General features: G+C 39.7%; 5 protein-coding genes and 2 pseudogenes across 5 annotated transcripts; 5 read left to right on the top strand and 2 right to left on the bottom strand.

Annotated features, from left to right (window-relative positions):
• The first annotated feature begins 9,436 nt into the window (after positions 1 to 9,436).
• On the top strand, positions 9,437 to 15,146 carry LOC132374368 (H-2 class II histocompatibility antigen, E-S beta chain-like; annotated as a pseudogene).
• A 12,005-nt stretch (positions 15,147 to 27,151) lies between these two features.
• On the top strand, positions 27,152 to 34,676 carry LOC132374602 (DLA class II histocompatibility antigen, DR-1 beta chain-like). The gene is made up of 5 exons (XM_059938477.1): positions 27,152 to 27,270; positions 27,623 to 27,635; positions 30,847 to 31,100; positions 33,614 to 33,895; positions 34,654 to 34,676. Exons 1-5 carry the CDS (start codon positions 27,171 to 27,173, stop codon positions 34,674 to 34,676), a joined length of 672 nt encoding a protein of 223 aa, XP_059794460.1. The 5' UTR covers positions 27,152 to 27,170.
• A 10,051-nt stretch (positions 34,677 to 44,727) lies between these two features.
• On the bottom strand, positions 44,728 to 49,437 carry LOC132374601 (HLA class II histocompatibility antigen, DR alpha chain). Its single transcript, XM_059938476.1, has 5 exons — positions 49,292 to 49,437; positions 46,999 to 47,244; positions 46,274 to 46,555; positions 45,810 to 45,975; positions 44,728 to 45,137 (listed from the first exon to the last, which is right to left on the bottom strand). The coding sequence occupies exons 1-4, from the start codon at positions 49,368 to 49,370 to the stop codon at positions 45,821 to 45,823; spliced, it is 762 nt and encodes a 253-aa protein (XP_059794459.1). The 5' UTR covers positions 49,371 to 49,437; the 3' UTR covers positions 44,728 to 45,137; positions 45,810 to 45,820.
• An 18,562-nt stretch (positions 49,438 to 67,999) lies between these two features.
• BTNL2 (butyrophilin like 2) lies at positions 68,000 to 81,791 on the top strand. The gene is made up of 11 exons (XM_059937424.1): positions 68,000 to 68,078; positions 70,820 to 71,167; positions 72,862 to 73,143; positions 74,345 to 74,365; positions 77,502 to 77,849; positions 78,891 to 79,172; positions 79,862 to 79,964; positions 80,056 to 80,069; positions 80,205 to 80,217; positions 80,962 to 80,990; positions 81,730 to 81,791. The coding sequence occupies exons 1-11, from the start codon at positions 68,000 to 68,002 to the stop codon at positions 81,789 to 81,791; spliced, it is 1,581 nt and encodes a 526-aa protein (XP_059793407.1).
• Positions 81,792 to 84,230: 2,439 nt separating this feature from the next.
• LOC132373948 (butyrophilin subfamily 1 member A1-like) lies at positions 84,231 to 92,002 on the bottom strand. The gene is made up of 9 exons (XM_059937423.1): positions 91,924 to 92,002; positions 90,998 to 91,345; positions 88,252 to 88,533; positions 87,967 to 88,134; positions 87,571 to 87,591; positions 87,451 to 87,477; positions 86,595 to 86,621; positions 86,363 to 86,389; positions 84,231 to 84,889 (listed from the first exon to the last, which is right to left on the bottom strand). Exons 1-9 carry the CDS (start codon positions 92,000 to 92,002, stop codon positions 84,231 to 84,233), a joined length of 1,638 nt encoding a protein of 545 aa, XP_059793406.1.
• Positions 92,003 to 98,840: 6,838 nt separating this feature from the next.
• On the top strand, positions 98,841 to 105,509 carry LOC132374367 (butyrophilin-like protein 1). The gene is made up of 9 exons (XM_059937980.1): positions 98,841 to 98,922; positions 99,898 to 100,248; positions 100,838 to 101,119; positions 101,261 to 101,461; positions 102,036 to 102,056; positions 102,147 to 102,173; positions 102,358 to 102,384; positions 104,246 to 104,272; positions 104,986 to 105,509. The coding sequence occupies exons 1-9, from the start codon at positions 98,841 to 98,843 to the stop codon at positions 105,507 to 105,509; spliced, it is 1,542 nt and encodes a 513-aa protein (XP_059793963.1).
• A 12,215-nt stretch (positions 105,510 to 117,724) lies between these two features.
• Positions 117,725 to 118,263, top strand: LOC132373947 (sorting nexin-3-like; annotated as a pseudogene).
• Positions 118,264 to 123,735: the final 5,472 nt, after the last annotated feature.

The raw sequence follows: 123,735 nt of genomic DNA, 5'->3' as shown, positions 1-123,735 counted from the left end.
TCTTTAGGATTCTCTATGTATAGTATCATGTCATCTGCAAACAGTGACAGTTTTACTTCTTCTTTTCCAATTTGGATTCCTTTTATTTCTTTTTCTTCTCTGATTGCTGTGCCTAAAGCTTCCAAAATTATGTTGAATAATAGTGGTTAGAGTGGACAAACTTGTCTTGTTCCTGATCTTAGATGAAATGGTTTCAGTTTTTCACCATTGAGAACGATGTTGGCTGTGGGTTTGTCATATATGGCCTTTATTATGTTGAGGTAAGTTCACTCTGTGCCTACTTTCTGGAGAGTTTTTATCATAAATGGGTGTTGAATTTTGTCAAAAGTTTTTTCTGCATCTATTGAGATGATCATATGGCTTTTCTCCTTCAATTTGTTAATATGGTTTCTCACATTGATTGATTTGCATATATTGAAGAATTCTTGCATTCATGGGATAAAGCCCACTTGATCATGGTGTATGATCCTTTTAATGTGCTGCTGGATTCTGTTTGCTAGTATTCTGTTGAGGATTTTCGCATCTTTGTTCATCAGTGATATTGGCCCGTAGTTTTCTTTCTTTGTGACATCTTTGTCTAGTTTTGTTATCAAGGTGATGGTGGCCTTGTAGAATGAGTTTGGAAGTGTTCCTCCCTCTGCTATATTTTGGAAGAGTTTGAGAAGGATAGGTGTTAGCTCCTCTCTAAATGTTTGATAGGATTTACCTGTGAAGCCATCTGGTCCTGGGCTTTTGTTTGTTGGAAGATTTTAAATCATAGTTTCAATTTCAGTGCTTGTGGTTGGTCTGTTTTATTTTCTGTTTCTTCCTGGTTCAGTCTTGGAAGGCCATGCTTTTCTAAGAATTTGTCCATTTCTTCCAGGTTGTCCATTTTATTGGCATATAGTTGCTTGTAGTAATCTCTCATGATCCTTTGTATTTCTGCCGTGTTTGTTGTTACTTCTCCTTTTTCATTTCAAATTCTATTGATTTGAGGCTTCTCCCTTTTTCTCTTGATCAGTCTGACTAATGGTTTATCGATTTTGTTTATTTTCTCAAAGAACCAGCTTTCAGTTTTATTGATCTTTGCTATTGTTTCCTTCATTTCTTTTTCATTTATTTCTGATCTGATCTTTATGATTTCTTTCCTTTTGCTAACTGGGTTTTTTTTGTTATTGTTGTTCTTCTTTCTTTAATTGCTATAAGTGTAAGGTTAGGTTGCTTATTTGAGATTTTTCTTGTTTCTTGAGGTAGGATTGTATTGCTATAAACTTCCCTCTTAGAACTGCCTTTGCTGCATCCCATAGGTTTTGGGTCTTCGTGTTTTCATTGTCATTTGTTTCTAGGTATTTTTTGACTTGCTCATTGATTTCTTCAGTGATCTCTTGTTTATTTAGTAGTGTATTGTTTAGCCTCCATGTGTTTGTAGTTTCTGCAGATATTTTCCTGTAATTGATATCTAGTCTCATAGTGTTGTGGTCAGAAAAGATACTTAGACGATTTCATTTTTCTTAAATTTACCAAGGCTTGATTTGTGACCCAAGATATGATCTATCCTGGAGAATGTTCCATGAGCACTTGAGAAAAAAGTGTATTCTGTTGTTTTTGGATGGAATGTCCTATAAATATCAATTTAGTCCACCTTGTTTAATGTGTCATTTAAAGCTTGTGTTTCCTTATTTATTTTCATTTTGGTTGATCAGTCCATTGGTGAAAGTGGGGTGTTAAAGTCCCCCACTATGATTGTGTTACTGGTGATTTACCCTTTTATGGCTGTTAGCATTTACCTTATGGATTGCAGTGCTCCTATGTTGGGTGCATAAATATTTACAATTGTTATATTTTCTTCTTGGATTGATCCCTTGATCATTATGTATTGTCCTTCTTGGACTCTTGTAATAGTCTTTATTTTAAAGACTATTTTGTCTGATATGGGAATTGCTACTCCAGCTTTCTTTTGATTTCCATTTGTATGGAACATCTTTTTCCATCCCCTCACTTTCAGTCTCTATGTGTCCCTAGGTCTAAAGTGGGTCTCTTGTAGACAGCATATATATGGGTCTTGTTTTTGTATCCATTCAACCAGTCTATGTCTTTTGGTTGGACCATTTAATCCATTTACATTTAAGGTAATTATCGATATGTATGTCCCTATTACCATTTTCTTAATTGTTTTGGGTTTGTTATTGTAGATCTTTTCCTTCTCTTGTGTTTCCTGCCTAGAGAAGTTCCTTTAGCATTTGTTATAAAACTGGTTTGATGGCGTTGAATTCTCTTAGATTTTGCTTGTCTGTAAAGTTTTTAATTTCTCCATCGAACCTGAATGGGATCCTTGCTGGGTGGAGTAATCTTGGTTGTAGGTATTTCCTTTTCATCACTTAAATATGGACTGCCACTCCCTTCTGACTTGCAGAGTTTCTGCTGAAAGATCAGCTATTAACCTTATGGGGATTCCCTTGTATGTTATTTGTTGTTGTTCCCTTGCTGCTTTTAATATTTTTCCTTTGTATTTAATTTTTGATAATTTGATTAATATGTGTCTTGGTGTGTTTCTCCTTGGATTTATCCTGTATGGGACTCTCTGCACTTCCTGGACTTGATTGACTATTTCCTTTCCCGCATTAGGGAAGTTTTCAACTATAATCTCTTAAAATATTTTCTCAGTCCCTTTCTTTTTCTCTTCTTCTTCTGGGACCCCTATAATTCAATTGCTGGTGCCTTTAATGTTGTCCCAGAAGTCTCTGAGACTGTCCTCACTTCTTTTCATTCTTTTTTCTTTATTCTGCCGTGTGGTTGTTATTTCCACTATTTTATCTTCTAGGTCCCTTATCCGTTCTTCTGCCTCAGTTATTCTGCTATTGATTCCTTCTAGAGAATTTTTTATTTCATTTATTGTGCTGTGCATCATTGTTTGTTTGCTCTTTAGTTCTTCTAGGTCTTGTTAAACGTTTCTTGTATTTTCTCCATTCTGTTTCCACGATGTTGGATCATCTTTACTATCATTACTCTGAATTCTTTTTCAGGTAGACTGCCTATTTCCTCTTCATTTGTTTGGTCTGGTGGGTTTTTACCTTGTTACTTCATCTGTTGCATATTTCTCTGTCTTCTCATTTTGTTAAACTTACTGTGTTTGGGGCTCCTTTTCTCAGTCTGCAGGTTCATAGTTCCTGTTGTTTTTGGTGTCTGCCCCCAGTGGGTGAGGTTGGTTTTGTGGCTTGTGTAGGCTTCCTGGTAGAGGAGACTGGTGCCTGTGATCTGGTTTGTGGAGCTGGATCTTGTCTTTCTGGTGGGCAGGGCCATGTCTTGTGGTGTGTTTTGGGGTGTCTGTGACCTTTTTATGATTTTAGGCAGCGTCTGTGCTAATGGGTGGGGTTGTGTTCCTGTCTTGCTCGTTGTTTGGCATAGGGTGTCCAGCACTGTAACTTGCTGGTTGTTGAGTGGAGCTCGGTCTTAACATTGAGATGGAGATATCTGGGAGAGCTTTCCCTGTTTGATATTATGTGGATTTGGGAGGTCTCTGGTGGACCAATGTCCTGAACTCGGCTCTCCCTCCTCAGAGGCACAGGCCTGACACATGGCCAGAGCACCAAGACTGTGTCAGCCACACGGCTTAGAAGAAAAGGGAGAAAAAATGAAAGAAAGAAAGATGAAAGAAAAAAATAAAATAAAGTTATTAAAATTAAAAAAGCATTAAATATAAGAAAAAGAAAGAAGGATGAGAGTAACCAAACCAGAAAAAAAATCCACCAATGATATCAAGCACTAAAAACTATACTAAAAATAAAAATAAAAAAAAAAACGGACAGAAAGAATCAGGACAAATGATAGAAGCAAAGCTATACAGACAAAATCACACAAAGAAGCATACACATACACACTGACAAAAAGAGAAAAAGGAAAAAAATCATATATCTATATATATATATTAAAAAAGGAAGAGCGCAACCAAATCAATAAACAAATCTACCAATGAATAAAATCTCTAAATACTAAACTAAGATAAACATAAAACCAGAAACAAATTAGATCCCGAAAGCAAACCCCAAGTCTACAGTTGCTCACAAAGTCCACTGCCTCAGTTTTGGAATGATTCGTTGTCTATTCAGGTATTCCACAGATGCAGGTACATCAAGTTGCTGGTGGAGCTTTAATCCGCTGCTTCTGAGGCTGCTGGGAGAGATTTCCCTTTCTCTTCTTTGCTCCCACAGCTCCCGGGGTTCAGCTTCGGATTTGGCCCCGCCTCTGCATGTAGGTCGCCTGAGGGCATCTGTTCTTCGCTCACACAGGACGGGGTTAAAGGAGCAGCTGATTCAGGGGCTCTGGCTCACTCAGGCTGTGGGGAGGGAGGGGTACGGATGAGGGGCGAGCCTGTGGCGGCAGAGGCCGGCGTGACGTTGCACCACCCTGAGGCTCCATGTGTTCTCCCGGGGAAGTTGTCCCCGGATCACGGGACCCTGGCAGTGGTGGGCTGCACAGGCTCCTGGGAGGGGTGGTGTGGATGGTGACCTGGGCTCACACACAGGCTTCTTGGTGGCGGCAGCAGCAGCCTTAGCGTCTCATGCCCGTCTCTGGGGTCCGCACTGATAGCCACGGCTTGCGCCCATCTCTGGAGCTCGTTTAGGTGGTGCTCTGAATCCCCTCTCCTCACACACCCCGAAACAAAGAGGCAAGAAAAAGTCTCTTGCCTCTTCAGCAGGTCCAGACTTTTTCCCAGACTCCCTCCTGGCTAGCTGTGGCTCACTAGCCGCTTCAGGCTGTGTTCACGCAGCCAACTCCAGTCCTCTCCCTGGGATCTGACCTCCGAAGCCGGAGCCTCAGCTCCCAGCCCCCGCCCGCCCCGGCGGGTGAGCAGACAAGTCTCTCAGGCTGGTGAGTGCTGGTCGGCGCCGAGCCTCTGTGCGGGAATCTCTCCGCTTTGCCCTCCGCACCCCTGTGGCTGCGTTCTCCTCCGTGGCTCCGAAGCTTCCCCCCTCCACCACCCGCAGTCTCCGCCCGTGAAGGGGCTTCCTAGTGTGTGGAAACCTTTCCTCCTTCACGGCTCCCTCCCACTGGGGCAGGTCCCGTCCCTATTCTTTTGTCTCTGTTTTTTCTTTTTTCTTTTGCCCTACCCAGGTACGTGGGGAGTTTCTTGCCTTTTGGGAAGTCTGAGGTCTTCTGCCAGCGTTCAGTAGGTGTTCTGTAAGAGTTGTTCCACATGTAGATGTATTTCTGGTGTATTTGTGGGGAGGAAGGTGATCTCCATGTCTTACTCCTCCGCCATCTTGAAGGTCTCCCTCCCAGCATTACTTTTTATTTCGCCATTCCTTTTATTCTATTATCTAAGGTGAACCTTAGCATGGATTTCCCAGATTATCACATGTCACAACTAGTTAATTGCACCACTTTCAATAGTACTGAATTATCGTTGTGGTCTAGGGACATAGGTTCTTCTCAAATCCATGGACAATAGTGGCTTCAACCCAACCACTCCAAGAAATGAAACTTCCATATTAATAGAAATAAATTTTTCTAAAGGAAGTGATACTATTTCTATTCTCTTCCAAAATGTTCAAACTTGCAATTTGTTATGCTGAGAAGTCTATAATAATAATTGAGAAGAAGATTGAATATAGGAATTTGGAGGCCACTGTTATCTTCAATTGAAGGAGACTGATGTGGAGCAATAGGTGTGATTACATAAGATAAATGCAAATCTTGTCATTTCCAGAGGAGAGTAAGGATGCTGATGATGGGAATCTTTTGAAGAAACTAGAATTGTTACACAGTAGCTGTCTCAATTTATATAAAATGTTGTCATTAATTAAAAGGAGCAGTTTTACTGATACATATATCCATGAATTAAAGTGATGAGAGTAGTTTCAATCTACAGGACTCTATTCTCTACAGAAATGGATTGTGTTGTAGTATGATGCAATCTTTGAGCTTCTGTAGTTTAGAGTCACATATATCTTGACTCAGTCTGGAGTGTACTATTTTCTAGCCCTGTAACCTTGCAAAGGTTTTTAACCCCCACCTATAATTTTATTCTCTCTATTTGTAGGATTAGGAAGAGTACTAAAGTCACTGAAATGATGTGAAAATTGTATTTCAAAAAGATATATAAAAAGTTCCTTATATAATTCTGGGTACAAAGTAAAAAGCACAAAAGTTGCTCAATTAATTATTGTCATTTTTATTGCAGCATGGTGAATATTGTCACTAGAACTATTAATGCACACAAAGAATGAATGCTTATAAGAACTGGGCTGGGGTGTGAATTAATGCTGAACTTTAGGCAAACAATTGGCCTCTAAAGTCCATTCTAAATCTGACATATTACATTTATACTAATATAATGTGTAATAATTATCTAACATAGATTTATATGTTTAAAATTATATGATTATATCAAAAGATATGATTCATAGTTTTCCCATAATGTTCTATTTCCTGAACACTCTGTAATGTATTCATTAGCAAAGTCTTCTTATATCTTTTCTTAGGTTAAAGCAAGAGAAGTTGAATAATGAGGGACATATCCCCAGTAAAATGAGGAAATCCTAATGGGAAACAGCAATAGGAATTGAACTGTTTTTTATATAAAATATTACATTCTAAAGCTGAGTTATTGTGCCAAAGGCTGACTCTGAGACCTTTATCCATTTCTCAGCCCCTTGCATACTATGATTTGGGCACTTGGCTTTATTACATTGTTAGGTTAAGTGCTACAAATGTACCTTCAAGACCCTCCGTTCCATGTAGGTTGCCTCCTATAAGCCCCTTTCTCTCTGCGTTTTCTGGAGGTGCCATTAAACTCAGTCATAGCATCAGGAGACAAACGTGAAAAACATTTTCACTTAGGTTAAATTATTGACTAACTTTCAATTTCCTCTGGTTTATTGGAGACATTCTTATCTGTAAGGAGGTATGGACTATACTCTCCATACAAGTTATAATTCTGTCACATCATCGGTTACCAGGGGTGCTGTTCTTTCAGTTGTCCGCAGAATCATAGAAGTTTTCAGTGTTGATGTACCTGAAAAATCAAAGTGCCTTGTTTTCAACTGTACAAGTTAAGTAATTCCCCCAAATCTACAACACTAAATTACGATGCAAAAAAGGACCAGATTAAAGGTCTCCTAAAATGCAATAATTTTCTCTCCACTTCCTCAATTCCTCACACACTCACACATATATTTGTCAAAATATCTCTATCTTCAAGTAAGAGAAATGATGTTCCTAAAAGGCTCAAACGTGTGACACACCACTGACCAGCACAGAACTGGCTCACAGTAGGAGCCCAATTAAAATGTCTCAGATACAACTGGATCAAACCCTTAAAGTACTAAATTAAAACAGTCCTTTTAGTGAAGGAAATTCTAAGTTTCAGAAGAGGACCTTCATATTGAATCTCTGACCAGCAAATGATGATGTTATTCATCTCTGATGTTGACTGGTTTTTCTAACACTGAGATCACCCAATCCAGGACCAACGAGTTCATTGGTTAGTATTGTTTGGTCATGTGGATTGAGGAACATCCTAGTCCTCACTGAGTGACACTTACCTGCTCTCTCACGCTCTGTCTTCTCCTGTTCCCCTGCATGATGTGTCTGTGGTTCACTGGATGGCAGCTCTGACAGTGATATTGATGGTGCTGAGCACTTCCCTCACTTGGGCCAGGGACACCTGAAGTAAGCACGCACCTTGTGGGGGTGAGCTATAGTGGGTGGGAGAAGAAAGGGAGTTACCTTTGTCTCTGTGTCCAGACCACGTCCCTTAAAAAATTGTGACATTTTCTTCAGTCATCACCTATCTTTGTCACATGGATCCTCCATTCCTTCCACAGCAAAAGGGCCTTGGATGCCTGCCTTCTGAGTGCTGCTTAAGGTGCCCCCATATATATGGGATATTTCTTCTCAACTGTCTTCCAACAAAACCTCTCCAGCCTTACATCCCATTCCCTCAGGATCTTAAGAGGATTTAGAAGTAAAGATGTCAGAATAATTCCACGTCATGCAATTCCCTGTATTATGTTGAGTTATGTCAGAAAAAGGAAAAGTTTCTCTGAAAATTTTACAGGGAATCTCGAGGAATTAGAAAGATCTCTCCTACAAATCCTGTGTTATATCCTTAACAGGATCTATGATGTTGCTGTCTCTCCCTAATATGTGAGACTATCAAAGGGCATCCCTCATTATATGTTTTCCTATCTCTCTGAACCACAATGTTTAAATGTCCTGTATCCCTGTCCTGGAGGTTCTCTGACAGAAGTTGGAGTTAGTTTTCTCTCTATTTCTCCTGGGTAAAGCACCCTGGAGCTGAATCATGGATTCTTAGTACTTGGAATGACCCTGTAGATAAGGAGCATCTATGGGGTGTTCTTTGATGCCTTAAAGAACTTAAGACATCTTCCGAAAACCAGACATAGGTTAGTGTTCTTTATAAATCTATTTTGAATCTTTCTACATGATTAGTTTCTCCTACATCTCCCCATTCTCTGGCCTGAGCACATGTGAAGGGATTCAACAAGTAGAGAATAAATTATAAGAAATTCTGTTTTTGTAAGTTAAAAGTAGTCAAATATCAACATTTTCATATGGTAACCCATGAGCCCTGAGTAGGGTCCTGAGAATGTGAAGGTTGTTTCCATCCCATTGGGCTGAAAGCCAATAAGCAACTCAAGGGAACTCATTGGCCTATCAGGTCTTGGCCCCAAATTTCATAGGTTCATTAATAATGCCCTTTGATTTCCTTAATTAGTCATGTTTGGTGTCCTCTCCTTCTGTTTCTTCCCTATTCTTTCCTCAGCTATGTCATCACCATTACTGAAAATCCCCAAAGTTTGCACAGACCCTTAGCACTATAACAGATCAATCACCTTTTCCTTTCCTGTGAATGTTTCTTCTAACTAGTAGGAGGAGAAAAGGAAGTTTGCCTGAATTTCTCCCAGGAAATGAAAAGAATATCATGTGTCATCAGAATAAAAGAGTTTTGGAGCTGAGCCCTTTCTTGCTTCCCAGGATTCCCACAAAAATCCATTTCCAGAACACTGGGTTTATTCATTTTGACCACAAATATTTGTTTGTTTGTTTTTCTGAGCAACTATTATATACTGGGCTCTGTTCTTGGCTCAGAGAATTCTATTTGAATAACATAAGAAAGTCCCCTACTGTCATGGACTTACCTAATGACAAGAGAGGAAGACAACAACCCAATAAACATTTAACAAGGAAAGACATTTCAGAGAGCAATAAGTACTCTGAAAAAATACATCAGGGTTATAGAACAGAGAGAATTGTATTCACCTGACTTCAGTTCAAGTGTCTAGGGAGCTCTCCATGAAAAGGTGACACTCAATTGAGACATAAATGATGAGAAGCCAGACACATGAGAGATCTGAGGGACAAGTGCTCCAGGGAGAGGGAGCAGCGGAAAGGACGAAGTGTGGGAAGATCTTTGCTGTGTTTAAGGGACAGGATGAAGGTTAGAGTGACTGAAGCAAATCAAGAAGGTTGGGGAGTGGAAAAAGATGAGGTCGGAGAGGAAGTCAGGAGCCAAATCGTATTAGGCTCTGATGGCCATGGTGAGAACTTTGACTTTTATTTACAGAGATACGTGAAGCTCCTGAGAGATTATAAGGAGAGTCAGTCTGTTTATTTTTAAAAATAATCCTAGCTACCACGTGGAGACTGGATTCCAGAGGTTCACAAGTGGAGTCAGGGACACCATTTAGGAACATGGTAGAATTCTCCAGGGCAGATGTGCTTGTGGCTTCATTTAGTGTGGTAGTGACAGAGACAATAGTAAAGATAAAGTGAACAGATTTGGGGTGGACTGTTGTGTGGCTTGTTATTTTTTAACTTTGCCATGTGACAGGGAGGTATTAGAGAATTCCTGGATAGTGAGTAGACCTGGTCTGATCCAGAGCACACTTCTCTCTGGCGTCATTTCTTTTTCTTTTTTTAACATCTTTATTGGAGTATAATTGCTTTACAATGGTGTGTTAGTTTCTGCTGTATAACAAAGTGAATCAGCTGTACGTATACATATATCCCCATATCCCCTCCCTCTTGCATCTCCCTCCCACCCTCCCTATCCCACCCCTCTAGGTGGTCACAAAGCACAGAGCTGCTCTCCCTGTGCTATGCGGCTGCTTCCCACTAACTATCTATTTTACATTTGGCAGTGTATATATGTCCATGCCACTCTTTCACTTCATCCCAGCTTACCCTTCCCCCTCCCCATGTCCTCAAGTGCATTCTCTACATCTGCGTCTTTATTCCTGTCCTGTCTGACATCATTTCTAAGTGAAGGTCTCTACTCAAAGTCTGGGGTCCTGTTCTTTTTCTGTAAACTGTCTATATGAGAATGTTATTTCTTCTAACTTTCTCCCTTACTGAGGGTAATTGACTACAGAAATAGAGAGTTCTACATCTGGCCAAGGCTGGTAATTTGATGCCTACTGGTATTATTGGGTGCAGGAGACAAAGTTAGAAAATGAATTTGTTGGGGCTTTGAATAGGAATAAAATCTCTGCGGCTGTAGTTTTCTACTATAGATAAGTAGTGGACCAGTGGCAGAGAAATGAAGAAGGAAGATGATTTGAAGAATAAATTATATGTCTTTTTAATTGGCTGGCAAGGCAAAGAAATAAGTAAGCCATATTCGAATTTATTTCACTGGAAACATAGCTCTCCACTGGGGCTGGATTCTTGAAAACTAGAAATTTCATATAGGAACAAGATTTTCAACAGATATAATATTGGCAAAACTTTTAATGTAATTCTCAGTGCTCCATAATTAACAGTGACTTTTGACCACAGGTTTTCAGATGGTTTATACTAGTGGAGCTCATCCAGTGACAGATCACCACTCCTTCCCCCTACTCCTTGACCCCCGAATATTTGGCAATATCTGGAGCCATTTTTGGTTGTTACACTGAAGGTTTCTTCTGACATCAAGTGGGTAGAGGCCAGGGATGCTGGTAGACAGCCTACAATGTACAGAACACACCCCCTCACCTCCAGATACGTATTTGATCTCTTACCTCATCAGGTCAGATTTGCCAAGTGAATTATGGCACCAAATTTTAAAAAATTTGGTTTTCTGAGCTATCTGGATTTGGAAATGCAGAAAAGAAAAGGTAGAAGTGTATTGGGATCATGGTTTTAATTTCCTTAAAATTCTTCAAAAGTTTCCCATTACATTTAGCATAAATTCAAAACCATAACATCACCCATAAGCCTTTTAAGTACCTGGCTTCTGTGATTTTTCAGTGGAATCTTTTACCCCCCTTCCTCACTCTCTGTGCTTAGTGAAATGTTTTCTTCTGGTTTCTTGCAGAAGCTCTTCATCTCTTTCAAGCTTTTACACATGCTACTACCTTTACCTGAAATATGCCTTCTTTTTCTCCCAAACATACACCCCCCCACACATCTTTCCCTCACCCCACATCAACTTAACCTTTCATGTCAAATTTTTTTTTAAATTGAAGTATAGTTGATTTACAATGTTGTGTCATGTCACATCTTAAATGTCATTCTACAGAGACTACTTCTCTGACACCCTAATATTAATTATTCTCTGTTCTAGATCTCCATGCTTTTCTTGTGACATTTCTGGCTCCTGTATAATTAATTCTTGTGTGGTTGGGTTTTGTCCATCACTTTCACTAAATTTTATGCTCCTAGAAGGTAGGGGAGATGTTTGTTTTTCCTTCTGTGGAATCCCGGGGGCAGCAGCACAGGCTTGGCACAAGGTCAGCACTAGGTAAGGAAGTGTTTCAGGAACAGCTAAAGGGTGGTGGGGTGAGAGGAGGAAGCAGAGAGTGTTTTTCTGGTGGAGGCATGCAGGAGGAGGTGGTGATGGGGCAAATCCTGGTCCCGCTCAGGCTTGGAGGTCCCCAGCCAAGTACAGAGCCGACTGCATCCCAAATGCCTTAGGATCAGAGAGGTCTTCTCCCACCACCATGGTCTCGCTTGACCCTGCAGATCAAAGATAAACCCGTGGGGTGCTTGTAGTTGGGGGTGCCAGTGGAGCTAATGAAGGGGGTCCTAGTGCTCCCACCCGCGCTTGAGCTCCCCTCGTTGGTGGGTGTAGCAGTCAGTCATTTCCCAGGAGCCCGCCCAGTGACCAGATCCTTCCTGTCCTCACAGCAGTTTTCATACATGAGTTTAAGGCGAGTGTCATTTCTCCAACGGGATGGAGCAGGTGCGGTTCTTGGCCAGATACACCTACAACGCGCAGGAGGATATGCACTTGGACAGTGACGTGGGGGAGTTCACGGCGGTGACCGAGCTGGGGAGGCCGGACGCTGAGTCCTGGAACCTGCAGAAGGACTTCATGGAGCAGAAGCGGGCCAAGGTGGACACGGTGTGCAGATCCAACTACTGGGGTATTGGTAGCTTCACGAGGCAGCAGCGAGGTGAGCCGAGGCAGGCGGGTGGCCAGGGGGAGGCGGTGTGTGTGTGTGTGTGTGAGAGAGAGAGAGAGAGCGAGAGAGACAGAGAGACAGAGACAGAGAGAGACAGAAACAGAGACAAAGACTCAGTCTGGGTGAGCGTTGGATTGTGAGCATTACATGTTGCGAAAGTTACTGTGAGAGGGTGAGACAAGGAGTGAGTCTCACAGGCTGTCGGGGAGACAGTGTGTGACCTTGTCAGTGTGTGATTGTGACAGGGGAGAGAGCATGTGGTGCGAGGAGGGGGCCTGGGGTCTGGGAGGACTGGGAGGGAAGGGAGGTGTGGGGGGAGGGATGCAGGAAGGATGGATGGTTCTAGGCAGCCTTGGTGGTGCTGTGGGAAAGGTGAGGTGGGAGAAAGGGGGAGGGGAGATGGAGGAATACTGATTGGGGTGGTTGGTTAGGGAGGAGGGAAGGGAATTTAAGTGTCTGTGGTTGTGCTACCCAGAAAAGAGCTTTGGAACTTGGACATTTATGGAAAGGTGTGGTAAAGGGGCTTCAGCACCTGATCTTCCTGGACAATGGACCTTTTGCTTCATGTCTGAGTCTTTTGGTTCTATGGTCAGGGGAGAAACTTTGACTCTGGGTGTTTGACTCTAGGTCAAAATTTTATCCTCTGCTCATGCTTCAGCTGCATGACTCATGGTTTTGTTCTGTGGTCTCTGAAAAAAACCTCAGTATCTTGCTAGAAACTGAATAGTTTCCAAACCAGTTTGGAGCTGGTTCTGGGATTACACAATTATAAGAATTTTTTTTTTTTAATTAGTGACTTTCCTTCCTGCTTTCCCTCTCCTTCAGGACTCAAGTTTTTCTTGGGATTCAACTCATAGAGTTAGAGATTCACCTGTGTCTTTCCTTCTTCCTGGGGTAGAACATTTTCTGAGGTGTTCTAAGGTGTGAGTGCCTGGAGACAGCTTTCCCAGGATTTCATCCTCTGTCTCCACACACACCCCCTGCTGTTCCCTAATTTATCCACACTGCTTTCAATCATATTTTCTTTCAAATTAAACAAGGGTAATAAATAGCTCTGATATATTGAAGGCTAAATTCCAGTTATTGTTTTACATACCTTAGGTGCATTAATCCTCACATAATGCTAAGAGGTAAATTAAGTATAATTATCCCCCTTTATAGGTGAGAAAGCTGAGGCACAGAAGAATGTAAAAATTCTCCCAGGGTCAATCACTAAGAAGGAGAGCCTGGATTTAAACCTAGGCAGTCTGACTTCAGAAATTATGCTTTTAATTAATACACTATATGCCTTGCAAAGGTTTGTAAACACTTCCATTTAACAATGAATTACTATTCATACTATGAAACACACACACACACACACACACACACACACACACATTTCCTCAACATCTCTCAAATCTAATGGACCCATGCTGTAAGAATTAAAGTCAAGGCTTATGGCACTAACTCCGAAAGTTGGGCCACATGGCCAGCCTGGCCTACCTGAGACTGCAGTGTGGTCTGGAGACTGATGGTAGAAAGGCAGCCAATCAAGGAGACTTACTCTGTCTCCCTCACTTAACCCCTCTACCTTTTCTCTCCTAGTGGCGCCTACAGTGACTGTGTATCCTGCAAAGACACAGCCCCTGCAGCACCACAACCTCCTGGTCTGCTCTGTGAATGGTTTCTATCCAGGCCACACTGAAGTCAGGTGGTTCTGGAACAGCCAGGAAGAGGAGGCTGAGGTGGTTTCCACAGGCCTGATCCCTAATGGGGACTGGACCTTCCAGACCATGGTGATGCTTGAAACAGTCCCTCAGAGTGGAGAGGTCTACACCTGCCATGTGGAGCACCCCAGCCGGACGAGCCCTCTCACAGTGGAATGGAGTGAGAAGCTTTCTGACCTCATAAGTTCCTCAGCCACCAAGGAGGGGGCTTTGATTACCACTGTCAGGTTTCTCCTCACCCTGCACCATATTTTTATTTGCTTCATGTTCTTCTGTTTTTCAGCACAAGTTACTGGGGGTAGCCCTGTGATATCCTGTGATAGAAATCCTCTGATAGTTTGTAGATATCCTTTGATAGTTTCTATAAATACCTATACCCACTGGTGAGACAATTCTGCCTGGCAGGCAGAGAAGGGGTGTCCCTGTCCTGAGCCTCCATGATATCACAATTCATGGTCACCCCATTGCCCAAGGCACCAGTCCCCTGCCTCGGGCTGGGCTTGCACTTCTGACACTGTTGCTCTGAGATGTTCACTGTGATCTGAGAAGGGGCACATCCTCTACAATGCAGGGACCTTCCTGACATGAGGGGAGTCCAATCTCAGCTCTGCCTTTTATTGTATCTGTCACCCTAGACAAGCTCCTTAACCTCATTCAGCCCCAGGGTCCTCATCTATCAGATATTAAAGTCATGTGGCCTTATGTCAGGGCTGTAATATTTAAATGAATTCAGTGCCTTAACCTTGAAGCTACTCAGTGTGATTTTAAAATGTTTTCCAAGGAATGGACAATTACTCTATTTCTTCCAGGGAAGCCTTCTTTCCCCATTCTCAAAGCTCTCAGTCTTAGAGACTGAAATAGAGATGTTGGATTTGGGATAAGAATCACTAAAACTAGCTTCTTTTCCCAGGGGCACAGTCTGAATGTCAGTCAGAGAAAGATGCTGAGTGGAACTGGGGGCTTTGTTCTGGGTCTGCTCTTCCTTGGGGTGGGGCTGTTCATCTACTTCAGGAATCAGAAAGGTAAGGAACCTGTTGGCAGCTGAGACTCCCAACAGACGTTTTGGGGAAGAAATCTGACTTTGCTCGGTTAGTTCTCTGTATATCAATGACCCCGTATAAAGTCTTTCTTTACCTAGTTGACCTCAAATTTCCTGGAAATCCAGAAATTGACAGTCCATGGTTAGCTGTGGTTGAAACATAAAAGGTGATGGCCTGCAGAGATAAGAAAAAGGTTAACGTGCATGGAGACTTTGGGTGGAGATCCTGGGGCAAATGCAGGAAGAGACACAGGGGTGATGAAATTACACTGGATTTGTGTGACAGAAGCTTCATCCTCTCAGTGTCTGTTCTCTCTACCCTGGCATCATGTGAAGTGGGTTGTGGTGTTAGAGAAGTCTTAGAAGAGTGGTCTGGGCCCGGGGACATTGTGTTTGGGGATAGATTTACCTCTGTATCTTTTAAGTATATATCTTCCCTCCCCTTTTCCAGAACACCCTGCACTTCAGCCAACAGGCTGAACTCTCTTTTAGAGTCATATTTAGTCTCCCTAGAAGAGATGGTAGAAGTGACAAGACAGGAGACAGAAATAATGAGAAAGACTTTGAATCTGACTTCTGATCAAGCAGTTTACATTAAAGCTTCTTCTCTCCACTAAACAGAGGGTTTGAACTCTAAAGTGGCTTTGGCTCAGGGAGACTTAAGAATTTTTCCCCTTCTTACTGAAATGCTTTAACATGAAGGCCTGAGAGACAGAGAGAGGGAAAAAAGCTGCTTGTAAAGTTAAGACGGGAAACGACACTGTCCTCTGTCTCCTGCAGGACTCCTCCACTGAAGTGAAGATGGATGGTGACACTCAAGGAAGAACCTTCTGTCCCGGCTTCTTCACGGCCTAAAAAGGTCTCCTGCTTAGCTCTTATTCTTCCAAAACGAGAGTGTTTCTCAGGATCTGGTTTGCTCCTGGTTGAGTGACCCTGCAGAAAACGTCCTTCTTGCTGGTTTCCTCAGTCCCCGCGTTTGACCTGGACATTCCCCATATTGATTGCAACACCTTATCTTCATTCTTTCCTGGTTCCCTCTGTTTTCAACCTTTACTGCCTCCTGTGCACCTGATCTCATCTTCTGTCCATATTATTATATAATGTTTTTCTCAAATAAATATGGAATGACAATCATCTGCTTCATACAGTTTCAAGGAAAGAAGAAGAAAAGAGAAAGGGAGGATTTCATTGCAAAACAATTAATTGTTATTATTTATATTCCTGAATTTCGGTCACTTGTGGAACTGGAGGTTTCCTTGCTTTGTTCCCTGTTTTTTCCTTGAGTTTTCTGCATTTTGTCATTAGGCATGTTTTCCTGAGCTAGGAGAAAGCCCTTAATTCACCCTATCATGATGGTTTCCTGCATCTTTGTAATCTCAAAGATAAGCACACTTTATAAAAATCTGTTATTATTTAAAAATTATGAAATTTATAATCATGCTCTTTTTCTCTTTTTCCATGATCTTTAAAGAAAGTATCTAATCCTGGGTTAGTTCACACCTTGATCACCTCTTTAATTAGACTAATGGTGGGCTTCAACATTTGTCTTTTTCTGTCACTCAGATAAACATCAGTGACATGCTGACTCTTTGGCTGGGATGCATTCTTCCCCATAAATAGGTTTTGGAAGGCCATAAGGACAGAGCCACAACTCCAGTCAATAAGATGCATTTCTGAGGCCCTCCAGTTTCTGTCACAAACTTACTGCCTTTCATGGGAAAATCCTGTATGGATTTTATCTTAGCAGAAATCAGAGACAATTCTGAGAAACAAAGGAAAATTTATGAATACAGGGATGTTCACCCAAACAATGAAATATCCTGCAGTTGGAAGACAAATGAGAATCCCTGTTATGGAATAATCCCCAAATGCACTTTCAGTAGGTATAGGAGATTTGTATAGTATACAACATTAAAAAAAAATAAGATAGAAGAGGAGAATAGAAATATATAACTATACCCATTCATTCTATCATCTATCTATCTATCTATCTATCTATCACTTACTTACATTTGTAAATATAAACAATGGCAGGATTTTTTTTAAAAAGTGATTGCCTTTAAGGCCAGATGAGAGAATAGGTTAAAGGGGACAAATATGAAAGCCAGAATTTTTCGAATATATTTAATGGTTTTAACTTGAGGGACATTCAAATATTTTACGTAATAAAAAATTTAAATCAAAAGTTTAACAAGGAGATACATAAAAACTAAAAACAAACTGGAATGATTAAAACAAACTTGACAAAAAGTATATGATGGGAAACAAGCTAGAAAAGTAAATCAAACATTTTTTGACCCTTGCATAAAAGATTGTGGAACTATAATTGTAAATAAGTATATAGTTCTAAATTCCAAAGACTTTAATAATGTAAGGGAGTTGGATAGGCTCAGAGAAAGGTAATTAAATTTGTTAAGAAGATGGTGGGTTCTGCTATTGTATTCCATCTGAAGAGTCAGTTTCAAATGTAAATCAAATCTAAACAGTAGTTAATAGATTCAGAAGTTTATTTCAAAGTAAGAGTTGAATTCTCCACAGTCAGACATAACTATTATTTTATTTTCAAGCAAATTAAAAGCTTATTTTTGCATATGTTAATTATACTGTGTTATTTGTGTGAAACAGGTTATCATCCTGTAGGAGTTTGATAAACCAGTAGTCATGTCTGCAATGTGCATACAGTTGGGATAAGTTCTATTTGATCCCAGGGTTGCACCTTTACTGTCACTTTGTTCTCTGAGATGAAAAAATAAATTGTCTCATTTTATTTGAGACCTGTGGTGTGAAATGATAAGGTAGAATTAAAGTATACGGTATGCATATATCTATGAAGATGCTTTCTGCTGCTAGTAGCAGATAATCCAATCTAATTGGCTATAGTTTTCTTTAAGTTATTTATCTCACATAACAGATAGACCCAAGGTAGGGAATCTCCAGAGTTGGTCAATTCATCAGGCCAGTTGCATCACCAATGATCTTAAAGGCAAGAAAAGAGAACTGTTTCTTCTTGTGTGGTTTTATAAGGAGCAACCAAACTTTTTCCAGAGTTTTCCCAATAGACCCACTTCCCCACACATTAGGAAGACCATGGATTACAACGGTAGGCTCAGACAAACCATGATTCATCCTTTGTGACATGGGCCTGCCTCCTGTGATGCACAAGGGAAGAAAAGGTTTAAAATAATCTTTTTTAGAGAGAAAGAAATGGCCCATGGGTAAGGAGGATGATTTTAGGGTATGGAACTATTAGATTGTGTTTTTAGTAACTTCCTTATGAAGGATGATAGGTATTTAATGGACAACATCATTGCAAGGATTTTTTTTAGCATTGAGACTTAAATATCAGCCATAAGCCACTTTCTTCCCCCCACAAAGCAAGCAAGCAGGAGGATTATTTACTTGATTTTAGAACATATACTGACTCTTAATTTTGTGAGGAAAAGTATATCTTCCAGGTAAATTTTTTTTAAAAAGACACATAATGAGGAATGACTCACTTTTTAAAATGTTAAAACCTATTATACCCCTATTTTATTAAGCACTTTTTGGCATTGATTCATTATTTGTTATATGCACCAGTAAAACAAAGCCCAGAATTAGATCCCTGGACATTTAAGGTTTAGATTTGTATAGAGAGTTTCAAGTTGTTTGCCAGGTATATCCCATACTCATTCCTTTAAACAAAATGGATACTTCACAAATATGCATGTGCAAATGTTCACAGCAACATTAGTCATTATAACACAAAACTGGAAACAATCCTAGTATCCATCAGTCAGTGAATGGAAAAACAAAATGCACTGTATCTATACAATGGAAAACTATTTAGCAATAAGAAAGAACAAGTGAAACACATTTAAAGGAATTGATGATACATGATGCAAAATGGATGAACTTCAAAAATACACTAAGTGAAATAAGCCATACACAAAAGACTACTTGTCATATGATTCCATTTACATGAAACATCTAGAAAAGGCAAATTTATAGACTGAAAACAAATCAGTGGGTCTCTAGGGCTTGGGGTGGGGGTGGGAATTAACTGTAAACAGGAAACTTTTTGGGGTGACAGAAATGTTCTAAAACTGGATTGTGGTGATAGTTGCACATATCTATAAAATTACTAGAAATTTCCCAGTTGAGTATGATGTAAACTGTGGGTTTGCCTTAGTTAGCCCTTATTATGTTCAGTTCTGTTACTTCTAGATCCATTTTATTGAGAGTTTTAATCACAAATAGGTATTGAATCTTGTTAACTGCTTTTCATACATTTATTTAAATAATCATGTAAGTTTTATCCTTCAGTTTTTAATATGGTGTATCATGTCGTTTGATCTGCTGATGTTGAAACATCCTTTCATCCCTGTAATAAATCCCACATCATGGTGTATGATCCTTTTAACATATTGTTGCATTTCGTTTGTTAATATTTTATGGAGGATTTTTACATGTATGTTCATCACAGAAATTGGCCTGTAATTTTGTGTGTGTGTGTTGTATCTGGTTTTGCTATCAGGGTAATGTTGAATCATAAAATGAGTTAGGAAGCATTCCTTCCTCTTCAATTGTTTGGAATAATTTGAGAACAGTACATATTAAATCATTGAATGTTTGGTAGACTTCATCTGTGAAGCCATCTGGTCTTGGATTTTTGTTTTTTGAGAGGTTTTTGATTACTCTTTCAATCTCTGGGCTGGTGGTTGGTCTATCAGATTTTCTGTTTCTTCATGAGTCAATCTTGGAAGGCTGGATGATTCTAGGAATATGTTTATTCTTCTAGGTTGTCCAATTTGTTGGTGTGTAGTGTTCATAATATTCTATTATAGTTCTTTGTATTTCTGTGGTATCTGTTGTTATTTCTCCTCTTTCATTTCGGATTTTATTTATCAGATCCTTTTCTCTCTCTCTCTTTTTTTTTCTTAGTCAGTCTAGCTAAAGATTTGAGAATTAAAAAGAAAAAGTTTTGCAAATTTTGTTTATCTTTTCAGTGAATCAGCTCTTAGTTTCGTTGATCCTTTCTGTTGCCTTTTAACTCTCTAACTCATTTATTTCCACTCAGATCTTTAATATTTGCTTCCTACTGTCTTTGGGATTCATTTATTCTTCTTTTTCTAGTTCCTTTAGGTGTAAGGTTAAATTGTTTATTTGAGATTTTTCTTGAGGTAAGCCTGTATTGCTATAAATGTCCTTCTTAGTATTTCTTTTGCTGCATCCAAAGGTTTTGGTATTTCATATTTTTATTTTCATTTATCTTTAGGTACTTTAAAATTTTCTTCTTTGATTTCTTCATTGACCTAACGGTTATTTGGTAGCATGTTGTTCAGTCTCTGTGTATTGGTGATTTTTCCAGCTTTCTTCTTGTAGTTGATTTCTATTTTCATACCATTGTAATCAGCAAAGATGCTTGCTATGATTTGAATCTTCTTCTTAAATTTATTGAGACTTGTTTTGTGTCTCAACATATGGTTTATTCTTGAGAATGTTCCATGTGCACTTGAGAAGAATGTGTATTCTGCTGCATTTGGATGGAATGTCTTTACAAATATTTAAAATCCATCTAGCCTAATGTTTTATTTAAAGCCACTGTTTCTTTGTTGATTTTCTGTCTAGATGGTCTATCCATTGATATAAGTGCAGTGTTAAAGTCCCCTACCATTATTGTGTTGAGTGTTGATTTCTCCCTTTAGATAGATTAATACTTGGTTTATATATTTTGGTGCTCCTGTGTTATGTGCACATATATTAATAACAGTTATGTCTTCTTAATGAATTGTTCCCCTTATCATTATAAAATGTCCATCTTTGTCTCTTTATCTTTTTTGGCTTGACGTCTATTTTGTCTGATATGAGTGAGGCTCCGCCCACTTTCTTTTGGCTGCCATTTCCTTGGAGTATCATCTTCCAGCCCTTCACTTTGAGCCCGTTTGTCTTTAGAGCTGAGGAGAGTCTCCTTAGAGGCAGCATATATTTGGGTCTTGTTTGTTAATCCATCCATCTACTGTGTGCCTTTGATTGGTGAATTCAACTCATTTACATTTAGGGTGATTATTGATAAGTGAAAACCTAGCACTAACGTTTTGTCTTCTGTTTTCTGGTTGCTCTGTATCTCCATTATTTATTTTCTTTGTGTCTCTGTCTGCCATTTTAGTTTGGTGGTTTTGCATAATGTTTTTCTCAGTTTCCTCTTTTTTGTTTCGTGTGTCTGCTCTAGGTTTATGTCTTTTGGTTACCTTGAGGTTTGTATAAAATGTCTTACAGATAAAATAGTCCTTTTTCTGCTGATAGCATCGTATCTTCATTTGCCCATACGGGTTCCATCCTTCTCCTCTTCTTCTCTTATGTTTCTGTTGTCTAAAATTATCCCTTTCCATGTTGTGAGCTTGTTACCAAATTGAGGCAGCTATAGCTATTTTTACTGCTTTTTTTTCTCCCTTTCCCCTTCATGCTATAATGAAGTGTTTTAATATCTGTTGTGATATTGAGTGGCAATTTTCTGATTCTGTCTGTCAGTATATCATCTTACTTAAAGATTTGTGTACTTTTGCCTTTTTGTCTCAGGTAGAAGGGCACTTTCAACTTTTCTTGTAAGTTTTATGTTGGTGACCTCCTGCAGCTTTTGTTTGTCTGGGAAAGCCTTTATTTCTCCTTCATATCTGAATGATAACTTTTCTGGGTAGAGTATTCTTGGCTGACAGTTTTTACCTTTCAGAAGTTTGAGGGAAGAGATATGGGAACATATGTATATGTATAACTGATTCACTTTGTTATAAAGCAGAAACTAACACACCATTGTAAAGCAATTATACTCCAATAAAGATGTTTAAAAAGAAAAAAAAAAGAAGTTTGAGTTTGTCGTTTCACCTTTCTGTCGAGTTTCTGCTGAGAAATCTGCTGATAGTCTAATGAGGGTTCCTTTGGAGTATACCATCCTTTTTCCTTGGCTGCCTTTAAAATTCTTTCTTTGTCATTAATTTTTGAGAGACTTAATGTAATGTGTCTTACAGAGGTCTTTTTGCATTGAGATAATTAGGTTTGTTCTTAGCTTTGTGGACTTGCATATCCAGTTCCTTTCACGGGTTTAGGAATTTCTCAGCTATTATTTCTTTGAATAAACTCTTTGCTCCCTTCTCCCTCTTTTTTTATTTTTATTTTTTTGTGATACCCATTATCCTAATTTTCCCTTTGTAAAAGAGTCAAATAATTCTCATAGAATTTCCTCATTTGTTTTTAGATCTTGAGTCTCTTTTCTCTTCTACTTGTATCATTTCTAGATTTCTATCTTCAAACTCATTAAGTCTCTCTTCCATATGGTCTCCTCTATTTCCAATGCTTTTAATGCATTCTTCATCTCATTTATTGATTTCTTCAGCTCTAGGATTTCTGTTTTTTTCTTTTTAGAGTTTCTACCTCTTTTGTAAATATTCCTTATGTTCATTAATTTTATTCCTGAGCTCATTGAACTGCCTTTCTGGATTTTCTAGTAGCTCGTTATTTTGAAATCTCTGTCAGATCACAATAGTCCATGACTTTAAGTTTGGTTTCTGGAGAATTGCCATTTTGTCATTTTCTCTTTGTGGTACCATGTAACAATGGTTCTTCATGGTGGTTGAAGAGTTGTTCCTCTGCTGGTGTATTTGAAGTAGTGAACACCTTTCTTCTTTAGGTAAAGCTTTAAAAAAATTTTAAAACCTTAATTCTGAGTTCTTTCTGTGTTTTCCAGTAGGTGGTGCTACAGCACAGGTTTTTGGTTTCTCTTACCTGAGCTGCCTCTGGTTATGTTTGAGACTCGGCAATTTCCACCTCTCACTGCCTCTGTCAGAGGTGTTGGCCACCTAGTACCCTCGTTGCTACTGCTTGTACTTCCTGGGTCATTGGTACCTTGCAGCTGCCAGTGTCGCTGGCATTGCCACCTGGGGCAATGGGATGATGGGCACTTCTGGATGGAGCATGGGGGTCTCCTGAGTCACAGGCTCTGCTGCTGTTGGGAGGGGAAGAAGAGGGTGGGGGGAGGGGGGCCAGGGTCAAGGGCTTTTCTACTCTGTCCTGAGTTGTCAGTTACACTGGAACCACCACTGTGGGCAGAGGCCGGGGGGTTGGAGTTGTGGGTTCCTCTGTGATGGAAGGATGGGGTTGTAAGCCCCCCTACTGCTGCTGCCTAGTTCCCTGTGGCTGTGGGCACTGTTGTGGCCAGGAGGCTAGAGTCCTGTGCTCCACCTCCCCTGTGGCTGCTGGGTTCTCTAGGGCTGCGAGCTCAGCTGCTTAGGCTGGGGGCGCTGGATCCCAGGCACCACCTTCACTGTTTTCCTGCTTTGCCTGCTTTGTGTGTTCCAATCCACCCACCTGCAGCTATATAGATGTGTGGAATTCTCCGGCATCCTGGTGTGTCAGGCAGAGCCATCTTTGTTGAGTTGTGGATGTTTCAGTGGTTGTAGATGAGGGGGACAGACAAAGGAAACATCTCACTCCACCATGATGATGATGATGTTACTCTCACCGTTTCTTATTAATAATAGTTTTTCCTTAAATGAAGGGACCACTGACCTGCTTCTCACTAAGTTCCAGATTAGTGGTGGTAGCTTCCGAAAACTACAGAGAATATTCTGAGACTATTTGGACAAGACTCATTCTACGCCAACTGGCTTGCTGACAACTAAGACCCCATTTTCCCCAATGTATTGCAACCCTTCAGGCTTACTACAAGTGAGTCCTAGTCTGTGATGATTAGTAGTACTCAAGGCATTCTGTAATGATACAAATTTCAGTCTTCCTGTTGTTCAACAAGTCTGTGCTTCTGATGCCACGTGTTTGTTTGCACGAGTGTTGCAATTTATTTTCCATAAAAACAAACCTGTGGTCTCACACAACAAGAGCAAAGACTAGAACTTCGGTACTGAAAACCACTTTCTTCCAGAAACCAATATAACTGCCTTTTCTTCAGGAAATAAGCCTTTATTTGACACTTCTCTTACAGAGCAGAAGCTGAGCAGGGTTGCTTCTCCTCTTGCCTTCAGTGAAGGAGCTCAGCCTCAAGATCACCTGTAGGAGTAATGGTTTGGTGACAATTGCTGCATTGTTTTACGTGAACTGTCCTTCTATTGAATTAATATTGCAGAAAAGTTGAAATATATAATATTTAGAGCAGCACATTTTTATTATTCATAAATGTATACAACGTACAGAATTTAGGTCATCGTCATTGGTTCATTCTCTTTTAAAATAAATTTGTAAGATTTGTATATTGTATGTGAAATTTATATGAACAAGTTTTGGTAGTGCTCTCTTTAACTATGTTTCAGTATATATATTATACAATTAGTAAATTGCATGTCAAACTTATATGAACAAATTTTGATACTGTTCTCTTTAATTCTATTTCAGTATGTTCTTGATATAGAATTACTTTTCTTTGCCATTCTTTTAATCCTATAACCTAAGGTGAAGCTTAGTTTGACTTTCTCAGATTTTCACATGTCACAACTAGTTAATTCTGAGTAAATTATGATTTTCTCTTGGTCAAATTAAGCATGAGATTCTCATGGTTGCAACTGCACAATATCCAATAGTACTGAACTATCACTGGAGCCTTAGGGACATAGATTGTTCTGGAATCCAGGGACAATAGTGACTTCTACCCAACCTTTACAAGAATTTTGAATTTTCCACATTAATAGAAATATATTATTCCATGGTAAGCAAGATACTATTTCTATCCTATTCCAAAATGTTCAGATTAACACTACATTATGCCAAGAAATCTAAAATAATGATTGAGGACAATGGATTAGATTTAGGAATTTGGAGGCCTCTGCAACCTCAATAAGCAGGAGACTTGTGGGGAGCAACGGGCATTATTACGTAAGACAAATGCAAACACTGTCATTTCCAGAAGAGGGTTACAATGTTGATGAAGGGAAATTTTAAAGAATTATAATTGCTATACTGTAGCTACTTCAATTTACATGATGCTGTCAGTCATTAAAAGGAGTAGTTTTATTGATACACATATCCGTGAATTAAAGTGATAAAAATAGTTTAAATGTAAGGGACATTATTTTCTTTAGAAATTAAATCTGAGGTGGTATGATGTGATGGCTGAGCTTACAGGGTTTGAAATCACATGTAACTTGGCTCAATCTGGAGTGTACCATTTACTAGTCTTGTATCCTTGCAGAGATTATCTAACCTCCTTCCACTATTTTATTTTCTCCATTCGTAAGATTAAAAGGGTACTTGAATCACTGAGATGATGTGAGAATTACATTTTAAAAAGACATATAAAAAGTCTTTGTATAATTCTGGGTACTAAGTAAAACTCTCAAAATTTACTCAATAAATTTTAATCATTTTAAAGCAGCATGATGAGTACTGTCACTAGAAATATTAAGGCACATAAAGAATGGCTTGGGCAGAGTGTGAATTAATGCATAATTTTAAATAAGTAGTTGCATTTAAAGTCCATTCTAAATCTGAAATATTATATTTATGTTAATATAATGTGTAATAATAATCTAAAAGTAGAATTACATTTTTAAGATTATATGACTACATCAAAGGATATAATTCGTAGCTTTTTCATAGGGTTCTATTTATGAACACTCCATAATGTATTCATTAGCAACACCTTCTTATAATATCTTCTGGGGATAAAGCAAGAGAAGGTGAATTATAAGAGGACATGTTCCCAAGAAAATAAGAAAATTCTAATGGGAGCCAAGAATAAGGAATTGAACATATTTTACATAAAATATTAATTATTCTAAAGAGGAGGTGTTGTGTCAAAGGCTGACTTTGACTTTTTATCAATCTTTCAGTCACTTGCAAACTCTGATCAGTACAGCTGGCTTTATCACATTAAGTTAAATGTTACAAAGATGTCTTCAAGATCTTCCATTCCACGCAGATTGCCTCCTCTAAGCCCCTTTCTCTATGAATATTCTGGAGGTGCCACTAAACTTAGATAGCATCAGGAGACAAACCTGTGAAGTTTTTCCACTCATGTTAAGTAATTCACTAAATTTCCATTTCCTTTAGTTTATCAGAGACACCCCTGCCTGTCAGGAAGTACAGATTATACTCTAAACAACAGCTATAACTCTGTCACATCATCAGTTACCAGGGGATGGTGTTCCTTAAAGCATCCAGAGAATCACAGCATTTTTCAGTATTGTTATACCTGAAAGATCACAGTGCCTTCATTTCAATTGCAGAGGTTAAATAATTTCGCCAAATCTACAACAAGTACAAGAAGGACCAAATTAAAGGTCTCCTAAATTGCAATCACTTTCTCTCTACCTGCTCAACTCCTAAACACACTCACACAATTATATTTGTCAAAATATCTATGTCTTCGAGTAAGAGAAATGAATGATCTTTAGGCTCAAACATGTGATACATCATTGACAAGCAGGGAGCTGGCTCTCAAGAGAAGCCCAAATAAAATGTGTCAGATACAACTGGATCCAACATTTAAAGCACTAAATTAAAACAATCCTTTTTTTTTTTTTTAATTTATTTATTTTTGGCTGTGTTGGGTCTTCGTTTCTGTGCGAGGGCTTTCTCCAGTTGTGGCGAGCGGGGACCACTCTTCATCGCGGTGCGCGGGCGTCTCACTGTCACGGCCTCTCCCGTTGCAGAGCACAGGCTCCAGACGCGCAGGCTCAGTAGTTGTGGCTCACGGGCTTAGTTGCTACGCGGCATGTGGGATCCTCCCAGACCAGGGCTCGAACCCGTGTCCCCTGCATTGGCAGGCAGACTCCTAACCACTGCGCCACCAGGGAAGCCCTAAAACAATCCTTTTAATGGAGGAAATTCTAAGTTTCAGAAGAGCACCTTCATACTGAATCTCTGACCATTAAGTGATGATGCTTCTCATCTGTGATGCTGATTGGTTCTCTAACACCGAGAACATCCAATCCAGGAGCAAATACTGAATTCCTTGGTTGATGTCACTTGGGTGGAGGAGGGTCACAGTACCCATTTGAGTGGGGCTTGCCTGCTCCCCTCACACCTTGTCCTCTCCTGTTCTCCAGCATGGTGTCTCTGTATTTCTCCGGAGGCTCCTGGATGGCAGCTCTGACAGTGATACTGATGGTGCTGAGCCCGCCCCTTGCTTGGGCCAGGGAGACCCAATGTAAGTGCACACTTTGGGGGGTGAGCTATTGTGGGGTGGGGGAAGGAAGGGAGTTAGCTTTATCTCTGTGTCCAGACCAGCCTTCTTTAAAAATTGTGACTTTTCAGGCTTCCCTGGTGGTGCAGTGACTTTGTTTTTAGTGACCACCTATCTTTATCACATGGATCTATCTACAACAAAACGTGCCTGGATACTTGCCCTCTTAAAGAGTGTGGCATACGTAGCCTCCGTATCTATAGTCTATTTCTTCTCAAGTGTCCTCCAATGAAACTTCCCCAGCCTTGCATCTCATCCCTTCAGGTGTTTGAAAAGATTTAGAAAAAATGATGTTAAAATAATTTTCCATTAACAGATCTCTTTTTTATGTTGAATTGTACAAGAAAAAGGGAAAGTTTCTCTGAAGATTTTATGACAAATCTAAATACTTAGGAAGATCTCTCCTAGAAGGTCCTGTCTTATGTCTTCAACAGGATCTGTGTTGCTGCTACCTCTCCCTAATATATGAGGATGTATCAAGGGAACTCCCCCATTATCTTCTTTCCATTTTCCCTGAACTCCAATGTTTATAAGGTTTGAATGCCTGTACTAGGAGTTCTTTGACAGAAGTTGGGGTTAGTTTTCTCTCTATTTCTCCTTGGTAAGGCACCCTGGAGCTGAAGCAAGGATTCTTAGTACTTGGAATGACCCTGTAGATAAAGAGCACCTATGGGGGTGTTCTTTGATGCCTTAAAAAATGTAAGGCATCTTCTGAACACCCAACACAGGTTAGTGACCATTATAAATCTATTTTGAGCCTTTCTTTTTTTTTAAAAAATTTATTTATTTATTTATTTTTGGCCGAGTTGGGTTGCTGTGCGCGGGTTTTCTCTAGTTGTGGCTAGCGGGGGCTACTCTTCGTTGCGGTGTGTGGGCTTCTCATTGCGGTGGCTTCTCTTGTTGCGGAGCATGGGCTCTAGACATGAGGGCTTCAGTAGTTGTGGCTCACGGGCTCTAGAGTGCAGGCTCAGTAGTTGTGGTGCATGGGCTTAATTGCTCTGTGGCATGTGGGATCTTCCCAGACCAGGGCTCGAACCCATGTCCCCTGCGTTGGCAGGTGGATTCTTAACCACTGTGCCACCAGGGAAGCCTGAGCCTTTCTATACTATCAGTTTCCCCCATATCTCCCCCTTCTCTGGCCGGAGCATAGAATAAATTATATGAAATTCTGATTTTGTAGTTCACAGATAGTCAAATATCTGCAGTTTTACATGGGAAACCATGTACCTCATTAGGGTACAGACAGTGTGAAAGTTGTTTCCATCCCATTAGGCTGAAAGCTGGTAAGCAAGTCAAGGGAACTCATTGGTCTCTTGGAGTCTTGGACCCAAATTTCATAAGATCATGCATCATGCCCTCTGTTTTCCTTTATCAGCTATGTTTGGTTACCTCAAATTTTAGTTCCTCCCTATTTTTCCCCAGCTATGTCATCACCAGATCTGATAATCCCCAAAGTATGCACAGACCCTCAGCACTATAACAGGTTCGCTGGATGATTTCGAACATAATGAACTCTTCCCCTTTTCTTAAAATTACCATTTCCTACCTGTGAATGTTTCTTCCAACTAGTAGAAGAAGAAAGAGGAAATTTGGGTTTTTCATGAGAAGTAGAAGGGATATAATGTGTCATCAGAATAAAAGAGCGTTGGAGCTGAACCCTTTCTTGCTTTCTGGGATGCCCACAAAAATCAATTCCTAGAACCCTGGGTTTATTAATTTAGACTACAAATATTTTTCTGAGCAACTATTATTATATGCTGGGCTCTATTCTAGGCTCAGACAATCCTATTTGAATAAGATAGAAAAATCCCCAATTATCTTGGAACTTACTTAATGACAAGAAAGACAACAATCCAATAAACATTTAACAGCAACAATGACAACCAACAAAACCAAAAAACATTTCAGAGAGCAACAAGTCCTCTGAAAAGAATACTTCAAGGTTATGGGACAGAGAGTATTGGATTCACCTGCCTTCAATTCAAGTGTCTAGGGAGCTCTCCCTGGAAAGGTGACATTCAGTTGAGACATAAATGATGAGAAGAAGCCAGACATGTGAGGGATCTAAGGGACAAATGCTCCAGGGAGAGGAACCAAGGGAAAGGCCAAACTGTGGGAAGATGTTTGCTGTTTAACGGACAGAAAGAAGGCTAGAGTGACTGAAGCAGAGCAAGCAAGTTGGGGAGTGAAATAAGATGAGGTTGGAAAGGAAATCAGGAGCCAGATCATATTAGGCCCAGATGGTCATGGTGAGAACTTTGATTTTTATTTGTGGAGATATGTGAAGACAAAGTCCTGAGGGATAAGCTTGACCTTCTATCCACCAACCCCCACCATTTAATTCATTAACAAGTCATACAACAATCTACCCCAAATCTGTTCACTCTATTTTTACTACTGTCTTTGTCACTACCACACTAAATGAAGCCACAAGCACACCTTCACTGGAGAATTCTACCATGTTCCTAAATGGTCTCCCTGTCTCCACTTATGGACTCCTAAAATCCAATCTCTATGTAGTACCTACAATTATTTCTTAAAAGTAAACATAAATGACCCTCCTTGTAACGCTTCAGTAGCTTCACGTATCTCTACCTAACCTAGGTTAGGGTTAAGGTTTCCCATTACATTTAGCATGAAGTCAAAATCCTAACATTGTCTCCAAGGCTTCTAAGTACCCCACACCATTTCTCCAGTCTAGTCTTTTACCCTCCTCCTTCCTCACTCTCTGTGCTCAGTGAACTGTTTTCTTCTGATTTCTTGCAGAAGTTGATCATGTCTTTCAAGCTTCTGCACACGATATTACCCTTACCTGAAATATGCCTCCTCTTTCCCTCACATACACCCCCCCACACCCACTCTCCCTTTCAGCTCACATCAACTTAACCTTTCATGTCACATCTTAAATATCAGTCTTTAGAGACTACTTCTCTGACACCCTAACGTAATTATTCTCTGTTCTAGATCTCCGTGCTTTTCTTGTGACATTTCTGGCTCCTGTATAATTAATTCTTGTGTGGTTGGGTTTTGTCCATCACTTTCACTAAATTTTATGCTCCTAGAAGGTAGGGGAGATGTTTGTTTTTCCTTCTGTGGAATCCCGGGGGCAGCAGCACAGGCTTGGCACAAGGTCAGCACTAGGTAAGGAAGTGTTTCAGGAACAGCTAAAGGGTGGTGGGGTGAGAGGAGGAAGCAGAGAGTGTTTTTCTGGTGGAGGCATGCAGGAGGAGGTGGTGATGGGGCAAATCCTGGTCCCGCTCAGGCTTGGAGGTCCCCAGCCAAGTACAGAGCTGACTGCATCCCAAATGCCTTAGGATCAGAGGGGTCTCCTCCACCCACCATGGTCTCGCTTGACCCTGCAGATCAAAGATGAACCCGTGGGGTAGTTGGGGGTGCCAGTGGAGCCAATAAGGGAGTGTCTTAGTGCCCCGTCCTCCGTCTGGGTGCCCTGCATTTGTGGGTATTGCCTTCAGTCTCTTCCCAGGAGCCCGCCCAGGTGATCAGATCTTTCCTGTCCCCACAGCACTTTTCGTGCAACAGTTTAAGGGGCGAGTGTCGTTTCTCTAATGAGACAGAGAGGGTGCGGCTAGTGGTCAGACACATCTATAACCGGGAGGAGTTCGCGCGCTTCGACAGCGACGTGGGCGAGTACCGGGCAGTGAGCGAGCTGGGCCGGCCGGACGCCGAGTACTGGAACAGCCAGAAGGACCTCCTGGAGCAGACACGGGCCGAGCTGGACACGGTGTGCAGACACAACTACGGGGTTGTGGAGAGCTTCACGGTGCAGCGGCGAGGTGAGCGCGGGGCTGGGCGGCCAGCGGGCGGGGGGCAGTGTATGTGGGTGTGTGTTTGAGACAGAGACAGAGACAGGGAGACACAGAGACAGGGACAGAGGAGACTGCGTTCGGGGGGCGGGGGTGTGTAGGACTGCGAGCAAGTACGAGTTAGGCGGGTTCCTGTTGTCTGGAGACAGTGTGTGATTTTGTCAGTGACTGTGAGAGGGGACAGAGCGTGTGTGGTGTGGGGAGGCCCGGGAGGGAGGGGAGGTGTGGCGGGAGGGGTGCAGGAGGGAGGCTCCGGGAGTCCTTGGTGGTCCCTGTGGGGGAGGGGAGGGGGAGGGGGAGGGGAAGGGAGGGGAGAGGAAGGGAGGGGAGGGGGAGGGGGAGGGGAGGGGAAAGGAGGGGAGGGGAAAGGAGGGGAGGGGAGGGGAGAGGAGGGGAGAGGAAGGGAGGGGGAGGGGAGGGGAGAGGAGGGGAGGGGAGGGGGAGGGGAGGGGAGCGGAGGGGAGAGGAGGGGAGATGAGGGGAGGGGAGGGGAGGGGAGAGGAGGGGAAGGGAGGGCAGGGGGGAGGGGAGGGGAGGAAACCCCCACTGGGGTGGGCGGTTAGAGATGCAGGAGGGACTTCAAGGTGTCTATGGTTGGGGGAAGGTTTGGGGGAGGAGAGGTGAGGAAAGTGAAAGGATTGGGAGCCTGTGAGGAGAAGAGTCACAGCGTGCTCTGGGCACACACCCTCTTACTCCTGACACCCCAGAAATAAGTGTGCTGCGTCTGTCTGTGTGCAGGAGCACTTCACTGAGAAAAAGGTGTCAGACTACTTTTTGACAGGTGCGGGCAGGGGAGCCTCTGAGGCACCTCTGATCTCTCTGAAGCTTATTTCAGGTCTAAATTTCTTGCTTTTTTTCTCCTTAGTATATATATTTTACATAGTTGAAATGATAGTGAAATCAACTTTTTGAATTATAATTTTGTTACTTAATATGCTGATGTTACTATTTTTTATAATGCTAGTAGTATTTGAGTAGTTACATATTATCCTTTTTATACTTGTAACAATTTACCTCATTTTACTTTACATTCCCCTTTATTAGATCTTTTTACAACATTACCAAACAGTTGAAAATTTATATCTTTTTGTTTTTATTTTCTATTTCTTTGATTTCTAAGGTTCTTGAACATTTTTCACATATTTATTGGCTAACCTTTGTTATGGCTCTAAGAATTATCTATTGTTGACTATGTCTGGGGTCCTGGTGGTGTTCTCGGTGATTTTACGGGTTCTCTATGCATTTAGATTAACAAGTTGCTGACATTTGATTTGGCTTTTTCTCCAGTTTGTGGTTTATGTTTTGATTCTGTTCATTATATTCCAAGTTAGGAATTTAAACATTTTTATTTAATGAAATATACTGCAAAATTGTTAGTGATGATTTACCATCAGTCTTAAATCTACCACTTTGCATTACTGTAAAAATGTTTTTCCCCCCAGGTTTCTCTTTTGCAAATAATAATTGTGTTTATTGTGGCCAGTGGTGTCAAGGATTGTCTCAGGAACTAAGCACACATATTAATGAGTCTCAGACCCTGCCCTGAACTGAAATGTCAGCTTAAAAAGAAAGACAATTGTAAAATGATACAATTCCAGTAATAGATCTGCTTGTTTTGCAAAGCAGAGGAATTGATCAGCTGAGTGTAATAATAAGCTTTTGTTTTGTTTTGTTTTGTTTTGTTTTGTTTTGTTTTGTTTAATGAATGACTTGACTTGGTCTTTTCTCTCCCCTTCAGGAATCATGCTTTCCTTGGGACTCAACTCAGAGTTTAAGAATCACCTTTGTCTATTCCTGCTTCCCAGGGTAGAACCCTTTCTGTGGTGTTCTAAGGTGTGAGTGTAGCATTCCCAGGATTTTATCCTCTGTCTCCCCATCTACCCCAAGCTGTCCCCTAATTTATCCACACTGCTTTGAGTCATATTTTCTCTCCAAGTAAATGAAGATAGTAAATAACTAACATATATTAAAGACTAAGTTCCAGCCATTGTTTCATATACTTTAGGTACATTAATCCTCACATAACCCTAAGAGATAAGTTAGTATTATTATCCCCCTTTACAGGTAAGCAACCTGAGGCACAGAGGAATTTTAAAATTCACCCAGGATCAATCAGTAAGAGGCAGAGCCTGGATTTGAACTCAGGCACCCTGGCTCCAGAAATCATGCTATTAATAATACACTATATACTGTGCAAAGATTTGCAAACACATCAATTCAACAATGAATAACTCTTTCATGCTATGAAAAAACAAAACAATAGAAAACAAATTTCCTGAACATCTGTCAGATCTAATGGGCCCATACTGTAAGCATTAAAGTCAAGTCTTATGGCACTAATTTCTGTTGGACTACATGACCAGCTTTCAGGGAGGCCTGCCGGAGACTGAAGATTGGGACTAGAGACTGGGGGCAGAAAGGCAGCCAACCAACGAGACTTACTCTGTCTCCCTCATTTATCCCCTCTACCTTTTCTCTCCTAGTGGCGCCTACAGTGACTGTGTATCCTGCAAAGACACAGCCCCTGCAGCACCACAACCTCCTGGTCTGCTCTGTGAATGGTTTCTATCCAGGCCACATTGAAGTCAGGTGGTTCTGGAACGGCCAGGAAGAGGAGACTGGGGTGGTGTCCCCAGGCCTGATCCCTAATGGGGACTGGACCTTCCAGACCATGGTGATGCTTGAAACAGTCCCTCAGAGTGGAGAGGTCTACACCTGCCATGTGGAGCACCCCAGCCGGACGAGCCCTCTCACAGCGGAATGGAGTGAGAAGCTTTCTGGCCTCATAAGTTCCTCACCCACCATGGAGGGGGCTTGCTTACCCCTGAGGGTTCGGTTTCTCCTCTCCCCACAGCATGTGTTTATTTGCTCCATGTTCTCCTCTCCTTCAGCTGAGGTTATTATTGAGGATATCACAGGAACCTTATAATATCCTGTGATAGAAATCCTCTGATAGTTTACAGATATCCTGTAATATTTTCTACAAGTACCTAAACCCCCTAGGAGGCAATTCTGCCTGACATGCAGAAAAGAGGTGTCCCTGTTTTGAGCCTCCGTGAAATCTCAGGTCATGGTCACTACATGGCCCTGGGCACCAGTCCCCTGCCTCAGGCTGGGCTTGTACTTCTGACACTGTTTCTCTGAGATGTTCACTGTGATCTGTGAAGGGGCACATCCTCTACAGTGTAGGGACCTTCCTGACATGAGGGAAGTCCAACCTCAGTTCTGCCTTTTATTAGCTCTGTCACCCTAGACAAGCTACATAATATCATTGAGTCCCAGGCTCCTCACCCATCAGATGTTGTAGTCATGGCCTTATGTCAGGGCTGTGATATTTAAATGAGTTCAATGTCTTAACCTTGTAGCTACTCTGTATTTTTAACCTCTTTTCCAGAAATGACCAATCATTCTAGTTCTTCCAGGGCAGCCTTCTTTCCCCATTCTCAAAGATCTCAATCTCAGAATCTCAATTAGAGAAGTTGGATTTGGGATAAGAATCACTAAAACTAGCTTCTTTTCTCAGGGGCACAGTCTGAATTTGCTTAGAGCAAGATGCTGAGTGGAATCGGGGCCTTTGTTCTGGGTCTGCTCTTCCTTGGGGTGGGGCTGTTCATCTACTTCAGGAATCAGAAAGGTAAGGAACCTGTTGGCAGCTGAGATGCCCCACAGACTTTTTTGGAGAAAGAAAGATGGTTTTGCTCAAGTTTGTTCTCTGTATATCAGTGACTGTGTATAAAACTTCTATTTCCCCTTTATTGACCTCAGATTTCCAGAAATCCAGAAATCAACAGTTCATGGTTACTTATGGTTGAAAAATAAGAGGTGATGGCCTGTAGAGATAAAAGAAGAGTTAACATGCATGGAGATTTTGGGTGGAGATCCTGGGGCAAATGCAGGAAGAGACACAATGGCTGATGAAATTACACTGGAATTTTGTGACAGAAACTTCATGGATCACATGCTCCTAGTGTCTGCTCTCCTGTCTACCCTGGCATTAGGGGATAAGTGTTGTGGTGTAGGGAAATATCAGGTGGGGGCCTGGGGCTGGGGACGTGGTATCTGGGGACAGAATTCCTTCCATATCGTTTAAATATATATCTTCTCTTCTCTTTCCCAGGACACTCCAGACTTCAGCCAACAGGTAGTGCCCTTTAATCCTCTTTTAGAGATAGATTTGGTCTCCTAGAACTGGTTGTAGAGATGACAAGACAGGAGACAGACATAACGGGTATGACTTTTTGAATTCTAAACTTCTTCTTGCCACTTAACAAAAGGCCAGTTCTCTAAAGTAGCTTTGGCTCAGGGAGATCTAGGAATGTTTTTTCCCTTCTTACAGTACTGCTTTAACATGAGACCCTGGGAGAGGGGGAAAGCAGCTGCTTGTAGAATTAGCTTGTAGTAAAAACAACTCTATCGTCTGTCTTCTGCAGGACTCCTAAACTGAAGTGAAGATAATGACACTCATAAGAGGAAGAACCTTCTGGCTCAGCTACTTTGCAGCATGAAAGTGTTTCCTGTTGGGCTTTTAATCCACAAAGAGAGTGCTTTCTCAAGATCTGGTTTGCTCCTGCAGAAAATCTCCTCTCTGATGGCTTCGTCAGCCCCTGCCGCTTGACCTGGAAATCCGGAATATTGAAGGCAGTATCCTATCTTCATTCTTTCCTGGTCCCTTTTATATTCAAGCCTTCTGGCCTCCCTTTCATCTGAACACATCTTTAACCCACATTTCTTTACGAAGTTTTGCTCAAATAAACGTGGAGTGAGAAGCATCTGATACAGCTTCAAGGAAAAACATAGGCAAAAAAGAAAAAAGAGAGGGAGAGAGAAAGGGAGTGTCTGGTGGGGAGGGTGGGCAGCGGGAGGGTGAGAATTTCCCCCTCTATCCTTCCTGAGTTCCTGTGGCTAGACTATTAATAAAATTGATGCAAGACAGAGTAGCAAGAGAAAAAGAAACAAATTTTAATTCACGTGCATGGAGGTCTCTAGAAATAGGACCTAAGAAGTGGCCAAAGCAGGTAGCTTTTATGCTTTTTAGACAAAGAAACAATAAGTTTGTGAGTAATTGACAGGACAAAGAAACTTAGGTTTTGGGTGCTCTAATAGTGAAGAACCTAACCAAAGTTTGGGCTTGAGGTAGTATCAATAAATTAAAGACGCAACAAGGTTTGTTTATATAGGTTTCTTGGTCTGAATTCCTGTCTCTGGTGATAAGTGTGTCATACCTCCAGACGCAGGAAGTGCATCTTTCACATGAGAGGTTATTTCCTGCTTTCAGGGAGACAGAAGGAGGGTCAGAGTGTCCCTCTTGCATTGGCCATTTCTTAAGTAACTTCAGTTCAAAATAATCAATATGCCATTGTGACATATTTGGGAAGAGCCTTCCCTGAGCCCCAACAAGAGGTTTTCAATAATAGTTTTTATTTTTATTCCTGAATTTTGGTCACATGTGGGTCTCGTAGTTTCTTTACTTCATTCTCTGTTTTATCTTGAGTTTTCTGTATTCTGTAATCAGGAGTATTTAGCTGAGATAGTAGCCAGTTTTGGGAAATGAAGTAATACACTTCTAGATAATCCATGGCTTATTAAAGAATAAATCAGATGAGAAATTAGAAAACTATGGGAATGTTAAAATAGATTTTCAGTACATGTGATATGCAACCAAAGGAATCTCCAGAGGGAAATTTATAGATTTAAATGCTTATATTATAAAAGGAAAAATATATAAAAATCAGAGACCTAAACTTTTATCTTAAGCATCTAGGAAAAGTAAATTTAACTTGAAAAATAGAGGAAAGGAAATAATAAAGGTAAAAGAGAAAATTAATACAATTGAAAATAAATGTATAATAAAGAAAATTAACAAAACTAGAAGGTTTTCTTTCTTTCACTTTTTAAATAAATCACCTACAAGATTGCTAAAGAAGAAAAAAAAATCTAAATTAGAAATTATTAACACCTGGAATGTAAAAGATAATATTCCTAAAGATCCTACAGGCATTAAAAAGATACTAAGAAGATATTATAAAGAATTTTATGCCAGTAGATTTGATATTTTAGATGAAATTCATTGAAAAACACTAAATTTCATGATCTATTTCTGTGTAACAAATCATCCCCAAACTTAGTGGCTTAAAACTGTAGCTATTTGATGATTTTTCACAGTTCTAAGAGTTGGTTGAGCTTAGTGGGTGGTTTTCATGGAGGGTCTCTCACATGGCTGCAGTCAGACAGTAGCTGGGGCTGGGGTCCTCTGGAGGCTCATCTGGGACACTGAGACACTCTCTCCCTCTGCATGAAGTTCCAGTGCCTCTAAAGTGGGCTATGTGGTTCCATCAGCTGTGCAAACAAGCCTGATGCCTCAGGACTCCCAAGAGAGGAAAGTAAAAGCTACAAGACTTCTTTAAACTTAGCTTCAGAACTTGTGTGGGGTAATTTCCATCACATTATAATGGTCTAAGTGAGTATAGGGTCAGTCCAGATTTAAGGGGAGGGGATATACAATCTACGTCTCCATGAGATAAATGCAAATAATTTGTACCCTTCTTTAATCTACCCCATATAATTTACCAAAACTGACTCAAAATAGACAATCTGTATAGTGGTACATCTGATAAAGAAATTTATAGATCATCCGTCAATTGAAATCCAAGGCCCCGTTTGCTTCAATGTTAAATCTTACTAAATTTTTCCAATCCATCTGAAATTGGTTTTTATTGAAATTTGACTAGGTGTCACATTAAATTTCCTTAAATGGACCTTCAAATGACGTAGCAGCATTTATTGAAAAGACCGTCTTTCCCCCATTGCTCTGCAGTGTCACCATAGACCAGAGCATTGCATTTGTGAGGGGATCTGTTTCTAGAATTTCTCTTTTGTTCTGTTGTGCAGTTTGTCTATACTTGAGCCAACACCACACTATATCACTTAATATATCACACAATGTTAACTCATATAGCTTTCATTATCTTGTGCTGAATTTCTTCCAGGTTTTTTTTTTTTCTAATTTTTCAAAATTTTCTTGGCTAATCTAAGACTATAGTATTTACATGTGAATTTTTTAATTCAGCTTGGCAATCCTCCACACCACCACCACCACCAACAACAACAACAAGAAAACCCCAAAACAGTAAAGAAACAAAACAAAACTAGCAAGGAAACCAGCAAACAAAATTCCTTGCCATGATGTGAATGAGATTTTTACTGAATTTAGATTAATTTAGAGAGAACTGACATCTTTAAAATATTTACTCTTATGATTGATCTCCAAACTTTGTATTCTCATCATTTATGTAGTTCTACTAATTTCTCTTAATGATGATTTGTAGTTTTCACTATAGAAATCTCACTCATCTTTTATTAGATTTATTCCTTGATAATTGACATTTTTGGATGCTATTGCAAATGGTATCATTTTCTTGATTCCAAGGAATGCTCCCCCCCAAAAAAAAACCCCACTGCTACAACTAATAAGAAAGTTCATCAAGGTTGCAGAATTCAAAATCAACCCAAAAAATTGATTTGTATTCTACATATGGCAATGAAGGCATTAAACAAAAATTAAGTATACAATATCATTTACAATCTGGTAAACTGAGGCCCACCAAAATTTTTTCAAGACTTCATTTGAGGGACTATCAACTCAAATCCAGCAGTGCCAAACCGAAAGTGGTTAGGAGCACTCCACCAACACAAGCTGGGGGAAAGACTTTTATAAAAATGAGGCAGAAGGAAAGAAAGGAAATTATTTGATTGGCTATAACTTAAGTGGCCACCTTACTTGCAAAAGCCTAGTTGGATGTTTGTGACTGGTTGCTCTTAAATTCGTTTTCTGGGATACGAGTGCATTAACGGATATTAGATCTGGCTTGGGTTTGGGTTTGCTTATGCAGGCTACCTAGGCATTCGAGCCATCTCAGTCTAATGGCCTCCTTATGTAATTACTTCAGCAATTCCCCCCTTTTGGTCATCCTCTCATGTGTTTGTTATTAGCACACTCTCAGTTATCAGCAGCGTGACTTGTTTCGCTGTGAAACTTATAGGTTATGAAATCACTTTTGAGGAAGGTTTTTGCTGTTCATCTCATTGTTCATCTTGTTTCTGTTTCTCAAAGCACAGTGAGACAATCTGATGTATTAATGGTGCTGTGAACACCTATAAAACCCTTGAGAGAACACAGCTCGTCAGGGAGACAACAATGATGGCTATCAGAAGGAAAATACCAAGAGACTGAAATATGCATCTATTCAGAGGCCCCATGAACCAAATCATTCTGTACCAAACAAATAAAAGAATGTACATGAAGAGGCACTAATTTCTTTTAGCCAAGTGGCTCAATAATTTTTTGTATTTGAGTTTCTATAATACCAGAGGTATTTGCAGGAGATATTTGGTATCGCAGACTCCTGTGGCCAGCAAGTAATTTAAATTCTATTATCTAAAACCACCTGTTAGGTCAAAATAATCCTTATGCCAAAGAGGCATATTGTATGGTGGCATATTCTGCTACCCTTCAAGGTCATGCTGCCATGATTTGTGCTTGTTTTGCTTATTTTTATTTTGCTTCTCTTAGATTTTTATCAATAGGCTGTAAAAATTTTGAAGAAAACTAATGGAATTTATAACGTCACTAAGCATGATATCTAACTATTTTGCTTGCATTTTAATTTGAAATTTTCATAATAACTCAATGTGATAAAAATTAGTTTCAGTCTAAGTTAAGAAAATGGGTAAAGTGATGAAAGGGAAAAACCTACAACCAAGGTTACTCTACCCAGCAAAGATCTCATTCAGATTCGACGGAGAAATTAAAACCTTTACAGACAAGCAAAAGCAAAGAGAATTCAGCACCACCAAACCAGCTTGGCAACAAATGCTAAAGGAACTTTTCTAGGCAGGAAACACAAAAGAGGGAAAAGACCTACAAAAACAAACCCAAAACAATTAAGAAAATGGTAATAGGAACATACATATCAATAATTATCTTAAATGTAAATGGATTAAATGCTCCCACCAAAAGACATAGACTGACTGAATGGATACAAAAACAAGACCCGTATATACGCTGTCTACAAGAGACCTACTTCAGACCTAGGGACACATACAGACTGAAAGTGAGGGGATGGAAAAAGATATTCCATGCAAATGGAAATCAAAAGAAAGCTGGAGTAGCAATTCTCGTATCAGACAAAATAGACTTTAAAATAAACACTATTACAAGAGACAAAGAAGGACACTACATAATGATCAAGGGATCAATCCATAAGCTGTAAATATTTATGCACCCAACATAGCACCTCAATACATAAGGCAAATGCTAACAGCCATAAAAGGGGACATCGACAGTAACACAATAATAGTAGGGGACTTTAACACCCCATTTTCACCAATGGGCAGATCAACCAAAATGAAAATAAATAAGGAAACACAAGCTTTAAATGACACATTAAACAAGATGGACTAAATTGATATTTATAGGACATTCCATCCAAAAACAACAGAATACACTTTCTTCACAAGTGCTCATGGAACATTCTCCAGGATAGATCATATATTGGGTCACAAATCAAGCCTTGGTAAATTTAAGAAAATTGAAATCATATCAAGTATCTTTTCTGACCAGAACGCTATGAGACTAGATATCAATTACAGGAAAAAATCTGAAAAAATACAAACTCATGAAGTCTAAACAATACACTACAAAATAACTAAGAGATCACTGAAGAAATCAAATAGGAAATCAAAAAATACCTAGAAACAGATGACAATGAAAACACAATGACCCAAAACCTATGGGATGCAGGAAAAGCAGTTCTAAGAGGGAAGTTTATAGCAATACAAACCTACCTCAAGAAACAAGAAAAATCTCAAATAAGCAACCTAACCTTACACCTAAAGCAATTAGAGAAAGAAAAACAAAAACCCCCAAAGTTGGCTGAAGGAAAGAAATCATAAAGATCAGAAATAAATGGAAAAGAAATGAAGGAAACAATAGCAAAGATCAAAAAAACTAAAAGCTGGTGCTTTGAGAAGATAAACAAAATTGATAAACCATTAGCTAGACTCGTCAAGGAAAAAAGGGAGAAGACACAAATCAACAGAATTAGAAATGAAAAAGGAGAAGTAACAACAGACATTGCAGGAATACAGAAGATCATGAGAGATTACTACAAGCAACTATATGCCAATAAAATGGACAACCTGGAAGAAATGGACAAATTCTTAGAAAAGCACAACCTTTCGAGACTGAACCAGGAAGAAATAGAAAATATAAACAGACCAATCACAAGCACTGAAATTGAAACTGTGATTAAAAATCTTCCAACAAACAAAAGCCCAGAACCAGATGGATTCACAGGTGAATTCTATCAAACATTTAGAAAAAAGCTAACACCTATCCTTCTCAAACTCTTCCAAAATATAGCAGAGGGAGGAACACTTCCAAACTCATTCTACAAGGCCACCATCACCTTGATACCAAAACCAGACAAAGATGTCACAAAGAAAGAAAACTAAGGGCCAATATCACTGATGAACATAGATGCAAAAATCCTCAACAAAATACTAGCAAACAGAATCCAGCAGCACATTAAAAGGATCATACAACATGATCAAGTGGGGTTTATCCCAGGAATGCAAGGATTCTTCAATATACGCAAATCAATCAATGTGATAACCCATATTAACAAATAGAAGGATAAAAACCATATGATAATCTCAAGAGATGCAGAAAAAGCTTTTGATAAAATTCAACACACATTTATGATAAAAGCCCTCCAGAAAGTAGGCATAGAGGGAACTTACCTCAACATAATAAAGGCCATATGTGACAAACCCACAGCCAACATTGTCCTCAATGGTGAAAAACTGAAACCATTTCATCTAAGATCAGGAACAAGACAAGGTTGCCCACTTTCACCACTATTATTCAACATAGTTTTGGAAGTTTTAGCCATAGCAATCAGAGAAGAAAAAGAAATAAAAGGAATCCAAATTGGAAAAGAAGAAGTAAAACTGTCACTGTTTGCAGATGACATGATACTATACATAGAGAATCCTAAAGATGCTACCAGAGAACTACTAGAGCTAATCAATGAATTTGGTAAAGTAGCAGGATGCAAAATTAATGCACAGATATCTCCTGCATTCCTATACACTAATGATGAGAATTCTGAAAGAGAAATTAAGGAAACACTCCCATTTACCACTGCAACAAAAAGAATAAATACCTAGGAATAAACCTACCTAAGGAGACAAAAGACCTGTATGCAGAAAACTATAAGACACTGATGAAAGAAATTAAAGATGATACAACCAGATGGAGAGATATACCATGTTCTTGGATTGGAAGAATCAAGATTGTGAAAATGACTATACTACCCAAAGCAATCTATAGATTTAATGCAATCCCTATCAAACTACCAATGGCATTTTTCACAGAACTAGAACAAAAAAGTTCACAATTTGTATGGAAACACAAAAGACCCCGAATAGCCAAAGCAATCTTGAGAAAGAAAAATGGAGCTGGAGGAGTCAGGTTCCCTGACTTCAGACTATACTACAAAGTGACAGTAATCAAGACAGTATGGTACTAGCACAAAAACAGAAATATAGATCAATGGAACAGGATAGAAAGCCCAGAGATAAACCCATGCACATATGGTCATGTTATCTTTGATAAAGGAGGCAAGAATATACAATGGAGAAAAGACAACCTCTTCAATAAGTGGTGCTGGGAAAACTGGACAGCTACATGTAAAAGAATGAAATTAGAACACTCCCTAACACCACACTCAAAAATAAACTCAAAATGGATTAAAGACCTAAATGTAAGGCCAGACACTATCAAACTCTTAGAGGACAACATAGGCAGAACACTCTATGACATAAATCACAGCAAGATCCCTTTTGACCCACCTCCTAGAGAAATGGAAATAAAAACAAAAATAAACAAATGGGACCTAATGAAACTTAAAACTTTTGCACTGCAAAGGAAACCATAAACAAGATGAAAAGACAACCCTCAGAATGGGAGAAAATATTTGGAAACAAAGCAACTGACAAAGGATTCATCTCCAAAATATACAAGCAGCTCATGCAGCTCTATATCAAAAAAACAAACAACCCAATCGAAAAATGGGCAGAAGACCTAAACAGACATTTCTCCAAAGAAGATATACAGATTGCCAACAAACACATGAAAGTATGCTCAACATCACTAATCATTAGAGAAATGCAAATCAAAACTACAATGAGGTATCACCTCACACTGGTCAGAATGGCCATCATCAAAAAATCTACAAACAATAAATGCTGAAGAGGGTGTGGAGAAAAGGAAACCCTCTTGCCCTGTTGGTGGGAATGTAAATTGATACAGCCACTATGGAGGACAGTATGGATGTTCCTTAAAAAACTAAAAGTAGAACTACCATACGACCCAGCAATCCCACTACTGGGCATATACCCTGAGAAAACATTAATTCAAAAAGAGTCATGTACCACAATGTTCATTGCAGCACTATTTACAGTAGCCAGGACATGGAAGTAATCTAGGTGTCCATCGACAGATGAATGGATAAAGAAGATGTGGCACAAATATACAATGGAATATTACTCAGCCATAAAAAGAAACAAAATTGAGTTTTTTGTAGTGAGGTGGATGGACCTGGAGTCTGTCATACAGAGCGAAGTAAGTCAGAAAGAGAAAAACAAGTACAGTATGCTAACACATATATATGGAATCAAAAAATAAAAATGCTTCCTATGAACCTAGGGGCAGGACAGGAATAAAGACGCAGGCGTAGAGAATAGACTTGAGGACACAGGGAGGGGGAAGGGTAAGCTGGGACAAAGTGAGAGAGTGGCATTAATATATATACACTACCAAATGTAAAATAGATAGCTAGTGGGAAGCAGCTACACAGCACAGGGAGATCAGCTCTGTGCTTTGTGACTACCTAGAGGGGGGGATAGGGAGGGTGCGAGGGAGATGCAAGAGGGAGGAGGTATGGGGATATATGTGTAGGTATAGCTGATTCACTTTGTTATACAGCAGAAACCAACACAACATTGTAAAGCAATTATAGTCCAATAAAGATGTTAAAAAAAAAAAAGAAAATGGTAATGCCAATCTCAGTGTCCAATCTCATGCCTCCTTAAGTCTAAAATGCATGGTGTTGATTTGGAAATCCTGTTATGTATATGAACGCTCCTGTATTCTGCTCACTGCTCCACCACCATCTGTTCCCCACCATCTGTCTCATCCATTATCAGAAGTCTTCCTTAGGATTTAAGATTCACTCTCCTGAAGATCCAGATATCTCATTGATTTGGAGGCTTAAGAATCCAAACCAGATTATGAACGTGTTGCTAAGTCATCTCTCAACAAATAAACCCTACTCTAGGGTTTTCTATATAAGGACCAGACCACAGCAACTGGATTGCTGGCAGATCCTCTGAATGGACTTGGGTCCTAATAAACCGGACTATTTCTGATTAACTACAGAGCCTGTAAGATACATTCAGCGTTCAGACATTTCAGGATGAAAGGATCACATATACTCCCCAGCCACCATGAAGAATTGGCTCAGATACCAAAAACTCCACTTAAGACCCACTCAAAGTTTATTGTATTCAGAAAAATCACAATTGCAGTCAGAAGAAACTCCAAATAATAAGTATACAAGAGATAGCCCATAGAACATTCAAAAAGTTCCATAGCAGAGAAAGGATCCTATGGGCTCTATTCCAAAGGCATTACATAGTGATAATAAAAAGACAGTGGAAAACGGAGGGAAAGCCAATACAAGAAGGAGCAATAGACAGGGAATAACTAGACATTAGAATTTGGAGATTGTAGAAGGCGTCTTTACTCTTAGAGTAGCTAAAGTGTTGGGAAGTGCTGAAGGATGGTTGTCATCACTGAGGTGAACAATTGGGGTACTGCCGGGTTTGTAGAGCTATTAAAGCAGAAATATCTTCATCGATCTTCTCTTTAACGAAGTCCATTACCTGTAGCAGGACACACACAGTTACTATAGAGTTTAAGATGAATATTTTGAGCTCTTACCTTCAGATTCCTTCCTCTTCACCTTTAATCCTTTGACTTTGGAACAGTCTCTTAGTATTTGTGTGACCTCTTGTAAATACAACCTTTCCAACCTTCCAAGTAAGCATGAATGAGCAGACCATGCTTTACTTTCTCTTAGACCTTCTGACACTATTTTTCAGAATGGAGGGGTAAAAACAGGCTTTGGCCTCCAAGAGATTTCCATTTCATACAATGAATCTACCCTAAACCCCAAAGAGTGAAGTTCTGGAAATGCTTCAGAACAGATATCCTGCTCAGGAAATATAAGCCAGGAGGAGTCTTAATCTTGAAGTTGACTTTCCCAGATCACAGGACTCAGTATTCTAATGTGAAACAATTATTTTAGGTCCTGGAGATAAGTTCTAAGACAGGAGGTGTGGTTTTAGGGGCACATGTATGGAAAGGAACGTAGGACTGTGAGGCTTTGGAGTATCAGATGACGGCAACGTCTGATTTTGTCCAGCAAAGATAAATCAAGGGCCATGACTTTTGCACTTGTTTTCCCTTAAAGGCATCACATGTCCTTTCCCTCACTCTGTTTCCTTCCTCTGGATCATTCCATATATGTCTTCCTCTGACCACAGCAAACCCACCTGCAGGTGCCTCACAGAGGCCCGCGGTGTTCAACAGTGTTGCCTTTGCGCACGCCCTTGATGATGAAAATGGTCCCAACAATGATGCCCACCAGAGCCACAATCAGGCCCAGGGCACACACGGCGTTCTCTGTGGTCTCTGGGAGGGGGGTTGGAGCTTCATACTCTGGGGAAAAATAAATCAGAGTACAGAATAACGCATGTGGTAGGGAGCAGCACTTAGGACCAAATATAGGGTACTTAGTCAAAAGAATATTTTTTCATCAACTAAATAAGAGGAAGACAGGATGACGCATTAAGGGAATTACAGATTAGAAGTGGGGAAAGCTGAGCAATGGGAGACCAGGAACAGGCATTGGAGCAGTTGTTATGAAACAGTTAGGGGACTTGTGGCCCCAAAGGGCCAGACGCATGCATCACAGGAGGAAACCGTAAAATACAGGAGATTGAAGGATGGTTCTTACCCCAGTGCTTGAGAAGTGGCTCCTCCAAACCCCAGTGCTCCACCTTGCAGTCATAGACATCCTCGGTTGAGGGCACGAAGGGGAGGTAGTGAAACTTGCGGAAAAGGTGGTCATTCCTGGGCAGGAAGACTGTCTCTGACACTCCTGTGGTGACAGGTTTGCCATTTTGAAGCCACGTGACATTGATCGCTGGTGGAGAAAACTTGTCGATGAAACAGATGAGGATGTTGGGCTCTCCCTCTTCCACAGGGGTGTTTGAGAGCACAGTCACTTCTGGAGGTACTGGGGGACAGGTGACAGAAATTAGCTTTCCCTGCTTAGTCCTGCCCTTCTCCCTCCCACCAAGGCTGAAAAAGCAATTGAAATTGTGCCCGAGAATCTGTGTCATGGTCTCAGATACCCAGCTCTAATACCCTCCCCCATGAACGGGAACCAACATTGAGGTGTAAAGATACCCAAGGACCTCATTCCTGGCTCCCCCAGCATGGATTCAGGGCAATGACTTTATGAGAGACTGTGGATGCTAGAGACGAGATGTGAGCACATCAAGAAAGGAACAAACTCATAAAGTTCTTGGGCTGGTGGCATGAGAATTTGGAGCTTGCATATGGCAAGAACAGGTCCCTGGGAGGGAAAGGCAGTCATAGTAACATAACACAAAGAGCTGAAGTATCTATCTAAAGCTACAATTCCCAAGTCTAGGAGTGCAGCAGAGAGAGAGGTACCATTGGTGTTTGGGGTGTGGTTGGAGCGCTTTATCATGATGTCCAGGTTGGCTTTTCCCACAGCAATATTGGCCAATGCACCCTGAGCCTGAAAGCTGGCAAAATTTCCAAATTCTTCAAGCCGCCACACTGTCTCCTTCCTTTCCAAATCCACGTGGAAAATCTCATCACCATCAAAGTCAAACATAAACTCGCCTGACTGGTCAGGGACCAGAGAGAATTCAGCCTGGATGATCACATGATCCTCTGAAAAGACAAGAAAGGGAATTAGGGTGGGAACCAGGAGAGAGTGTTGAAGAAGAACCCAGGATGTGAGACACACAAATGTGGGCAGGGGTAGTGGAAAGAGAGGGCCAAGTGGAAAGGAGGAGTGATGGAGAGTAGGGATGAGTGGGAAGATGAGGCCTGGGTGAAGGACATTCGTGTTCAACAGAGCTGGGAGTGGACAAGCAAAGGTTCAATTTAGAGAGTGTGGATTGAGGAAATGAGCTCTGAAAAACTAGAGTCTCGTGAAGCTTTTGTTTGACTCCATGTTACTGCCTGAGAAATGATTCCCTCTTTAGAATTTCAGCAGTAGCCCCTAAAAGAGAAATGTTCTCTCACTCTCTTGACCTAGGAATTAAATAATTTAAGCCAGAATCCCAGGGCATGTCTCAGAGCACCATAACTCTAAGAAGAGAGAAACAATGTTTAAAAGGTTGGGTTTGAACTCTGGAATCAAATTAAATCTCGAATTCTCATTCAGCTACCTAGTGATCTTGAGTACATTACTTTATCTATTTATATGTAGTTTTCCCATTATATTCCACTGTGGTTTTGCTTCTATGTTGGGTTTGTTTTTAAGATGAAATGAGACTAGTTTTAAGTAATTTCTTAGTATATCATCGGGATTACAACAAGTACTTTAGCATCAGAAACTGCTTTATGTTTAAGGGCCAGACCCATGGAATATATGACTGGAGATTGTGGTACCCAAATAATTAAGTTTGAGACCTTGTAGCATTGTAGAGCACTCACTTTCCTGTATCCACACCCACACCCTGCATCCCTCTGAGGGAAGTATTATATTTGGATTGACCTCACCAACGTTCCCTTGCATCTTAAAGATCTTTAGATTGAGACTGTCATTAAGGGACATATTCTATTATGGTTGATAGTGAGAATAATCTACACCAAGGGAATAATGGACTTGAAATAAGAAAGCTACAGTTGAAGAGGAGGCTGCCTCTGTGGTGCATGTAAATGAGCGGTGGGTTTTAAAATCCAACTGTATATTTATTGATAAACCTAGGGATTTATCTAGCATTTGCAGCTACACACACACACACACACACACACACACACACACACACACACATTCTAACTTCCTCTTTTAGCTCCAAGGGAAGCTATCTTTCCTGGAAGGCATCCTTGTATGTGGCTCTTTCTGGGCAATAGAAACCTACACTGTCATCATGGGTCTTGGAGCTAGGTTATTACTTTACCTATTTCCAGTCTACCTGCCACCTTCTTTGGGGGGCACTCTGGGCGAAGAATGTTTTTTCACAATACACCTTCACAACAGCACAATATTTGCTCTGGAGATGGTAGAGAGTAATATCAGACACTTCACTTCCTTACTCATTTTTCTACCCTCTTAAGAATATTACTAAGTTACAGTGACCAAAGATCCTTTTAAGATCCACTGTAATTGGGGTTATCACCGTCCCAAGAGACAGTAAATTAAATGCAATTCATATCAGCATGCCTGCCCTTCCCCCTCCCTTGGGTGAATGGTTGCTTTTTGGTGATTTTCCTTTCTAGTGATCTTTAGTATAATGTCTGTGCTCCAAATAGGCTGACAGAATTGACAGGCCAAAAGATAGCTACTGTGGCAAAAATAGTTAAGAACAGGTGTCCAGAAATCTCATATTTTTTTCTGACTTAATCCTCATGAAATTACATGAGGTTTTTAATTTTTACTAATTTTCCAGGAATGAAAAGTTAAAGAGCAGAAACGTATCTTGTTAATGCCTGTCAGAAAATATTTCCCTGAAAGTTTGGCTTATATCAAAGTCAATAGTATTAATCAGTATACAATTCAGTTTTGCTTCTCTAATCTAAAGTTTACTTCAATTGCTGGTGAGCAGAGAACTCTTCTAACTACAATTTATTATAATGTTAGAGTTAGACCCAGAAAATACCTGTCACTCTTCTTTTTCACTCCAAAGATTGTCTTTCAAATGTCCACAATTCACTTCTCCGATGCTCTCAGAACTTATTTATCCCTACTTTTGATTCTTTCAGCACTTACCTGTGATAGCCCATGATTCCTGAAGGCTTATCAGAACAGTGATGAAAAATCCTGGTATTGGGACTCCAATTATGGCCATTTTCTTCTTAGGCGTCTCGATGAGGGTCAGTAGAGCTCAAGGTGGGTCACAACAGACTGGAATACAAGTAAAGAGAATGTAGGGTGTCAGAGTCTGACTGATTAAAATTTAGAATCAGTTGAGCTGCAGCCAATCAGAAAAATCGTTTGAGATGACACTGCTGTTGCTAAGGGAAGGACTTTTGCAAAGGGTCCAGGAAAGGTGATGCTTTGTTCATTAGATGAAAAGGAACTTCTTAATCAATCAAACAAACTCACAACCAAACAAAAAGAACAAAAAAATCGAGTTTTCAAGAATGATGGGCAATCACTCAGAGACTCTTCCATCCCAATCCAAGTGCCAGAAATGGATCTGCCTGAAGCACATTAGTGAGAATAGAATCAATGGAAATATCCTAAGATGAGAGTTAATGGCAGATCATGTCTCTGTGCTGTGACAGCCGGGGAATTTATTTAAGGGACAGTAGTTCATCTCAAAAGAAGGTAAATGGTCAGGCTATGAGGAATGCCTGAATCTTGGCAGTGTCGGGTGACAGAGCTGCCCTTAAGGCACCTCTTACTGCTTCAGGCTCCCTCCAGTATCCTAGACTCCAAGGTGGCCAACTCTGCCCAAGAGTTTGGGATCCCTGACAGTTCAGGAGAACATCAGAAGAGAAACTCTGAGTTCCAACACTCCCAAAGCTCGAGATGTATGGAAAGCTACACCTTGGAACATAGGTAGTGGTTACTGGAGACAGTAGACTGGAAAGGGGGAATTCTATTCCTAATTCCTGTTACCTTAAATATGTCCTGAGATTGGAAAAGACTTCTGGGCACATACCTTTCCTGAAGAATCAGATAGATGAATAAAGAGAGTAAATGGGGCAGAGCTTATTTTACCTGGAAGACTAGAGATAATAACCTGTAGGAGGGCTTTACCATTACTTCCTCATGATGAAAGTTCTGATTCAAAGAATTTATCTTGATGTTCACTGTTGAGAATACTGAAAGTTAGCACATGTTGACTGACCCTCATTTTTTGAAAATATAGCAAAATAGAAAGGAAAGTGTTAAACCAACCCTAGAAAGGGCTGGAATCCAAATACTTGCAAGGAGGAGAGACCTGGCAGTGAGGCGGCTCGTGAGATGGTGAGTTTACTCTTTAAGATCAGTCATGACACATATACTTAGGGTGGGTTTTCCACAGTGTTTTCTACACTGCTGAGGTCTTATCCTGCCCTACAACTCCCATCCCAGTTCAGAAGAGCCAAGACTCTACACATGGCTGATTTTCTGATTGTATCTAAGGGCTTTGGACATCCTCTGATACTGACTTCTAGATGCCTGGGAGGATGCACACACAGTTCTGCCCTAAAATTGTTGAGGACTGTGTTTCCTGGAGGCACTGGAATGGGCCAGAGGAGACTTCTACAGTATCAGTCTCTGCTGAGAGTCTGATCCTATAATTTCGGTTTGTCATCTCCTCTATCCTAACCTCCTCTAATCACACTTAACCAATATAATTTTTCTGTGCTTGCCCTTTGCTGGCTGCCATAATGCCTTGTTCTTACAAGATGCTCAATATATGTACAGTAAACTCAGAGACTATATATGTCTCTGTGTTCTACATGTTGTAATAGCACCTTCAACCCAAGATGTTGCTCAGCAACTTATGATGTCATTTAGTCCTAAAACACTGATTGGTTCTCCTCATGAGATTACTAAACTGGGGAGTCTTTAGAATAGACTTTCAGTTCCCTTTCTCTGTGATGAGAAAGAAGTTTCTATTTGGACATTAATCATGGTTCCCTGTTTTCTCCTGACCTCTAACTTCCTGTGTGTTTGCGGGAATTTCTGAGGGCGCCTGAATGAGGTTGTCTCGGTAACATCAAAAGGCGAGGAGCCTCTGTACTAGTCGAAGTTCGTTCAGGAAATAGAAATCCCTGAGGACACCCTAAATGGGATTATTTGTTACAATTCTACTCTATTATAGGGAATTATACCTCAAAACTGTTGGAAGCCTGGAGGAGCACAAATCAGTTACAGACCCCTAACTTTGTGAGGGAGGGACCTGTAGGAGCCACTGCTGGCATCATGGCTCCTCTAGAGCTCAGGGGGAGGGAATGTCTCGGGAACACAAGGATGCCGCCAACACAAGACCCCGGTCCGTGAACCCTTGTATCCACGACCTGAGAAACCTTCAGCCTGTCTCTGCTTCCCGAATCTCACAATCCTAAATTTCACTTGCAGAATGTAGACCACATTCAGAAACCGGGGGTAGGGAGAGCCTGGGAAATGTAATATTCTTGGTTTTATTCCCTACTATACAGACAAGACCATAGAAGCAAATAGGAATTTTTTTAAAAACTACTAAATGCAAATATATCTCTCTACCTCTATCTCTGTATCTCTATTTCCCCCATAGTTCACTCGGGTTCTCCCCACAGTCCAAACTTAGAACCAGAGAAAATGTTATTTTGGAGTAAAAGGTGAGGGCTTGGAAATGAGATCGCCTTCTCCTTGGACCCAGGTCAAGTCTGGGACCTCGCTGCTTCATGCTTGTGTGGTTTGAGCTCTGAGAGCCTCCAACCCCCTCCTTTAGCTGCCTTTCCCTCCTTTTCCCTCTAGTACTCAGAGTCTTCATGGTGTTTCTCCTGCTGAGGACTTCCTACCAGAGGATCTTTGGGGATGTTGATCTAGGCATTTCCTCCCCAAGTCCCCATGTAAAAAACTCTCCTTGTTCGCTATCATGTCTCCTCTCCATCCTGAGAGGGGGCAAAGGCTAATCTGCAGAAATAAATCTGTGTCAGACTGAAAACTGCCAACTGATGACATCAACAAATGTGCTGGGATGATGGGTTAATGGACCTTCCTAAGATGTCCTGTGTGAATAAAGGGGTCCATGGTGTTTGGGTTCATCTCTACCCTGGGAGGATGAGAGTTTGAGAGTTTGATTCATTTTTTTCTTTACCTCCACTTGAAATCTGATGCTTCAAAGGCCTGAGTTTGTACAGGCTCTCAGGGGTGCGAAATCACTTTTCTTTGTGTAGCTTTTGTAAATAAGGATTTGCCAACACACACACACACACATTCACACACACGTGGGGAGAGGGGTTGGAAACTTCAAATCCACATCTCAGAGTATTTCCACAGGCCCCATTGTTATGATTTGAGCATCTAGAGTCAGATTGTTCTATAATTCCCAATTTTCTTGTCTCTTCTAATAGGCTGAACTTGGTAGTTGAGAGACTATGAAGGAAAAGTTTCATTCGAAAAATCACCAGCGAAGCCTGAGAGTGGCTGCCTTCACCAGCTGCCTCCTTGTGCCTGGACAATGGCTGATTCACTCCTTCAACTTTCTGTTCCTTCCATGTTTTGGCAAATTATTTTCAGAGCCATTTCCAGCTCCATCTATCATCTTTGCCACCCCGTGGCAAAGTTAAACGTGAGGAATGAATCCCTAGGCCTGCTTACTGGCTGGATTAGGATAAGGAAGGTGGTAGAAGATGATCAAAAAGTACCTTGTAGTTAGATTTCAAGTCTGAATGTTATGATAAATGAAAGAAATTTTCAAAAAATAGAGGTCATGATGAGAAGGTGGCTCTCGTGCGCATTGACATAGCACGGGTCAAGCGTAGAGTGTAAGAGGGAAGTTTGTTAGGTGATCACAGTAGAACACGGGAGAACATGAGTGGGTGAATGTCATCTAACACACAGGGCATTTCAAGACTTAGATAGGATAATACATGAGAAATGACCAATGCCGTAAAATGCTTTAGCAAAATCAATGTTTTTATCTAACTATGATGAGAGAGAATTACCTATTTTTGATCTAAGGTTACTTTTGAACTTTGAAGTTTTATGGTAGAAAGAAAGGTGAGAAATCGGCCAGAGAACTGTCATTGGTTTTACTGAAAGTCTTTTTTTTTTTTTTTTTTTGGTGCGGTCTTTCTCCCTTACCAATTAAAATATTACTAATAAAATAGTAAATATCATATTAAATATTACCATTATATTTTCTACCATTATATTTCCAATTTATTCTGAGGAAACCAAGATTTACAGAAGTCTAGCCCTTTGGTCAATGTCTCACTTAGAAAGTGGGAAGGTAGTTTTGTAAATCACGTCTCTAACTCTATAGCCAGTAATATGTGGAGTCCAAGAACGAGTCCATTCAAAACACTAAAACCACTCCCACCACAAATGCAGCCTCAGGTGGGGATGACAGTTGTTTTGTCTTGTACACCGTATTTATTGGTGAATATTTTAAAAGTTCTTAGTAAACGTGGCTTTCCTTTGAGGTTGTTTTGGGTTTTTTTTGGGTTTTTTTGGTTTTTTTCCCTAAAGCATAGTGAAAGTGGGACTAGGCTTCCCTCTTGTGGTCAATAGTATTTAATTCTTCATATCAGTTTTTCTGACATTGAGCATTCAGAAAGCTAGTGAATGATCCAAGATTTTAAAAATCAGGATGCTTTAACTAATTTTTTCCTCATGTACATACTCAGAAATTCCCAGATGTGTTTGATCTAATTAGGTTGCTTAAATGGTTTGCAATTTAAAAACCTTTAAAACCTTTTTATACCAAGCATCACAATGCTTTTTTTTGGATAAGCACACAAACAAAACATGGAATGTGTTTCTTTTAAGTAATTTGAAAAATAAAATGATGCTTGATAAAGAAAACAAGTAACTGTAAATCACTTTCATTCTTGTGGGTAAAAGTTTAATACCCTTTCTATTTCTCCAGGACAAATTTAATCTTAGACTAAATCTCTAGCTCTTTTTAGGAAACCTAAGAAAGGAAGAATGTCAGCTAACTTTCTAGACAAAATTATCTATTGTAAAAAATGGCTTTTGCTTGGTAAGTTGTATTTGGCTAGGAGGAATATCTGATGAATTATAACAAGTGTGGGAACCCATACATAGCTTGGGCATCTCTGAATGCAGTGACCCTTGTAATTGGGCATGCACTTACCAGGGGTCTGGAAGCTTTGCTCATGAACTTGATGCAAAGGGCATTGACTCCAAAAAGATGAGGATTCTACCGCAGGGTAGATGCCACTTTCACAGGTGTAAATTCATCTTGCACCTAAGCTGTCACTTAGGGGTGAGGTGGGCAGAGACCAGCACCTGGTCTGCATTATGGACTGTTTCAAGAACTTCTCCCACTGAAGAGAATGATAAGATGCTGCTCCCTTGAAATGCTTTGATTCTGTCTGCTATCCTTCTGAGTGAATCTGAGAGCTAAGTAAGCCTGAATATTTGATTAAACCTAAGAAGATTCCCTGGGTCTTCATACATGGACCGTTTTCATTTTATTTATTTTTTGCACATATATGTGTATATGAGACATCCTCGGTGTTATTAGAGATCCCCCTCTAATTAAGTGTCTGCTTCTACATTTACACAGATAAAGGGGTTACTAATGTCCCATCTTGCTTTGATCACTCTTCCCGCATTTTCCTGTAGTAGCACCATAGCCCCAAACAAGTCTCCTTATCACCACCACCTTGTGATTTATCAAAGTGGCAGAAAGTTTGAGGCAGGTAGTTTCCCTATATGTTCATGATTAAGTCTAATAACCAATGGGTTTAACTTCCATATGACATTTAACATTTGTATTTCTTCTGATTTGTCCCAATGTACATCATGTGAAAACACTAAAAAAAATTTTTTTTTAAAAATAATACTTTTGAAATCGGTATTTGAATATCCTTAAGATGCTATTTCTATCTTTAGACTCATAATTTTTTTTGCATCACGTCACTCTTGCTGTCTATCAACGCTGCTTTGGGAATCAAGAAATTCTACCATTTCTCTTTGTGAATTGCTTTGCTCCTACCTGCATGGATAATTTAGGTTTTCAATATATGTGGATTGCAGGAAACAGGTTTCTGTCTACTCTGAAAGCACTCACAGCACAGGAGAGCACCTCTTCCTCTGGCGTTACCCTGTCTGGGATCGTCCTGATGCTCAATGCCAGGGAGACGTACCACTGCTGCAGCCTCCTCCCTCGTACAAAGCTGGGACTTTCCTTAAAAAGCTCTCTAGAGCCCCCAAATGAAGGTGTGGGCAAAGGGTCCTCCATCCCTCACATGGATTGATGCTCACCTGGACTCTGCAGATGTCCCTGGGATTCTGGGGAAAGGGGTAGGGAATACAGTGAACAGGAAGTCTCCTGTGAAAAAGTGAGATGAGAGTTACCATCATTAAACCTTTAGGCACGTAAAGTCCATGATCTGGAAAACCTAGTCTTAGGTAGGAGTTTTTATAACACTTAGGATGTGTCCCTGATGGTGACCCCATATGGATGGTGGAGGTATGTTCCATTCATATTGCTTGCACCATGTCACACCTGGATCACGCACCAGTGTACTCACTGGGCTTCATTAAACAACCAGGCACTGGATGACACCGTTCCCACGTGTCCCCTCATCAGGCTGGTTTCAGTGGCACTCCTGTTGCAATTGGGTAGACTTTCTGTCAGGCTTCTGTGAAACTGATGTCACATGTGGGGAAATAACTCAACATATTCAGCTGCGGTATGGGCTGTTTTGCCCTGGACGAGACAGCAGAGCAACTGCTGATAATGGTCAGCAGCTAGAGACCCATACTTGCTTATGCAGAGCCTTGTAGGCACGTCTGGAGGCCAAGAGAGAAAGCCAAGAGTGACGATCAGGCACTTAAACTGCACAAAGAATCAATTTCTGCTTTATGCTGGCTCCCACCTGGAGAAGGTATAAGGATAAAGTTTCAAGTAGGGACAGCTGTGTGGTGCTGGGCAGTGAGATAAGGGTGGAGGGGAGGTGATAGGGCTGCCAATGACCCCCATACCCACTCAGCCTGTTCAGACCCCAAATCTGAAATCACAAGGATGGGTCTCACCAGAGGTCCAGTACACAACACAGAAGACCCTGGAGAAAAGGTAGGAGCCCTAGAGATATACATATTTTTTTCTTTTGTGAAGGATCTGATACATTATTGTGAGTTGCCCTGAGAGAGAAGCCGGTTCTTTGGATTATATTCCTGTTCTGGAGGCATCTCTCACCCTTGAAAATCTGCCTATATGTTCAGCATGCTTCAAGGTGATGGCTCTGGAAAGTTGAAGCAAGTTTGGTGCAGAAGGTCAGGGTCCATAAACCTATAAAGTTCGCCTCTCAGATTGGCTCTGATGTGCTAGGATGCAGGCCAGGGTTGGAGGGGGCTTTGGTACTTTCCTGACAAAATTTTTTTGCCATTCCTCTTCTCTGTTTAGATTTATTGCTCCTCAGTCCTACCAGTCTTACTGCTCCCCAAGAAAAATTGCCCAAGGGGCACATGAGTTTAGTTATTGCAAAATTATGTGCAGTAGGAAAAGACTGGAAACAGCTCAGATGTCCATTTCAAGTGACAGGTTGAACAAATAAAGTACAGACACACAACAGTGCAATGAAGCTGTTAAAAGTAATCATGAGGGAGGGGAGGACAAGCAGAGAAGCCCTAGAATAAGGGATTTTGGCCTGGGCTTTGCAGGTATCGGTAACTGGAGCAGCAGAAGCTACAACTGAAGGCAGAGGCTGGAACTGGTGCCCAGAAGAAATAATGTCACTGGACCACGGAGCCAAACATAGAGCTTATCGCGGAGAGCTGCCTAATTTCGCCAACAGTTCCTGGATTTTCCCTCACTCTTCTCCTCTGCTGATGTAAATGTTTCTTTATGATAAAAATCTCTGAATGGTTTCCAGACCGGAGAAAAAAATCTGACCATGTGAGCAGCTGCAGACAGCGCTCTCCCCACGTGGACCTGCTCCTCCTTGGTGATATTTCCTGCTCTTGTGTCTTCTGATTATGTCAACTACACACCAGTCATCATGCACCAGGAATTAATTTCAGCTGAGCTGATCTTATTTAGGCAAGAAGTGAGGATTGTGGGACTGCTGAGTTCTTCCAGGGGGTGGTCACGTCCATAAGGGAATTATGATTATCGTGCTGCTTACAGAGCACTGTCAGCACGGAACGCTATCAGAAAGTGACTGGTTACCATGCGAGAGTGACTCTAATGCCCTACACAGTGGCCAGCAGGAGAGAGCCAATGCTGAATATGCACCACTCCGAAAATCCAGGTGAAGGTCACTTTCAATAGCCCTAAGAAAGTTATTTATGTTTGTGAATTTAGCTATAATTTATATGAAGATATATAAAGTTATGTAACCATTCAATGGTTAACAGATACTTAAGTTGTTTTCAATGTTTCGCTCTTATGAATAAAGTTGTTATGAGCTCACAACAGTTTCTCTAGGTGCATATTTAAGAGTATAATGCAGTATGTACCTCTTTTCAATGTTACTATGTAATTTTGACTTTCAAAATGACTGCATCAATTTATACTCCCATCAGCTGTAGACTGGCAGAAACATTGTTCCACATCCTTGCTTACAACTGATATGTTTCGACATTTTTATTATTTTTCCAGTGTGTTTTTGGTTTGCATTCCTCTGATTAGTACTGAGGAGGTTGAACGACTTTTCATATTTGTACATAATTTAGGTATCTTGGCTGTAGAATGTTTCTTCTTGCCTTTACCACTTTTTTTTTTTACCCTGCACATTATAAGTTTTAGAATTGTTTATTTCTACACAGCAAACCTGCTGGGAACATTGATCAGGATTATGTTGAGGAGAACTGGTGTTTCAGCAATATCAATTCTTCCACAACCAGCCATATACTATCTCTCCATATATTTGAGATTTCATTAATCTCTCTCATCAGAGCTTTATAGTTTTCACTGTAGAGAGAGCAAACATATTTTGGTTAAACTCACCTTTAAGTATTTTATGTTTTTATCGCTGTTGGAATTACCTTTTAATTTTATATGCAGTATTCTGCTGCTAGCATATAAGATTACAATTGTTTTGTTGTATATTGCCGTCGTTAAATTCACACATTCTGGACATTTTAATAACTTTCTTAGGGTTTTCTATGTAATCATATAAAATGCTTTCCAGGCTGCAATGTTCATTCTTTGTCCAAAAGAGTCTGAAACAACGGGAAATCTGCTTGGCTTACATTAAACTTTAAAGTAATATTATTTTGAGAAATAAAGCCTGATTAATCAAAACAATTAAAGAATATTTTAAAGATTGTTTCTCATACCCAATTTTATGTTAAATTACAACCAGATACAGTTAATTAAACATCTTAGACGTGATCATGGAACTAGTCACCAATTGTTTCCATGTTCCAGTTTAAATAATTTTCATAGCCTTCAGGGTGTAGATTTCCTTTCTCTCTGCCAATATCTGGAATACTCTTTATTCTCACGTGTGTCCACAAGTAGATATTTCTCCGATGTTGAAAGCTCTGTGTCCCTGACAGTTGCTCCACCTCCGCCAGCTCTTGCACCCGTGGCTCACAGCTCTCAGTGAAGTATGAACCATGCCGTATGTTCCATCCCGTGAAGCATCTCCTCCATAAAGATTTTCTTGACTCCCTCATTCGTCACTGAACTATTATAATTTAGTGCCTATGTTCTCTCCTCTTAAAACTGTAAATGCCCTTGAGAACTGGATTTATAATTTTTTCAGCGTTGCTTCTTTAGGAGTGCCTGGTGATGAAACACGGTAACAATGAATGTAAGATAAGGAAGCAGCCTCTCTCTCAAGAAACCTTTCCTTTTTCCTTTCGCCTCCCCTTCAGTCTCTCTTTCCGTGTCTTTCTCTCCTTCTCTTCTTCTCCCATCCCCACTTGTATCTATAGGGTGGTTCAGTCACCGAATTCTGGAGCCCCAGGAGACTGGAGCAGATTCAGCAGCATCAGTTTTCCTATTTCTGCTCCCATTTCGCAAAATTTACGAAAGGAAGAGATTGGAAGTTAGGATCTGGGACATTTTAGGACCCAGCTCTCAACCCTCCCCACCGCACTCAGAAAGTCGCTAGCCTCCTTGAAACCTGGTGCACGTTCTTGGACAAACATGCCATCTACTGGTCACATGAGGAACTGCAATAGCCTGCTTGGGACTGCCAGGAGGGCCGAGCACAGTATTTGAACCAAGGAAGTATGGGAGGGTACAAGGGTGCAAAGGCAGGAGGCTTGCTAGGTTGGTGTGCTTTTCTTTAACCCTCTTTTCCCCAACATTCAGAAGGTTCTCCTATTTCCGGTGTGAGATGCTTGGCTATCTCTGTGATTGTGCATTCTCTGGGGTCCTGGGAGGAGTTTGCAGTTATTAAGACACATCCTGTGGTCCTCCTAATTCCCAAACTGAGGCATCTGTGCTAGTTTGCTAGTGCGTTAGTGTGTGTTTCACCAACTCTTCCCATGAGCTTCACTCCTACAGGCTAAAACCTGCAGCGGAATCAATTTTACATAGTTTTATCACTTTCGAAAAGTCATGGATGATAATTAGTGACTGTGTTTACAATTCTGTAACTTTCTCACAAAAGTAAATTTCAAAGTAAAAACTGAAATTTAAAAGTACATTTTAAAAAATTTAAACACTTCAGAGGAGTAATTGGTTTGTCAGACACTTTTTGGATTCTAAGACTGGGATGGCTCTAACAGTACAATGAGCTCTTCAGCTAGGATTTAGCTCAGTCCCCAACCCTAAATGTTTCGGTATTTTAAGCACCACTGTGCAAAAGTTCCACTGCTTTTTATTTTTATACTGACTTCTGGTGGAAAATCTGTAAGATGGGGAGATTTTGTTAAGAAAGCTGGATCTGAATGAGAGTCCTTGGGGCCAATCACAGTATTACAGTTACCCTATTTTTGTGGCAGGAACTTTAGAAATCACTATATTCTTCCTTCTCCTTTAAATGATTCCTCAGTCTGTAGGATCTCACTTTGTCACTGATTCTTTTTCCTCCTGGGTTTTGGCCAGATGGTAATGCCGTGCTTCCCTTTGATTTAAAGGAACATGGTCATGGCCCTAAGCCCCGCAGGTCTCCGGAAAAGAAGCACAATTCCATGTCCATTGTGTCCCCTACTGAGGCCAAGGTGACACTGGATAAGGTAGAGTAGGACAGGGAGATATACACACCAAGGAGTCCTCAGAGATCTTCCCCGAGCATTTATTACCACATCACCTTCATCTCTATGGACCTGAGATATCACAGCGGAGCCTCCAATATGGCCACGGACACAGAGTAACTTGCTTCTACCCCTTCAGGACTTGGGTTAATCTTCAGGCTGTTTATACCTGGGAACACACCACCCTTTGGGGTGCAACATTCCCAGAGGTCAGGGTTGCTGACTTGCCCCTGTTTGGTCAGCTTCCTCCTCCACACAAAGCCCTCCTGGTGGGTCTACTTCCTCCCCCTACTGTCCCTGTTACGGGTAGCTTGAACTTCTCATTTTAGACTCGAATATTGCCTTCAAGTGAGGGAATCATCCCCCTCTATCAAAGCTAATTATCTTTTATCCTGTGTCAGAAAAACACATTTGCGAGAGGAACAGATCCAAGAAATGTTATTTTAAACAAGATTTTAGATCTTCGGGCTTCTTCCAAACAATAGCGAGAGTCAGACTTTCCTATCTGTAGTTGTTCCAGAGCGTCAAAGGTGATGGAGGAGAGAGACATAGAAGGTTACCCTTCCCGAGGTGCCAACTGCACTGTGGTCATGCATATGAAGAAAGCCCACCGTCCAACTCTGAGCATCAACCCCCCTCCCCACTCTGTGCTTTGGGGAACATTAGACACGTGCCTCAGCATCTGGGTGGGCATCTCAGAGCCCTGCCAGTGCTTTCTCCCCTCTAGTCAGAAAACAAACCAAGAAGACAGTAGAATGATAGACTGCTATGCCACCAGGATATGAGAGTTGAGTTGATACTTTTTCTTTCTTTTGCCCAGAGAGACCTCTACATTTATAAGACCCATTGCTAGGGGACTCCATGAAATAATTATTACCTTTATGGTGAGTCCACTGACAACTCTCAAAATAGATCTCCACCAGGTCCCCCAAATAGAAGTTGACAGTGATCACCTGAATTTCTCTGAATTCATAGCAAGAGTCCTGATGTCCTCTCTCAATAAGGCTTTTTCTCTTATTTTCATTTATCTCCCCTATTGTTTTAGCCTCCGACCTTTCCAAGACTCTCTACTCCCAATAATGAAACCTAAATAGGGATTTTGTGTCACAGTTATATTTTCACATACCCTTTAGGAATGTTTAAATGTGAGTAGCGTACATTTTAAAGCTAATGAAATTGAAACCTCAGAAATGAACAGAATTATCCAAAGAAGAAGCTTGCCCAAATTTATAGCAAAACTAGAATTTAAATCTCAGACATCCTAAGCTCAGGGCTCCTTTTGTCATCTACTAGCTAAGAGAGTCTTGAATGTGTGTCATACAGGACAGTAGCATTTGGAGGAGGAAAGGTCTGGAGTGAATCAGGTTTTGAACAAAAGCCCTTGAGGGGCAGACAGTGAGCATGTCTCTGCTGCCATCTGGTGGCCATATTGATGTATGACACCCTTTCCCTCCATCCTCCTGCCTTCTCTGGAATCCTCATTCTCCCTGGTTTCCTCACTGATAGGAGCATTTGTCTTGTTTTCATGCCTCTCTCTTCCACATACCAACATGTCCCTACACAAAATGAATATCCATAATTCAGGACACAGTTCTTATTTCAAAACTGGGGTCCCCTTGAAAAAGTGTATGTACGGGCCTTTTGTGAAGAGATGCATAAAATTTTAAATAGAGCTTCTTTAAGCGGTCAGTTGGTGCTAATGTGACTGACCATAAACAAAACGCAAAGACAAGTCCTAAGGTCCTGGGAAAATTCCAGCAACATATACCATCAAGACGATACAGAATATGTGTCATGAGTAGAATATTTTCATACCACAAAATTGGGTGTGAAAAAATAAATTTCTGTGTTTTCCTATTACTGATCCTAATTTTTATGTCAAGCCCTATAATGTCTTAGAGCAAAGGGGTCAATCTAGTAATTTCCAGAAAATTCCGTGGCTTTCACAACAATTAATAATTTAAAAACAGCTCTCTGCCCAGGGTTATTTCTAAGTCCCCAGGTAGGAGGTGGTGCAGGGCTGGTGCAGAAGGCTCTCCTCATATTTACAGCGTTGGCTCCCACTGTATGTCATGGTCACACTGCCCCTGCTCGTCCCTGTCCTTCCCATATTGGTGATGATGACTGTTATATCCATACCATCACTCTCCTCTTCCTGTATCACCCCATGCCAGCATTTTAGGCAGCAAATTTTCATTCTAATAGTTGAAGCTTCCAGGGCACAATTCTTCTTGCCTTGGGTAGCTTTCCCTTTCCTGCTGCTCTTTGGTTCTGTTGTAGGAGAGAGACGTCTGTGGCACCGCTGCCATTCTGGGAATCAGAGGTGAAGTGGGGCACGGTCCCTTCTACCCTCATTGAGAGAAAGAAACAGGGTAAAGGAACTTTCACCAATGTTTAATTATTTTTGTCTCCTCTTCAAACCCCTCATCCTCCACAATGGGAAGGGTCTTTATCTACACTGAAGATTGGAGGGAAAACATTCTTCATTAAGAATAGCAGTTTCCAGTTAGATGGCCCAAATATGGGCTGATCATACCAGAGGAGAGGAAGAAACCTCAGGAAAAAAATTCAGCTTAAACACTACCACACCATAATGTTGTATATGCTTCTATTTTACATTGAAATGAACACCTAAAATTAAATTTAAATTGTTCTGGAGAGGGAATTCCCTGGTGGCGTGGTGATTAACAATCCGCCTGCCAATGCAGGGGACACAGGTTCGAGCCCTGGTCGGGGAAGATCCCACGTGCTGCAGAGCAATTAAGCCCGTGCACCACAACTACGGAGCCTGTGCTCTAGAGCCCGAGAGCCACAACTACTGAGCCCGTGTGCCACAACTCCTGAAGCCCACGCACGGAGATCCTGTGCTCAGCAGCAAGAGAAGCCACTGCAATGAGAAGCCCGCAAACCGCAACGAAGAGTATCCCCCGCTCACCACAACTAGAGAAAGCCCGTGCACAGCAACAAAGACACAACGTGCGAAAAATAAATAAATAAATAAATAAATAAGAAAAAAAGAAAAAAATTGTTCTGGAGAACTCTTGAATTCCTGAGAATATACAGGCATACCTCAGAGATACTGCAGGTATGATTCCAGACCACCACAATAAAGCAAGTATCACAATAAAGGGAGTCACACAAATTTCTTGGCTTCCCAGTGCTTATAAAAGTTATGTTTATACTGTGCTGTAGTCTATTAAGTGTACAGTAGCATTATGTCTAAAAAAGTACATATCTTAATTAAAAATACGTTATTGCTAAAAAATGCTAGTCATCATCTGTGCCTTCGGTGAGCTGTAGGAGTAGCATCAAAGATCACTGATCACAGATCACCATTCAAAAATAATAATAATGAACAAGTTAGAAGTATTGCAAGAATTACCAAAATGTGACATGAGACATGAAGTGAACAGATGCTGTTGGGAAAATGGTGCCAATAGACTTCCTTGACTGAGAGTTGCCACAAACCTTCAATTTGTTTAAAAAAAAAAAAATGCAATATCTGGGAAGCATAATTAAAGGAAGTATGCCCGTATCTGCAGACCCCCAGGGGTACTTGCACTCTGATTCAAGAAAATGGACTTAAGAGGACTTTAAAAGAAAATCTAACTTAAACCAAAACAGACACACACACACAAAATGTGCCTATAACTTCCATCATCATAATTTTTGTGCCTAAACGTTGTGTTGAGAAGCTTATTAAATTTCTTTGGTTTAATGTCTGAGAATAATTAAGCTCTTTATTACCCAGCAAAGGGAGATAAAGAACCAAAGTTAAAAGAGCAATAAACTAGCACGGAGGAGACCTTGGCCTGGCGCTCTGATCCTGGAGAAGGTAATGCCTTTCTCTGGGCCTCTGTTTTCTCATCAGTGAATAGAGGGGAAGGATATTAGGTATTCAGTCGTGCTTCCTACTCTAAGCCCCATGCACACTGTATTCTGGTGGAAACTTGGCATTAGATGGAAGTCCTTGACGTGTGGGTAGGTAGAGGGGATGCTGTAGACAGACCACCAGCCTGAGGTGCTGTGTGAAGACCTGATGAGATGGCACAGATGGGTGTCCAATGGGACCTGGCTTTCTGGGGAAGGGTGAGGAGTGTAAATGTCACGGTTTGGTCTGCAGCTCTAAAGAACTCATAACTAAACCCAGCCAAAGTTCACTCGCCATCTCAGTTTCACTTTCCAGAGGATTACAGCCAGGAGGTTAACATGCGATTCTGACTGGAATCTCATCTTCAGGGATCTGGCTCTTCCTTCAGTTTGGGTGAGGTGGCTTAAATCCTCCTTCACCCAAAGCCCTGGGGGATGGGGGCTCCCTCCACCCCATCTGGCTGTCCCTCAATTCTTGCTCCAGTCAGCACTTCAAGCTCTGACCTGTCTTTGGACATCTGCTCTGTTGATGCAGGATACAGCTGAGACGCAGTGAGGAGAAGCCCCAGTAGCCCCAGGTTTCTCCCCCAAGCAAAGACGGGGACACGTGAGTGGTTTGGAGACTCTCTGGTGGAGGACAGCTCGGGGAGGAAAGGGAAGTTGACTAAGATGACGAAGCAGGGCATAGAGACACCTCTCAGGGACCCTCTGCCCCTTGTCGTCATATCACCTACTTGTATTTTTTTTAAATTAATTAATTAATCTTGGTTGTGTGGGGTCTTCGTTGCTGCTCGCGGGCTTTTCTCTAGTTGCAGCCAGCGGGGGCTACTCTTCGTTGCCGTGCACGGGCTTCTTATTGAGGTGGCTTCTCTTGTTGTGGACCACAGGCTCTAGGCATGCAGGCTTCAGTAGTTGTGGCACGTGGGCTCAGTAGTTGTGGCTCGCGGGCTCAGTGGTTGTGGCTTGCGGGCTCTAGAGCGCAGGCTCAGTAGTTGTGGCACACGGGCTTAGTTGCTCTGCGGCATGTGGGATCTTCCCGGACCAGGGCTCGAACCCGTGTCCCCTGCATTGGCAGGCGGATTCTTAACCACTGCGCCACCAGGGAAGTCCCCCCTACTTGTATTTTATACTCAACTCCATTTTACGTTTTTCAAAGTGCTGCCATAGTGTATTCGAGGCTCACAATATTGCTGTGAAGCAGGCTGGGTGAGGAAGGGGCTCTAGATTAAACCTCAGAAAACCAGGATCACATGACTCATGTGTCATGTCGGATGTTGGGCTTGTGCCTCTGAGCCTTGCTTCCTTGTCTGTCACATGGCGATGATACAGCTGGAAAAATGTTAGGAATGATTGTGTCCTTCAGAGAGGAGAGAAAGGAGAGGTTCAAGGAAATAGAGTGAGATTCTCAAGGTCACGGAAGTAAACACAAAGTCACCTTTGCTGCAAGAAATCTCATGCTACTTTGCTTTCTCTCTATAAAAATGGGGATCTATTGTTCAAGTGTATATAGATAAATAAGCTTCAAACTTCATGAACTGATTTAATTCATTAACACCAGTTAATTACTACGGTTACTTGGCATTTTGAGAATTTAACTTTTGAGGTTTTTACTGAAAAAAAAATCCTCTAACAACCCATGACATGTAGAAACTTGTAATTTTCTTTGGCATGAATTTTAATAGCACACACATAGACCTTGAAATCTGGAATTGTTACTTACCCAATGCCTAAATACCATCACTTATCACCTCATCTTAACAGTTGCACTTTATCCAGAAAACTAAATGAAACATGGATATTTGAGAATTTGATGAAACACATGCATATTAGGTCATATCACTTTACAATATCAAAGTTTACCATATTTAATATCAATGAGGGTTTCAGAAGATTCTTGGCTTACACTCAAGTCATAACGCGGAGATGTCAAAAGCTTATGATTAAAATGTTTTGATTTAATGATTACAATGTGAGTCCAGTTATTTATTTACAAAAAAAATGTGCCAAAGATTTTCAGCACGCTGACAGCCGATGGTCTATGGCAATGCTTTTCCTTGGCATTATTGACATTTTGGGCTGTGTAATTCTTTGCTGTAGGGGCTTTCCTGTGCATTGTAGGATGTTTAGCAACATCCCTGGCTAATACCCACTGGGAGTCCCCTCCCCTGAGGTGTGACAACCAAACATGTCTGCAGACATTGGCCAAATGTCCTCCAAGGGCAAAACCATCTCCGTCCCCATTGAGAACCCTGGTCTAAGGCATTTATTCACCCTGTTTATACTCTCTCACAAATCTCTTTCTGAGCATCACTGAAGGTTAAGATACATTTTCACAATTTCTTCAAAAGCTTCAATGATTTGGACAGCTTTTTTTCTAGAGGGCATTTGTAGGTTTCCCCTTGGCTTTCACATAAAGAGCCTAAAGGAACACAAACCTATAAACTGGTTTGTAGCAAGTGTGAGTCCTTATCTCACAGGAAAAGGCAGTGATGCTTAGCACGGTCTTTGTGGGTTTTCTTTGCTTTTACTTGGTGGAATAACATGTTTCTACTTTTCACAGGAGGAGTCAAGGAGTCAAGAAGGCAATTTCCTTTCATCTGAGGCAACATGACTGATCTATTTCAAGTGGCAAACTAGTACTGTTCTGTGGTGTCTTCTAATGCTCAGTCTAATTTTCCATAAATAGTTGAGCACTCTTTCAGGTATTGTGGCTTTGTGACTGGGCTTGTATCACTTTTCCTAGAGATATTTTAGATGAAATTATGCATCACTTTAGAAAGTAAATAGTCATAATGGAGTAAAAATAATCTCCTGAACCACATGTTTCATCATCCCCATTTCAGATGACTGTTGTTTTTCCCCCCTGCTCTATAAAATCATATTGACATTAGTTTACAGGGAGAGAGAAGCAGTAACTTATCATTGCTTCTATGCAGGTTCTTCTATTTGGTGTGAAGCAAGTTTTTCTTTCCATAAAACACTTGACACAGCAGGTAGAATAAGTCTTAGACGTGCTTCACTCTGAATTCTTCATTTTCCAAAACTAAAGTTAGCATTCTATTTTTTTTTTTTTTCCGGATAGTTTTAAAACTTTTTTTAATCTGTGTAGAAGTATTTTTATAATGCTGGTACAATGGGCATGTTGGGTTTGCCCATCTCTGCCAGTTGGGCTATTTTTTAAAATTCATTTCTATATGTCCTCTAGATGATACTGAAAGGTCATTCAAGGTCATTTCTTTGCCAGTCTTCTTCTGTATCACCATTTCCACTATTCTTTCCTTTCCTTTCCAAGGCATCCCCTGTCCCTGGGTCCTCCCGAGGCCCTAGTAATCACTTCCTGGCTGTAGCATGAGGATGCAGAGCCTTTCTGCTCTTTCCTTTACATCTTGGAGACCGTAGAGATGAAGGACTTTGCAGGAGGGACTGGAAGGAGGGCTCTAAAATTCTGCATGCTCAGAATAAATGGGTCTAAAGAGATTTTTTAAAATTATCTAAATATTATTGTCCCTTTAGCCCAGAAGATATTTTCATTTAAATCAGAAATCTTCCCTCGGGGACCCCAAATAGTTTAAAGTACAACACAGTAAGTAACAGGTTGGAAATGATCGATAAATGCAGAGAAAGGGAACCAAGCCCATTTCATCGTTTGATTGTGGAAGGTGTTGATGTTGATTTCTCGTTATGTCTACGTAACCACTGGAAACCACAGAAATGCTTGCTGTATTACAGCCTCATTTAGGTACGGTCATATTTTCTCTTGTGTTTGTTCCAGGGAAGATGGTGGATTTTCCAGGATACAGTCTGTCTGGTGTAGTTGCCTCCTTCTTCTTTGTACTGCTCAGCATGAAGCAGTCAGGTAGGATGCTCTTCTTCCCTTTACTGCATATTTGAGTGTCTCAGAGGTCCAGTCTGGGTGCAGAGTTCTAAATTCAAAAGGGCTAGTACAATATTAAGAGTGGGGATTCAGTAGTCAAAGCACCTGTGTTATAAAAAGGGTTCCTCCACCTCTAGCTGTGTTACCTTTGGAAAGTTACTTGAATACCTTCTGCCTTAGTTTTCTCATCTTTATTATAAGAATAACAACCTACCTACATCTCATAGCTTAGCACAGCCTTTAAGATTAAATCAGGCTGTACATAGAAAACACTTAAATCAGTACCTGGAACACAGTAAGTCATCCATTCTCCTGCTTCTATTTAGTACAAAACTTCTGGGGTGAGAAAAAAGTGGCTGCTTCTTACCATAAATTAAACAGCATAAAAGTACTTGGAAATAAGAAACTAGAAGGAGACTTCTAAGAAATGGGCTTGGAAGTCTCAGTAGCTGAATTTTGTTGGTCAAAATATTGTACTTTGAAAAGGGATTGTGAAAATTCAATGTCAGTGGGTAATATCAGAGCCCCAAGGAAAATGCAGGATTGCAAAGTGGGAAAAAACATTGGATAGGACATCAGAAGACACAGGCTCCAGACTGAGGCTGTCAGAAACTATATGATGTGGTGAGGCTGCCCTCCCTGCTATGGGATGCACCTTCCTAACCTGTAAAAGAAGTCGCCCAGATGGTATGGCTTCAGTTCTAGCTTTATATTCAGATTCCATCAACACAATGCAAGCAGATGTCTACCTATGTTCCATAGTGACCTTTTGAGCACCATCTACTTGATGTTGAGCAGCAACTAAACGAGATGAAGTTCCTTCTTAGGAGGGTTGGATCTGCACAAAGTGCAAATGGCCCTGGACAGCATTTTAGGATGAGAAAAAACATAATATACATGACATATGAAATTATTAAGCATAGGAACATACAGAATTATTAAACAGCTCTTCAATTTGCAGATAAAGAAGACGTCAAACATGACTTAAAATTTTATTGGAAGGCTTGAACTCTTTATACTAATCACTGCCTTTTTTTTTCTGTTTTTTTTTTTTTTTTTACACGGAGTATAGTTGCTTTACAATGTTATGTTAGTTTCTGCTGTACAACGAAGTGAATCAGCTATATGTATACATATATCCCCTCCCTCTTGGACCTCCCTCCCACCCCCTCCCCCCCCCATCCCACCCGTCTAGGTCATCACAGAGCACGGAGCTGAGCTCCCTGTGCTATACAGCAGGTTCCCACTAGCTATCTGTTTTATACATGGTAGTGTATATATGTCAATCCTTATCTCCCAGTTCGTCCCACCCTACCCTTCCTCCCTGTGTCCACATGTCCATTGTCTACATCTGCATCTCTATTCCTGCCCTGCAAATAGGTTCATCTGTACCATTTTTCTAGATTCCACATATATGCGTTAATATACGATATTTGTTTTTCTCTTTCTGACTTACTTCACTAATCACTACCCTTAATCCACCACAAAATGTCCTTGCAAAAACTGCATTTTATGTTCCAGCTAGGTCAATAAACTTGTCTGTAGAAGTCTTTTATAAGGATAACACATATTTCAAGTTTTTTTTATCATTGAGAGAAACAAGATATTATCTGAATCAAAAATTTAGGTAAGAATTTCTAAGAAAGAAGCAGGGAACAATGGGAAGGTTGGAACTGGGAAGAAATTTTGTTTCGTATAGCACAAAAGGTAATTCTTCATATAAAAAAAAAAAAAATCATCCCTCAAAAGCACCACTACTAAAATTATCATCAAAGTGCACCCCAAATTTCAATTGCAAAGTATTAGAAGTAATCAACCAGGAAATATTTTCAAAATAACAAACTTTTTATGAAATTCAAACAATAATATTGGTTAATATGGTTAATATTAACATCTCTTTAAATTCCTTTATTATATCTATATTCTATAAATTCTCATAAGTATCAAAATAATTATAGGCCTCCTAATATGCATGTGGTTAATATTGGCTGTTTTAATTTTAGCACACCAGAAAATATATGGGGTATAAGTTCTAGTAGCATTAAAAACAAGAAAGAGTTACCAAAAAAAAAAAAAAAAAACTGCATTTTACATAGCCCCAGTAACTGGAGTCTTGCCAGGTCCATACAAAAACAAAACGAAACAAAACAAAGCAAAACAAACCCAGTTCGTTACATAGGACAAGACAAAAACAGTTCTGAAAAGCTGAAAAATCTATTGAATAAATCTATTATCTAAATTTTAGGGAAAGTGATTACAATGTCAGTCACCAAAGTGAAATTACTAACTAGAAAATAAATCACTGTAAAATATAAAATAAATCACTAACTAATAAAGTTCCCATTTAAAAAAATCAATTTACACATTAACTTATTTGAGAATAAAAGCAACCCAAGATGGTGGTTTTAAAATCTTAAAGAAGAAATTGAGATTGCAATCTCAAAATCTCATCGAGAATAATGGATTTGCCCCCGAATCACACAGCTGGTAAGTAATAGATTTAGCGCTCACACTAAAATTTTTGAACTGCATGTTATTTTTGGTACACAAGATTGTCTCTGTACAACCAAACATGCAAATCATAATGCTGGGTTTCTCTAAAACATTGCAAATAAAACTTTCCCTCCTCCAGGTGCCTCCATTTTCATAGAGTAGACATCCCAAAGCAATCATATTGATCCTCCAGTTGGCATTACCCGGTTCTCTTTGTCACTCTTTTGTAGATGACTTTAGAGTGATTGGTTCTGCCCATCCTACCCTGGTCATGGTCGGGGAAGATGCCCTACTAACCTGTCAGCTCCTCCCCAAGAGGACCACGATGCACATGGAGGTGAGGTGGTACCGCTCAGAGCTCAGCACACCTGTGTTTTTGTATCGGGATGGAGCTGAGGTGACGGAGATGCAGATGCAGGAGTACAGAGGCCGGGTAGAGTGGATAGAGGACAACGTTACTGAGGGAAGTGTGGCTCTGAAGATACACAACATCCGGCCATCTGACCATGGGCAGTACTGGTGCCGTTTCCAAGAGGGAAACTATTGTGGAGAAACAAGCTTGCTGCTCAAAGTAGCAGGTGAGTATCTCAGAAAAGACATAGGGTCTCAGAAGGAGAAGTATATTAATTTGTGTTAAGCTTAGTTCCAATTGAAGAATTCCCTTCGAATCATCAAGGCAATTGCTCCTGTCCAGTCCTCTATCCTGATTCATTTGGAGGCAGGTGGTTCTGAAATCTTTAAAGTGAACTCACAAACAATTCCCCCCAATTTGACTTACACAGTTTTGACTATTCTTGAGGATTATTTAACATTGATGACACGTAGTCACCAGCAGTTTGGCTGAGGCAAGAATTCGTGCCATATAGGCTAGTGCGCAAGGGCAAGTCCATTGCTGGGCGAGCGACCCTAGCGGACTGCCCCGCACCCGTGTTCTCTACTCAGCCTCAAGTACACAGTCACTGAGATGTGAACACATTGCTTCTTTGTGTAACGCCGCCTCAAGTTAGAAAGCTAGTGACGAGACTAACAGGTTAAGAACATGATGCTTTTATGGAGATTACCGTATACTAGTGTTCAGTGAATTGGGGGTTCACAGATGCTTTGGGGACATACCCATTGTGAGTGACAAGGGTCTGCATGATGTTTTTGTGTTAGCAAAGTAGGACAGAGTCAGAAGAAGGGAACGACTGAAGAAAGGATGTCTCTGTGGAGAAACAAATACCTGAAAAGTAAACTATCGTATGGTTCCCTGGCAGGAATAACTCCTCCATGTGCTAAAGAGAAAATCAGGCAAATCCATTTGCCTTATCAGGGAAATAGTTCTCTGGAGATGTTAACACCTCTGGCTGATGTGACCTCTTTCTGTTCCCTAACACATTTTGTCTCGACACCTATGTATGATTATTAATGTTATTATGTTCAAGTTGATTCAAGATGGATGAAAGAATCCACATACTTCTGAGATGTGGAGTGGGGAGGGCACGTACTAAGGCATTTCACTATCAGGGACATTTGAAAAGAAACCATGCATTTTCCAAGGCTCTAGGTGAAGAAAATGGGTCTCTGTCCCCAGCAAGTGATAGAGACAGAACTACCATCTATGGAAAATAGAATCCTCTTCGTTTGGGTTTGAGAGCTGTGTTGAACAGAGAAAGAATTTCATGATTATATAAAACTGGGATGTCTCGAAAACATTTTCCCATGGAATGGAATATTTAGATACAGAAACTCAACATGAAGCTTCCCATTTTACATAACCCAGATTATCTATTTGCACCCCAAGTTCACAAACACCAACAAAAGAAATGAGAAGAATATTCTCCCTGGAAATGATGTCTCACTTTATATTAAATATTCTACTTAAATTGGAGTCAAGATATTATCCAACAAGTCAAAGTGCCTGACACAATAATATTAAGATGAAAAAGGCAGAGTCTGTGGCATGAGGGAGTTCATGAGTAAATTTTAACACATCTTCGTTTGCAGTGCTAGAGACACAAGCAAAATGTTATTATGTCCCTTTCTCTTATTTTCCTGTCTGGGTCTGAATAAAAATACTGCTCATATGCTAAAATTTAAGGATTGAGACTGGGGTATAAATAAAGTGTATGTGAACTCCAGTTTGAATGGGAAGAGGACTTTGGGCCACCTTTTGCTCCCAAGAACCTTGAACTTCTGCTCTCTCCCTATGAACAATGTCATTGGACTCCCAGCCTCTGTGATTTGTGCCTCCATGGGCTTGGGGACTCAGGGCTGTGTCTTTCCACCACAGGTCTGGGGTCTGACCCTTACATCCACATGGACGGATCTGTGGAAAGCGGACTCCAGCTTGTGTGCACTGCAAAAGGCTGGTTCCCAGAACCTCAAATTTCTTGGCAAGACATCACGGGAGAAAAGTTGCTGACTATCTCTAAGCATAGCATCCAAGATGAAGATGGCTTGTTCTATGTAGAAAGCACTCTTGTGGTCAGGAATGTCTCTACAGAGATTGTGTCCTGCTTTATCCACAGCCCCACACTCACTGAGGAGAGGGGGTCAGACATCTCCATCCCAGGTCAGTGCTCTGCCTCTAGGACCAAGATGTTCTGATTAGCAGGAAAGTTTGCAGGGACTGTTCCATAGCACCTAATATTTTTTAATCAAGAAGAATATCTAATATTTTGTAATATGCATTAAAGACTATAAAACATTTATGGCTGGAAATATATACGCTGTATAGCTATTGTTAATGACATTCCAGTTTCTTTCAGATTCTGCCTTTACTTCTTTCTTTATTAATTTTCTTTACTCACAAGTATGTGTTACATTGTAAAGGAAATACAACTATATTCTTTCAACTGAAATGTTTTCTTGCACTGTATTTGTGCCAGTTACCTCTAGGAGCTTATCATCTGAAGATAATCAGAGATGGAGACAACTGTTTACATAGCAGCATCTTTATTATAGCCTCATTTATAAATAGCAACAAAAACAATAGCCAAAACCCCAATACAACAGTGGAGTGTTGTGTCTTATGTTACTTATAGCATTGATGAAAAATGGTATTTTCAAATAATTTTAATGGTTGAAAGTATCCCCCGATGGACTACTTAAATGATAAAGATTACATCTATCATCTATCTATCTATCTATCTATCATCTATCTATCTATAAATAGATATTTCCTATCATGGAAAGATTATTGGCTTTAAATAACTTAAAACTGCACTAAGACTTTTGGGACACCCTCTACATTTAGATATAAAGAAATAAGTACATAGTTATTCATATAAATGGATACAGGAAAAAAAGTTAAAACAAATGTTATATGTTAATGTTAAAAGGAACAATACATATATATACATAATTGCAAAACATACATATATATTTATATATCTCTCAGTTTGTAATTATGGGTGATAATTGTCTATGTCCATATATTTTTATACTTTTCATGCATGTATAAAAAGAATATTATTATTTTTATGAAATAGTTAAATATTGATATGTTAAATATAAGCAGAAACTAGCAGAATCATGGGGTGGTAGAACTGAGAGCATTTTTGTTGTGCAGAGAAAGGGAAAAACAGCTGGACCACCAGGAGGTGGATGGGGAAAAATCATTATTTTTCTACATTTTATTTCTTTCTTATGAATCAAGTGTTTCCATAAAATGTAGAACTTTGGGGTTTGTTTTTTTTTTTTTTTTTGGAAATATTTTCTCTCCTTTCCCTTAGACCAAATTCCTTGATATGTTATTTTCATTCTCTTTCCAGAAAAACTCCAGACAGAGCTGGGTAAGTAGAGGTGGTGGCTCTCGCGAGTATACACGAGCCTCTGCCCTCCCCAGGGGAAGGTGGTGCTCCTTGGACAAAGCGTGCACAGAGAAGGTGACACCTCGTGATCCAGATGAGAAACTGAGGCATGACCTTCCCAAGTCTCACATTTAGTGCTAGAGGGACCAGCAGCTTCCTGCAGGCGTCTTTGCACCTCGTAACCTGCCACTTTCAGTGTTCCTGGGACCCCAATGAGCCTCAGGTGGATGCCTAAAATGGGTGCAGACCTAAGCTCTGTCCTTCTGGGTGGGAGGAAAGGGAGTGTGTAGGGCAAGGCAAAGGACAGCTGGCCCAGCTCCGGAGGCCCTAGTGTGAGTTTCTAGTGTGAGGAAGCAGTGCCATCGTGATAACTGGCGGTCCTCACCCACCACCTGCAACCTCTGGCCCTGCTACGGTTTCTGCACCTGCTCTTCACCCCCGCAGGCCGGACCTCATCAATCTCGGGAGGGAGCTGCGACTTTCTTAGATGCAGCCTGGGACCCTGTGCTTGGGGTGATCATTTTCCTTTTTTTTTCTTTACTTGATCGTTGGACTGCAGGTATGATTTTACTGTACCTAAGATAAGTGGTTTAAACAGTAACCAACTGATTTTTGAACGTCTTTCAGTTTCTCCTTTGTTGCCTTATCATCTTCCTCCCATTCCTCATTTCTGTGACCTCTTCTCTCAGCCCATGACAACCAACCTGCCCCCTACCTGCTCGTTTTCTCTTTCCATCAGTACTCTGCTCTCCCTCAAGTCACCTGTTACAGGAATATGTGCTTATGTGGGTGCATGCCTGTGCGCATGTTAGGTGAGTTTAAGCACACTTTTCGGCCCGTGAAGGAGTTTTTGAGGAAAATTAGGGTGACCAACACACCCCAATCTCTGTCAGAGTCTAGTGTGACACTTTGGACCCCTTTGGACCATAAAGATAAAGGAAAGGGCCTTGGGACGGTCAAAGGTAACTCCACAGTTTGAAGAGAGTGCACATGTGCGAACTTTACCTTGCAAGTCGGATACCCTCCCACCCAGGTGACACCTGCTTGTGATAGGACAGAAACCTTGGCTGGCAGAGCTTGTAAGTTACAGCTCAGAAAGCCAAGCCAGTGTTTGGGCAGGTTGACCCACGTCTCTGGCCCTTAAGAAAAATGTAAGTGAAGACTCATTTCTCTAAGTTATCTGAACCAAATTGACATGCCCATTGGACACCTAGCACACAAAATAACAATCTGATGTCCTTTGGTTTCTAGGTTGTGCACACCTTCTGGGCCCAAATTGAAACAATATGAAAAGACAAAGCTTCCCTGGGCTCCCTGTCAGGAGGAGGGCTGTGCCCTCAGGAGCCTTGAGGGTGAGCTGTTAATAGAGAGTAGAGTAGGAGATTCACAGCTACCTCCGTGTTTTTAGAGCTTGTGAATTAGAGCTCAGAGGCTGCTGGTGAACCGAGATTTCCTTAGAAGTCCTGAGACTGAAGTCCTAGTTCCCTACTCTGGCAAATAATGTTGTTGGTTATACAGATAATGACCAAGTTTTTGAAATGGTAATAACGTGCCTGGGACGATGCTAAGTGCTTTTCAGGAATTATTTTCTTTTCTTACAATAATTTAAAGGTGAATAGATTTATCATCATTTTACAGTTGGGAAACAGTCAATTTTAGCTCTTAATTACCAATCTCTGGAAGAGTAATCCAGTTTGAGAGTTGATTTGTACCACAGGTCATGGACAGGAGAAAAAAAAAAACCTCATATGGATAACAGAGATGAGGAAACAATCTGCTTTATTACTATAAGATACATGGATGGAGAAATAGCAACAAACTAACTACTAGTTCTTTTTTTTTTTCTTCTGACTCCTACTTTTGTCTTTAGATTTAAACAGATACATATGGAGTAGAGATAATATGTTTTAGGTAAAATTACAGAACAAAGCAAACAACATGCTGGATATAACTGGGAGTCAAATTTTAGCAAGAATAGAATGAAATAATCTGAAAATTAAAATTATGTTGGCAATGAGTTTCCTCTCTGGAGAAGTACCTAGAAGATTTTGGCTAAATACATAATGAGGACATTTTGCCTTAGATCATTGACTCCCCATCCAGACAGTTTACAAATTTATGCTTGTATTTCTTTATAAATGATCATTACACTTCAGCATTAGAATGGTAAAAACATTCTACCGTTTGATGGAAACGGATGACACTAAATAGAGTGTAGAGCATAATCAGCATGGCCAGGACCTGATGAGAAATGAAGTTGGATCCAGGAAAAGCCAGGAAAGCCCTCAGAGAAAATCTGCATTCTTCATAATGGGGGAATTAGACTCGTTTTTATGTATTCATTCTTGCTTTGTGCTTCGTATTTTGCCAGTCTCCCCAATTCTTGATCTTATAACATTTCTCAAGATCACCTGAGAACATTGACTGGTGTGTGTTTAGAGCCCCACATATGTGGGAGCTTGGGGAACTGAAATACGATGGCTGGATCTGACATATAAGGTATTATAAAACAAACTAGGGGAAGGTTTCTTCACATTTCATTATTAAAAGGCCACCTGACTCAGTTTTGTTCCCTCCCCATTATCAAAGTCTAGAGTGGGATTGGCTCCAATGACCTCAAGTCTTATAATCTCAGGTCTCCACTCACACTGCATGGTCATCAAACTCTTTATATGGATTATTTTAACTCCAGTAAAACCTTATGATTTTGATAGTGATACATTTGTCTTATGGTATAAGAAGCTGAGACATACACAGATTAAGAAGTAGTTTAAGGTTGTGCAAATTTAAAATGATAAAATTTTAATTTGATTTTCATTGCAAAATTATTTTCTTATTGGGCTGAAAACTGCATAAGATTATAGGTAGGGGCTGCAGGTGTGGGTTCAGTTAGTGATAATTTTCAGACAGACACACATCATGGGATGGTACTGCCTTGCATAGGGACAACCTCTATCCTGATTCCACCAAACCTCTACCTCTCCAGGGGATGACTTTGAACCTCAGGGCTCCCCTGGGATGTCCCTGGGTTCTAAATCCTACTCAAGATGTTCTTACTGATGACACTATTTGCTCCAGTTTGAATCTTTCATTGTGTTTTGTCTGCTGTATTTAACAGCTTCCTTAAAAGTGATTGGACCTTCCCAACCCATCCTTGTCAGAGTGGGAGAAGACATACAATTAACCTGTTCCCTGTCCCCAAAGACTGATGCACAGAGCATGGAGGTGAGATGGGTGCGATGGCACCGTTATCCTGCTGTTTATGTCTATATGGATGGGGACCAAGTGGCTGGAGAGCAGATGGCCGAGTATCGAGGGAGGACTGCATTGGTGAGTGATGCTATCAACGAGGGGAGGCTGACCCTGCAGATAAACAATGCCAGGACTTCAGATGATGGGAAGTACCAGTGCCTTTTTGAAAAAGATGGTGTCTACCAGGAGGCTGATTTGGATCTGAAGATCATAGGTAAGGATTCTAGATAGATGTTTTGAAATCGACATCTGTTCCCACTGCTTTAACTTGCTAGTTCATGGAAAATTTCTCTGGCACCTGAAATTTTCTTAATGTCCATTCACTCATCAAATTTATGGTAAACTCTCCCATGTGCAGGAGCTGTAATAAATACATAAAGTCCACAAACCCTAAAGGACCAGATTTGATCCTTTGTGTGTAGAATTTGTATCCTTCCCAGGATCTGCATAAAGTGGCCATACACCTAGTAAAATGTGAGATTCTTACTCCATAAGTACACAGGACTCATTATTTCAGGGTGTTTTTAAAATTCTGGGAAATATGTAGTTATTAGGAAGCATGATGATTTGAAGGCTGAACTAGATCCACCACATAAGCAAAAATCATAAACGTTGACAGTATTGGCAGGACGGAGGAGGAAAGACAAAATCAATCCCTGCATCATGATTTCCCACTGCCTATGTTTGTGGGTGAGAATTGATTTGCCAAGGTTAGCAAATGCCATTGAGGACATTGCCTAAATTGTGGAAAATCTACTTGTTTCTCCCATTGATGGTGTATTCAAATTAATAAATATGTTTAGAAAACATCCATGAGAGCACATGTTAAAAGTTTTAATGAGCTTCATCATTTTCTGCCATTGGACACATGTATTTATAAGATTTTGTTCTTTGAGGATATTCTCTCTGTCTTTTTTTTTTTTTTTTTTTTCTGGCCATGTGACTCATGACCTACCTGGTCAAAGTTATTTTGTTTCAGATATAGAAGAAAAAAAATTGGATTTGAAATGTATTGTATCCCTTAATCTGTCCCAGAATGATTTTAGGAATACAAAGCATAAAAATAAAAATTTGCAAACAAAAGGAAACAAGTAAAGGCTCCAGCTAGTCTCCTTCCTGAGTGGAGTATAATTCCCTCCTAAGCTTTGCTTTCTTCTCCGAGCCTCTGAACCCTTCTCTTCCCCCTCTGTGCAATCACTGACTGTGTAACCACTTGCAGAGACTCTAAATTGCCTTCCTTGACCTCTGTTCCTAGGTTTGGGTTCTTCCCCTCGGATCTCCATGGAGGCACTGAAGGATGGAGAAACAAAGCTGAAGTGCACTTCAGAAGGGTGGTTCCCACAGCCCCATGTGCAATGGAGGGACATGGAAGGAAAGACAATACCGTCCGTTTCCCAGGACCTGACTCAAGGCAGCCAGGGCCTGTTCCATGTGGAGGCGTTTCTACTGGTCACAAACAGCTCTGTTGTGAATGTGACCTGCTCCATCAGCAATCCCCTTCTTGGTGAGGAGAAAATGACAACTTTTTCTCCTTCAGGTTAGTGATTCCGTGTGCTCTTCTCAGCTTTGGGAAATAAATATGAAGACCAACCCAAACTTACTCATTTTATTGCTTTTCTATTTTTTGTTTGTTATGTTTTCTTTCTGATGAAGTCTCTTGCTATCTCTTGCAAAGCTGGTCTTCAGGACACCTAGAGATTCTACTCTTTAGAGTTTCTTCCTGAAATCCCCAAGTAAAGCCCTAAGGTTATATGGTTACATTGTTATCTACTGAATTCCAAGAATTGATTCTATCATCACTGTATCTACAATCTATTTTCTTCTAATGTGAAAACAATGACATCATTTTTTCCCCCTCATGATGGGTTTTCTTCTGGATTAGAAATTAATTTTCCTTAACACCATCTTCATGGCTGTGGACTCGGTAAATTTATCCTTTTGCCGCCCTCATTATTCCAGTGATTGTGGTGGTATAATTGGAAAAGAGAAGGGGCAGAAGTGTGTCTGTGCGTCTGTGTGTGTTTCTGAGAGGAGCAAACAGGAAAGCTAGCATAAACCCCCAGCCTCTCCTCAGCCTCTGCAGAGCAGGGAGAAGCAGACCCACTTTCTTCTTGACAGGACTAATTCTCACCTTCCTCTCCAGTCTAGGAGCTCTCAGATGAAAAGAACGATCTTGAAATTTTCCCAGTTTTATGATTTAATGTGATTCTGGGGTTTCCATTTTAGAGCCTGGGATGACTTTTTCATGGAAGATACTGCTTATTTTGGGATTGCTTCCTCTTGTTGGGGCTGTAGGCTTGATCTGGAGGAAGAGCTGTAGAAAAGGTAAGTTAGGAAAACAGAAACAGCGTGGAGCACACTTTGTGATGGGAACCTTACTGTACACTTTCCCTAACCTCTCTTTTCAGCAGGCACTGAAGCACAGAGACATTCAGTGGATAGTCAGTAATTGATGAAACATGAGAGTTCATGGCTTACATCCATGTAATTGAGGATCAGTGTTGAAAGAGATCAGTTTTCAGTGATATGAGAAGCAAAAGGATTAAAAGACAATAATTTAATCTCCCAGTGCACATTCCCAAGTGATCTAGTTAAGGGAGAGGAAGAAAAAAAGGGGCAAAGCCATCCTTACTTTGAAGTTGAGAGTTGAGACTTAACTGGGATTCTGTTGGCATGAACATTTCACTAAGATCATTACAAATATGGTGACTTGCTTATTGGTTATTCCTGCTCTGCCAGTGAAGGACTTCTCATGTATTGATAGGCTGTTTTGTGTGCCCTAGAAAGTTCTTCCACTTTAAATTTCTTAAGTCATTGTAACTTTTGTTTTCCTGTTTGGGTGTTAATATCATGAAATTGATATTTTAAAATATTCCTGTATTGATTATTATCAGAATGGATTTTCTTTCTCTGCAGTGAATGAGACATTGGATCCAAATACATCTCACTCAGAACTGATCTTTTCTGAGGGAAATGAGCGTGTAGCCCACAGACAGTCACGCAGCCAGACTTCCTACAGTGATCTGACGGCCTCCTCACTGCGATGGGCCAGGAGGGGCTCATCTCAGGAAGGTGGTTACAAGAAGCGGAGGTTAGGGACCGGCCAGTATGGGTCCTGAGTGTTGCCAAGGACGGTGTCGTGAAGGAGTCATCTTTGTGTCAACTGAGAACGGGTTCGGGCAGTGAGTTGCTATGGAAATGAGTACTGGGCCATTTCCTCTCCTCATCTATACCTCCCCCCCAATTTTCTTCTCTGAAATTCTGCACCCCCCTTCATTCTTTGGTCCCCTACTGTAGGTTCTCCTGACATTTTCCCTGCACCTAAGAGAGCCTCAGCGACACCTCCAAGGAAAACAATAACCCTGGATTCTGGAAACCAGGATTATATTCTAAGTCCCAGCTCTTTTCTCCTTTCACCAACTGCTTGAAGGGGACTCACACGATCACCCATTTACCTAATCAAGAGGCTTTAACTTTACTCTGGCATCAAATCTAACCTGGAGACTGATCCCTTCTGTGACCTATCATATCCCAAGCTCTCTGACATCCTGCCTACGGATCACAATCTGATATCCGGTGATAAAAGACCCTTAGAAAATCCAATGGGAAATGCAATTTAGCCTAGAGGAGGAAGTGCAAGGAATGATCAAATATTTGATCGTTTTCTCTAGGAAGGTGACCATTAATTATCCAAGTGGGGCTGAGAAAACAAAAAATACAGTTAAAATGAGGTAAAGAACATACAGCTGAATATAAGGAGAAAAATCTGATCACTAAGATATAATCTTGAAAATCACATGAAGTGTGTAATTCTTGCACCAGACTTTTTCAGAAAGTTAATTAAGAATGTGGAGGAAGGACATTTTTCAGAAATTTTAGTCCAAGAGAAAAATGTGTTATGTGTGATGTATATGAAAATATCAATTTCTGTTTTAGAGTGAAAAAAGCACACAATTTAGAATTAACAATTATAGAATAAGCATAAGCAATAAATGCAACACAAGTAATAAAATGCAATGGAAATAAAAATATTTTAAAGTCACAATGAATCAAAATAGAGAAGCCACACATAGGAGAAGAAAGAATGTGAAGAAATAAAGATTTGGAAAAAGTCTTAAAATCTTCTGAAGTGAGAATAAGGAATACCTGCAAATGACAGGCTGCTGCTTTCTAGGAAGGCAGACGTCATGGTTTTAGCTGTCCTTTGAGGATTATTCATCTGCGGCATTCTGGAGTTTTCTCTTTTGGGTCATGATATGTTTTCTCTATTTTTAAACTCATAAATTTATGTTTGAAGCTATGTAGTGTAATACTGTAGTATGTAATATTATTATTTCACAAGTATTTTCACATTTATTTTATTTAGTTTTTTAATTTTTCCAGTAGTGGTAAAATACACATAAAATTCATCATTTTAGTCATTTTAAAGTGCCCAATTCTTATTGTTGTTTTAACTTAAAGGGAACCAAAAATCATGAACAGTTTTCGGGCCTTTTTAGACTCTGATTTTACAGTTTCTTGAAGAGAGAAATCTCAATGGCAGAATGCAAAATGGGAAAGATGTTATTACTAAGATGAGAAAGATACATAATTACTGAAATGATGTCTCAAATCTGAGTTCAGTCAAAATTAGGAAGGAATGTAATCAAAGTGTATTTAATTTTCATATCCATTAGAATTTTATTTAAAGAAAAAAATAAAGTGTCCAATTCTGTGGTATTTTTACCTTCACAATATGTGCAACCTTCATCAGTATCCAGCTCCAGAATATTTTGATTACTCTAAGAAGAAACTCCATAACCATTAAGCAGTTACACCCATTTTTCCCTCCCTCCAGCCCCTAATACACTGTTTCTGTGAATTTGCCTATACTGGGTATTTCATATAAATGGAATCATAAAATACTATATATGGATTTCTTTGTGTCTGTATTTTTTTAATTTAGTGTAATGTGTTCAAAGTTCAACCATGTTGTGGCATGTACCAGTACTTCATCCTTTTTTTTTTTTTTTTAATTAAAAGACTTTATTTTTTTAAAAGTTGTTTCAGGTTTACAGCAAAATTGAGTGGAAAATCTAGAGCACTCCCATATCCCTCCCCTCTCACCCCTTAGCTTCTTCTATTATTAACAACTTGCATTGGTGTGGTACATTTGTTGCAGCTGATGAACTGATACTGGTACGTTATTTTCAACTAAAGTCCATAGTTTACATCAGGGTTCACATTTTGTGTGATATATATACATATATACACACACACACATATATATATGACAAAAGTGAAATATCCCAAACTGAACCCATTGTCCTTCCTGTTCCATACCATACTTCCAATACCATTTGTACCCATTCTGTTGTTACCCTCACATATCCTCATCCACATGTCCATTTGATTATACCTATTAATATTTTCCCCACCGTTCATTTACCTCTCTCCTGCTTTTATTATTTCTTGCTTGTTATTTAAGTCCTTCCTTTACTGTCAGTAAAGTTAATATTCTGGGCTCTGGATTTACTCTTCTTGGGTTCAAATACTGACTACCACTTAGTGGCTGTGTGTTAGGGAACTTTTGCTATGGCGGTGTATCTTCCAAGAGAGGTTGTTAAAGGGACTTGCCACTTAAAGATCTGCTAGAAGTGCAGAAAAATCTAAGTGGATGTAAGTTGATCTCGTCTACTGTCAGACAGAGAGGGTTCATTCAACAGGAGAAGCTCATATTTTATATTCTTGAAAATGTAAGCTTTGTGATAAACACCTGGAGAAGGCTTAGATGCATTAAAGGCAAAGGAAAAACCCTCAACAGCAGGAAGAACTTGGTCAGAAAGAAAAAAAAAAGGCAATGTTAATGATGATTGTTTCTTCATGAAGGCTGAGGACGTTTCTTCATTCCTATTTGATGATTTTTTTTTTCTCTGAAAACATAAATTGTAACATCCATTCCTTTTTTATTCACATATAGTTCTGGACTTGCTGATCAGTAAGAACTTGTTTTTTTTTTTTAAAAAAAAGGGCTCTTCCTTCCCAGGAGGCTTGTTCTCCTCAAATGGTTTTACAGTTATATATCAGTCTTCAACACACCTTGGCAAAGTCCAAGTTTAGAAGTTGATGGACACCAAAGTCTGAAGAAAGAACAAGCTGAGCCATTAACTTTTAAAAGACTTGAACAGATTTCTGTGTGTATCTCCAACAGTACTGCTCAGCTGAGACCCTTCCCTTTACACATCACTCCCTCCTCCATATTTGATAAGAAAAATAGTAAGAAGAGAGATTTTCTCTTTAAATGTAGCTTTAAACATATTTACTTCAAAACACAGTAAGTACCAGAACTGAAGAAAGGCCCATGAATTAACTTGGAGTTTTCTCGTGACAAATCGTTGCTGCCCAGAAAGAGTATTTCCCCAAAGGGAACACTGGAGGAAATTCCCCCAGACATTTTCTAGCTGTGCCATTTCTCTTTCTCCCTCTACCTCTCTTTGAAAGGGGTTGGATTTATACCTAGTGAGAATGACCTACTCTTCAAGAAGAAGAGCTTTCTTGGACAACATACCTATAAGAAGCTTGAGCAGAGGCTGCAGAGGTGCTGACACTTCACTTCTTATGGAGGTAATAGAGAGTTAGTTTCTTGGGGGACGCTTGCATCACAACTATTCAAATGAGTTAGAGAGGTCTTTGGAGAAGAATCAGGACAATTTTCAGTGTGATCTGAAGCTGCACAGATGGTCAAAGATGCGCCAGCACCCTGAAGGCTAAAATAAGGACGAAGGGTCCCACAGAAGATGATTCCAGTAAAAGAATAGATGTGGGACCCATCGATCATATTGTAAAAGGACACATTCCCAGCATCCCAGTCCAAGAAAACTCCTATCCTGTAGGAGTGCTGCCTCAGTGACAGAGACTTTCTCTGGGAGGTGGGAAATATGAATTCTCCTGCCTTGTATACCACCACCCAGAAATTCTTCTCTGGACGTTCTACAAACCACCCGTCTCTCTTTGCTGTGTCTGAGCAAACACCCAGAGCCCATCTAGTTCTAGATCCAACTTCTGTCCCAATATTTACTTCTACTTCCCAGTATCGTCTCTCCGCAGTAAGAAAAATCTTGCCCAGAACACTGAAGATGGCTTCAGACTCCCCTTGCTCTTGGTGTGTTGGGGCGTCACCATTCTGAGAAACACTCTCTTTTGAATAAATATGTTTTCTGCTCTCAGATAAGATGAGGTTGGGATGAGCTGTGGCTGGATCCAGAGTAAAAACCACTGTAGGTATGGGGGAAAAAAAATAAAGGTCATTCCACAGTGGAGACTGGTTGGTTTTAGGAAAGATGAAAATTACTGGGAAAGGAGAATGAAGAAAAACAAGAGGGAGAGAAATGGAAGATTAGGTTAAACAATGCATGTTCTATCCTATGTTCATTCATAGGAGACACATGATGCATAGATCATAGAAGGCCAGGGTTGGATAGGACCTTGGGTAACCATGTGTTCCAGACAGGCTGAGACCATTTAGCCAAGAAGTCTGTCTCATCTGAAAATCTCCAGGATCATATATTTCAAGTTGGTGTTTCTCTAACCTCCTGCAAATGCTGGTTGCTTTACTGCTTGCTCTTAATAGTTAAGCCATGCCTTATTTCCAATCACAGTGTACCCACTTTCATTTAAGCTTCTTTGGTGTCATTTTTCTCTAGGCTTCTGTAAAAACTAAGTCATCTACTTCTCATACACTCTTTTTATATTTCTAATGGTTGAAATCCCAGGCTCTGTGGTCAGAAAGAGCTGAATTTTGATAATCACTCTGTCTTTAGTAGCAGTGATCTTGAAGTTACTTTGTCTCTCTCTGTCCCACTTTAATCTCATGAAGATGTACATCATTATGGTACCTCAGTACATACAGGACTAGTGTGAAAAGTCAACAAGATAATGTGCAGAGAACTTAGTACTACATCTTGTCCATGATGAACACTTGGTAAATTTTAGCTTCTGATGGTTGTAGTAACACTAATACCTGTACTCATAGTAGCAATAGTGCTAATACTAGTAGTAATTAATCTGCTTCTTGTCAAACCAAATATCTTCAATAATTAAAATTTTTCTCATAAGAATTTGTATGTTAGCAATTATAATATATTTTAATTTTCAGAGGATTAACTTAACTAGGAAATGTGTGTGGATACAGGGATATTCAGAGTGAAGTAGCAAGCAGTAGAAATAGAGAGTCGACTCATAATTCTGGAAAGACCTTAAGATGGTCAGGCGCCATTTTTCCACTGAGATGCAACAGGCTCTTCTGTGTCTCAGACTGGGTACGTAATAGACTTCCTTCTGACTGAACTATTCTTTCAATGTTATTCACATGAATAGATCTACCATATCACTTAAGTCTCAGATTAAATATCAATTCCTCAGGGTAATTCCTCTAATCCACGATTTTTTTCTCATGGCAATCTTTTATTCCTTCATAAGATTCATCACAGTTTGCACACGCGCTTTCCCATGAAGTTAGAGACCAGCTCCACTTTATATATTTGGCACTGAATAAATAGTTGTATAATTTTATGCTGATGAACAAACGGTGTCTGAACAGTAAGAAATCTGTTAACATTTCTGCATGAGATTGAAGTGAAAGCCATGAAATGAATAACCAGTTAGGTATTACTGGGAGTTTATACAAATAGAGTAGTTTCTCATTTGTATAAAAGAGATTAAGTGAGAAAAAGTAGTAAGGGCACTCACCTGCTTTGAACTGTTCCTTTCTCCAGTCTAAAAAGAAAATCATATGAGAAAATATGCTAAGGACGTGTCCTCCAAACTAGTGAGATGCTTATCCCTTTACCTCTTGTATTTTTTTGGACTCCCAGATTCAAAGTAAAATCTCCAGATGATGGCACCTATCTGAAAAATTCTCTTGAAATGCCTCATGAAATCCTGAAGTACCTGAAGCCCCAAGACAACATCGGTTACTCACCAGGATATAACTCTGCTTTTCTCCAGTCTGAAATAAAACAAAGGAATTAGATTCTCTCGTTCATTGGAATGCCACTTCAGAGTGTGAAATTGCAGTGACCTCATGAAATCTGAGGGTTTATGATAGTACTATATTTCTGCATTCATTATCTCAATGACAATTCTGATGTACTTGCCCTCTTTCACATCTCCTGTTTTATTTCTCACATTTTCCACAATCTACATCTATGATAAAATACGAGGGTCTGGTTTTTTGCGGGGAGAAAGGAAAAGTAGGCTTACATTGTGAGAGTGTATTGGAAAGCCTAAAATTCTATGTGCTGCCTTGATACCTTTGAGCTTCACAGGGCTCCAAATGCCTAATTGTGAGTTCTCCTGTTCTCACCAGGTATGTCCTCCACCCAGCAGGAAAAGCTCCCCCTCTCAGCTAATTTCCCTGTTGGCCAAAACAGCTGAACCCCAGCTGGTCTTCAACCTAATGGACTTTACCTCCCTGTCAGCCTGCAAAAATTATTCAAACAAGCCAATTACATACTTCCACAGAAAACAGGGCCACCTCATTCTCTTGTTCCTGAAAAGCCTGGCTCCTGCAGACCTTGCTAATTTGTTCTGCTCCCAAGTGCAGCCTCCATGTGGTCCTGCATGGTGTGAGGTGTCTTTCTCCCCCAGGATGTGAGTACATGTGACTAAAAAACTGCTGTCAATCTCTTTTGTCCAGTGTTGGGTGTCATGCGTTTGAGCATCTTATACTGTTTAGGGTATGGGATCCCTCCCTCACCAACAAGGTAAATAGGAGATGACCAGAACAGAGGGGCCGATGAAATGGTTCATCCAACCATAACATCAGTATAACTCACCTTGCTGATACAATTTCTTCCTTCTGGCTGAAAGGAATAACAGCCTGTGAGATGCCAGACATACAGCATACAGTAATGACTCTATTTCCTCTATTAGAGCAAAGAAAGTAGAAAACTTACCAAGCTCTTTCTCAAATGATTCTAAAAAGGAAAGAAAATAACAAAATGGATTTAACAGAAAATAAATATTTTCTAGACTATGTTACTAAGCCCAGATCCTAAGTGCTACTTCCATATACCTAAAACAAAAAAATTACCTTAATTGAGAATTATTATGACCATTAAAAAAACAACTCTATCTTTATACCAGTGATTTTTCTCTCTCCAATGGACTTTATAATACTTTTTTTTTTTTCTCATAGACGTCCCGGGCTCCATGTTTTGTTGGAGGTCTTGGCACGCTAACTCATCCTTACACATATCTCTTTGTTCCCAAAAGGTGCCATCCACATGCACAATCATGTTAACAAACCCATAAATTCAGAGATCCCCACCAAGTCTGATTCACAGTTTTACCTTTGGCTTTACTTTCTTTCTCCTTTTCCTTCTTGACTTCTGATAGTTTCTTCTTTTCCTGTCGTTCTTTCCGAGCCAAATACACAACAGCACCAACGAAAACCCCAAGTATCACCAAAGTCACAACGAATGCTATCTTCCAAGGAGAGGTCCTAGGGAAGAAGGGTTCTGACACAGGACCCCCCAAACCTGATTAAAAACATACACCAAGCAAGTCTAGCCCATCCCAGGTCCTAAATATCCCCTCCTTACTCCTGTCCTGTCCCCCAAATGAGCAACACTGACCTGGGATAAAAATGGTTTCCACTTGCTCTTGTCCAAAGAAAGGGTTCTTCATGGAACAGGACACTTCTGTCTTTGAGCTGTCTCTCACAAGAAGGGATGCCTCAATCTGAAACAACCCATCATTATCTTGTGTCTCGTCCTCAGAGAGCGATGGGATCTTCTCTCCCTTTGCATCTGCCCATTGTATTTCAGGCTGGGGAAACCATCCCTTGCCTGTGCACTTCAGCCTTATTCCTTCATCTTCTGGACCCACCATGAAAATATGAGGACCAGAGCCCAAACCTGGAGAGGAAAGTCATTCATCTGAGACTTGGACATTTTTTGTCCAAAAGCTCCTCGTGTTTCACAGCTACACCAGTGGGAGAAGATGGACAAAGCACCATAGCTCTCTGTGGATGGAAGGGGGTTCTTTTCTTTTCCCATGAGATAAATGGGTATCTGAAGTTCAAAAATTACAAGAACATTGAAGCTGATACTGAAACTTATACTAATGCCTGTCATATCTCCTGTACACAAGCATATCTGCAATTGGCCATAGAAGGATAATAGGGAAGGAACAGAGTAAAATTTGCCAATGTAGACATGTTGCCACTGTATCTATTCTATATCTATATCATATGTCTATTCCATTTATTGGAGTCTCAAGGAAGACTTCTGTGCTTAAATTGAGACTACATGTAGTCACTTCCTTAAACAATCTCCTTTTGTCATTTTTCCAAATTTTCTTTCTTCCACTGAGTAAAGATTATCTAAAACATGAAGGTAACAAGGTGAAGTGAGTCCATGAAAGAGTCAAGATCTATTTACTTTTCCATTCTCACTCCTTTCTTTTCCTTCCACTACCCCTCCTCTTCTTCAACTCCACACAGGCTAGGTCTGCTAGTAAATTCACATAACCAACACCCATATCAAAATATAACAGCACCAGAATACTAGATGAATTCACTGTCTCTTCAAGAATGATGGCTATTCTAACTTCTAAGACTATATATTATTTTGTCTTTTTAAAACTTGATATCACAAAGTATGGAACCACCAATAGCTCAGTCCTATTCTAGTTTCTCAGTTGTGGGAAATATATCAGGAACCTCAGCTACATCATCTTTTTTCTGGCTAAAAATTATAATAGAGCTAATAATTTTAACTACCAATCCCTGACCTTCCTGGGGGAATATACTTCTGGAAAACAGAAAGCAGTCTGAAAGACAATCCATCTTCTCAGAATTGCCTGAGGGAGCTGCCAATTCTCTTGAAAAAAGGAAATAAACATAAGTGAGTGAAACTGCTCCTGAGCAAAATGGAACAGATCAAAGCCTAGGAAGCAAGAATTAATAAACCAAATAGACTTTGCATTTCCTGGAAGAATATAATCATTGAAGTTCCAAGTTGACGTAAGCAGATGAAACCTATATCTATGTTGAGAAAGAGCAAAAAGAAGGAATACCCATTTCCGAGCATTAGAAGTGGCTGTAATAGACAAAGTTTAAATGAGTGAAAGATAAGCATGGATATATAATCAAACAACTGCTTCTAAAGGTTAGACTTGTCTTTACACCAGTAAGTCTAAGAACTGATATGGGAAAGGTACTGAAAAATGCTGTCACCTGAATGAGGTTATTTCCATAACTATGAAATCTTTGACCCCTTACTGGGAAGATACTGAAGTGAGATCACAGTAACATGGCTCAGGAGAGTTTGTCACTCTTTCGTTCAAGATCTAATGGATTAAATTTTTTCCATTAAAGTTATACATAAAGAAGATGGATAAAATGAATATATAGATATCTTGTCAGATAGTATTAAATGAGAAGTATTAATTTAAGGTAGGCCCAACATAGTCAAAATATGAGAAAAACATTACAACTAAAAAAACCAACATGTTTGTCTTGGTAGAGAGTATATAGCTTTAGAAATGGAAACACCAAAGAAATAGACAGATAAATCATTATAACCACACAGAAAATTTAGACTTACCCTGGTACCTATGAGAAGTTTATGGGAAACAATGCATTGAAAACTGGTGGAGATTTTCTACACTATTCACTACTGGTATGGAGATAAGTGAATATATACATTACGAAAAAATATTTTGAGCTTTTCATTAAACTTTATACCAAAAATACATTTCTATAGATGAAAGATCTAAATGTAAAAAGCAAAGCAATAAAAAAGAGATAGAAATGACCTACAGCTACATTCAATTAACTACATAGAAAAATCTCAAACATAATGGTGAGCAAAAAAAAAGAAAAAAAAGCCTGACATAAAAGAGCCTATGAATGTGAAATTAAAAAACAAGCAAAACTAACCAGCACTTCAATCTCCTCTGTCAAACCCTCACAGTCACTTCCTCCAAACAGTGGATTTGGTTCCAGACCACTAACACTCCCTGTTAAGCCTCTGTCCATCATGGTACCCAGCTGGAATTCTGGTCTCTGAGAGTAATGGTACTTTTTGCTAATCATGGTGCCTTCCTTCAAAATATGTGAGGAGAAACATAGAGGGAAATAAATGATCAATTTTTATGGTAGATATTTATGGAAATAGTTTAATTTTAAAGTACAGCACAATAAATGTATAAATAGATGAAGAGGATTTGGGGTTAAATCCAGTGTCTAAGATGTTGACCAGCTCTAAGGATAACTGCTTTTTTGCTTCTGTCCTGTTCACCATCCTTGTCCCCAAAATCAAGTACAGAAGACTTAGATTTCCCTTAGAGTGATATGTATTCTCAGATATTACTCACTTATCACCTTTAGCTCCAAAAGGGCTTCTTCAAAATCACTTCCTTTTTTAAAAAAACACTTGTACATTCCATTGTCTGAGACCCGGAGGCTGTGGATTCTCACAGCTACTCTTCCCTCAGTGATGTAGTCTTTCACCAACTCTGCTCTCCCTTTGAAATCTACTAGTTGTTCTCCCGCCTGCTCCATTCCATTCTGATACACATACACAGCATCTGAGAACTGGGAGTGGAACCACCGGATCTCCATATTCTCCACGCTCGTGGCTGGGGACACGCGACAGGGCAGCACCGTGTCTGCACCCAGCATGGCCACAATGGGCTCCGAGGGACCAATCACCAAAAAGGAATCTGTGAAATAGAGCCACAAGTGAAAAGAATATCAGAATACCCTGCCTGGACCTTTTAGAGCACAGCGTCATTATTGGTCCAGTAGAGCCCCATAGACATTCTCTCTCTCATTCATACAGCAATAATTTGTAGCACACATTCAGGCTGAAGAAGGCAGTGAACAAGACAAGGAGGATTTCCACCCTTGTGGAGCTTACAATCAACAGAGTGATCTCATATTAAACAGAAGATTTTTAAATTGCCATGGTGGTAAATTCAATGAAGGAGGAGGGGAGAGTGCTGGAAAATCAAGAAGCTATAGAGTTTTTAATCAGGTCTTGGGCATCAGAAAATGCATTCCTCCAGAATCTGAGATCTAAATGAATTACAAGACATGAGTAAAGTAATTCTACCTGGTCCTGCCCTCTAAAATAATCATATAATGATTTATTTGTCCTTGTATATGGACAAATACATTATTGTATCAAAATAAAAGATTTGGAATTAACCTAGGTATATAGGAGACATGATGGAGTAGTTTAATGCTTCTGTTCAGAGAGCAAGAGAATCCAGGTATAGAAAATATAAAATATTCTCACCTGAGCCCCATATGGACACCTGGAGAAGCAGGATAAAGAAGAGGTCTCTTGGCAGAGAGAAGTCCAGGGAACACACCATCTTTCCCAGAGCAGAGAACAGTACGACCCAGAGGGAGGCCCTGAAAATAGCTGGAGTGAAGACAAAAATGGGACCCACAAGGTAAAAAAGATTATAGCCAAGGGGGTTCACAGTGCTTCTAAGAAATGGCCTCCTGAAGCGCTCAAATGACCGTAGTGTCTCTCTCAGGGAACATCAGGGAAGACTTTGACATTCACAAAAAAGACCTTTTGTTTCCCTTATCCAAGAAAAAGGTCTTTATCTCAATAGCCATGCTCTGATGTGATAAATCTGACCACAATGTCTCTAAACTCCTCTCTCAAGAAGAACATTTTATCCAATGGACGGAAAGACAGAGCAAAGGCAATGAGCAGCCACTGAGAGAGAAGGCTTTAGCATAAACATTACTCTGGCCTCAACCAATTTTCTCCCCACACATTCCTATGGGAGGAAGGAACATATATAACTTGGCTTCTCCTCTGTCAACCCCCAGGGTCCTTGCCCAGATTCTCTCACTTCCCTCCCTCTTGCCCGTCACCAAGAAAATGCAACTCCCACATCTCCGAAGTGTTTCTTACAGAGATGAAGGCATCCTGGAACTTCTCACCCTCACTGCCGCAGGCACCAGGAATATATGCTCTCCGTCATTCCTCCAGGTTACCTTTTGTTGGCTGCCTACAGGTCTCTCCTGTGACACTTGCTCCAAGAAGCCAAGGGAATACCAGACGTTAGAAAGCTTGGGGTCCCGAAGGAAGCCTTAGGTATTTTTTTTTAAAAGGTTTCAGAAAACTGGAAGAAAGACCGCCCCTGCTCAGGAACCTCTCAGCAGTGCGATTCTCCTCTGTCACACCGACATATTCAAAATTGAAAGTAAAATAAGATAAGGAAAGAGAACTTTGACCTTGCATGAATAATAAATCTATCTAATAATTACATTCTTAAAGGAGAGGATCAAAAACAAGTGATTTCTTTCTCTCTGAGAAGTATAGTATCCAGGCTAATAACATAAATATTAGAACTTGACTGCCTGAGTTAAAAGCCTGGTAAGGCTACTTCCAAGCTCACGGTTTTGAGCAAGTTATGTAAGCTCTCTGTGCCTCAGTTTCCTCATCTGACAATGGGTTTAATAATAGTACCTACCCTAAGTTTTCGTGAGGATTACATGAATTAATATAGGCAAAGCACTTAGAAGAGTGTCAGTAACTTTTACGTTCTGTGTAAGTGTTGGCAATTTTTATTTTAATGTCTTGTTCAATTGACCTCAGTATATCTGCCATTCTGATGAAAATTTTCATCTATCAGTTAGGCCCCTCATTCCATTAGACAGGGAATTGAAAAGACACGGGCATATTCATACCTTCTCCCAGACAAAGAAATTTCCTCCACTGACATGGGGGTTATATCCATCTCAACCAGGATGAAAGAAAAGCGGTATAAAATTCCCAAAATGACTCTCTGCAAACTTTCATCCTCCTTCCATAGTGTAAACAATGAGAAGAGGTGAGGATGAGATTGCTGTCCTCTGTTTACATAATTGATTTTTGTTTTGAAGATCCTTCAAATCCTATGAGTTCTAGAATAATTGTTTTTCTTGCTTAGAATGACAGAAAGACATTCTGAGTTAGAGCCTGAAAAAATTAAAGTTCTAATTTACATTTTTTGAAATTCTGGATCTAAGATTGAACATCTATGTATAAATTGTAAGAGACATAGTAAAACAAGAAATAAACAAATATAAACCAGATATATTCTAACAAAATTTTAGATATGGTAGTATTAATTTTAAAATAAAAGTAAAATTCAGAGAGAAATCATTCAAAGAAACAAGATTGTGCCTTCAAATAGGGACATCCATTAAGAGCATATAACTTCCGAGGATTGCATGGTGCTAACGGCATACAGCAGAATTTAAAAACGCAAAATCAAAAAAAAAAAAATCAAAAAAAATAAATAAATAAATAAATAAATAAAAATAAAAATAAAAACGCAAAATCAGTTGGGAACTCAAAAAACTTTATAATTATAATTAACCAGAAATGAACAGAATCATTCCAGAACGTATAAATGAAGTCATAGAGATGTTAAATAATATGCTACATTTAAACAACTATGCTATATCAAATCTTTTACTTTATGACTTGGTGGGATCTAACAATTTCTCTTAGTTTTTGATTAACAGAAATCCACTTCAGGCAATTAAGATGGATTAGTAGAATGAGTCAGTGTGATACTTAACCTAACCCTTTCCTCCACCGTGCTTGGAATGCCAAGCCTCTCCCCGGTCTGCCTATAAAATTAATACCAAAATATCTGCTTATTCTAAGTATTCCTTTTGAAACTTGCTTAACTATCTAATCTCATTAGAGATTTGGATTTGCATTTCCTAAACAAGCAGGGATTTGACATGAGTATGAATAATACTATCATGCTTTGGGAAAATGATTTAAATTTATGAAGTAAATCACTACCGCAGGAAAGCCACGCAGTCTCCGTGGAGGCAACTACTCTATTGGAAGAAGCTATCAGAAAAGGAGAATAAGTCAGTCCTTGATTCCTCCATTCCTAGGTGACTAATGCCAGGACACAATATCTGAAATCTCCTATCTTCCACTTTACTCCAAGTCAAATAACAGTACCCCACAAAGGGTGGGTGTAAACAGAATGTGGGATGTATCTCACAATTATTTGTACCTTTTCCCTGCTCCAATCCCCTGTGTTCAAAACCTGCAACCTTCCTTCTTCATGTAAGAGAAGTTTAGTGAGGAGAAAACTTCTGATTCTTTGCTTGTCCAGAATTTTCTTTCTTTTGCCCTTACACTTAATGTTTTGTTGCTTAGATAATTCTAGTTTCTACTCAGGAAAGTGATAAAATAAAATTTATATTTTAAAGCAGGACAAGAAAATTTAAACAAAAATTCTCTCTCTCTCTGTCTGTTTGGGCCTCCTTCTTCCCCCTGTAATATGCAATGTGTATCTGCATTATACATTAACCAGACCTCCTCAAAGGTGGGAATGCCCGCTTGATTGTAAAGATCAATTCTTTTTTTTCTTTCTTGTGATGACAGCAATGTAACTTCCTAAAAGAATAGCATTCTTTCCCTACTCTGTAGGGGATCATGGAGACTTGCTGCTTGCTTTGTACATGCTTACCTGGACTATGTATCTTTGGTGAACTTTTATGTAAAATGTCAGTATGTCTCAAAAATATGTGTGATCCTTTGTCTCAAAAATATGTGTGACTGTGCCTTCAACTTCTAACAGGTGGAACAGTTCTCAGAACTTCTGAATCTGCCTCCTAAGTTATAATCCTTAGTTTGGCTCAAATAAAATTCCACCTTTTTTTCTTAACTTGATTGTCAGTTGAATTTTTGTCGACAAAAATAATGACTAATTTCAATTGTTTTCTAGTAATTAATAATGAATGACAGATGTATGATGGAATCTGATTTACTTCTTTTGTACATAACACATTTTTCTGGACTTTGGAAGCTTTGAGGTTTTTGTTTTTTGTTTAGTTGTTTGGAGCTCTAAAACTTTATAGGAATTCATGTATAAATGACTTTTTTTTTTTTTTGCAATACTCCAACTTTTTGTGAAGTACCCTTCCTTTTGATTCTTGCCCCTAATCTCCTTTCTATTTTGGAAAGTGTACTAGGTGAATGTTGAAGTTCTGGATCTATTTGCTTAACTTATATTTCCTAATTTTTTAAATCTCTTTGACTTAAAGTATCATGTAGTAACTCCATTTTCCTAACCCAATATTTTGACCTTCAGGAGTGTCTACTCTGATATTTGACATTTCCATTTGTTTTCTACTTTAAGCCAATTTTTCATTCCCCAAAATGCTGATTATTTCTTCAATCCTGTATCTCCTATGAAGGAATCCTTCCTAATATACTTCATATTTGTATTAAAAATCTTCATATACACACACTATTCTTTACCTTTTTATGTTAGAGAAATCTGAAAATTAGAGATAAGCAAAAATAATAGATAGAAACACCCATATTTGCACTACTCAGAAATAAATACCCTGACTTCCTGGTGGTGCAGTGGTTAAGAATCCGCCTGCCAATGCAGGGGACACGGGTTCAGTCCCTGGTCCGGGAAGATCCCACATGCCACGGAGCAACTAAGCCCGTGTGCTGCAACTACTGAAGCCCGCGTGCCTAGAGCCCGTGCTTCGCAACAAAAGAAGCCACCACAATGAGAAGCCCGTGCACCGCAATGAAGAGTAGCGCCATGCACAGCAACAAAGACCCAAGGCAGCCACAAATAAATAAAAATAATTAAATTTAAAAAAAAAAGAAAAAGTACTTTCCAAAAAAAAAAGAAAGAAATACCATATAATTATTTTCTGTGATTTTGATGTCTATCCTTCTATTTTTCTCAAACAAGATCATACTGTTTACACCGTTTTAAAAACTGCTCTTTGAAATCAATAATATCTTGTAGTTCTCTCTCGCTCCCTCTTCACTTTTCTCTCTCACACGAACACTGGTATGTACTCAATGAAATTCCTCAAAATATTCTCCACAGATTAATTGATTTTATGCAACAATTCTCTATTAGTGGGAAAAATATATAAGTATGTATATAAATTTTTCAAATTTATTTTGAGAATAGAATATTTACAGTTTGAGATAGAATACACACACAAACATATACATTTCAAAGTAAACAAAAAAAGCAAGTCATGTCTTCAGCCCATTCCTTCTCTCCTTCAGTTTTCCCTTCCCATTCCTCAATATTTCAGACCCTAACCATATGGTAGGTGTCAGACCCCAAATGAGACAGGAGGGCCTTATGGAGGAGGGCTGCCCAGCTTGGTGGGAAATAATTTGAGTGGAAAGAGAGGTCATGCACGAGGTGGGGAGACAGCACCGAAGAGAATTGCGGAAGACTATATGGTCCTATATTCAAACAATGTAATATTATGCAACAATAAAAAAAAATTTAAATGTACTGATACACACAACATGGTCGAATCTCAAAAAACATTTTGTTGAGCCAAAGAAGCCAAGCACAAAAACATACATACTGTATGACTCCATTTTTGTTGACGTTTTAGAATAGGCAAGATTAAGCTATCATGATTTATATTAGAATACTGTTTTTCCACCCCTTGGAATGGATTGATGGACAATGGACATGAGGAAAATTTTCAAGAGACAAAAAAATTCCACAGTTTGATGGAGGTGGTGGTTACATGAGTGTAAGCATTTGTGAAACCTCATTCAAATGCATGTTTTAAAACCATGCATTCTGTTGCATGCAAATTATATCTCAAGACATTTGATTTCTTAAAAAGGGAAATGTACCTCATTGTCTCTAGAAAATATTTATTTAGGATCTTGGTATTCATTTGGCCAGACTGTTACGGGCTTACATACTAATATTTATGCAATTGCTATTTGTGTCCCTGATTATCTGTAAACCTTGTGTGACATGAAGAAACATGAATTAAACTTGGAAAGTGTGTGAAATGGAAAGAAAATGCCATGTGAGCGTTCTGTATCTAGCACAGTAAAACTGTGTAGTTATATCTATTCTACTTTGGGGAGCCCTAAGGTTTTTGGAAATACAGACCTTCTATTCTTGGAGCACAGAGCCCTCCATTTCCAACCTCTTATTTCCCCCAATATTGTGCAGCTCTGCACGTGGCTTCCAATGTCAATCATAGTGTGGTGAGAGTAAGCGTGCTTCTCCCGGGCTTATTCTCTAAATCAGCTAGCTTTGTTAGATGGACATTTGGATTACCGGCCGAACTGAGTATTATACAGGAAGATGATTCCCTCTCCCCAAATAATGTCATTTCAGTCCTTTGCAGGTGGGAGGGGGGAGCTACACTGAGCATTTTTGACCAAAGCAACTTTAGAGTTCCTATCATTCTATAGCTCAGCCCAGTCCAAAGTCCCCTGGGGTGACCTTTATTACTTCCACTTTCAAAGTAAGTAAAAGAGCTGCAGGCAGGCTGTGACTTTCTCGTTAAACCCATTCCAGGAGAAGCATTCAAATGCCAGTGCCTACTGGCAGCCCTGTTTGTCCTCCTTCCTAAGAATATTTCCCTAATCCAGGAATGGGTTAGAAACCTGCCGTTTCCAGCCCCTGAAGCCACACCGTTGGAGGCTGACCTCAAGAACAACCAGGTGCAAATTGTCTCTAGAGCTGGGTCTTGTAGATGCCAGGTCTTGTAGCTTCCAGGAGCTTCCAGCAACCCCCCTTGGCTCAATCTGGATGGTGAGAGAGAAACATATGGTGATGTGCAGGTGTGTGTGTGGGACATGTGGGTCCTGAAAAAAGAAGGGCTTGAGCTCTGGGTCATGTGGTGACAAAACTCCCTTCCCTTTCAGGAGTTAAGCCACAAGAGTATTTGCAGTCAAAATAAATAAATAAATGTATGAATGAATGAATGAAGGGGGAAAATAGTTTGGCTGAGTGGAGTGGACAAATTTTGTGTCTGACTTCATCTCTCAACATTAAACTCAGGGTTTTCAGTTTCAAGAGAGTCCCGGTGAGAAGGTGAATCTGTAGATAAGCAAGTGAGCCCACAGGACACAAGAGAACAGTTTACAGTTTTCTACACCTGCTGGGGAAACGGTTTTCAGAAAAAAAAAAAAAGAGAGAGGGAAGAAAAAAAAAAAACCCATTGGGAAGGGGTGGGCGTTGGTGGTGTTTGTCTCAAGGTCTGTGAGGGAAAATAGCCAAAAACCTGTGTATAAAAGTATGTCTTTGAACACGGGATTTTTGTCTTCTAAGCACTTTCACTCGGCTAGCTTCTCAGCACCTTCTCCGACAGAGCACCTCATTGTCAGAGTGAACATCTTGTGCTTCTTCTGCAATTTCTGCTCTGAAGAAGATGGCGGGTTTTCCCAGCTTCCTTCCTGCTGGCTTTCTCCCCACTCTTCTCCTTCTCCAGGTGTCCACGTGGTGCTCCCCAGGTCAGTGTTCTCCCTCATGCTTTTTATCTGTAGGTGTGTTTTCAGTGGCTCTTCTCATATAATGGTCCATCAGTCCCAACTCTGCATCTTCTCAAAGCAGTTATTTCTGGGGAAACTGTGGCTGTGCCTGCTGCTAACAGAAGGCTTGAAGTGTCGGGCGAAGGGTGGGAGTGATCTCCACATCAACACACCTTACTCCTTTGAGCAGACCTCATTAAACTCATAGCTATAATATTTATCTAAGTCTTTATTGAGTATGACTGATTTTAGCCTGTTTAAATTTGATGTAACTGTTTGTTTTTTGTTTGTTTTTAATTTTATTTATTTATTTACTTTTGGCTGTGTTGGGTCTTCGTTTCCGTGCGTGGGCTTTCTCTAGTTGCGGCGAGTGGGGGCCACTCTTAATCGCGGTGCGCGGACCTCTCACTGTCGCGGCCTCTCTTGTTGCGCAGCGCAGGCTCAGTAATTGTGGCTCACGGGCCCAGTTGCTCCGCGGCATTTGGGATCTTCCCAGACCAGGGCTCGAACCCATGTCCCCTGCATTGGCAGGCAGATTCTCAACCACTGCGCCACCAGGGAAGCCCTAACTGTTTGTTAAAACATACTTTGTAATGTTTTCACTGCCAAGAAAACCCAAGTCTGAGCACAAAGAATTTGGACTCAGGATCCCTGAGCTCTATCTGGTTATGACCTTGGGCAACCCATTTATTCTTTCTGGGACATAAGTCCTTTCTTCATAAAATAAAAGGGCCCCCTCAAGATGAAGTTTTCAGACTCCAGGTTTGAAGAGAACCAGCTATGAAGTCACAATAATGACATTTTCTGCTATTGTCTCTTTAATTTGAGGTCAAAAAATAACACAAATAAGAGAGAAATACTTTTGGGTCCCTACATAAAGAATGCAGGTGGGTCTACCATCTCATCCTGCCCCCCACCCCTATTCATTCCCCCAATTTGTCTCTAATGTTCATGCAGTGTCTGGGTTTTCCGTGAAGGGACCAGCTCAGCCCATCATGGTCCTGCTAGGGGCAGATGCCAGTCTGCCCTGCCAGCTGTCTCCTGAGCAGAGTGCAGCCCACATGCAGATCCGGTGGTACCGAGCCAAGCTCTCCTCCACGGTGCTTGTGTACCAGAACGGACAGGAACAAGGAGGGGAGCAAATGCTGGAGTACCGGGGCAGGACAGAGTTGGTGGGCGACTCCATTGGCAAAGGCGCTGTGGCCCTGCTGATCCAACACATCCGTGCCTCTGATGATGGCCAATATCGGTGTCATTTTAAGGATGGTCACATCTCCCAAGAAGCCATTGTGGAGCTGCGTGTGATAGGTAAGTTAACTTAGCACACAATGTATGTGTCATGGTGTAGAGCAAAGGGAAGGGTGAGAACATATGGATTTCTAACTTGGCATTTCTCGTGATCTTCCATATGTTGATATAATATTTTGCCTTGCAGAATGTCAATTTCCTAAACTGTACAGTGAGGATAAGACTACATACTCTGCTTTTAAACAGTAAAGGAGGCAATCCTTCTGAAGATATTTTGGTATCCAAAAGATCACAAAAATTAATTAACTAGTATTAATTCAGATAGGTACTGAGGCCTTCAAATATTTTTGACCCAATCAGGAGAGAGAGACAACTTGTAGAATTAAACTGCTTTTTTCTAACTTTCATTGTCCCTGTTCTTTTTTCTTCTTGGAATGACCCCAAAGCTCTCTCAGTCCAAGTAAAGTGCAAAAGCATTAAGTTGATTTAAACACTGAATCACAGGTAAGCCTAACTTTGGCTGTGAGCAGTTTTGAATTCTGAGCTTCAGTTTGCTCACCAGCCTAGTGAAAGGCAGTTAGACCTTCAGCCTCAGGGACTCCTGAGCCCCAAGGACCACAGCCCTCAGGCACATGTCTTCTCTCATCAGGCTTGGGCTCTGCCCCTCACGTGTACATGATGGGTCCTGAGGATCGCGGGATCCGAGTTCTGTGCTCCTCAGGTGGCTGGTTCCCAAAACCCAGGGTGCAGTGGAGAGACATGGTGGGAGTGAAGCTACCATCCCGCTCTGAGTCTCAGACCCAAGATGGAGATGGGCTGTTCCATGTGGAGGCATCGCTTGTGGTCACGGACAGCTCTCTGGACAATGTGACCTGCTCCATCCAGAACCCCTTCTCTGGCCAGGAGAAAGTGTCAGCCATCTTCCTCCCAGGTCAGTAAGGCACAAACTCCAAGGCAGAGTTGGGTGCGTTAAGGGCAAGGAGGAGTGAAGGAAGGCTGAAGGGAACCTTGGAGAGAGGGCAGGGCTTCCTCCAGGTCAGTCTCTCACTGTGTCTCCACATGCCTGTGTCAGAGCCCTTCTTCCCCAGGACGTCTCCGTGGAAGACAGCCCTGGCTGGGACACTGCCTTTGCTGGTGCTTCTCCTCGTCGGGATCAGCTACACTGGCTGGAGAGAACATAAAGCCAAAGAGAGAGAAGTAAAGAAAAGGCAGGAAGAATCTCATGAAACAGAGAAGATGAAGAGAGAAAAGGAAGAGGCACTTAGAGTCAAAAGTAAATCAGGGCAGCAGGTCAAATCAGAGGTTCATGGAAAAGCTGCAGATACAGGTTGTGTAGGGTGGATGGGGAAATAAAAGATTGCTGAAGAACCCCAAGGGAAACGCAGGGTACCAAGAATTCCACAGAGCTGGGAGTCCTATGGAAAGGAGAAAATCATTTGGGAAGTTAGGAGGTCTGTGGGCAGTGGTCACGAAGCCTCCAAATTGCGGCTCAACCCACACCATGCCTTTTCACACCACTGTGCCTCAACCTGTTTCTCTTTGTGGAAATGTCTTCCCTTATCTTCTCTTCCTTTTTGTCCTTCAAGAATAGGCTTTAGAAAAACCTAAGAAATCTTAAACTCCTATGAAGCATGGGCTCTCCTTCCTGTGTGACCCCATGATACTTCCCATGTAACTTTTCTTAGCGCCTGTCCTTTTACATTTGACTAATATGTTTGCTAATCTTCCTCACCTACTTAACTATGGGACCCTTAAGAGAAGGTCAGATTGAATTCATTTAGCTACTCACAGAACTTAGGAGCAGCTAAAACCCAATCTGATGGATTTTATATCTCCTCCTCTTCCAGTGAACCTCAAGGCAGAGCTTGGTGAGTCTTACTTCTTCTCATGCCCTGTGTAGAAGTTGTTCCCTTTTTCACACCTGTTCTGGGTCTCTCATTGAATGTTGTTTCTTTCAGAAAAGCGAAAGGCATTATACAATGAAGGTAAGAGACTCTGTCATGTCAATTGATGTCCTGATGACCAACAAGTTCTCAGCTCCCTATCCTCAGAGGAAAAGACTAAAGGATTGAATGACGATTAGTGGAAGAGAAATAAGGGGAAGGAAGAAAAATTCAAGGCCCCAGATTAATGTCTCATCTTGTCTTACCTCTATTCGTTCTGTTTTAGATTGGAAGAAGGCCTTGCTATATCCTGGTACGTAACTCTATGGACCTAGTCTTGCCAAGTGCCTCTGGTATTCTGAGCATAATAAGCAGAGTCATAAACACACACACACACACACACACTTGAACGTTGTGAAAATTTATTTGGTATCACTCTGTAGTATCTTGTATTTGGAGGCTCAAATAATCAGTTGTCTTCCAGAGCTAATGATGAAGGACAAGTAACTGCTGCCCGGTCAGTTCCACCACAAGGCTAGGGTAGGACTCAGCAAGAATTGTTAGCTCATCCACTATGAAGAAGGAAGGGACAGAACACAGAGTGATTTTGATGAATAAAGAGTGATTTGGGAACAATAAAGAATATATTATATCAGCATTTCTATTCTACAAATAAAGCTTAAAAGAGCAGAAAATGTATTATATTTTATATTTGGAAAAATATATATTAACTATGATTTCACTTATTTTACCTATTTGAAATAAAAAAAGTAAAATTCAATATATAGGGAGAAGGTTTATGTGTGAAAAAGTTGAAAAACAACTTTTAAAAATATCTGAATATCATTTGCAAAAATATGTTTATCTGGTGGTGGGGGAATTGGCTATATTTATACTTTCTAAAATTTGTCCATGTATTCTGTGAGTTTATGACTTGTGTGTGTGTGTGTGTGTGTGTGTGTGTGTGTGTGTGTGTAATATAGAGTTGGACCTCAAAAGCACACCAGGTCATTTCTTGAATATGTATCTGTGCAATTTTTATATGCCAGACATTGTGCTAGATGTTGGTGGTACAAACTATTATAGTCTGACCCTGTGAAACTTAAAGTCCATTGGGAGAAGTAAGCCAGGAACCAGACAACTACACACAGCCTGATAAGTGCTTTGATAAGAGGAGGTCCTCCCAAGGATTAAGGTTGATTAAGCAATTTCTGTTGAGTTTTCTTTCATGAGATACTGAAAAATGTTCCCGTGTTTCTAAAGGAGTGAGCAAAGTACTAAGAATGACTTTTGACTTTCAGTTCCAACTCTACCGATTACAGCTGAGAAGTCAGGTTATTTTCTCTTTTTTTGAGCTCAGTGTCCTTATCTCTAAGACAAAAAGACTGGAATACGTGATCTCAGATGTCCTCCTTGACTCATATATTCATAGATTCTATGCATCTGAGTGCTACATTTCTGACAGGAGGGCAGTTTAGTGAGAGACCACAGTGCTGCTTCAATCAAGAATTATGGATATGTCCTTATCTGCCTATTGTCCCAAGACTTTATGAGAATACCCAATGTTTAAATAAAATCACAAGTCCTGTCATAAGAGAAGTGGCCACAGGCAGAAGCAGATGCAATTCTATTTCTCATGAGGAATCTGTCTCTGGAGAAAAATATAAGTAATCTGATTACAATCTGGGTCAAAGTAATAAGGGCCCATTTAAATGCCTTAGTCATAAGCTTAAACTCTACTCTGAGGAGATCACAGGCTAGGAAAACTATAAATAAAATGGAATAGAATAAAATAAAATAAAATTTAATTTAATTTAAAAATACACTTTATAGCTCTCATCGTCAGTGAGGAGGTCCATAAAGGTCTTGAGAGCATAGTAGAGGGGCATGTAGAGCATTAGACCCTGCTCCAGGGGTCTCCAAACCTGGCTTAGACTGGAGAATACGCCCCAGCTTCGGGCTGAAATATGTGATAGTTTCTAGTCTGAGACAGAGCGCAGAAAGCATACTATTTGTCCTGTAGTTTCTGGATACTACCAGAGTTTGAGGGGTTTAGAGGAGGAAGAGAATGTTGACAGGAGAACGTGATGAGTCAGGGAAGGAAGAATCTTACCTCCTTTTCATTCCCTGGGTATGCTTCCGTCCCAGTTTCAACTTGTATTGCTCTTTTTCAGACTGGAGGAAAGAACATTTCCAACCTGGTAAGTTGTTCTTTATTTATCTTTTGGGCTCCCTTCCAACCTGCCCTCTGAGACCCCGCTTTTCTTTCCAAACATCATCTCCTCGCTGAAAAGACAGAGGCACTATTGTTCTGGTAAAGAGAGGGAAGAACATGAAAATCATTAAATATTAGCCTGAACTGAAAATTGCTGCTAGGCTTAGCTACTCTGGTCGTGATTCCACTTTCAAATATTGGCACAGCTTCCTCGTCTATGGGGTCCACTTGGTTCTAAAACAGAAATTAGGATAGCCCCTCAGCTGAGGAGACCCCAGACGAAGTAAGAAGTGCTCAAAATAGCAATTCAGCTGTTCTTTGTAGAGAGGTCAGCTCACTTGGAGCCTGTTACTAATTGAGGAACATAGGTCTAATTTGCAGAGAACATGGAAAGAACACCATTCTCCAATAAACACTTCGAGTCCCCTGCTCACTCTGGCATTCTTCCAAGACACTGACCTATATAACTGCATAGATAGGATAAGATAAGTAGCCTAGAACTCAAGATGGGAGCACATCAGCTGCCTCCCAACACCACCTCCCCCAACACACATGTTCAGAGGAGATGCATTCTATCCGTACTCCTTACCCATTTGCTCTGTTTTGTTAAGGTTTCCCCTGTAACAAAACAGTTACAGGGGAAACAGTTTTCTGAAATATACAATGTTGGCCTTTTCCTTTCCTTTTTTTTTCTTCCAGCTCTTGTGACTCTAAATCATGAAAGCTTTCATCAGAACAATTCTGACCCAGAGAGAGAAGAGGACGTCAGAGAGGAAACACGGGTATTATTATGTAATAAGCAAGGAGACTGCAACCTTATCAAACTTGATCAGAAAGAATTCACTTCAGGGAGACATTACTGGGAGGTGGACATTGAGGACACTGATGAATGGACTCTAGGCATTTATGAGAAGCCCACGGAGAGCAGTGGGTTACTCAGCCATCTACCACAGAGGAAGTTCAGTGTCTTAGAGAAGAAGGGACGTGAATACAGGGCTCTCACCTGTTCTCCCCAAAACATTTTCCTGGAAGAGCCTCTCCTGATAGAAAAGTGTCCACGAAAGATTGTGATTTTCTTGGATTATGAGGATAGTGACATTTCTTTCTATAACATGACTGATGGAACCCACATCTTTTCTTTCACTCAGGCCAAATTCTCTGGGTCACTCTATCCTTACTTCAAACTTAAATCCATGGAGCTCTCCCCATCTGTACAATATTAAGTGACTTAGAAGAAGAACCTATAAACCATGGAGATAGTAGCCCATTCTCTGTAAACCCTAGGACCACTGATTACGAGGCCTCTTGGCTTAAGGCTCCATGAATCTGCATGACCAAAGTTTCTAACCACATCAAGCAGTGTTTCTCAAACAATCTGCAGAGAAGAATCTTTTTCTTTCTTTTGGTTATTGTTGTAAATGTTTCTTGCATTATATATTATATATCACAGACATACTTTTCTGAATAAATTACTGGAAATAATGAAGTGAGTTAAAAACAGACATACAAGTGGTAATATCATTATTAGATAAAATATAACTAATATTTTCTGTCAATTTGCTCTAAAGTTTTGTAATACTATATTTCTGTATTTGTTTCATAAAGAACTAGTAAGAAACGTTTTATAAATATGCACTGGTCTGAGGATCACACTTTAGTAGCACTGCTCAAGGAATAAAAATTAGATACACTTCCTCACATTTCTCAACAGCAACACAATAAAAATGACAAAAGAGTTCTATTTTCAAATGTTGAAGGAGAAAAGTTAAACTGCAATTTGATAACAAGCTAAACTATATCTTAAATGCAAGGATAATTTGAGAGAGAAAAAAATAAATATCAATCACAATCCAATTCTAACAAATGTGATGATGTGAACATGTTGGAGGTCTGGGAAAACTAGAAACAACTGAGAGCACATTGAGGTATTTATCCTATTGAATGATGAGAGAGAAATGTTATTGCTTTGCTTAAGATGTTAATAAGGAGAATGACTACTTTGTATTCTGGGGAATTCTAAGTATGTCCACCAGCAAAGGTAAGGAAAGGCCCTTCTTCTCCCTCCAATCAAAACTATCTATTAGGTTAAAATGAAATGATTAGAGGAAACAGTAACTAATACTTAAACAAGGGTGAGAAGAGAGTGTGATCCTACCACCCAGACTAGAAAACCTTGTAAATGCAGTGGACACTGTATAGAGTACCCACAAAAGTCTTTCCCTAGTAACGGGGAATAATTAGCACTAGACTAAATATTGATCCAATATTGATGAACAAATTTAAAAGCAAGATTCAAACGGACCAAATCGTTTACAAGTATCGTAAATTCGTTCCAGAACAAAGCTCAACAGGATAAAAAATTCACACTGACATTCAATCAAAAATTACCAGGCAAGGAAAGAAGCAAGAAAATACAACATATAATGAACAGAAAATCAATAAGTTAAAATTGACATGGAACTGGTACAGGTATTCAAATTTATAGACATGGATGTTAAAACAGACGTTATAACGATATTCCAAATAGTTTAAAATATGTTCAAACAATTCACTAGAGATATACATTTAAAAGAAAGACCCAAATTGAACTTCTAGACATGAAAAGTACAATGTGTGAGATGAAAATTTCACTGGATATGATTAACGGTAGATTAGTCATTGCAGAAATAAATGGTTAGTGAACTTGAAGACAGAAATTCAAACTATCTAAAATGAAATGTACAGAAAAAATAATTTAAAAAATGAAGAGTATCAGTGATTTGATGGAGAACTTTAAAGGGCCTAAAACAAAAGTAATTAGAGACCTTGAAGAGAGAGATGTGTGGACAGAAAAAAGATTTGAGAAAATGAGAGTCTAAAATATATTCTAAATTTGATCATTATAAACTCAAGATCCAAATAGCACTCTTAGGGGAATTCCCTGGCGGTCCAGTGGTTAGGACTCCGTGCTCTCACTGCAGCGTGCCCGGGTTCGACTCCCGGTTGGGGGAATAAGATCCCACAAGCCACACAGCAAAAAAAAAAAAAAAAAGAAAAGAAATCACTCTTAGTCTGTTCAGACTGCTATAACAAAAAACACCATAGACTCAGTGGCTTGTAAACAGTGTAAATTTATTTCTCACAGTTCTAGAGGCTAGGAAGCCATCCCATTAAGGTGAACAAGAATTAAAGTTTTACAATCTCACAACCACACGTTGAAACATTGTTACATTTTAAAATATATGGAAAATATCTATGGTCATCAATTGAGACCTCATAAAAACTGCAGAGTCTAGATAATGTATTTATTAAATATAAGAATTCTTTAAATTCCTTAAGTTGAAGTTGAACATGCATCTTGTTAAGCTGAATATATTCAGAAGTATCCTTTTACAGTGACAGATATTACCTGTGCCTTATGCACCTGGAAGGACTACAGAGCAGCTCCTGGCACATGAAAAAACTTCCTGAAGTCTACATCATTTATAGACTCAAAAGCCTCTTATACAGAAAATACATACAGTACACACACACACATCCCCACTCACACACACTATTAGAGGCAATAAAGAAATTCAGCAAAGTGGCAAAGTTTAAGATCAACACACAAAATTCAGTTGCATTTCTACGCACTAGCAATGAACAATCCAAAGATAAAATTAAGAAAAAGTTTTATTTATAGCAGCATCAAAATAATAAAATACTTAGGAATAAATATAATCAAGGAAGTGCAAGGTTACAAATTGAAAATTACAAAATATTGTTGGAAGAAATTAACAAAGACATAGATAAACGGAAAGATATTCTGTGTACATGGATTGGAAAACTTAATATTTTTAAGATGATAATACTATCCAAAGTGACCTACAGATTCAATGCAATCTTTGTCAAAATGCCAAACACATTTTTTGAAGAAATAGACAATCTGATTGTAAAGTTCAGATGAAAATTCAAGGGACCCAGAAAAGCCAAAACCATCTCAAGATGGTTTGATGAAGAATAAAGTTAGAAAACTCACATCTCTCAATTTCAAAACTTACTACAAAGCTGCAGTGATCAATACAGTGTGGTTCTGGCATAAGGATAAACATATAAGTCAATGGAATTTATTGAGAATCCAGAATAAGCTCACACTTTTATGGTCAATTGATTTTTGACAAGCATCAAAAAAATCACTTCATCCATTTGATAGGAAAAGAATATCCTTTTCAATAAATGGTGAAGAAACGATAAACATCCACAGGCAAAAGAATGAAGTTGCCCTCTATCTCACATCATATATAGAACATCAACTCAAAATGGATTAAAGATCTAAATGTAAGCATATGTATAAATCTTGACTTAGACACTGGCTTCTTAGACATTATACCAAGAGCACAACCAAACAGAGGAAAAATAAATAAATTTGACTTTATTAAAAGCTTTGTGTCTGAAAAGACACTATCAGGGGTTTCCCTGGTGGCACAGTAGTTAAGAATCCACCTGCCAACACCGGGGACACGGGTTCAAGCCCTGGTCCAAGAAGATCCCACATGCTGAGGAGCAATTAAGCCTGTGCGCCACAACTACTGAGCCCACGTGCTACAACTACTGAAGCCCATGCGCCTAGATCACATGCTCTGCAACAAGATAAGCCACCACAATGAGAAGCCTGCACACCACAACGAAGAGTAGCCCCCGCTGGCTGCAGCTAGAGAAAGCCTGTGTGCAGCAACGAAGACCCAGCACAGACAAAAATAAATAAAATAAATAAATTTTTGAAAAAGACACTATCAAAAAAGTGAAGAGGCAATTCATAGAAAGGGAAAAAATATTTACAAATTATTTATCAGAGTTTAGTATGAAGAATATATAAAGATTCTTAATGCTAAACAATAAAAAGAAAAGCAATTCAATTTTTTAAATGAACAAATGATTTGAATAGACATTCATCTGAAGAAGATGTGCAAATGATCAATAAGCACGTGAAAAAATGTACAACACAATTAGTCATTTGGGAAATGTAAACCACAATGTAATATCACACATACCCTCTAGAATGTCTATCCTATGCCCTCCCTACACACCCCCCCAAAAAAGGAAAATAACAAGTATTGGAAAGGATGCGGAGAAATTAGAAATCTCATACAGCTATGCAAATCAAAACTACAATGATGTCTCACCTCACATTGGTCAGATTGGCCATCATCAAAAATTCTACAAACAAATTCTGGAGAGGGTGTGAGGAAAAGGGAGCCCTTCTGCACTGTTGGTGGGAATGTAAACTGGTACAGCCACTATGGAGAACAGCATGGAGGTTCCTTAAAAAACTAAAATAGAGCTACCGTATGATCCTCCTGGGCATGTATCTGGAAAAAGCCATAATTTGAAAAGATACATGCACCCCAATGTTAATTACAGCACTATTTACAATAGCCAGGATATGGAAGCAACCTAAATGTCCATCAACAGAGGAATGGATAAAGAAGATATGGTACATATATACAATGGAATATTACTCAGCCATAAAAAAGGAATGAAATAATGCCATTTGCAGCAACATGGATGGACCAGAGATTGTCATACTGAGCGAAGTTAAGTCAGACAAAGACAAATATCATATGATATCACTTATATGTGGAATCTAAAAAAAGGGTAAAAATGAACTTATCTACAAAACAGAAATAGAGTTACAGATATAGAAAATAAACTTACGGTTACCAGGGGGTAAGGAGGGGAGGGATAAATTGGGAGATTGGGATTGACATATACACACTTTTATATATAAAATAGATAACTAATAAGGACCTACTGTATAGCACAGGGAACTCTACTCAGTACTCTGTAATGGTTTATATAGGAAAAGAATCTAAAAAAAAGTGGATATATGTATACATATAACAGATTCACTTCACTGTACACCTGAAACTAACACAACATTATAAGTCAACTATACCCCAATAGAATTTTTTTAAAAATTTTATACATTGCCTGTTGCATGTAAAATGGCACAATCACTGTGGAAAACAGTTTGGAAGTTTCTCAAAAAGTTATACATAGAACTACCATCACTCTGTAATTCCACTCCAAGTTATATACCCAAGAGAAATTAAAGTATACATTCACAAAAAATGTGTACAAAAATGTTCATAGCAGCATTTTTCTCAATGGCCAAAAAAGTGGAAAGAACCCAAATGTCTATCAATGCATACACAAAATGTGGTACAGCCACACATGGCACATTTTTCCACCATAAAATTAATGTGGACCCATGTAAGGATTAGAAATATACAAAGCAGAGTCTAGGTTTACATTGACAGGCAGAATTTGAGAAGGATAGAGGTTAGTCCTAAATTTGGACTGCAGAAGTATAATCCTGGAGCAAGGACTGGAATCAACAGATAAAGTTTGGGGAAAAAGGAAAGGAACCCAGAATCACTGCCTACTCTGTAACAACCCTGGCTTAAGTTTTATTGGTTCTCATAGATTGTCAAGTGAACATAAAATTTCTTCCTTTTCCAGCACTAGACAGTCTCATTGGGCTTTATCTGCATGAAGGGGAAAAAAAAAAGCCACTTATCAACTGAACTTGGTGTGTATATGTGATAATTTGTGTGTGCATTCAAGTGAGCAAATGGATACCTGCAACTAAAATATTGTTTTATCACCCTACAAGGACAAAACTCCAGAGTCTCCTTCCCTGCTTCTGAGATACTCCATACTCTACCTGGCTACAGAGCTCAGGAGCAAGAAACGTGGTTCACGTCACTGAAGCTCTCTGCCCCAAGGATACCGCCCTGGGTGGTACAGTCCCTCTCTTCTGTACTGGTATAGGAAGCACAAAGACATTTCAAACTCTGGCAACCCAGATCAGAATAAAGCCGGGAATTTCCTGTGGACCAAGAGTGACAGACATGAAACAAACGCCCTTCTGACTCAGACAATGAGTTGGTTTAGAAAACTGTTTACAAACTCTGAGAGTTGAGAAGTTAAGTTTGATTTTTTGTTACTGTTATTGCTTGTTTTTAATATGTATATGTATGTATGAATCTATGTATCTAGAGTCTCTGTAAAAGTATTTGGGCCACAAAGATAGAGCAGACCGCAGGGTACAAAGCCTAGGGGTTGGAGCTGTTACTTTGAGGTCTGGTCAACCTGTCTTCTCATTCCCTAATTAGCCATCTTTAAATAGTTCTTACCTCACCAATCTATCTCTCATTATATACTGATTTTTCTTCCACCTCTTTCTTCTACCTCACTTCTTTCAGTACACTTTAATTTGTGGATACTATCACTCTTCCCATATTTCTCCTCTTCATATCTGTGATGCTTCTGGTAATATGCTTCCTGCATATTCTGAATCTTCTCTCTACTCCAAACTCACAATTCAAACTCCTTGAGTAATCTCACTTTAATCCATCCATTTTTATATTCGAAAAGTAGGGAAAAATCACCTTGTAAAATTGAAAACCAATACTCTCATACTGGGCACCTTGCAAAATAACAAAATCAAACCTTTAAAATAATATATTGATATGGAATTATAAGTGGATATTAATATGCATGATCAAAACATTTTAATGTGCACTATTTGGAGGTTCTAAGGGTGGAGTAGAAATCCAGTCTCTAGTGATTATAGTTCCAATTCATATTAAGTAGTGAAAAAGTATATAAAATGAGACTTTGAACAAACGATTAACCATTTCTGTCTTGAAAGATAAACAACGATTTGACAAAGTTTACAGGTTACCAATGTCTGTTCATGCACAACTGGTGAATGAGGAAAGGTTTACCCGAATAAGAAAAGTTATTTCTTGCCATTAATGGGGTGACATTCAAGTTACCTTCACATAAGATTTATACACTTTTTCTGCCTCTATGGATATGATTATCACTGTGAACTGCTTGAAGCTTCCTCTGAGAGTAGACATGTTATCTTCACTTACTCTGGTCCACATGAAGTAACACACTCATTGCCCACCAAGGCAAGAGGATCCTTCATAGCCACACAAATTCATAAATCAATTTACCCAAGCTCTCCCCAGTATCAATTCAATGTCTCCTTTCTGGAGAGAGATGGGGGTTGCCTGAACTCTGGGGGAGGCCCAAGCTCGGCTGTGTATCTAGAGTGTCCTTGAAAGGAAGGAACTAAGAAGTAACATTGTTTGATCAGTGAGTCCACCATAAACACATCTGGAGTGGATTTTTTAGATATCCATCTTGGAATAATTTATGCAATATCAGTCTGGCCATATGTATATAAATCCTGATAGCAATCACATGTTATTTCATGTATTAGAAGCCACATGAAAACGGTAAGTCAGAATCATCTTGTGATCTAAAGGGGATACCACCCTCCCTCCTAAAATAATTTACCCTTGAGTTGAGAACAGAGATGAACATATTCTGAGCTTCTCAGTGCAGAAGTAATCTCCAAGCAAGAGATGTCAATGTACTTTTCTATGGTCATATTTTTAGCTAGAGTTCTTTGCTTAGTGCTGGGAAATTGAATTTGAAAAAAATTTAATAAGGAGTATGTCAAAGGTATAATATACAGAATTGTGAAGGGTCTGAACACTTGGAATAAGATGAAAATTTAAAGGGACTAATGACATTTAGCTTTGAATGGAGAAAATTGTGGAGAAGGTAAAAGCTGTTTTCAAATATTGGAAGTCCTTAACATTCAGCAATCAGAATAAGTACTGAAAATGTTAAAATGGCCATCTTAGATCAAATGGTGAATAACTTTTTTTTTTAAAGAAACAACTTTTTGTTTCATTGCTTTTCACTATTGTTTTTCTACTATTTTGTTTGTCTTCACTCTAATCTTTATTATTTTCTTTCTTCTGCTAGCTGTGGGATAAATCTGTTCTTTTTTTTTAAGCCCCTTAAATTGTAAAGTTTAATTGTGATTTGGTATGTTACTTCTTCTTTTAATAGTTTACAGCCATAAATTTCCCTGCTTTCACTGTATCTCAGACGTTGGATGTGTTGCATTTTTGTTTTCACTGGTCTCAAGATATTTGCAAAATTTTCTTTTGTTATTTCTTCTTTGACTCATTGGTGTTTAAGAGTGTGTTGTTTAATTTCTACATAATTGTGAATTTTTCAGTATTTTTTTATTTTTATTTTTTTAACATCTTTATTGGAGTATAATTGCTTTACAATCGTGTGTTAGTTTCTGCTTTATAACAAAGTGAATCAGTTATACATATACATATGTTCCCATATCTCTTCCCTCTTGCGTCTCCCTCCCTATCCCACCCCTCTAGGTGGTCACAAACCACCGAGCTGATCTCCCTGTGCTATGCGGGTGCTTCCCACTAGCTATCTATTTTACATTTGGTAGTATATATATGTCCATGCCACTCTCTCACTTTGTCACAGCTTACCCTTCCCCTTCCCCATATCCTCAAGTCCATTCTCTAGTAGGTCTGTTTCTTTATTCCCATCCTACCCTTAGGTTCTTCATGACCTTTTTTTTTTTCTTTCTTAGATTCCATATATATGTGTTAGCATATGGTATTTGTTTTTCTCTTTCTGACTTACTTCACTCTGTATGACAGACTCTAGGTCTATCCACCTCACTACAAATAACTCAATTTCGTTTCTTTTTATGGCTGAGTAATATTCCATTGTATATATGTGCCACACTTTCTTTATCCATTCATCTGTCGATGGACACTTAGGTTGCTTCCATGTCCTGGCTATTGTAAATAGAGATGCAATGAACATTTTGGTACATGACTCTTTTTGAATTATGGTTTTCTCTGGGTATATGCCCAGTAGTGGGATTGCTGGGTCTTATGGTAGTTCTATTTTTAGTTTTTTAAGGAACCTCCATACCGTTCTCCATAGTGACTGTATCAATTTACATTCCCACCAACAGTGCAAGAGTGTTCCCTTTTCTCCACACCCTCTCCAGCATTTATTGTTTCTAGATTTTTTGATGATGGCCATTCTGACCAGTGTGAGATGATATCTCATTGTAGTTTTGATTTGCATTTCTCTAATGATTAATGACGTTGAGCATTCTTTCATGTGTTTGTTGGCAATCTGTATATCTTCTTTGGAGAAATGTCTATTTAGGTCTTCTGCCCATTTTTGGATTGGGTTGTTTGTTTTTTTGTTATTGAGCGCTTGTAAATCTTGGAGATTAATCCTTTGTCAGTTGCTTTGTTTCCAAATATTTTCTCCCATTCTGAGGGTTGTCTTTTCATCTTGTTTATGGTTTCCTTTGCTGTGCAAAAGCTTTGAAGTTTCATTAGGTTCCATTTGTTTATTTTTGTTTTTATTTCCATTTTTCTAGGAGGCGGGTCATAAAGGATCTTGCTGTGATTTATGTCATAGAGTGTTCTGCCTATGTTTTCCTCTAAGAATTTTATAGTGTCTGGTCTTCCATTTAGGTCTTTAATCCATTTTGAGTTTATTTTTTTGTATGGTGTCAGGGAGTGTTCTAATTTCATTCTTTTACATGTAGCTGTCCAGTTTTCCCAGCACCACTTATTGAAGAGGTTGTCTTTTCTCCATTATATATTCTTGCCTCCTTTATCAAAGATAAGGTGACCATGGGTGCATGGGTTTATCTCTGGGCTTTCTATCTTGTTCCATTGATCTACGTTTCTGTTTTTGTGCCAGTACCATACTGTCTTGATTACTGTAGCTTTGTAGTATAGTCTGAAGCCAGGGAGTCTGATTCTTCCAGCTCCTTTTTTCTTTCTCAAGGTTGCTTTGGCTATTCGGGGTCTTTTGTGTTTCCATACAAATTGTGAAATTTTTTGTTCTAGTTCTGTTAAAAATGCTATTGGTAGTTTGATAGGGATTGCATTGAATCTGTACATTGCTTTGGCTAGTATAGTCATTTTCACAGTGTTGATACTTCCAATCCAAGAACATAGTATATTTCTCCATCTGTTTGTATCATCTTATTTTCTTTCATCAGTGTCTTATAGTTTTCTGCATACAGGTCTTTTGTCTCCTTAGGTAGGTTTATTCCTAGGTATTTTATTCTTTTTGTTGCAATGGTAAATGGGAGTGTTTCCTTAATTTCTCTTTTAGATTTTTCATCATTAGTGTATAGGAATGCAAGAGATTTATGTGCATTAATTTTGTATCCTGCTACTTTACCAAATTCATTGATTAGCTCTAATAGTTTTCTGGTAGCATCTTTAGGATTCTCTATGTATAATATCATGTCATCTGCAAACAGTGACAGTTTTGCCTCTTCTTTTCCAATTTGGATTCCTTTTACTTCTTTTTCTTCTCTGATTGCTATGATAGCCATTGTTTTGTAATAACTTTAAATGGAGTTTAATCTATACAAATATTGAATCACCATATTGTACACCTGAAACCAATATAATATTGTAAGTTAACTGTACTTCAATTTTAAAAAAAGGAGAACAACAGTGGAAACAATAGGGACTGCCTCTCTTAGGATTACCTCTCATCTTTCTATAAAGTTGGGAAAATAAGGAGAATACACAACCTCCTTTCATAAAGCTAGAAAGGTAAGAATTTTTGAAGAGGGTAATTCTCCAGTAAGTCACTTCAAGCTAAGAAAGATTTAGGCAGGTAGCCTAGATAAGTTATGCTTTAGTCTCTGGGTGAACATTCTTGGAAATTAGCACTGATGACATTCTTTCTGGTCAAATTTTTCCTCCCCATCAACAGATTATGTAAGACCTTCAGGGAAAAGAGGAGAAATTCCCTTTCTTTTTCCAGTGTTGTCAAAAGACTTAAAACACTTTCCATTCTTTGCATTATTCATTTACATGTAAAATTTGTGAAATAGAGCACAGGATTGTCCTGTCCAAAATTACCCTAAGTGTTTGTAAAAAGTACCATCATAGACTAATCAGATAGAAATTTCTTGGGAGAGGGGAGGGGGAAGGGAGGAAAAGAACAGGGCTATGAATCAGTAATTTAAAAATAATTTCATTGGGAGATTGGGATTGACATATACACACTACTGTATATAAAATAACTAATAAGGACCTTATGTATAGCACAGGGAACTCTACCCAATACTCTATAATGCGGGGCTTCCCTGGTGGCGCAGTGGTTGAGGGTCTGCCTGCTAATGCAGGGGACATGGGTTCGGGCCCTGGTTCTGGGAAGATCCCACATGCCGCGGAGCGACTGGACCCGTGAGCCACAGCTACTGAGCCTGCGCGTCTGGAGCCTGTGCTCCGCAACAAGAGAGGCCACGACAGTGAGAGGCCCGCGCACCGCGATGAGGAGTGGCCCCCGCTCGCCGCAACTGGAGAAGGCCCTCGCACAGAAACGAAGACCCAACACAGCCAAAAATAAATAAATAAATAAAATTAAAAAAAAAAAAAACAAAACTCTATAATGACCTGTATGGGAAAAGAATCTAAAAAAGAGTGGATATATGTATATGTATAACTGATTCACTTTGCTGTACAGCAGAAACTAAAAAACATTGTAAATCAACTATACTCCAATAAAACTTTAAAAAAAATTAGTCTCAAGTGATTATACTGTGCACCCAGGATTAAGAAGCACAGGCCTAGGCTGCCATCTCCATGCCTCCTACCCCTTGTCTATCAGCTCCTGCTGAGCCCTCAAGACAGGGTGAGGTGGAAGAAAACGCATTGTTCAAGGACCCTCTTATCCAACCAGCCAACTATTTATATCCAACAGAATTATATAAAGAAAAGAACATTTCTAAAGAAAAATCTCCTCTCCCCCAGAAATCCATTATATGACCTTGATATGTTTTATTTTGTAAATATGAAGTAGCATTCATGGATTCCAGGAAGAGAGCAGGAAAAAGCAAGAGAAATACAGTGAGAGACGGAGAGAAGAGAGGTTGTAACTTCTAATTAGACACAGTCCACTCAACATGACACCATGAAAGTGTAAAAAAGATTATTAAAGGGCTTCCCTGGTGGCGCAGTGGTTGAGAATCTGCCTGCCAATGCAGGGGACACGGGTTCGAGCCCTGGTTCTGGGAAGATCCCGCATGCCGCGGCGCGGCTGGGCCCGTGAGCCACAATTACTGAGCCTGCGCGTCTGGAGCCTGTGCTCCGCAACAGGAGAGGCCGCGATAGTGAGAGGCCCGCGCACCGCGATGAAAAGTGGCCCCCGCTTGCCGCAACTAGGGAAAGCCCTCGCACAGAAACGAAGACCCAACACAGCCATGAAAATAAATTAATTAATTAAAAAAAATCATTAAATATGATCACAACTGCTCATTTTAAACAGAGGGAAGCAAGCATGGATCACAGGAAAACAGAAAAGAGAAACAGAATAGCAACAGTAGATGAATCATTTTTTATTCATCCTTCATTAATTAGAAAGTCTTTACTGAAAACGATTATTTTCAAATGACTGTATTTAAAAATGCACTGTAAAATTCACTAAAGTTGCGCGCGAGCTCGGCGTCCCCCGCGGCGGGGTTGGCAGAACGCGGAAGGGGAGGAGGGAGCCCGCGGCGGCGTCGGCTACAGCCGTGAAATGGCGGAGACCGTGGCGGGTACCCGGCGGCTGATCACCAAGCCGCAGAACCTGAACGACGCCTCCGGGCCTCGCAGCAACTTCCTCGAGATCGATGTGAGCAACCCGCAGACAGTGCGGGTAGGCCGGGGTCGGTTCACCACCTACGAAATCAGGGTCAAGACAAATCTGCCTATTTTCAAGCTGAAGGAATCTGCCGTTAGAAGATACAGTGACTGAGTAGCTGCGAAGTGAATTAGAAAGAGAGATCAAGGTTGTAGTTCCCCCAGTCCCTGGGAAAGCATTTTTGCGTCAACTTTCTTTTAGAAGAGATGATGGAATATTTATTGACAATTTTTTTGAAGAAAGGAAGCAAGGGCTGGACCAGTTTATGAACAAGGTCGCTGGTCATCCTTTGGCACAGAATGAACGTTGTCTTCATATGTTTTTACAGGATGAAATTATAGATACATGTAATGCTCCATCAAAAATAAGACATGCCTGAAATTTGGCAAGAAGGGGCAAAAAAAACTTTCTATGACTATTAATGATTCATATGCACCAGTGAAGAAGTTCTAACTTTAGTATGCTGCATAAAAACTGGTATAATATGCCTTCAGTATACTAAACTCATAATGCTCAGTTTTGTTTTGTTTTGGCAGTTGACAAGAAGTTGATTTGCTTTAGTGAAAAAATCCCTCATTCCAGCCTTTCTATATAAATAGCCCTTTCTTGCTGTTTTAATGTGGTACACACTGTAGCTTCACAAACCTGTTACTCCAGTATAACCTGCAGTGTTCTAACTAAAATTACTTATTTGGTCTTACCTGCAGTTTTTGTGTCATGTTTGCTTCTTGAGTCTGATTAATAGAATTTTTCTCTTATCCCCTTTTTAATAGGTGGTGTCACGACCTAATTTATGTGTGGAAGCACTACACATTGGTTTCCAGTACCCTACACGTAAGATACACACTTGTGTGCAGAAGGTATCTCCCTTCAGGCTTGTAATCCCTTTCACATGTAAGATCAGTGAGGAAAATCTTTATATTCTATATAAAAACAAAATCAAATTTATATACTAAAATCATTTGTCTAAAAATTTAGGTTGTTTTCAAATAAAAATAAAAATGTATTTCTGATACACAAAAATAAAATTCACTGAAGTTAAAATACTGGCATATCTGGTTTTATTGTGCTTTGCTTTATTGTGTTTCTCAGACAATGCTTTTTTCTACAAATTAAAGGTTTGTGGCAATGCTGCATGCAGTAAGTCTATCAGCGCCGTTTTCCCAACAGCATTTGCTTATTTAGTGTCTCTGTGACACATTTTGATAATTCTTGCAATATTTCAAACTTAACTATATTTGTTATGGTGATCTGTGATCAGTGATCTTTGATGTTACTATTGAAAAAAGACTAAGATTTGCTGAAGGCTCAGATGATGGTTAGCATATTTTAGCAATAAAATATTTTAAAATTAAGGTATGTACTTTTTGAGATATAATCCTATTTCATACTTAATAGGCTACAGTATAGTGCAACTTTTAATGCACTGGGAAACCAAAAATTTAGTATGACTAGCTTTATTGCAATATTCACTTTATTGAGGTGTCTGGAATTGAACCCACAGTATCCCTGAGGTATGCCTGTAGTGACAAGAACACTAGGGAAAATATCAATACTAATAAACGACTATACCTGATACGATAAACATATAATTCTATTAAAAATACACATATTTTGTGAGATATTACTATGTGACATCACTATGTGTTTTGGTGCCCTTTATACTAATCTGTCCCCCAAACAAGATTGTGATTGACCTGAAAGAAAAGTAAGGACTTGAATTCTGGAGCTTCAAGTCCTTACCTGATGCAAGTAGAAGTCTCAAAAGACAATGGAGTTAGCCAGATGTGAAAACAAACAGAGTAAGGATGTAAAATACCAGATCGTCTATTGTACAGTTTATTGGAGGTTCTCACTAGAGCAGTAAACCGAGAAAAATAGTAATATTGTAAATTAAATAATTAATTTAAAAACTGGATTAATTCATGTTCTATAGGTATAGAGCAGGGAAGAAAGTAGATACAAATTCCCACCTTTAAGGAGTTTACATTCTTGTGAAGGGAGATAATAAACATTAAATAAGTTAAATATGGAGTGCATTAAACGGTGATAAATACTGAGGAGAAGATAAAGTAGCAAAGGTAGATAAGGGTTGCATGAGGGTGGCAACATTAGACTGTTTGTCCAGAGAGAGTCTCACTGGAAAGGAGAATAAAGACCTGAGAGAGCCGTGGGAATATCTGGAGGAAGAGTATTCCAGGCGGAGGAAAGAGTAAGCAGAAAACAAAAGCAGCTTGGAGTATTCATGGAGCAGCAAGGAGACTGGTCTGGTTAGAGCAGGTGATCAAATGGGTGTGAGATGAGGTCAGAGATGGAGTCCCAGGGACTCCACTGAAAAGCCCAGTGGACCGACGTAAGGATTAGAGATGCAAGGAGAACCCATGGCAGAGTCTAGGTCCAACATAGCAGAAAGGGTTCAGAAGGTCACAGAATCTGAGGAGCATTGCGTCTAGGACTGAATTTGGGCAGCTGAAGAAAACGCTTGAGGCAAGGAGACTGGTATCAGTGGATAAAGTTTTGAGAAAAAAAAGAAGAGGAACCTATTCTGTAACAATCCTGGCTTAGTTTTATTGGTCTGTATAAATTATCAAGTGAACATAAAATTTATTCCTCTTTCAGCAATAGATACTCTAGCTCAGGTTGATGTGCATGAAGAGAGATATAAAAAAAAGAAATCTAATCTCCCATTTATCAATTGATTTTCTGTGTATAAGCAATTATTTGTGCATTTATTCAAATGAGCAAACGAACAACTGCAACTAAAGTATTGCTTTATAATCCTATAAGGTCCAGAGTCCAGAGTCTCCTCCTGCTTCTGATTAATTCCATACTGCACCTAGCTTCAGAGCTCAGGAGCCAGAAACCTGATTTGCATGACTGAAAATTCTCTCTGACCCAAGGATATTGCCTTGGGTGGTATAATCTCTTCCCCCTGTGTTTGTAGAGGGGACACATAAAGACATTTCAAAATCCTGCCAACACAGCTCAGAACCAAGTTGAGAATTTTCTGTGGGCCACAAGTGACAGTCGTGAAACAATTTCCTGCCAAAGATGGTTACTTATCCAATAGATCACTACAGAAGATTACCTATGACAAATGAAAATCATGAGGGTGAGTTTTATTTTTAGATATTGCTGTTATTGTTTGTGCTTGTCTGTGTGTGTGTGTGTGTGTGTGTGTGTAGGAGAGAGAGAGAGAGAGAGAGACTAGGTCTAGTGCTTCTAAGAAAAATATTTGAGTCACAAAGATAGAGCAGACCTCAGGGTGCAAGACATAAGACTTGGATCTTTTACTCTCTCAAGTCTGATCAACCTGACTGCCACACATCCTTTTCTATATTGCATTAGAACATTACTTATTTCAAAAATATAACCAGAAATTAGCAATTAATAAGTGTGCTATTTGCATTCTAAAGTCATGAAAAATTACCTTATAGGATTGAAAACCAATACTCTTATACTGGCCACTCTTTGTAATAATGAAATAAAAGCTTCTTTTAAGGAACGTGTTGCTGTGGAATTCCAAGATGCTTTTAATATTCATGGTAAAGACATTTTAATGTGCAGTAATTGGGCATTTTAGGAGTAGAGATCCAACCTATAGTGGCTAATATTCTGATTCATAGTAAATCCTGAAAAAAACTGACGTATAATGAGACTGTGGGTAAGTAATTAACCTTCTCTGTTTGGAAAAATAAACAATCAAGGACAACTCATGGACAGATAGAGAGTGGGAAATGTTATTTCTGGCCATCAGTGGGGTATTATTCAAATTATCCTAACATAAGATTTATATAATGCTCTAAAAATTTTTTATGCAAGAATGTGGTATTGGACTACTTTGATGTTAACTTTAAACATTTAAGTGTTTTGCAATATTTAATGAACTCCTTCTTTTTGTCACTGTTATTTTTTCAGTAGAATGGTTGGATTGTACAGGTAAATTTCCCCTATGTTTTCTTATGTACAAGACCATATTATTACACAAGCATTTTTTTTTTGCTATTATTGACTATCTATTTAGAATCTAAAATTATGCGAATATAACAGGAAAGGAAATGCAGTTTATGTTCTCTTCCTCAATGATGTTTATTTATCACTTTTGAAATTTAACACAATTTTTCTCATTGCCTTATTATGATTTTATATATATGTCATATACATAATATGCTTAATTTCAAAGCAATATTCAATAGTGGAAAAATATGAGGACCAAACAAGTGACAGAAAATGAGAGTCATATGGGCAGGAGTAGATGCAGGAAACAATGTTGTTATAAAAGGACAAATCAATTTGAATGGAGTGGTAGATATTCAGATTGTAGAAAATTGAAGAACATTGAAAAGTGAGCAGCTGATTTAGCGATGTCACTGCTGTTGACCATTGCCAGTGAATTTACAATGTAATATTAGGAGAAAAAGTGTAATTATACATGACACATAAGACAAAGGCAGGTCATCTGGCAATTTTTTGAGGAAGAAGATTGGATGCAAGAACAAAGATACCAACAGATGATATGACCATTTATCTAGGAGAGCTGGACCAAACTTCCTGGTCAAACAGTACCAATAGTAATTATGTAAAGAAATCCAATTCTCTCAGGCATTTCTCAGGCATTTGGCTGAGAAATAAGTAGAAAATTGTTGGTCTCTAGCAAGAAGAAAAATGATAATATGGACAGGAAGTGAGAATATAACTGAGTCATGTTCCAGCCAGTTTAATAAAGTAAAGATGGCTACATCTTGATTACTTAAATTCTTGGAATTCTTGGAATTTGTCTCAATTACTTAAATAATTATTTTTAAAAAGCAACAATTAAATAATCTGAATGACATGAGACCATATTATCTTCAAATGCATTTTCTGAAAAAAATTTAAACATGTAGAATTTACATTCAGAATGAATGAGTTTTTTCTATAATTTTTAAAGGCTGCACTCCATTTACAGTTATTACAAAATATTGGCACAGCAAAAATATATTTCCTGTGTTGTATAATGCATCCTAGCAGCCTGTCCTACACTCAGTAGTTTGTACCTCCCACTCCCCCACCCTTATATTGCCCCTCCCTCCTTTAAAATTGTTTATAAAAAAAGAATGAATGAGTTTTTTCATACAGGCTTTCAAAGTAAAGATCAGATTCAAAGATGAAAAAGGATTTTCCCTGTTTATTGCTCATTTCTCAGATTCTTGCTTTTTGTGTAAAATTTGATTCTCTTTGATGTGATTGTCTCCACATAGTGATGCACTTACCTCACCAAATAAAATTTCAGATTTCATCTTTTAGATATTATTTTAAAGTACTGACATGTACTCAAATTTTAATTTCCAGGAAATCAATTGGAAAAGATAGGTGAGTTCTTTTATTACTCTTTATTCAAAATTGTATTGGATTTTTAGTCAAATTTAAATCTTCAGGTAACTCATCTCCTAACCTCTATTAGTTTGCAGTTAGATGTTTTAAATATAGAATTGAAACACACATAATTGAAATATTTAAGTGTATCATTTTTTACTGTGTCTCTTTTTATTGAAGTATAGTTGATTTACAATATATTAGTTTCAGGTGTACAACTTATTGATTTGATGTTTTTATATATTATACTCCATTTAAATTATTATATAATATTGGCTATATACCCTGTGCTGCACGTTACATTCTGATATCTTATGTATTTATATCTAGTAGTTTATACTTTTAATCCCCTTCTCTTATCTACCTCCTTCCCCAAATTTCTTCCCACTTGTGACCACTAGTTTGTTCTCTGTATCTGTGTCAGTTTCTCTTTTGTTGAATTGTTTTGTTTTTTTAGACTCAACATATAAGGGAAAATATACAGTATTTTTATTTCTCTGTCTGACTTATTTCACTGAGCATAATACCACCCAGGTCCATCCATGTTAT

This window comes from Balaenoptera ricei, chromosome 11 (assembly GCF_028023285.1).
Source record: "Balaenoptera ricei isolate mBalRic1 chromosome 11, mBalRic1.hap2, whole genome shotgun sequence".
NCBI classification, from domain to species: Eukaryota; Metazoa; Chordata; class Mammalia; order Artiodactyla; family Balaenopteridae; genus Balaenoptera; species Balaenoptera ricei.
This window is presented reverse-complemented; position numbering and strand designations above follow the sequence as displayed.

What these genes read in the sequence shown, in the direction of transcription:
- LOC132374602 (XM_059938477.1), top strand. Translation starts at nt 27,171, where the DNA reads ATGGTGTCTCTGTATTTCTCCGGAGGCTCCTGGATGGCAGCTCTGACA. An exon ending in CTTCACGGTGCAGCGGCGAG is followed by an intron (nt 31,101 to 33,613) that starts GTGAGCGCGGGG and finishes TTTCTCTCCTAG; the next exon opens with TGGCGCCTACAGTGACTGTG. An exon ending in CCCTCTCACAGCGGAATGGA is followed by an intron (nt 33,896 to 34,653) that starts GTGAGAAGCTTT and finishes TTCTTTTCTCAG; the next exon opens with GGGCACAGTCTGAATTTGCT.
- LOC132374601 (XM_059938476.1), bottom strand. Translation starts at nt 49,370, where the DNA reads ATGGCCATAATTGGAGTCCCAATACCAGGATTTTTCATCACTGTTCTG. An exon ending in GGAATCATGGGCTATCACAG is followed by an intron (nt 47,245 to 49,291) that starts GTAAGTGCTGAA and finishes TTGTCTTTTCAG; the next exon opens with AGGATCATGTGATCATCCAG. An exon ending in GCCACTTCTCAAGCACTGGG is followed by an intron (nt 45,976 to 46,273) that starts GTAAGAACCATC and finishes ATTTTTCCCCAG; the next exon opens with AGTATGAAGCTCCAACCCCC.
- BTNL2 (XM_059937424.1), top strand. Translation starts at nt 68,000, where the DNA reads ATGGTGGATTTTCCAGGATACAGTCTGTCTGGTGTAGTTGCCTCCTTC. An exon ending in AAAACTCCAGACAGAGCTGG is followed by an intron (nt 74,366 to 77,501) that starts GTAAGTAGAGGT and finishes TGTATTTAACAG; the next exon opens with CTTCCTTAAAAGTGATTGGA. An exon ending in GACAACTTTTTCTCCTTCAG is followed by an intron (nt 79,173 to 79,861) that starts GTTAGTGATTCC and finishes TTTCCATTTTAG; the next exon opens with AGCCTGGGATGACTTTTTCA.
- LOC132373948 (XM_059937423.1), bottom strand. Translation starts at nt 92,002, where the DNA reads ATGGTGTGTTCCCTGGACTTCTCTCTGCCAAGAGACCTCTTCTTTATC. An exon ending in GGTGTCCATATGGGGCTCAG is followed by an intron (nt 91,346 to 91,923) that starts GTGAGAATATTT and finishes TCTATTTCACAG; the next exon opens with ATTCCTTTTTGGTGATTGGT. An exon ending in AAAGGAACAGTTCAAAGCAG is followed by an intron (nt 84,890 to 86,362) that starts GTGAGTGCCCTT and finishes CCATACCTACAG; the next exon opens with TGGTTTTTACTCTGGATCCA.
- LOC132374367 (XM_059937980.1), top strand. Translation starts at nt 98,841, where the DNA reads ATGGCGGGTTTTCCCAGCTTCCTTCCTGCTGGCTTTCTCCCCACTCTT. An exon ending in GAAGGCCTTGCTATATCCTG is followed by an intron (nt 102,385 to 104,245) that starts GTACGTAACTCT and finishes GCTCTTTTTCAG; the next exon opens with ACTGGAGGAAAGAACATTTC. An exon ending in GAAAGAACATTTCCAACCTG is followed by an intron (nt 104,273 to 104,985) that starts GTAAGTTGTTCT and finishes TTTTTCTTCCAG; the next exon opens with CTCTTGTGACTCTAAATCAT.